The sequence below is a fragment of the Typopeltis vanoorti genome, chromosome 15 (assembly GCF_054136105.1).
Source record: "Typopeltis vanoorti isolate ZY-2024b chromosome 15, IOZ_Tvanoo_1.0, whole genome shotgun sequence".
NCBI lineage: Eukaryota > Metazoa > Arthropoda > Arachnida > Uropygi > Thelyphonidae > Typopeltis > Typopeltis vanoorti.
Genome location: NC_143563.1, coordinates 39,767,238 through 39,911,416, shown reverse-complemented (window position 1 = coordinate 39,911,416; position 144,179 = coordinate 39,767,238). Strand labels below are relative to the sequence as shown.

General features: G+C 36.2%; 3 protein-coding genes across 6 annotated transcripts; 1 reads left to right on the top strand and 2 right to left on the bottom strand.

Moving 5' to 3' along the window:
• Nucleotides 1–1,536: 1,536 nt before the first annotated feature.
• On the bottom strand, nt 1,537–9,807 carry LOC150098672 (uncharacterized). Its single transcript, XM_090405437.1, has 2 exons — nt 9,695–9,807; nt 1,537–3,273 (listed from the first exon to the last, which is right to left on the bottom strand). Exon 2 carries the CDS (start codon nt 3,123–3,125, stop codon nt 1,986–1,988), a length of 1,140 nt encoding a protein of 379 aa, XP_090261563.1. The 5' UTR covers nt 3,126–3,273; nt 9,695–9,807; the 3' UTR covers nt 1,537–1,985.
• Nucleotides 9,808–47,327: 37,520 nt separating this feature from the next.
• Nucleotides 47,328–56,977, top strand: LOC150098671 (uncharacterized). 2 transcript variants are annotated; one of them, XM_090405494.1, is made up of 2 exons: nt 47,328–47,404; nt 55,266–56,977. In XM_090405494.1, exon 2 carries the CDS (start codon nt 55,695–55,697, stop codon nt 56,652–56,654), a length of 960 nt encoding a protein of 319 aa, XP_090261620.1. In that variant the 5' UTR covers nt 47,328–47,404; nt 55,266–55,694; the 3' UTR covers nt 56,655–56,977. The 2 variants fall into 2 exon arrangements, with proteins under 2 accessions (XP_090261620.1, XP_090261621.1); XM_090405495.1 differs by lacking the exon at nt 47,328–47,404 and adding an exon at nt 47,414–47,525.
• Nucleotides 56,978–77,159: 20,182 nt separating this feature from the next.
• LOC150098670 (SPARC-related modular calcium-binding protein 1-like) lies at nt 77,160–143,944 on the bottom strand. Of its 3 annotated transcripts, XM_090404671.1 has the most exons (9): nt 143,863–143,881; nt 131,401–131,442; nt 111,659–111,859; nt 105,759–105,789; nt 95,409–95,633; nt 92,650–92,832; nt 88,080–88,262; nt 83,491–83,673; nt 77,160–77,403 (listed from the first exon to the last, which is right to left on the bottom strand). In XM_090404671.1, exons 3-9 carry the CDS (start codon nt 111,671–111,673, stop codon nt 77,258–77,260), a joined length of 966 nt encoding a protein of 321 aa, XP_090260797.1. In that variant the 5' UTR covers nt 111,674–111,859; nt 131,401–131,442; nt 143,863–143,881; the 3' UTR covers nt 77,160–77,257. The 3 variants fall into 3 exon arrangements, with proteins under 3 accessions (XP_090260797.1, XP_090260796.1, XP_090260798.1); XM_090404670.1 differs by lacking the exon at nt 111,659–111,859 and having other exon boundaries at nt 143,863–143,944; XM_090404672.1 differs by lacking the exon at nt 143,863–143,881 and having other exon boundaries at nt 111,659–111,899; nt 131,401–131,435.
• Nucleotides 143,945–144,179: the final 235 nt, after the last annotated feature.

Here is a 144,179-nt window from a genome sequence, read left to right as displayed (position 1 = left end):
TCCATAGGAGGAATAATCAAGACTTTATAACAAGGAAAAACCATAACTTAAGGGAGATTATGTTGAAAAATAAAAATAATTTTGAAATTATAAATTTGCTTTTTCACTGTTAGGCCGAGAACTTTTCAGACCACCCACATATAGAACTCTTAGTTTAATATCTCATGCAAGCAAAATTTTATTGAAGATCATGCTAAATAGGAGAGGTCAAAGTTGAGGCAGAGTTGTAAAAGGAGCAAGCAGGTTTTAGGAAATGTAAGGGCATCAGAGATAAGAGCCTTTGCTCTTATCTCTGATGACAGAAAAATATAAAAAAATTCGGACTCCCTCTGGTAATGTGTTTCTTAGACTGGTCTAAAGCTTTTGAATGTGTTCAGCATGTGAAACTGTGGGAAATAATGAAAAGAATGGATTTTCCTCAACACACTATCAGGCTGATAGCCAACTTGTACAGGAAGCAAGAAGCCATGGTAAGCACAGGTGTTGGATTAACTGTTGGGTTCAGGTGAGAAACGGAGTTTGGCAAAGATGTTTACTTTCTCCTCACTTGTTTAGTATATATGCAGAGGACATCATGCATGAAGCATTGGATAAGTTCAAGACAGGAATTAGGATAGGTGGTAGATTGATTAGTAATCTGAGGTATGCTGATAATACCTCAGCATACTTCTCTGTAATGACAAGGAAGAACTAGAACAAATTCTTGATAAAGTTAACAAGATGAGTAATAACAGAGGACTTCAACTCAATCCCAGCAAGACAAAGATTATGGTTCTCAAAGAAAATACAAATAGGGAAGCTCTTGAGAAAAAAGTTTACCTTACTGGATAAAAAACTGAGGAAGTCAGCAGGTTTGAGTATCTGGGATCCATTATTAATGTGAAGAATTGCTGTTCAGAAGATGATTAGGAATGGATAAAACAACACTCAGAGACTTGTCTAAAATCTGGAAGGATGCATCTATCTCCATGGGAACAAATGTGAGGATTTTGGATGCAGCTGTTTTTCCAAGAGCGATTTATGGAATATGAGACTTGGAATCTAAAGAAGTCAGACAAGAAAAGCATAGCTGCTTTTGAGATGTGTGTTACAGAAGGCTGTTCAGGATATCATATACTGAAAGGAGTACAAATGAATGAGTATTAGAAAAAATCAGGAGCTTCTTAAGGATATCGACAGAAGAAAGTTAAAATATTTTGGACACATTGAAAGGATGGAAAGAGGACTTCTCAGAACAGTAAGAGAATGGTCAAGTTCCTGGAAAAAGAGGAACAGGTAGACCATCAATGAGATGGATGGATTGATGGTGTGTGGATAGACTGATCTTCAGAGAGTTTTACCTGCCAGAAAAAGCATACAACAGGACTACATGTTTGAGGGCTGGTGTGTCAGATCACCAAGTATCAGAGTGACCATATGGCTTCTGTGAATGGCCAGTGAAACATATGATGATGCAAGAAATGAATCAAGAAAGTACACCCTTATTCTTTTTTATGACCTAATTAGCTTACTATACAATCAAAATAACAAAGGTCAAAAGGTGTAAGCAGATCTTTATTCTAATTCAGGTCTGCAAAACAAGTGATCAATAGCTTACACATTGTGTGGTTCAGTAATATCAACGTTCACAATTTCTATTATTACATTTTTGCTTATGTTTATTTTGAAATTATTTTTATGTATATTATAAATACAAAATAGGAAACCTTATATATTTAGCTCATTCATAATTTTTTCTTTATTTCTTTTCTCTACCTCTGATGATGAAACTTAAGTTGCAAAATTAGCATAAAACTGGTATTTGGCATCTGAAACTTGAAATTGTATATGAATTGCAATTTTCAGCAAAAGGAGTGGTTTCCATTTAAAATTTCATGTAATTGTCAAATTCCAAACAAAAATGTGGCATATGATTTATGACTTTTATTTTTCAAAGTCCACAGATTTCACATACATATGGTTTCTCTTTGGTATTTCAGAATATATCAGTGAAGATGTTTTTGAAATGACTTATTTTTAGAATGAACTCGCTCATGTGATTTAAGATTTCCTCTTTGTGAAAATGACCTCTGACAAATTTTGCATGAATAAGGTTTTTCACTGGTATGAATCCTCCTATGAATTTCAAGAGTAGCTTTCAATGAAAAGGTTTTACCACAGATTTCACACACATAGGGTTTTTCTTTAGTGTGAACCCGTCTGTGTTTTGTCACATAGCAGAGTCTTGAAAATGATTTTCCACATATTTCACATTTAAAGGGTTTGTCTTTAATGTGGGTGCTTTTGTGCAATCTAAGATAATCGGATCGAGCAAACTTCTTGCCACAATATTCACATGTAAATGGTTTCTCTTTAGTGTGAAGTCTCATATGTGTTTTAAGGCTACATAAATGTGTAAAGGTACTTCCACAAGTATCACATGGAAATAATTGTCTATGATCAGTATGTACCTGCTCATGTGTTTTAAGACTACTTTTAGTTGTAAATTTCTTTCCACATGAAGTGCATGTAAACGGTCTTTCATTAGTATGAAACCGTCTATGTACTTTGAGGTATGCTGATTGGGAGAATGATTTACCACAAATTTCACAAGGAAAAGGTTTTCCTTCAGAATGAAGAGTACAGTGTGTTCGAAGATGTGCAAGTTGTATAAAAGATTTGCTACATATTACACATTTAAAGGGCTTCTCTTTTGTATGAATCCTTATGTGAACTTTAAGTTTCCCTGATTCTGAAAATGCCTTTCCACAGGTTTCACATTTATAAGGTTTTTCCTTTGTATGTACCCTTCGGTGTACTCGAAGACTGGAATCGTGGGCTAGTGTTTTACCACAGACTTCACAAGTAAAATGTTTTTCATCTGAATGAACACGTCTGTGCATCGTGAGTTTGAAAGATTCTGAAAATGCCTTTCCACAGATTTCACATACATATGGTTTCTCTTTGGTATGAGTTCTCATGTGCGCTTTAAAATTTGATGCATAGTAACTTATCTTGCCACAGATCTCACATACAATATTTTTCTTTTTTGTATGAACCTTTTGGTGGGTTTCCAGGTTTTCTTTGTCCAAAAATATCTTGAAACATGTTTTGCAAGTAAACGTTTTTCCATCACTCTGATTCATAATAAAATTTACTAAGAATACTTGTTATGAACAAAAAATGTAAACTATTATTCTCTTTCCCTCTACACATTAAATGCTTAAACTATATCAATCAGGGATTTAGATATTCCTCTGCACTGCTCTGAATCTGTTTTGATTCCATTTTAACCTGCAAAATAAAGTCAAATTCAAGTATATTACTATCATAAAAGAAAGAGAAATTATACATCTCATGTTTAGTTTCAAGTATGCAACAATGAGGAACTTGTGTTTTTGTAAATATTTTAATTCTTTAATACACCACACAGTACTAACGAAGTTTTTTTCAATGATACAACATAACACAATTTTTGATAATCACCAATGATAATTTAGTATACTTTTCTCTTAGTACAAGGGATGAATGGAAACTGTGTACTGGAATAAAAGGATGACATTTTTTGTATATCACTACAATTATATAAAAGTTAATGCAAAAAATCAGAAGCTATCCCAATTTTTTTTCTTCTTCTTCAAGAGGGAGGTCATGTTTTAGTAATCTACTTACTTATTACAATAAAGTGACTGCTTCCTTGGAGAGAGGAGAAGGATACACAGCAATACACTTGGATTTTGCAAAGGCTTTTGATAGAGTACCTCATGATAAGTTGACAGTCAAACAAGAGCAGATGGGCTTAGATATTAGATTAGTTCATTGGATTGGAGAATGGCTATCTGATAGGTATCAACAAGTTGTGTATGGGAGAGTGATATCCAGGAAAAGGAAAGTCACTAGTGGGGTGCCTTAGGGATCTGTTTCAGGGCCATTGCTGTTTAACTTGTATATTAATGATATTAGTGAAGATTTGGATGGAGATATTCAGTTGTTTGCGAGTTATGATGCAAAGTTGGGATGAACCATGAAGAGCAGAGATGTTGTGGCCTTACAAGACTTGAATAAATTGAGTGATTGGGCACAGAAATGGGGATGTGAGTTCAATGTTGCAAAATGTAAGGTTTTAAAATTTGGAAAACAAAGATGGGATGCAGAATTTATGCTTGGTGAGGATATATTGTTGGAGGTGGAGGAAATAAGAGATCTGGGGATGACAGTGGATAAGGATCTGAAATTTATGGGGGACACGTCCAAAATTGTGAAGAAAACACAAAGGCTTCTGGGAATGATGCAGAGGACACTAACTTGTAGAAGTAGGGAGATTCTTGTTCCATTGTATAAGGCTTTGATTATTCCACATATGGACTATTGTGCCCAGATCTGGTCACTTGGTTTTCAGAAAGATGTTGGAAAGGGTCCAAAGGCAACTGACTAAGGTAGTTTCTAACCTCTGGAATGTCGAGTATGAGGAAAGATTGAGAAGATGTAATTTGCAGTCTGGTGGACAGGAGGAAGAGGGGAGATATGATAGAGACCTACAAGTTAGTAAGGGGTTGCTATAGGATCAATGCTGGAGAAGTTCTAAAGAAAATAGTGGGAGAATCAGAGGCATACCTGGAAACTGTATAAAGAGGGTGTGAGTAAGGGAGTGAGAGGCAGGTTTTTTTGTGCAGAGTTGTAAATGATTGGAATGCCTTGCCTGAGTGGTGTCTGCAAGGAGCTTGAGTGTGTTTAAGACACAGTAGGATGAACTGTGTGTGTGAGAGAGATAAAAGGACCTCTTAGATGAATCTTTGACTCCATGAGGTCTTGGGGTAATAATAATAATAAATTATTATTATTTACACTTTGTAACACTGCAAATGAAACCATTATCCTTTCTCTGCCACTGTGTCAGTCTATTCAAACCATCCATTATTAGTAATTAAAGGAATCTTATCTGTTTTAGCCTTCTTATTCTCAGAAACATCAGTCAAAATGATACTTCTCTTATTCTTCTCTGATCTCGACATTTTTTCTGTTGATGTTGGCTATTTTTAATTCTAATTCATTTTACTATCATAATGTATACATAATTTCAAATGATACACAAAACAATCAGGTGGACTACAAATTGCCAGTCTATTTAGGTTCATCAGCATCTCAATGGATATCTAATAAATCATGACACCATAGGTAGGTAAGAATTAGATAATGGTGTACAAGTTCCACTTGCTTTTCCATATTGATTATAGAATAACCAGAGGTCATTTGTAGTTTATTTATCATCATCAAAAAAAAAATCAGCTAATGCCTTTTTTTTTTTTTTTTCCCCGTATAGGAAGGAAGTGAGGCCATTTTAGCCCTATCTAACTTTTTGAGACTGAGTGGGCAGTTCGATCTCCACTGGTATCCAATCAGAGACAGTTGACCCAAGGCTATCACTAATTAAGCGCCGCACAGTGAAGAGAAACAGCTCAACAAGTGCCGCCTTCTTGTGTCCCTAACCCTCACAGAATATATTTACTGTCTGAGATAATGTGGGTTCTACGGTCGATTTTCTTGAGTTTCCGAGAGAAAAAACCTGCTTGTCCATGCCAGAGATTTATTTATATTTATATATTTAAAAAAAATTTTGTAACTCCCACCCATGAATAGCTGTGAGTATGATAAGGATTTTTTTATTTTTATTTTTATAATTGTTTTGTATTTTTTTTACCTAATACAAAAACTTGCTCTAAAAACCAAACATGGAACTTTTTCATGCCACTCCAATAAGCGGGATGTAGTGACCTGACACCAGGCAATTAAATTTATCTCACACCCGCTCGATTAACATGCATGCCCACAGTAGAATTCACACTATATGCTAACAACTTGGTTGACCAGGTCAGCAATCCCTAACAAACAATGGATACCATGCTTATAGTAGGATATGAACCTACAGCATGGAGACTGGAAAGCTGAAATTATATCACATCAGGCTTTCAGTACAAGTTACTAAAGTGAACTCTAAGTGGTACTGTTAATATTATGGTTTAGAATTTCAAATGGCAACGACTGTTTCTCCTGGCTTTAGAGTTCTGCATCACTTGTCCCCAAAAAAACTAACCTAACTACCTTTCTAACACCACCCTTGTTACTTATAATAATCTTAATTTTGTAGGTTTGTTTCACAAGAAGCCATAACAGTTCCACTAATGCTCATCACTTCACTGACTTAAATGTTTTTTATACAAACAATTCTCAGTGCCAGAGAACTGTCTCTGGAACTGTGAATTCAATCATTTACTTCAGCATCTCATTATATAATAACTTCTACCACATCTTGGAATCCAGATTTTTTTTCCTTATTTCAGTGTGTCTTATATGATCCTTCTTCCTTATATTATACTCTTCTTTCCATTGCCCTTTGGGTTATTATTAGGCTTTGTTATTCCTTTTTTGTTGTTCCATGCCTTGCTGCCATAGATCATTGCTGGAACAAACATGACAGTCAGTAAAGACACTTGTCTGCTGTAGTATTTATTTATTTTAAAGTCAGTGCAAGTTAGAATTAAGGAATGCTAGAATACTGCATTATTTCATGATTCCATGATGGATCCATGTTCTCAGACTTGGTTTCTCCATGATAGCATGTCACAAGATGCCGAATTTTTCTGCAATGAGACAATCTCATCCATTTCTCTCCTACTGACTTTAATATAGAATCCTCCCATCTCCTAGATGGTCTCTACCAGGTTTTCTTTTTATTTGTCTGCAAAACCAATACGTTAATCTATTGTCTTGCATGCATGCTATATGTCCTGCCCACCTTTTTGTTGTTACAGATAACTTCTACCAGATCTTTGAATCCATATTTTTTCCTTATTTCAGTGTCTTATATGATCTTTCTTGCTTATATTACTCTTCTTTCCATTGCCCTTTGAGTTGTTATTAGGCTTTGTTCTTTCTTTTTTGTTGTATTCCATGCCTTGCTGCCATAGATCATTACTGGTACAATACTACTGTAAAAAAAGATTGCTCTTATTTTGATATCTATTTTTTTGGCTTGTAACAGTATCTTTTATCTGGTTAAAAGTTACCCAAGTAGCCTTTTTCTGTATCGATTAATTTCATCTGATATATCATTTCCATTTTGAGTGTTGTACTAAATAAATGTACCTCTCCACTCTGTCTACAAGACTATTTTGCAATTTGATTTGATGGTCATGATAATATTCATTTTTCATCCACTTTGTCTTGTCAGTATGTATTTGTAATTACCATTCAGCAGTGCAAAGCTATTTCATTCAACATTATTTCTAGCTCAGATGGATATCAAAACCATCATTAGTAAACAGGAGTATTTTAAAATTCTCTTCATCTATATTTAAAGCTCCATCCAGGTTTGTTTTTGAGAATATTTTCTAGAGTTGCTATAAACAGATTGGGGAAAAGCATATCCCTTATCCTACTCCTCTCCTGAGAGGTATTTCAAGAGGTTTATTAAAACAAGCGAGCTTTGCTGCCTCTGTATATGTTTTGAATTAACCTGATATATGATCATTCAATGCCTTGATCTCTTGGTGACTGGAAAATTGCATTATGTTTCACTGTCAAATGCTTTTTTTTGCAATTATTAAATAGCAAAGTAGAAGTTGATATTCTCTGCATTTTTCAGATAGTTGGGTTGTTATTATTATTATATGTATAAGACATTGTGGAGGAACCTTTCTGAATCCTGCTTGCTCTTTGCTGCTGTTCTCATATAGCATTTTTTTTTTTCTTCTCCTATTTAGTATGGTTCCTGTGAATATTTTATAGAGGTGGGATAGGAGACACATTGGTCTATAGCTGTAAATATCCTTTCTATTCTTCTTTTATGGATGAGGATGATTTTAGGATGAATTCCATTCCTCAGATATTCTACCTTCATTCAAGTACAACCTGAACCTCACTGCTAGAACTTTATAAAGAATATTTCCTTCTACCTTGCTATCTTCTATTCTTATTTCATCTGTCCCCAGTGTTTTATCTATCTTCATCTAACTGACCAAATATTCTACCTCTTTTAGAAGTATTTTTGGTATTTATTTATACTTAGCCAACTTTATTGGAATGACATTTTCTATGAATGAGTAGAGCTTACTGTTGTAATTCCAGACAGGTTTCCCATTTCTCTTCTGTTTGTTTTCCTGACATTTTGTTCATCTATTAGAGGCTGATATTATTATTATTATTATATGACACCTCCACCAGGGAGTCCAAAGACTCATCAAGAGAGGGCATCTACTCTACAACTCTGTCTCCACCACTCAAATCGACCAACTAGTATTTCCACAGACAATCAAAAACATCCATGCCCACAGCAGATTCAAACCTGCAGCCTTTTGGGCGAAGAGTGGATATGCTAACCACTTGGCCAACCAGGCCATTATATTGTCTATTTTTCTATTGTAAATAGTGTCTGTTATATTCTTTCGTATCTTTCATTTCTATCCATTTTTAGGATCTTTTGTTTTTCTGCTGCTTCTTGTAGTTTATTTATTCAAAATTTGATGTAATCTTCTTGCATCTTTATTCTTAGTAAATTGATAATCATTATATATTCTAAATGAGTATGATCCAAATCTTTTAACTTTCTTTTATACAGCAGTTCAAGAGTCTCTTGAAGCAAATAGTCCCTGTGATTCTTTTCTGTCATACATTCTGCCTATGCTTTACACTGCTTCATTTGTTTGTTAAATTTAGTCAGATCTTTATCTATACTGCATTATACCAAGACCTATTTCATGATCAGATGTAAATTGCACAAACACTCCATGCCAATAAGGATAGATCTATTATACTAAAGTTAACTTCAATGTGCATTTTTCTGCTTGGTACACATTTTTCTGTATTTTTATTATTTATCTATTAAATAATCAACAGCTTGTAACAGTATTTCAGAATTGTACTGTGAAGTGTATTAATAGATTCTGACCAACATTTTTAAAACAGCAGGAGTTGGGTGGCAAATATGGCTCATGCATTATACCAAGACCTATTTCATGATCAGATGTAAACTGCACAAACACTCCATGCCAATAAGAATAGATCTTTTGCACTGAAGTTAACTTCAATGTGCATTTTTCTGCTTGGTACACATTTTTCTGTGTGTTTTTATTATTTATCTATTAAATAATTAACAACTTGTAACAGTATTTAATTAACAGGTGTGGTGGTTGAGACAGTTGTAGATGTCTTCCCGCCGGACTGCTTGGAGGTGTCAGGAATAATAATAGTAATAATTTCAGAATTGTACTGTGAAGTGTATTAATGGATTCTGACCAACATTTTTAAAACAGCAGCAGTTGGGTGGCCCATATAGCTCATCTTATGGAAGAGGTTAAGTTTGAGCATCCTTCACCTCAATTTTAATTTATTCATATGGGATTCCGGCCGTTCCTCATCTGTCCCTTAGAACCATCAGTAGTGTGAAAAGGAACCATGCAAAATAGGAAGATGATATCCCCATAAGAGAATTAAATACTAGATGCAGTAGACCAAATAATTTCATAAATTAAACTGAATTTTATTAAGCTGTTGAGTTAAAATATTGGGAATATGCCTTATTGTCCACAGATGACGCCGTGTACAGTGGACTGCCACGCACATGTAAACATTACAATATTCAGAGTTATTAAAATAACAGATGTGACGTAATTATCACCAAATATACCCTATTTATTTACGAAACAGGAGAATTACTTACATATCGTGAAAAAGAATATAATTAATTAAACTCTGTATATGAGGAAAGGATTGTAACTATTATATATTCTAAAATTATATCGTTATACAAATAAAGAACCCTCTTTCAACAACGTTCCATTATTGCCAAAAGAATGATTAACTTCAGAAGCGATATAACCAATTTCAGGTATTTGTAAATACCCTGGTGGCAACAATATGGGAACTAATAGGCGTTAGCTGTTTTTATTATTATTATTATCCAAAGGCGCCATGGAGACAAAGACTCAGTTAGGAGGTCCTCTGTTACACACTCAGCTCATCATACCGCGCCTTAAACACACTCATATTGTCTGCAAACACCACACTCTCAGGCAACACATTCTAATTATTCACAACTCTGAATGCAAAATATCTGCTTCTCACTCTGTTGTTCACGCCCTCAGTATAGCGTACGGCAATGACATCTAGTTCTTGCACCGTTTTCTGTAAAACCTCTTCCACACTGATCATATAACAACCCCTTACTAACTTGTAGGTGTCTATCATATTACCCCTCTTCTTCTTATCCACTATACTCTGTAAATTGCATTTTCTCAACCTTTCCTCATATTCGACAATCCAGAGATCGGAAACTATCTTAATCAGTGGCCTTTGGATCCTTTCCAACATCTCTTCGTCCTTTTGAAAACCAGATGACAAAATATATGAACAGTAATCCATGTGTGGTTTAATCTGAGATTTATACAATGAAATAAGAATCTCATTACACCTACAAGTCAGTGTCGTCCGCATCCTTCACAGATATTGATGTGTTGTCCTCACAATTTTGGCCATGTGTCCTCTAAATTTAAGATCCTTATCCACCATCATCCGAAGATTTCTTATTTCCTCCACCTCCAACAATTATTCCCATCAAGCGTAAATTCTGCATACCGTCTACTTATCGAATTTTAAAACCTTACATTTGCAACATTGAACTGGGGGCCCACTTCCGTGCCCATTCACTCAATCTCTTCAAGTCTTCTTGTAAGGCCACAACTTCTGCTCTACCTTCATAGTATGTCCCAACTTTGAATCATATGCAAAAAACTGATTTGATATTTTAAGGATACTTGTGACATAAAGATTGTATAATATAAGCACGTATTCACAAGAAAGATATTTAATTAGCCAAATATTTCGGTCTGAAAATTGCAGACCATCTTCAGTGGCACTACAAGAACAGTTTAACAAAAAAAAAAGGTTCAATACTAACAATAGATCATTTATAAATAGAACAAGCCGCGTGATGTTATATCACTAAGTATTAAAGGGGAATATTTTTAAGCAGAGACATGATTGAATTATAGATATTATTTAATAATTTCAATAATTTTAAATAACATAAAATGAATATGAATTAATGAGTTATCCTGATTAGACTTTCCCAGATTTTTGATACAGATATACAGTCATTCCGTTTCAGGTTAGGACGCCTGTACGCTTTCTTTAAATAAACGTTCAAATTTATAGCGGGATCTATGTAAGAGGCCAGTTTTTGACCAAAGGATGTTGTGGTTAGTCTCTATCCCGTGCTGAGACAATCCAGATTTTTCTGGTTTGTTGTGATGAATGTAGGATTGATGTTCTTGGATTCTTTTTTCTAGAGAGCGTACAATTTGTCCAAAATAGGAGAGATCACAGCCAAAAAATTATGAGTTAAGAGCTTCTTATTCACCAATTAACAAATTATCCTCCCAATTTCCTTCTTCTAAAGAAAACGCTGAACTATGTCTCTTCCTGGAGTTTATCAAATTCCTTGCAACTGCGATCTCTCCTATTTTGGACAAACTGGACGCTCTCTAGAAAAAATAATCCAAGAACATCAATCCTCCATTCATCACAACAAACACGAAAAATCTGGATTGGCTCAGCACGTGATAGAAACAAACCACAACCAACCTTTGGTCAAAAACTCGCCTCTTACATAGATCCCGCTATAAATTTGAACGTTTATTCAAAGAAAGCATAGAGGCCTTACTCCATTGTCCTAACCTGAATCGGAATGATTGTATATCTGTATCAAAAATCTGGGAAAGTATAATCAGGATTACTCATTAATTCGTATTAATTTTATGTTATTTAAAATTATTGAAATTATTAATTAATATCTGTAATTCAGTCATGTCTCTGCTTAAAAATATTTCCCTATAATACTTAGTGATATAACATCACGTGGCTTGTTTATTTATAAATGATCTATTGTTAGTATTCCACCTTGTATTTTTTAAAAAACTGTTCTTGTAGTGCCGCTGAAGATGGTCTGCAATTTTCAGACCGAAATATTTGGCTAATTAAATATCTTTCTTGTGAATACGTGCTTATATTATACAAAAAGCTGATTATCCTCATCCATATCTTTGCCAATATCATTAACATACAGATTAAACACCAATGGTCCTAAAACAGATTCCCTGAGGTACCCCGCTAGTGACGTTTCTCTTCTGGGATATTGCTTCCCCCATACGCAACTTGCTGATACTTATCAGATAACCAGTCTTCGAACCAATACACTAATCTAATGTCCAATCCCAACTGGTTTGGTTTCAATATCAACTTGTGCAGTAATCTATCAGAAGTCTTTGCAAAATCTAAGTATACTTCAATGTATACCTCTCCTCTTCCAATGAAACTGTCAGCTTTAGTAAATCCATGACGTCAATCAAAGCTGATTGACGGCATGGTAATACCATTGTTCTCAACCATCGTTCTCAACCGAATTCTGGGTTGAGAACACATAGATAGGACTGAAATTTGATACTTGAATTCTATCACCACTCTCATGAAGTCACATGATCTTTCCCTCCTTCCACTCCTTTGGAACTCTACCCAGTGCAAGACTCATATTGAACAACTATGTCAAGGCAGATGCCAACTCCTTGGCACATTCCTTCAAAATATGGCATTACATTATTAAATCCCACAGCCTTATTAATATCAAATTTGCTCAATTCCCCATACACTTTTTTCACTTATAGTCTGTCCTTCCTCATCTTCATCAACTGCTCTCAAACTGTCCGTGATGTGACATTCAGAAGAATGAGAAACCTCAATTAACTGCTCATTAAGCATCTCAACTATATCCTGCTCAGCAATTGTTCTTATAACATTTTCTGCGATCAATGTCATCTTTCCATAATTATTCTTTTTTTTCTTTCTTTCTTTTTTTTTTTTGATAGCTACATATCTAAAGAACTCCCTACAATTCTTTTTTGGTTTCATTAGCTAACTTTTGCTACCCTTACCGACCAAGTCACCCTCTTTACCTGTTCTTTGTAATCCTCATGAAATTGATTATTACCACTCCTCCATTGCTGCTTCCATAATGCCTTTTTCCTCTGTATTGTATGCCTAAACTCTTCATTTGTCCATTTTACACCTACCTTATTTAACTTTCTGAACTTTGGAATACATTTAGATATTGCTTCTATTAGACAGTTCTTGAATATCTCCCAAGCTACACTGATCTCCTTTCATGATAATTTCTCATTCCATGCTACACCCGCAAGCCATCTCCTGAGCTCCTCATAATCACCAGCCTTGTAGTTCCACACATATCCTTTCCTCACAGTGGGCTTCACACTGCTGGTAACCATATAGATCGTCAAACGTCGATTCTAGTCGTCGACCACCGAAAGTTTTTCTAACGCCTTTTTATTACTCATTTTCCCAGTGAGTGTTTTATTCCTGTGTCTCTGTAACAATTGGGAATGTTTCATACACAGTACATCAGTAAAAACTGAAAGTATCACAAAAAAAAAATACATTACATTATTGGGGTATAGGATGATGAGATGTCACCGAGTGTCTGTAGTGCTCTCTCACTGATGCATTGGATATCATGAAATGTATCTATCCCAATGGGTTTAACAGGCCCTTAAGGCCCACAACCTTCCAAGCATGCTTGGATTTCGTAACCGAAATACGAGGATAGAATGGTCACTCCTATGCCTCAAGGTATTCTTGGTTGTATCCCTGTGTGTTCACGGGGCCGATTTGAGTGCTTGCGGGATGAAAAACACCAGATAAACTGGCGGAAAAACCCTACTGCCAGCGCCCAAGACCGGCTAACTTGGCTATGGCTGAGGAAGATCCTTCAGTTGCTCACGTCTCCGACGGGAATCGAACCTAGGACACTCCTTCCCCAGGCATATGGTTGCGAAGCGCTAAGCCACTAGGCTAACCGCGCGGACTTTTGACCATATCATGAAATGGTCAAAAGTTTATTAGGATGCCGATAGAGCTCATTATTAACATATCCGAAAGTTACAGGTAAAGGACTAGTGAGTGCCCCTCATGAGAAAAGCACCTCGAGATTTCTTTCTTAAATTTATAATCTAATTTTAAGACTAATAAGATAACTAATGAAAACTGATTGCTTGCAGATTTTGATAGGAAAACTCTTAGAAAAAGACCTGTGTAGCTCAGTAGAAGTGACACTTGCATTCTCTGCACTTGGTCGCACAAAGAGAGATAAAAATTCCAGTCTACTCATCAACTGGAAGAACTTTTTCTAAGCCTTTCTTCGAACGGATTCTGAGTTAGTCGATCTCTTTCACAAGCAAAAGGGATTTTTCTCCCAGAAACTTGTTTTTTTTTTCGTCTCATAAACTAAAGAAAATCGACCAGAGAATCCACATTATTTCAGACAGCAACATATCCTGTTAGGGTTAGGTATACCAAGAAATGGCAGCACTTCTTTTTCTCGTCTCTTCATCGATGTACCTACAATTAATAATAGAAATAGGTCAGCTATCTCTGATTGACTACTGGTGGAGATTGAACTGCCCACTCAGTCTCCAAAGCTAGATAGGGTTCAAGGTTCGCCTACTCCCTATAAGGGAACAAAAGGTGTTAGCTTATTTATTTGATTTATTTTAACCCTTAGAAAAATATTTGGAACCAGTGAATAATAAACGACTCTAAGGAATCAGATACAACCATGAGTTATATTAACTTTATAAAGAACCCGTGATATCCAATGTATTCAACTACAAAACGTTACACATAATTTTCATGTGGAAAATGACAGTATATAATAGTAATAGTAAAATTATCAGTAAAAGACCATGAGGAAAATCTAGAACAGGATGAATCGACATCATGAGTCAGGATAGCAATGTCATACTACAGTGTCTAAATTGGAAAAGTAAGGTTTTGGATCAAGTAACGATATTAAATCATGGAAAATCAGTAAGTCTAATTATAAAGATAGTGAAGAATTCTAGGAATTGTCATTGGTAGAAATTTCCAAAGATCCGCGAAGGAAGACGTCATCATGTCCAAAGTTCAATACGTTACCACAGTGATGAATTCTAAGAATTGGCAAGGCTAGAGAATTCAAAAGTCGCGCGAAGAATGACGTCAGCATCGAAAGATGTACGCATGCGCACAAAGAAATTCGAACGTATATAAGTCAAGTCTTCGAAGAGGAAATTTGTCTAAAGGAGGTTTTTCGTTATCGACTTTTGATGTGATCAGAGGTGTTATATAAGGCTGTACTTGACTGAATTTCACATAAGGTTTTTCGGGATACTCACATTGCACTCGAGTTAACACACTTTGAAACCTACCGTCTCTCCCTCTGCATGAAAAATGAACAAGGTCTCATGACCGCTTAGGCCTCCACCCACAAAGAGGATCAGTGGTGCATAATCTTTAGGGAGGTAAGTTTCTGCTTTGAGGCCAAGTAAGTTTTTGATGCTCCTTTTTCCTGTTTTTAGGGCATTCGACTATAATATATTGTTGCTGGTAGACAACAATACGGGGTTTGCCAGTGCACCCTCAAAATTCCACGGTATTGTCTGTAATTTACTCGGGACGTCCGAGTGATCTTTATTCTTTCTCTATCTGCATCTTGACACATTTTTCAATTATTACTATATGGCAAAACCTCTGAATGAAGCCAAATTTGAGGAGGTATATAAGGAATTCCTCAGACTTAGAAAATTTCTGAGTGACAACTGGCTGGGAAAAGTTATGCTTTTTGACACTTCTCCCCCCCCCCTCAGTAGTCGCAGAAGACAAAATGGATGACATAAGTGACGAATTTATTATACAGATGCAATCAATCTTTGTACACTCCCCAAATCTAGAAGATGCTAATGCTACATCCCAAGACAGCATCTGTCAGACCTTGGAAATACATGCAGAATTTCGGACAGTCAAAAAGAAGAGAAAAATCTCTACCACCACAGAAGAACTATAAACAACAGAGATGGAATCAGTCAATGTACTCTTTCTTAAGGTACATTCTCTTGAGTCAAAAACTCCGATGAAGGAGTTAAAATTCAACCAGCCACAGTCACGGACTATAGACAAATGATTAAGTTTATATGGACAATGCAAATCTCCCATACCACACCTTCGCTTTACCCAGCGTTTTCGCTGGGTGGATAAAAGAACCTAAAGGTTGGTTCTTCGTGGGGTTTCCGAAGGTATCATCCCCGAAGATGTGATCACTGGCCTCTCCAGACAGGTCCTGTCCCAGTTAAAGTGAACAGGATGCTCAGGTCAGATAAAAAACCAATGCCATTGGTGTTGGTAGAAATCAGCAATACACAAAAGCAAATCTAGGAAGTGATAGGTGTATGCAATCTCAAAATATCAACTGAGCCGCTCAGTAAGAAAGCATCAGCAGGACAATGTCATAGGAGCCAAAGGTTCGGGCAGGCCCAAACCGGGAAGGTGCTTGGAGTGCGATGAGGGAAACCAGACTAACACTTGCACCAAGTCAGGATCTACGCCTGCCTGTTGTGCTAACTGTAGAAGACCTCACCCCGCCAACTACAAGGAATGCCATTTCAATCCAAAAAATTGGGGGGAAGCAAGAGTTAATCTTGTTCCTCCTCCTTGTAACGATGCCGTAAGCAACCAAGTAGGTCTCCCCCAGTCCATAACACGTCACCTTCAACCACACACAAGAAGGAACACGATCGACAACCACGACCAAAACATATGCCAAGGCTGAACGAACTAAGATTCCTACATCTCTTGCTCTAGCAAGCTTCAACCTAACATCAGTATTAACTGCTTCGCTTGACACCATGCTGCAGGAATTCAACAAAACAAGCCCTTCACCTTCTTCCAGAAAGAGATTCCTGCAAGGAACTCAAACCATAAAACAGTCATCTGTGATGAGTAAAAAATTCAAACCAAAGTCGTTCATTACAGTAGCATGGAATGCAAATGGATTGTTAAACAAGGTCCTGGAACTTCAAGAATTTGCGACTTGTCTCAGTGCAGATATCATCTGATTGGTGAAACACACTTTTATCCCGCTAATAACCCTAGAATCCATGGCTACACTATGTAGCCACGGATTCAAGATTCTAGGCGGATTATTGTGCAAGTCTATCACAGAAATCATAGACTTACACAAGAGGTGGAGGCACAGCGATATACATCAAGAGTTACCTGAATCATAATACAATACCCAACCCCCAAACCATAAACCTGGAGGTGACCGGTGTGAAGATACATACCAGCAACACTTGAAGTCTCAAGACCTTTCCTGCTTATAATCTTCCGAGCATTTCTCTGCTGAAAACAGATCTAGATTCTATACTCGGGTCAAATGACTCCATCATAATAGCAGGAGACCTCAATCAACACTAAAGGCTACACGCCATTCAACTATGCAATGCTCAACTCTGTTGTTGTGGCCGGACCTACCGAGCCCACCTACATCAACCCATCAGACAGCTCGGATGTAGTAAAAAAAATCAGCTAACGCCTTGTTATTCCCGTATACTGGGGTAGGCGAGGCCATTTAGCCCTATCTAACTTTTGGAGACTGAGCGGGCAGTTCAATCCCCACTGGTACCAATCAGAGATAGATGGCCCAAGGCTATCACTAATTAAGCGGTACACAGTGAAGAGAGACGGCTCAAAATGTGCCGCCATCTCGTGGTTCGTAACCCTAACACAATATATTTAATGTCTGAAATAATGTGGGTTCTACGGTCGATTTTCTTGAGTTTACGGGACGAAAAACCCGAGTTTCCGGGAGGAAAAACCCGCTTGCCCGTGCCAGAGATCGACTAACTCGGGAACCGGTCGAAAAAAGCTTAGAAAAATTTCCTCTAGTCGCCGACTAGACTCGAAACCAAGTCTTCCTTCGTGCGGCCAAGCGCGGCGGTGTGCAAACGCCACATCCGCTGAGCTACACAGGCTCCTATGTAGTAGATATCGTTATTTTTAAATATATAAAATACCAATACAAATTGAAAACAGTTGATGAATAATCTTCTGACCACAGTCCCATAATGCTTAATCTAGGTTCATCAAATCAATTCTCTCCTCCTGCACACATTCATGCCATGAGACAAGTTAGCTGAGGTTCTTCTGATTATATTGGTCTAGTGCCCAACATCACTAGAAAAGAAGAGATTGAATCAGTAGTAAAAAATTTAACCATACAGATTCAGAAAGCTCTAGAGTTAGTTAGGCAAACAACTGTCCTCCACCCAACCAACCATCTCCCAGAGGAAATTATGGACCTAATTAGAACAAAAACCAGAGCCACAAAGAGATTCCATAATACAAGAGCCTCAGAAGACAAAACAGTACTGAACAACCTAAACAGACAAGTTCGTGAGGCTCTTCAAAAACACAGAAACCATCAATGGGAAGCCAAATTGGCTAACATCAATGCTGAAGATCACTCCGTCTGGAAATTCTTAAGAGCCATCCGCACCAAAAGCAACTCATACCCCTATACAAACCAAGAAAAGGATTGTTGATACACATAAACAGAAAGCTGAAGCATTAATAGATAACCTTGAACCATAGTGCCATCCGTCTTATGCAAATCTAAATATTAACCTTGTGTACAAGAATCACCGTCATGTTAGGACAACTTTACGACAAAGTATTGATAATTTGGAATATATCGCTCCCTCCCACTACTCTAGCAGAAGTAATAAATATCTAACTCACCTAAACAGTAAAACGGCTCCAGGCCCAGATGGCTCAACCAACCAAATAATAAAACAACTTCTAAGAAAGGCCATAGTTCTTCTCGTCAACATTCCTAATGCCATTTTTAGATACCAGCATTTTTCCACTGGTTGGAAAACAGATAGCATCATGTCAATGAAGAATGCTAAGAGATAACTCTCAACTCCCTGAAAGCTACAGACCACATAGAAAGTGATCCTCACAAGGCTTCAATCAGAAACATAAGTTCGGAATTTTGCCCAAATAGAAGTTTGGCTTCCGCAAGGCCCATAGCACAATCCAACAAGTACACTGGTTAGTGGAGATCATCACAAAAGGCTATAATTGGAAACTCCATACGGCTGCCATCTTCATCGATGCTGAGAAGGCTTTTGACAAAGTATGGCATCAAGCTCTTCTCTACAAACTCACAAAATTTGACTTGTCAATCAAGTTAATAAAATTAATTCACTCATACCTGAACGACAGATATATGCAGGTCAGGGTCGGCGAAACGGTTTCGTCCTGCCGCAGTGTCTTGGAAGGCGTACCTCAGGGCTTTATTCTGGACCCTCTCCTGTTCTCAATCTACGTAGCAGACATCCGTCTGAACCCGAGAACAACATTCACTGCTTTATATGTAGATGATACTGCATTAATGGCAACATCTCTGGGCCCAAAACTGGCAATTAGAAGACATCAAAGCAGTATGCATATACTAGAGGGGGTGGCTGGCAGACTGGAGGATCCACGCGAACCTCCAAAAGAGCTCAGCCATACTGTTTTCTAGAAAGAAAATCCATAGCACGGAGGACATTCATCTTTTGGAAGTTAAGATTCCATGTTGGACTGAAGTCAAATATCTTGGAGTGATTCTTGATAAAAAAAAAACTCCTATTCAGCAATTTTATAAGACACATTGCATCAAAGACATCCAAAGTATTAGCTCTACCCTGTCATCAACAGAAAAAGCAAACTGGATACACAAACAAAGTTAATAATTTACAAGATGGTAATAAGACCGGTCATCACTTACGCATCCCCCACATGGAGCCACACCGCGAATAAAAATAATCAAATACTACAGATATTAGAGAACAAGTGCCTGAAGATGATTCTAGATTCCCCTTGGTTTATTAGAAACAACCCAGATCCATGGAGAATTCAACGTTCCTTATGTCTCTTTCCTTCTCCTAGATGTAGCTGAGAAGTTCTTTACCAAGACAAGCAACCACCCAAACCCGTTGATCAAGGAAGCTTCGGAATATAATGAAGCAGAAAGCTACAAATATAAGAGGCCCAACTCAATCTTACGTCCAGCAGAACACAACCAATTTCACTGCCATCATTGAAAGTTCTTCCTTTACAGACAAAGGTGAACATGAAAAGCATTTTTGCTTCATCCAACTCGCCAGAAACGTTATTCGTCATTGTTCGGAAATTTGTCTTTGGATGTTCTAAGCCTTCTCTGACCTGGGTCCACCTTCACTCTAGATTCACTGTCGGAAATCTAAAGAGAAAAGCTTTATGGGTTCTGAGTCTTCTACCTGGGTCCGTCACCACGTAAGAACTATTGTGTCGGTCGTCTCGAAAGGAAAGAGCTACACATGGCAGCTAAGTTAATGGTCCAATACGGCAACAAATAACAGATGATTCGAACATGGAAGAAATTTAGCGGAAAAATCAGGAACGAGTTGGCAGACGGAAAGAAAAAAAGAAAGACAAGAAGACTTAGGTACAAACGGTTAATTTGAAAGTCAGTGCTGAACAAGAATGTATGTCAAGTGTTTATGTTTATGAGATAATGTATATTAATGTTGAATTAGGCTTAAACAACATATGCCGTATATTCAGAGAATGTTATGCTAGATTTTCGATTAGATTAGAAGGAACTGAAACTAGCAAGAGAATTGTTTCTGTTCACACACACCCACACACATTTCTGTGTGTGGGTGTGGGTGTAAATGTGAATCATTCCGTAAATATTTCCTTTTGACTTAATTTAATGGTTTGTGAACAACACATTGAATTGATTCTGCCAATGTACTATCTTAGAAATATTCGAATCTGATGATACACCAATGCTTTTGAAAAACCGGCACTAGCCTGTTTTTCAAAAGCACTAGTCAGAAAAATGAATAAAAGTCCTAGTGACGATAACAAATGGAACAGAGTGGAAGAAACGAGGCTGGACTTTATGAACGTGAAAAGTGAAATGACATGTCTGGAAGATCAGATTGAACATCTAAAGAAATGATGGCTAATGAAAGAGAAGGGGCAAGTTAATAATATGAAGCAAATGTCGAAGGATAATCGTAAAGCATTGTGTGGGCATTTCTTCTTCAAAATGGTGAGGTTGTATGATTCAGCACCATACAATGACATAAAATTGATTATTTGGCATTTTAATGCCTAGATTAGACAAAATACTCTGTAATAATAAGATGTTTGCATTCTGTGCATAATTTCATAAAAGGACAATCTGGATATCTTCAGACGGTACAGTATTTAGTCAAATTGATTACGTACTTGTAGATAAAATGTCTACATTCCTTATTACGGATGAACAGCATCAAGATCATATACAGGAGCTTGCTGTGATTCAGATCACTATTTGGTTAAAATTAAATATTGGAGCAGAATCTCAGTAACGAAGCAAGAAAGACTAGAAAGAACACTAAAGTTTAACTTGCAGAAGTTTAAAGAAACTGAAGCTAAACCTAACTTCCAGAACAAAATTAGAGGGAAAAACAGAGGACAAAAATATAGATGTAAAACAGTGTGTACAAAGAAACTGGACATACAAATAACAAGAATACTGCAAAAGAAACTATGGGATACGAAAATAATCAAAAGAAAAGAGATTGATTTGGTGAAAAATAAAGCATACAAATAATTTGATACAAGACCAACTAGGCTTGAAGAAAGAAAATATAAGTAACTAGCATAACAAACATAAACTCTATCGAAGAAAGAAAATATAAGCGGTCATGAAATAATATCCACTGTCCTAGAAATGAAGAACAAGGACAATCTTAAGGCTATGATTCGGCCTCAGGTTGACAACTGTGCACAGATTTGGTCGTCTACTGGTATCAATTTACAATTGATACCAGTAGGCGAACCGTAATATCAAGTATGTCCACTTTTGCTTTGATCACCTCTTGCACCCTTTGAGGGAGGCTTTACACCAATGTGCAGTAGATATCAGGTGGAATTTGCCTCCATCAAAGCAGCACTGTGTTCAGCGACAGATGGAAGACGTGTTGCTATGGATTTCAATCGACGCTCCAATTCGTTCCATGGGTGTCCGATGGATAAATGTCGTTTAGCAGCTGTCTCTTCACACCACTCCATAACAGCTGCAGCTTTGTAGCATATGGCTTTGTCGTTTTGATACTAACATGGGACTTTTTCATAAAAACTGCACAATGTAGGCAGCACCTGATTATCCAGAATATCAAGGTATTGAGCTGCCTTCGTGGAACCTCGGATAGGAACCAGTGGTCCCATTCCAAACCAGCTGAATGCACCGCACACCATTACTTCTCCACTACCAAACATTACCGTGGGTACAATGTAATGTGGTAACAAACGTTCACCAGTTTGCCTCCACACCCACATCTTGCCATCAGTACGAAAACAGGTTAACTTTGATTAATCACTCCAGAGTATCGCTTTCCACTAGTCAATTGTCCAATTCACACGCTCTTGACACCAGGTCAGACGAGCCGCCTTGTTCGTTGTTGTGATTAGTGCAATGGATTCTTGAGCTATACCAGCGACCCAATACACAAGGTGTCCCTAGCATAATACAGGGTGTCCCAAAATTCACGTAAGATTTAAATTTAGCGCCATTTGTGCTGTAAAGTGTTGCCAACGAGAAGGTTGTTAAAAATGGAGCGCTACACGAAAGAACAACGCATTTTCATTGTTGAGCAATATTTTAAAAATAATGACGGTTTGGCAGCTACAGTTCGCAATTTTGGTACAAAATATGGTTGGAATAGTGATTTAACTTCATCAACTGTGAAAAGATTAATTAAAAAATTCAAGGAAACTGGATCAATTATTGATATTATACACTCTGGCCGTCCTTCAACAGAAAACATCGAAGCAGTTCGTGAGAGTATTGCTGAGAGTCCAGGAACACCAATTCGGCACCGTGGTCTTGAATTCGGCATTTCGAGAAGCTCTCTACAGCGTATTCTCAAGAAAGATTTGCATCTTTATGCTTACAAAGTTCAATTGACTCAAGAACTGAAGCCTACTGACCACACACACAGCGAAGAGAGTTCGTTGAATGGATTATGGTACAACAACAAGTGGATGCTTATTTTTCGAACAAAATCGTCTTCAGCGATGAGGCTCATTTTCATCTTGATGGCTTCGTTAATCGACAAAATTGTCGCATTTTGGGTTCAGAAAATCCACAAGTGATTTTTGAGAAACAAATTCATCCACAACATGTCACTGTTTGGTGCGGATTTTGGACTGGAGGCATCATCGGTCCATTCTTCTTCGAAAATGCGGCTGGTAAGGCAATAACAGTTAATGATGCTCGCTATCGCGACATGATAATCCAGTTTTTTGTGCCTAAATTGCAAGATATGGATGTGGACGACATGTGGTTTCAACAAGACGGTGCCACATGCCATACAGCCCGAGAAACAATTCAATTACTGCATGAGTCATTTCCTGGTCGTGTAATTTCCCGTTTTGGTGATCAGAATTGGCCGCCCAGATCACGTGACTTAACGCCGTTGGACTTTTTTCTTTGGGGTTTTTTGAAGTCTAAGGTTTATGCCAACAAGCCCACAACCACCCATGCCTTGAAAGAGGAAATTGAGCGCTGTATCAACGAAATTCAGCCACATTTATGCAAAACGGTCATGGAAAATTTCGAAAAAAGAGTGAGTATGTGCCAGCAAAGCCGTGGAAGCCATTTACCCGATATGCTATTCCATGCATAACCCTATACTGTATACTTTATGAATCAATAAGAAATTACAATTTTTAATTAAAAACCTGTGTTTTCTATCAAAATTGCTTCTTGCGTGAATTTTGGGACACCCTATAGATTGAACAAAAGAAGACCTGGAAAAAATTGACTGCAAAACTAGAAAATTTATGACTATGCATCATGCATTCATCAAGGAAGTGATGTTGACCAGTTGTACCTACCACGTGTATGTGCCAGCAAAGCCGTGGAGGCCATTTATCCGATATACTATTCCATGCATAACCCTATACTGTATACTTTATGAATCAATAAGAAATTACAATTTTTAATTAAAAACCTGTGTTTTCTATCAAAATTACTTCTTGCATGAATTTTGGGACACCCTATAGATTGAACAAAAGAACACCTGGAAAAAATTGACTGCAAAACTAGAAAATTTATGACAGTGCATCATGCATTACATCAAGGAAGTGATGTTGACCGGTTGTACCTACCAAGCAGAATAGTGGACGAGGTCTACTGCAAGTGAGATAGACTGTGGAAGAAGAAGAAATTAGTTTAACAAGTTACATTGACAATAGCTCTGAGCAAATGCTTCAAGCAATTACACAAGGAAGTCTTCTGAAAGCAAGACGAAACAAATCCGATTACAAAAACGGAACAGCAAAGTAACCGGTGTGTGCGCTGGAAAAATAAATCTTTGCATGGTCAATTACTTCGAGATACTGAGGTAAAAATTGACTAGAACAAGACGTGGCAATGGCTACGGTATGGATATATTAAAAATAAACCGAAGGATTTATACTAGCAATTCAAGAACAGGCACTACAAACTAATGCAATCAAAGCAAAATTTTGAAGATCAATAATAACAGAAAAGTACATTATGCAATCAGAAAGATGATAGTGTAGAACAGGGTTTCTCAAACTTTTTCTACGACGGAACACTTCACAAATCCTGAAATTTTCACGGAACACCTTGGTTATTTTGTAATTTAGCTGATTTTTATTATTAATTAATCATTAATTAATTATTAATTAAACATCCATTAAAGTTTAATTTAATTGATGTTTTAATTAATTTGATTGATTTAATTAAAGCGTCAATAAATCATCATTAAATTAATTTGTGCTGATTTTCATTGACATATCCTATTCTGATCACCAAATATATTTATAATATTATTATAAGTACTTACGAGTGAATGCAGCCTTTTTTGTGTGTGTGCTGGTAGTTTTCGCTCCTTTTGTACATCCTGGAGATCTTTGTAGGCTTCAGGTGGTGACTCACTATCTGTTCCGTCACAAATACCTTCAATAAGAGATTTTTTATTGAATTAAACATTGAATTGAATACTAAAATTAAACAAAGTGCCTTGTCTCTTATTCATATTAGAATTTAAATCTGTATTCCTATCTTTTAAAAAAATCACGGCACTCCGGTTTCAGAACAAGCACTTACGCACTGCAATACGAACTTGCGAAGAAAGTATTCAATGTTACTAGATCTGAGAACTAGATGCAGACTACCTTGATCTTCAATTTCAGTGGAAAAAATTTCTTTATACTTCTTTGCTGATTGGTCACTGACATTTGCAACACAGATGTTATTTCGTTCAGTTTTAAGAATACACACCGCCCATTGTTGTTATCGGCTTGCAGGCACGGCAGTATTCTCTTTCCCGATTGTTGAAAGATTTCGATATGTGAAAATCAACGATAATTCATGAATATTTCCATGTTTAAAAATATGCCGCTTGGTCACTGACAATTGCTTCACAGATGTCATTTCCTTCAGTTTAGAGAACAGAGGATATGTCACCATTGTTAAAATCCGCTTGCAGGCAATTTTTATGACCCGTCATAAACAGCAGTATTCTCTTTCCCAGTTGAAAGGTTTTGATGTGTGAAAATTAACGATACACAGATGTCATTAGGCGTTCTGGGTCTGAGCTTTTCTACATATTCACGAATATTATTATCCTCAGAATATTTCTACTACAAAAATTTATTCATGAAAAATGCTTAGAAAAACTAAACTGACAAATTCCAGAACTTATCGCGGAACACAGTTTGAGAAACCCTGGCGTAGAACATCTAATCATTACCTGCAGCCAGATAGCTCAAATTCATTAGAAATACCGCCATGATCAAGTAGCCAAAATAATTCATTGGCGTGTATGCAAAAATATGGTTTTCCTACTTCTGATAACTGGTGGCAGCATAAAATAGAGACAGTATTGGAAAACGAAACAGCAAAACTTCTCCGGGACTTCAGAATACAAACTGATCGGCATTTGAAACACAATAGATCTGAAAACACAATTATCGAACATCGACAGGTTTGGATTATTAATATCGCAGTACCCAGTGATAACAACAAAGAACTGGAAAAATTACTAAATATCGAGATCTAGCAATCGAAGTTGGTCGGCTGTGACTTTAACACACAAACGTTATCCCAATAGTTATTGATGCACTTCGGAGAATTTCAAAGAAGCTATCCAACTATTTACAGCAATTATACATCATTGCTGTAAATAGTTGGACAGTGGTAAAAAGTGACCCCATATGATCTACAAAAAACAGCATTACCTGGAACAGTCCATATTTTACGACCCTACCTGACAGACTATTCTTAGATTCTTGGGCAGAATCTGAATTGGGAATTGTTCTGTATCAGCAGTCAAATTGTTCTTTAAATGATATCTTGTTTTTACTGTGTATCAATGATGGGAATAAATTAATAATAATAATAATTCATTTGGACAAATTAAAGGAGGATATACGCTTAGGCTAGATGCATGCAGATATAGACAACAAAATATGTTACTAAACAATGAAAAATAAAAAAACGGATGCAGAGAATATTTCCATAAATTACAAATAAGAACATTAGCCCTACAACTCAGAATAATATACCAAATTCTATGAAGAAGATCTCTGTACAGCTTCATCAAAGCAAAAGCTCACCGACCTGATAACTAATTTTCCCGAGTGAATGCATTCCATCAATGATGGAATGCATTCACTTGGGAACAATAAACCTCCAAGAATATATGAAATCCTTGATTTTAACCTTTATGGAATAAAGAGGAAATGCCAAAAGAATGAAGAAAGATACTGGTCTATCCAATTTAAAAAGAATGGCAAAACAGTTTGTAGAAATTATAGAGGTATTTTTCTGTTATGTAGAACTTACCAATTTTTGTGTACCTCTATTTTGAAATACAGATTAAACCCATAACTAGTATTTACAAGGAAGCTTCAGGAAAGGCAAATTTACAACCGATATAAGACACATATCATTAATAATTAGAAAAGTTTTGGGAATTCGATGTGAGTATTTATCAGGTTTTTATTGATTTCCAACAGTCACATGACGGCATTTACAGAAAATAGTTACATGAGATTGTGATATACTTCGACACACGGGATAACCTAGGATGACTTACAAGGCTAATAATTGAAAATTCAGAAGCACGTGCTAAAATACAAATTGAGTTACCAGATCCGTCCTCTGATTTTATTCTCTCTTTCCAATAACTCAAAGATTAAAACAAGATAATAGTCCAACATCTATGCTTTTTAACCTATACATATATTTAAAATAATTACAGATCGTTCCTAGTAGACATGAAAGACAGTCTACTAAACATCAGTGCAGATTGAGACATATGATATTAACATCATGTCAAGAACAAAATAGAAAGCAGAGCAAACATATTTAGAACTGGAAAAAATAAGATAGGTGATAGAGCTTAATGTCAATGAACGAAAACCAAAATAATTTTTAATACCAAGCAGGCGCGGTTAGCCTAGTGGCTATGCGCTTCGCAACCATATGCCTGGGGAAGGAGTGTACTAGGTTCGATTCCCGTCGGTGACGTGAGAAGCTGAAGGATCTTCCTCAGCCATAGCCAAGTTAGCCAGTCTTGGGTGTGGACAACAGGGTTTTTTCCCCAGTTTATTCTGGGGTTTTTCATCCCGGAAAGCAGGCAAACTGGCCTTGAGAACTTAACACTAAAGGCCATAGGATATACCTGGGAATAGGGCTGACCACCTTATCCTCTAAACGGATTGAGGTCCGATGATCAATGGACCCTCGACACCGCAAGGTAAAAGAGGGTATAAAGAAGATGAGATGAGATGAGAGTGTAAAATTTATGAACCTTGAAACAGAAAAAGTTGAACCAACTCAGTTACGTAATGGTGGATATGTAGAATCGAATAAAGAAAGGTATAATCTGGCTTTTCAATCTCTTTGTTGTGTAGCCAGTTCAAAATATATTCATTGGATGTAAAATTGCACAAATCGTCCATTTGTTATCTATGGATGTGAAACATGGATATTTACAAGAATGGAGAATTTGATTTCAGCATTCTTAGAAAAATATTTGGCCCAGTGTGTGATAAAGGTCTTCAGAGGATGAGATACAACCTTAAATTATATCAATTTTATAAAAAAAAAAAAAATAGTATTAGCAAGTTCAAAACATTGCGCAGAAGAGGACACACATTTCGTATAGAAAATGATAGTATTCTTAAGAAGATAGCAGTAAAAGACCAAAAGAAAAAATGATGGATTGACACCATTAGTCAAGACAGCAATATCATATTACAATCCAAACTGGAAAAGCAAAGCTTTGGAGAGACAAGGTTGTAAAATCCAGCAGGACAAGGCTCGATTTGGGCTGTTGGGCCTTAATAATAATGAATTATATGTAGGCTTATCATATTTCCTTGAGACAACAAAGGGACAGTGGGATGGCAAAAACGAGACGGGGGTTATGTAATATTCTGTATTCATGAAAAGTAGGACAATAAAAAAGTTTTATTACATAAACATATTGAACTTGCCATTATTCTTCAGTGACAGAACCATACAAAAATTAAAGTCGACGTAGATGGGAACTGTATTTCGCACGATCTTACCATGAATATTTCTTCGATAAAGTGATCTTACGCAGCAAATTTCAGTCTTTCAACAACTTATCATAAAACCTCACACTCCATAAGACAATTTTGTCTTAGAACCAACATAGTCCTCATTGTCTCAACACAATTTAGATTTCTCCTTTTACCACATACTGTTCATAACAAAAAATATTCTCTCAACAGGTGCTGTACTTCCTGGAAGACAAAGAATAAACTCCACAATATTACAAAAGTCTTGAAAGTCTAGGCCTTTTTCGCTCATTTCAGAAAAAAAATCTGTACCTTAGTAGCACCTACTTGAACTTCTTAGTGTTTCCTAAGAAGTTCCACTTGTTGACATATTCTAACCTGGTTTCATAGAAATTCTCAACTACCTCAAAAAGCTTAGTCTAATTGATTTCTCCGGAATCTATTGATATTTTCAGTTGATTTTTGACATCAGTAGTTACAAACACTTCACTTTTTCTGGACTTTTTCTAAATTGTTTACATAATTTTTAATGTTCATTGCTACTTCTGTAACTGAAATATTATCTTTTTTTCAATTAAGCTAATGTATGTTTGGAACGTACATACTTGACCTCTTGCAAATGACAACTACAATTTCAAACAATTTAAGATAGACCCAAAGACAAAAAATCTTGTATTTTCATGCTCTAACAATTTAGCGTAATTATTGTTTACTGCAAAGTTACAAGAGTTTTTCAGTTCTTCAACTCTAATGTGTATATATTGAGGTATTTGCATACTTTCACTGCAAAACATTGGTAAACAGTTACAATAAACTGGAGACAATTGTGTATAATGTGTGTCCCACAAGTATACCGATAATCTGCCTCTTTAGTTCAGTTTCAAGTTTTTGCAACACATTTGCCACTCGGCCAGCCGGGCTTGCTGGCCGAGTGGTTAGCATATCAGCTCTCTATCCAAAAGGCTGTGGATTCGAATCCCGCCGTGGGCATGGATGTTTGTGATTGTCTGTGGAAAAACTAGTGGTGGTGGTGTTGGTCGGCGATAGATGGCTTTGGAGTAGTTGGAGTAGTCAGTTGGTGGACTGTGTGGTTGAGACAGAGTTTCATAGCAAGTTCCCTCCCACGATGAGTCTTTGGACTTCCTAGAGGTGTTAAATAACAATAATAATTATTATTACTTTTGGCAAGTCTTTTGCAACCACCACCAAAATTGGTGTACGAGTTATCTGTACACAAAGCAACAGTTTTGTTTTGTAAGGCAAATTTGTCACTTACACCACAATTTGACAAAAAGTACCCCACAATGATTGGAAAGAAGTGTGATGTCTTTTTTGTTTGATGCATCTAAACTGACAGTAATGCTTTTTGTTTTATTCAAATCCTCTATTACTTCGTCTAATAAGTATGGCGATAAACGGTGGTAATTATTGCTTCTGAAAATTTTGTCCAAAAAAAAATCAACTACGCCTATGTTGTTCCCGTATAGGGAGTAGGCGGGGCCGTTTACCATATCTAACTTTTGGAGACTGAGTGGGCAGTAAAATCTCCACTGGTAGCCAATCAGAGTGATAGCTGGCCCAAGGCTATCACTGATTCATCGGTACGCAGTGAAGAAGGCGGCAAGCTAGTGCCGCCATCTCGTGGTCTCAAACTCTATTTTAACTTTAATGTCTGAAAATAGTGTGGGTTCTACGGTCGATTTTCTTGAGTTTACGGGATGAAAAACCCGAGTTTCCGGGAAAAAAAAAACCGCTAACCCGTGCCAGACATCGACTAACTCGGGAACGGGCCGAAAAAAGCTTAGAAAAATTTCCTCTAGTCGGCGACTAGATTTTAACCACCAAATCCTTTCTTCGTGCGGTCAAGCGCTGTAGAGTGCAAACGGCACTATTTGCATATATACAATAAGTACATAGCATGCTTATTTCAGTTAACAATTTTCATTTACAACATGATAATATATACAGTACAATAAAATAATACAATATACAATAACATATATGCAATAAGTACATGGCATGCTTATTTCAGTTAACATTTTTTATTTATTTTTATTTTATTTTATTTTTTTTTATTTTTTATTTTTATTTTTATTTACAACATGATAACATGCCCAATATCTATTTTCACCTAGAGTCCTGTGCAATCTTTTGCGCAGTTATTTTGTCATTTAACATCCATTGAAATATTAAAACATTTTTACCTTATCTGAAAATTATAAGATATATACTTCCTCTTATGCAAATAGATATACTATACAATATTTCTACACTTATATATACATATTTACATTATGTGTTTAGTTTTCTATTCCATTATTTTTCCTTTCAGAGTGAATTGTATTGGCTTATTTTCGTGTTTTTTCTTTATGATGGGTCTTTTATTTCCATTATTTGTATGTTTTCTTCATATTCATTAGTGATAAGGCCCATCATACGCCACTTCTACTGAGTTACACAGGCTCTTGAAAATTTTGTTCGTAAATTTTATTTATCAACGTCGACAAGCAGTCATTTTCGCAAAAACTTTGTTGTGATGCACAGTATAATAAGCAACAAGAGCTTCACTTGCTGCAATATTATCGCTTTCACTATCACCATCTCTCACTATAAACGAGCTGGTGTTTTTAACTGAAGCCATAGTCTTTTCAGCATCCTTATGTTTCTGGCTATGTACAGAGGCTGTTCAATAAGTTATAAGACTATATTTATACAGAAAACAGATTTCCTTTAATCGTCATCATTTACATGGCCTTTTTCGAAGTAACTACCGTGAGACGCGATGCATTTGTCCCGACGTTGCGTCCACTTCTTAAACACATGTGAAAGTCCGTTTTTTGAGAGTTCTTTCAAAACCGCCTCCGCAGCTTTTACACATGCTTTGTTGCTTTCGAAATGGCTGCCTCATAGTGGTTTGTTGAGCAGAGGAAACAGCCAGAAATCGCACGGTGCGAGATCAGGACTACATGGTGGGTGTGGTAGGATATCTATGTTGTTCTTCTGCAAAACGTCCACTACACAACTAGCAATATGTGGCCTTGAATTATCGTGGTGCAATAAGAAGCCATTCTTCAGCAATGGACGCTTCCTTTTGAAGTGCTGTACCAGTGTCCGTAAAACATCCGCATAGTATGAGCCGTTTACAGTATTCTCGGGTTCTACAGCATGTTGGTAAACAATGCCTTCGTAGTCAAAAAACATTATGGTCATAACTTTACCAGCCGATTTTACAATTTCTGCTTTCTTGGGGGTAGGCAAAGATGGATGTTTCCATTCACTGCTTTGTTGTTTCATTGTAGGGGCATAGTGATAGAACCAAGCTTCATCTGCTGTAATGATGCGTTTTAAGAAGTTGTCGCCTTCTTGTTCCAGTCTTTCTATCCATTCTGTGCACACATCCACTCGATGCTGCATTTGCTCCGGTGTCAAGAGTTTGGGAATCCATTGGGAGCAAACATACGTTTCAGTCCCAAATGTTCAGCCATGATTGAGTGAACACTTCCCAAAGAAATATTCAAGACAACATGCAGCTGGCATACTGTAATTCTGCGATCCTCCTTGATGATAATCTCTGCTGTGTTGATCATTGTCTCTGTGATGGACGTTGAAGATCTTCCCTCACGTTCAAGATCTTCCACATTTTGCCTTCTTTCCTTAAAAGTTTTATGCCAGCGAAAAACACTCGCCCTCGACATTGCTTCATCGTGGAAAGCTTCTCATATCATGTTAAAAGTGTCCGATGCCGATTTTTGCAAACGCACACAAAATTTAATCGCATAACGCTGTTCCAAGGACGCTTCCATTTCGACGACTGGTCGCAGCTCACAGAGCGCTGAAACAAGCTTGCGTTTAGTCACGTGACACTCTGGCACATCAGCCAGTATACGCCATCTATCAACCTCTTTTGTTGATATAGACAGCAACATTTCTTTATTCCACAGAAATTAATATTGTGATGAGTGGTTTCGCGACAGTAAAATTAGTCTTATTACTTATTGAACAGCCCTTGTAGATGTTGGTTGATGTCGCTTCTGCCTCAATGAGCAAACGGAAAAATATACATTACAATGTTGGGCATACCACTTTTTGTTCCATCATTACACAGCTTGCCCAGTGTAATATATTTGATTTCTTTCGGGAGACCGTCATTAAAACTGCAGTTTCGCCTCTTTGACATTGCAAGGATAGACTTAAAGCTTTAAAAAATAAGACCTAAAACTTTAAAAATATGAAATTTAAACCACCGGTATTGAATCACAAAGCCATCGGTTAGCATACAGAAAAAAAAAAAAAAAAAAAAAACTAACCCTACAGCAGAACAGACGCGCCGTCAGTGATGTACAAGTGTTTCAAATATGTTTTTTTTTTTTTTTTTTTTTTTTTTTTTTTTTTTTTTTTTGACAGGAATAAATCACTGCAGATATCGATATTTAGTATCGAACAATGCGACTCTATGGTTATGCTAATTACTGGTATCCATGATATTGATATACGATTATGGGTTATGCGTAATAATTTATAATTGACCAATAATTAACAAAATTGACATTTTTATTAAAATGACGGGACGGCCGGGAAATATAAAAAAAAAAGAAAAGAAATATAGATAGGGATTTGAGGAAGGTGTTGTGCATGATAAAGAAATATAGTTTTTGGAGGTATCAGGAATAATAATAATAATAATAATAGTTTTACTGGAAAATTGTTAGTGTGTTGTCTGGCTATGATACTACTAAACTGAAAAGTAAAATAGACATAATGAATTCCATGATGGCTCAGTTGTGTAAGGCAAAGGGTATCGGTTTCTAATTTTATGCAGTAAATTTGACGAGCAGAACTGTTTAAGGTTTGCTGACTGCATATGAATGGTTTGGTGTTGGAGAAACAAGGGTTTCCTGAGACCACAGAATAAAGATAGAGTTTCTATATTTAAGAATTAGAAATAGAGAGAAAAAAATTGTGAACGAGGTTGTATATCTATAAGAGGAAGATGGATGTAAGGTATAAGATGTGATTAATGAAAGTAAAAGTTCTGGAATGCATACAAGTCTATGGTATGCTACTGTCTTAGAAGAAGGAGTAGGTAAGAAAGATGAAAATATAAATCTGAGTCAGGATCAGGAAAACGACTGTGGTCAGATTAAAGAGAGCGGTGTAGCATAGTAGTCAGTGTAGGGAGTGATGTGATGATAGTGGGAAGGGCCTAAAAGTGAGTGTCATTATTATGCTTGTGAATTAATGTTAGTAGAATCAGGAAGCTGAGTTTCTTTCATTGAGTGGGTAAATATAACCAAATATAATGCCTGTATGAGAAAATAAGTTTTTCACGGCGATGTAATAGCAGTAGTAGGAATTTGATAATATAGAATTTTCGGTTAGAATTGGAAGAAGAAAGCATGAGGGGTACTGCTAATGATAGCACAAGAATTGTATCCATAAAGAGTGAGATAAAAATTGTAATACATAAGAAGATTAAAATTTGCTTTGTGTGTAGCTGAAATAAAGAGAACAGTATATGTAATAAACTGTTCGCAAGCCAGGGAGAGTAGTGATGGTGAAATTCTTAGGTAGATTGGTTGGATATTTAAAATGCAGATGATGATTTTAATGGAGATTTTAATCATAGGAATCTAGATCTGAAGAACGAAATAATGTATCAGAACAGGGACAGTGATTTTTTTTTAATTTTTGAGTGATAACTACCTTAATTAGCAAGGGATGAAAGCAAATCCAGGTATTAGAGTGTTGGATTTGGTTATAACCTCTATATGGGATGGTACAATAATAAGATGGTAACATAATGAGCTATTCACACTAACGGAGGGATATAATTCCACACATACCCCTTATTTGACAGTAACCTATTTCATTTCATCTCTTTCCGAACCAATACATCTTGATCACTATCGAAAGAGGATCTATGTGAAATTATAAGTCATGTGGTTAAGAGAAGCTCCACATTGAATTGGCATCAATACCTTTGGTCGTGACATGATTGAGAGAAAGAGAGAGAGAGAGAGAATGCGTGATGAAACTGTTATTATGAAAAAAGGCGCGTGCAGCCATGTAGAAATAACGTTTACATTCTTAACGCTAGGTCCCCCAAAGAAAGACGTTCTAAGTTCGATTCTAGTCGCGAGTAGCGAAACGTTTCTGACCTTTTCTTCCACCTGTTCCCGAAATAGTCGATGCCTAGCACGGACACGCGGTTTTTCTACGCAAACTCGGGTTTTGAGTCACGTAAATCGAAGAAAATCAACCATAGAACACTGCGTTAATGTTAGGGACAACGATCTGTTTACACTTGGCTACCATACTCTCTTCACCGTATGTTATTTAAAATGAACAATAGTCTTGGAACTACTATTTCTCATTGGCTAATGGTGAAAAGTGAATTCCCACTCAGTCTTCAAAAAGTTGATGGGGTTCAAAGAGCCTCGTCTACTCCCTACAGGGAATCAACTGCGTTAGCGGATTAATTTATATCAGAAGCAATGCATACACAACTGCATACCTAGATATGCGAATCAATAGAATTGGAATGCAACGTATGGACAGCGAAATCAAACAAAAATTGTGTTGAACAAGAAGAAAATATGAAGGAGGTGTAAGGAAGTCGTAGCGATCAGGATCATGGGAAATTACAGTGAGGGCTAGGAAGTTGAAAAGGATAGTAAAGAAAGAAAAGTGCAGCATGTGAGGAGACTGACAATCAGGTCAAAAACAATTGAAGAAATTTTTCTGCTATATTGTAAGCAAGAGGAATATTTATTGCATTGTGACTTTGGTAAGATTTATTATTATTATTATTATTATTATTATTATTATTATTATTATTATTATTATTATTATTATTATTATTATTATTATTATTATTATTATTATTATCAATGAAATGGCATTCATTCAACCACTCTCATCTTCGTGTGGTTAGTACTATACAGGTAACAGGTGATGTGACGTCCATAATTGCCGCTTTTCCTTCCCTATGTGTAATTACTTAGGGGGTTATTCCTCTGACATTCAATATTAAAATGCATACGTATTAACAAAATCAATGTAATAATTCTTGTTAGAATGAGGTTTTGAAGTTTTCCATACTCATTTAATTCAGAATCCTTGAGAAGCATTCACACTTTGTGTTAAGAATGTAAAAGAGGGGTTCAAAAATTCGGCACATCATAAATTGTTTCACTGAAAAGAAAGAAAAAAAACTCCAGCTTCACACTCAGCCTACACAGCATCTTACAACAGAAAAGTGGCACCCGGCGGTCAGTAAATCAGTTTGACTTAATTTAGCAAATAGAAAAATTTTCTACCTTCACAAACAGAAGTCCTGCCTGAGTGGTGTCGAGGCCAACAGTGGTGTCGAGGCCAACCAAGTTGAGTTCCTGGCATCAATCAACTCATCTACCATCTTATTCTCGTAGATAACTGACGCGTCACCTCCGACTGTTCCAAGAACAGTTTCGCTGTATGTTGGCTGACTTCTCGTTCTCGAATGAAATTGAAAGTATCTTGCATAACTGAGATATAAAGGGGGATTCTGGTGTGGTTATACACTCATCCCTCTTCACAGGCTGTCTGAAACCTTTGCGCTCCATCTCTCTGAGATGGAGAACAACTGTTAAGCCATTCTCTACAACGCACACAAGTTTTCATTGGCATCAAAAATCCACGTATGTACTATTAGCATCGCCTTTATGTACAGTTCGGCTGTTTTAAAAAATAAAATAAATAAAATAAAATAAAATCATATGACATAAAACAACTGTCCGATCTCATTTCCATAAAGGGAAAAAAATGGAAACATGAACTTTGTCGCTAGGCGTAGCTCATTAATTAATCATTGAATTTCAATTTTCAGTGGAATTCAGTGTGGACACTAATCACCACTGTACAAAAGCCATGGGAACTTTTGCAAAGAATTTGTGATTATGATCCTCGACATTTCCAAAATATCGTCTGGAATTTAACTGAACAACTTGCCCTTCTGTCTTCTTTAGCTGGATTGACAGTTTCCCCGTCATGATATAAGAAAGCTACTGTGGTAGTTCGGACATAATATATATATATATATATATATACTATAATACTTTAGAGACCCGCTTTTCTGTGCTAGAGATCGACTAACTCGTAAACCGATCGAAAAAAAGGCTTAGGAAAAGTTCCTTTAATGCGACTAGAATCAAACTACAACACTATTTCTTCGGACGGTTTTACGCTATGAGGGCCAACGCCACTTCTACTCACCTACGCAGGCTTACAATTTCTATAACTAATTTGTAACTTTTATGCCAATGTTTCAAAGGGAAACAGCATTGACGATGGATTGAATGTCCCTTTTTCTGGCAGAGCTTTCTCGGATGGCATGGTTATAGTCGAATTAAGTTGAAACTAATGTATAATAACTAAGTAAAACGAGTTATTTCAGCCTTTCTTTGGTTTAGTCGTTAAAATAATTTCCCAAGTGATTACTTTTTCCCATTTCTGTAAGTTCTATGGCTGTATTTAAAAATTCTATCAAAATTCAAATTATCCTTGTCTCCTCTAGTATTTGATAATACTAGAGTGAGATAGTCTAATCTTACCACAGTATATAAATCCTCTGTGCTTCTCACATAAACGGCGCACGTGCAGCACAGTAATTATCAATTTGACTTTTATGCTTTCCTTATTTTAAATTACCTATATTAATTGATAAACTTTAGAGCCTGAGTAGCTCAGTCGCCTTTGCACACCATAGCGCTTGCTTTCAAATATAGTCGGCGACTAGAGGAAATTTTTATAAGCCGTTTTTCGACCGGTGCCCAAGTTAGTCGATCTCTGGTAGGGGCAAGCGGGTTTTTTCTCCTGTAAACTCGGGTTTTTCGTCCTGTAAACTCAAGAAACTCGACCGTTGAACCCACATTCTTTCTGATTTTCGTTTTCAGTCGTTTCTGACCGTAGGTGACTTGTAGGCATTGCCCACAAAGTATTCCTGGTGATATTTTTACAGGGTAGTTCGCCATTGCGTTCCCCAACCCCGAATTTTATCCGAGCTCAAGACCAGCATATGGCTGGGACGTATTTATGACTGTAATCCATGTGTGTTCAAGTGGCTGGTTAACATGTTCTTGGGGACAAAAAAAACCCGAGTTTCCGGGTGAAGAAACCTCCTACCGCAGTATGAGTTCGGCTAACTCACTTTTAGTCGAAAGAAACCAAATGACGATTCCTTATGTCATTGACGGGTATCGAACCCAGGTCTTTTTGACCAAAGGGCTTTGTCTATACTCTATTGACTGTGCTATAGAGGCTCATCACATTATTTCCGACGGTTATCTCTGATTGGGTACCAGTGGAGATTGAACTGCCCACTCAGTCTCTAAAAAAGTTAGATAGGGCTAAAACGGCATTGCCTACTCCCTATACGTGAATAAAAAGGCATTAGCTGATTTATTTATTTTTTGATTGATAAACTAAAGTATTCAAAGTTATCTTACAATTAATTGCATCAGATCAATCAAGATGAACGCTGATTCGTCATACACTCTAAAAACTTTCGTACATCGTTATGGATTTGTAGTGTGGGTTGTATAAGCCACACGACAGCATGCCCAACCTAAATCGGCAAGCCTGGTTAGCTCAGTGGAAGTGGTGTTTACACTTCTCAGCGCTAAACTGCCTGAAGAAAGAGAGTCAGGAGTTTGATTTTTACTCGCCGACCAGAGGAACTTTTCCTAAGCCTTTTTTGACCGGTTTCTGAGGGTAGTCGATCTCTAGCATGGTCAAGCAGGTGTTTTTTCCTCCAAAAATTCGGGTTTTTCGTCCAGTAAACTCAAGAAAATCAACCATAAAACCCACACTATTTTCAGACATTAAAAATATTATTTTAGGGTTGGTACCACGAGATGGCGACACTTTTTAGCCTCCTCTTCACTGCGTGACACTTAATTAGTGATAGCCTTGGGCCTGCTGTCTTTCATTGGCTACCAGTGGGGATTGAACTGCTCACTCAGTCTCCAAAACTTAGTAGTGCTAAAACGGCTATTCCCTATATGGGAATAAAAAGGTGTTAGCTGATTTTATATATATATATATATATATATATATATATATATATATATATATATATATATATATTAATTAATTATATAATATACACTATATTAATTAATTCTTAATATAAACACATATGAGGGCTGGGCTATATAAAATGCATTTCTAAGCCTTTCTTCGACCGGTACTCGAGTTTAGTCGATCTTTAGCACGGGCAAGCTGATTTTTTCTCCTGGAAACTCGGGTTTTTCATTACAAAGATGAAATTGCAGAGTTGTGAATGAATGGAATGGGTGGCCTGAGTCAGTTGTGAGTGCTTTGTCTGTTAAGGGTTTAAAGAGATACCATATTATTATTATTATTATTATTTTAACGGTGTCTCCATGGAGTCAAAAGACTCATCGCGGGAGACCTGACATTGACACACTAACCATTATTTACACAATACCTGTCATACCTCTCCTTAAATTCATTCACAGTTCAAGCATTCACAACCACCTCTGGCAAAGCATTTCACTCATTCACAACCCTCCATGTAAAAAATCTAGTCTAGTCCTAACACCCTTGTTAACCACACTCTTACACAATCTCCAGGGATGGCCCCTCGTTCTCTCACATCCTGCACTGGTCTTAAGAATATCATCAGTATCAATCCTGTAAAATCCCTTTAACAATTTAAATACCTCTATCATATCTCCTCTCCTACGTCTATCAGCTAGTTTTTGGAGCCCACAGATCATCAATGTATCCTCATAGGGAACATCCCACAGACCTGCAACAAACTTTGTAACCCGCCTCTGAATCCTCTCCACCACTTCCGCATCACCAAGAAATCCTGGCGACCAGATCTGTGCACAATAGTCCAAATGCGGCCTTATTAATGCCTTATAGAGTGGAACAATAACTTCCCTATCCCTACTTGTTAGTGTGTTCCTCAACAACCATGTAATTTGATGTGATGTTTTGGCAATCTTTGCAATATGCCCTTTAAACTTAAGTTCTCTGTCCACAATAACTCCCAAGTCTCTTGTCTCATCAACTTTCTGCAGTTCAGTTCCGTTAATATAGTAAACAGAATGCGATGTCATCCTCCCGAAGTGCATCACCTTACACTTAGCCACGTTAAACTGACAGCCATTTACCTCAGTCCATACCGTCAGCCTATTTAAGTCATCCTGTAAAATATCCACAACATTTGAATTGATTATCGCTCTTCCCAATTTTGCATCATCAGCAAACAAGTGGATATTTCCATTCAAGGTATTTCCAATATCATTGATGTACAAATTAAACAATAGAGGACCAAGAACTGAGCCCTGGGGTACACCACTAGTCACTTGCCTTTTCCTGGATTCAGTTCCTCCGTAAACCACTCTTTGATATCTGTCCGCCAGCCATCCTTTAATCCAAATCACCATCTTCGGATCCAAACCCATTTGCTCTAATTTATGTAACAGAGTTCCATGTGGAATCCTGTCAAAAGCCTTTGCAAAGTCAAGCAGTATCACTGATTGAGGATTTCCTTTATCCAACTCCACTGTTACTTTATTATAGAAAGTACGCAAATTACTTAGGCAAGACCTACCCTTCACAAATCCATGTTGCCCCTTATAAAGTATCATATTGCTGTCCACCCAGTCCTGAATTCTAATTTTAACCAATTTCTCCAAAATCTTAATCACCACTCCAGATATATTGATTGGTCTATAATTTGCAACCTCAGTCTTAGAGCCTCCCTTGTGCAATGGAACTATTTACTCCTCTTTCCACTCTATTGGCACTTTACCAGAACTGAGGCTTAAATTAAACATTCTGGTTAGAGGAGTTGCTAATTTCTTGCACATTCTCGTAACACATAGGCCGATATGGCATCTAACCCAATGGCAGTGTTAGCATTAAGGTTCTTTAATATATTAAGCACATCAATTTCATCTATCTCTATACTCTCATCAGTCAATGGCACATCTGACACCGCACTATCACTACGAAGATGGTACACTTTTGCGAAATGATCACTAAGCAACTCAACTATTTGATTAGCTTCAGTAATTTCCCTACCATCAACACTTTTTAAAGTGATCTTTCCATGGGTATTCTACCTTTTACTAGCCACATAGCGAAAGAACTCTTTAAGGTTTCTTTTGGATTCATCAGCTAGCTTCCTCTCATAATTAGTTTTGGCGTTCCTTACCAAACAGGTTACTCTCTTTGCCTGTACCTTATATTGCTCATTGGAATACTCATCACCTTTTTCTTTATACGTCCTCCACAACCTTTTCTTTATCTCCTGTTTAATTGTGTTATTCATCCATTTTACTCCTACTTGATTTCTCCTTCTGACTCTGGAAATACAGTCTGATACAGCTTTCTTCAAATACTCCTTGAGAATCTCCCACGAACCATCAACATCTCTCCCCTTGAATTTCTCATGCCATAGTACAGCTGAAAGCTGACTTCTCAGCTTGCCATAATCACCAGCCTTGCAATTCCACATGCACTCATTCTTAATGGAATATTCAGCATGTCTTTCAATCTCCCAGGTCAAGACCACATGATCGCTTTCCCCAAGTGGAGACATTGTAACTAAATTACTTATTGATATGTTCTCCGATGTTATGACCAGATCTAACACTCTAGAATCTGTTGTCCCTTCCATCACATGCTGTCTCAGGTAATTATCTCTTAACAACTGTATAAACTCCATTTCCTTTGTTCCTTGTGACCATTCCTTCCAATCTATGTCCCCAAAGTTAAAATCCCCATAATAATTACTTGACCTTTACTCATCGTTCTAATTTGCCAATACATGCTATCTACATTCTCCCTTATTCCCCTTGGATTATAGCAACAACCAATTACATATTTCGCCTCGTTAATCTCTATATCACACCAAACAGCCTCTAATGAACTGCCCTCTACATATCTGTCACAGTGAGGTACTGCTATCTTTTTTGGCTTTAATGTTTCATCTATCATTAATAAAACCCCTCCCCCCCATTCTGTCATCTCTGTCCTGCCTGAAAATTCTTGGTTAACCAAGTTTCGCTAATTCCTATAATTTTTGGCCATGTTGTACTAAGTAATGACAAAAATTCTTCACACTTATTCCTAATACTTCGAGCATTAGTATACATAAACTGCAATACTCCCTTCCTCCCATAATCTCTCTGTGTGCGAATTACCCCACTCTGTATGCTGTTAACATTCTGCGAACAATTAATCCCAATTTCACAGCAATTAATGACATTAGTACTATTTACAGATGACTCTATCACCAGCTTCCCTAGCAAATCCCATTTCCCTGTTTATGACCCTTTACTCTGTCCTTTATCAATAAATATTCTAAATGCCAAGCTCCTAATCCATTTAAGTGCAAACCATCTCTCTTAAAATACTCCTTCCTTTTATCAAACTCATCCCAGACATTCATAAAACGAATATTCAGTTTCATTTCTTTGCAAAACCTTTTACACAATCTTGACACCATTCCCTTTACTATAATTGCTCTTCTATTCATTTCATCACAATGAAATCGTGGTAGCACACTCATGATCTTTCCACTCTCACTCTTTGCATTCATTGCTATCATTAAATCTTTCAAATATCCCGTCTTACAGAAAATCTTTCGCTACGTAGATCATTCGTCCCTATAACTGCAATAATCTCACTCACTCTATCTTTCTGCAATTTCACAGCCCCAGTTATATCCTTAATCTTTGATCCTGGATAACACGCTTTAATTACTCTACCATCCTTCACACCCTTAATTATAGAATTTCCATACAGCACAACATCTTTTTTGCTTCTTAACTTGATATCGTTTACTCCCACTGATGCTTGTTTTTGTTCCTGGACCTCTCTCACATTCGTTAGTATATCACTCAGCAATATGTGTGTGTATCTATTTCTGCACTATTTATTCCATGCACATATTCACTTCTGTCATTCTCATACTTTGTCATTCTTAATCCCCCCATACTTCCTATTCCATAAAAAACATTAGAACATGTTGGAATTCTAAAAGACAGATTATACAATTTGGTCTGATCAAAATTATAAAATATATTACAGTCATTTAAAAATGTCCTTTAATTTGTTTCAGGAGAACTTGCACAACACAGTCTATTCCATATGCTTCTATCAGATACATTGGGATATGGCTGTACATGCATGTTCCTATGTGACTGATGGTAGCTAACTACGAAGTCTTGATGATCACTTAAACTTGGGATATTAGTCAAACCAGATGTATCTTCATATATTACATTGAAACTTCTGCGATCATACGAGTCAATTAATACAGGCAAAACATTTGATATATTAGAAGATGTGGAATGGATTGCACAATCTTTCGTTTCTACCTTGCCAGCAGATTCAACAGGGGATACTATAGAAACACAAGATGATAATGATGTTAAGTAATCTGGATTGACATCCCCAGCAACCACAGAAGAAATGGCTGACTCAGATGACATACCCAAGATTGTGACTGGCAGGTGAGAAGTTTGGGACTCCTACAATGAATCTTAGAACATCATGGAGTTGTTCGATGACTGACATACTCATCCTCTACTGTGATCTCTTGTTTTAGGTAAACATGGGAAGTTACTGTAGTAATTTCCTGGTGTTCTATTTGTACTGTCTTTTTGAGAATGCATTTATTAACAATTATTTTGTTTTGCTTTTGTTTATATTTAATCCTTTCTTTTTTACTTTTTCCATTGAATTCAGAGATTATTTGTTGAAGTTCTGCAGAGTTTCCAAACTAAACAATGTCATCAGCAAATCGTAGACGATTTAGTTCTTTTTCGTTTACCATTATTCCTTTATTTTTCCAATGAGGTTTTTAAAACTGTCTTCTAGGGCTAAGGTAAATAATTCTGCATAAAAATTAACTATTTTTAGTAGAGGTTTTTGGTGCATCTCTCAAAGGTGTGCGCATTGGTCTCAAGTTGAGCAGGTTGAGGATTAATGTTGTGTTTGGAGTTGTATGGTGAGTACTCTTACCACAACAAGATAGTAAGTTTTTATAAGTGGAAGAGGACATCGATGTGACATTTTTATTCCTTGAACGAATTCAGGTGTAAATGTGCGGAGTTATATTAAACCCGATGAAGATGAATGACATCTTCACTAGTGATTTAAGCATTATGAAAAGAATGGCAAGTAAAGTAAGTCCTTTCTTATGAAAAATAAGATCGGATTGTATTTTCATAGTATTGCAATTCTGTAGGATTCCTTTACTATTTTATAATTAGGTGAGGGCAATCTACAGAATTGCAACAGCGTTTAGGTATTAGTTATGAAATAACTAATACCTAAACAGACTGTAGTATTCAAACGTTTCTGACCTTGAAGTCTGAAACGTTTGAACACTACTGTCTGCTCAAATGATGAAACAACATAAATTAAACTGTAATCATGGATAGGATGATCCTATTGATAAGATTTGAAATTAGTGAGAGCCAGTGGTTAAATTTAAACGAATAAGTTCCGGGGCCCTACACAAAATAACCAATTGTATTTACCATTCAGTGCTATCTGGGGAGACTCCAAACCTCCCTGTCCCTTTCATCACGTGGTCATAATCAGGTGACTATTGATATTGACTTTATATCAGTGGTATGGGTAGAGCTTTTTGCCGCCTGGGGCGGTCCCTGAGTTCGCCGCCCTCTCAATACACATCAAAAATATACAACCAGTCTAAACGACGTATAGGGAAATAAATTAAAACACTATGTTTATTTTTGAAGTAAAACTTTAATTCCAACATTCTAAAATGTAATTTTTCTTGCTTTTCTCTTAGCAAAATCGTCGATGACATTGGCGACGTCTATTTCATAGTAATGTAGGTAATCGTTAATCAATTTTAATTTAGAAAAACTCCTCTCACAACTAGCAACTTACAACAATTGTGAGGAAAATTCGTAGTAGCATTACAATATTTGGGAATGAGTTCTCGAGACTGTATTTTAGAATTAACTGCAAAAGTTGAAAAAGGTTCAAAGTGCCGCCCGTGGCAGACCTCCCCCTCTCCCCCCTCTAGCTACGCCTCAGCTTTATATATACCCATTCAAAACTATAAATAATTGCTGAATTATAACACAATAATGTAGGCATAATTACCGTAAAGGAAGACGTCACAAAACAGAAACATGTTCCTACAAAATAACCAATTGTATTTACCTTTGAATGCGATCCTTTGAATGCTGACTTGCTGATTGAGTGACCAGCATCCCTGATTTTACTTTTCGAAAAAAAAGAAATTAAAAGGTTTCGCATATACCTCATGAAAAAAACAAAAGCTTAAATACGTTCATGTCAGGCGATAGTAACCCGCTGGCAACGGTAAACAACACGCCCACCCCATCAGCCACTATACTGTATGAGGCAAGAAAAACAAGTACTTTTATTATGTCGGTGAATAAGGTATGAACAGTGTGTGTGTGTGTGTGTGTGTGTGTGTGTGTGTGTGTGTGTGTGTGTGTGTGTGTGTGTGTGTGTGTGTGTGTGTGTGTGTGTGTGTGTGTGTGTGTGTCTGTGTGTGTGTGTGTGTGTGTGTGTGTGTGTGTGTGAGAGAGAGAGAGAGAGAGAGAGAGAGAGAGAGAGAGAGAGAGAGAACTAGGATAAAAACGACACTAATTAATGAATCAAATGTCCCCTCATACAGAAACTATGCTGTATAGACTCAAGCAAAACCATATGTTTCACCGGCAAATACAGCTAACTAAAAACTATTGTTATTAATTAGATGTGTGTGAGTTCGCCTGCCCCAAAGCAGCAATAAAATTCAACCAAACGTGTTAAAACCAAGAAATATATATAGATAGTGAACGTTGTTATGGCAGTTTCACACATGGAATTAGGTTGAAGAGAGTTAGCATTTGAACCCAATTGTCGGCTATGCTTTAATCTTTCGGTCGCGCGATCTTTTGTTAATACCGCACCAATCATATGTATGTCTTAATAACCTGCCATTGCTGTCTGTTTCGCATTAGGCTTAATTACCATAAAGGGTGAAAAGTCACAAAACAGAAAAATATTCCTGGTCCAGCGCATGAAAAAGTTCCTGGGCCGGGCCCCGGAGAGCACTGCCTGAATTTAACCACTGGTGAGAGCAGGATTTACATAAAGAAGATGGGAGAAGATCTGAAGAGAAGAGAAGAATCATATTGTCATATTGAATGATATAAGAAATGATGAACTCAATTAAAGAAGAATAGACAATCATAATTTTGGTATACGCCCTGTTATTGAAAAGCCAATTTCATATATACTCTGATGATTGATATTTGTCTCCGTTTTATGTACGATTATGAATATCGATCTCGAAAATTTGGACATCAATGCAAGCCTTGATGCAATCAGCTTATTTGCTAACATACACACTGAAAATTTAATGAACTTGATTCTGGATAAATTCTAAAAATTTCCTTTCATGCAATGACTGACATAGCTCTGTTTTAAGACGCTGTCATAATAATTCACCAATTCTTAAATCATCTCAATAACTAAAATCTCTATGGAAAGTATAGAAATATCTATCTACTGAAAATCACTTCATAAAATATGAAATATAATTCCTCCTTTGAGCAACAGTACCTAAGTTGGTTTAGACGAGTCCATTTTATGGAAATTTTATTGTATTATATTGTATGGAAAGTTTAGACAAGTCCATTGTCTAAAGGATTCAAATCCGATATGACATGGTGACCAGGATTCAAATACCATTTTTCCTGTAAATTGTGTTTTCCCTCAAAACAGGCAAACCTGCCAGAATACACATAATATACAAGCATAGAAAACTACAGGAATAAAGTGTAACCATCCTGTTCCTTCGAATTTGGTTTCGAACACCTGCATAGTAAAGTGTGAGTCTACGTATGAGCGCAAATCAGGAAGGAATTCCTGCTTAAACATCAAAATAAACATGAGAAATTGTCCATCATTTCAATTTATGAAGTCATTGTGCTTTATATCCTATTTACTACTGTTGTTAGTATTAACTGCATTGTGCTTGAAGTCCTGTTAGTATGAGTAAAGTTAGGCACTCACCTGTAATTCTTTTCTATAAACCTATAAGTTTCTACCATACGGTTTGACCGACAGTTCCAGTATCTTTTTATAATAAACTAATTCCATTTACATGTAAAGATAATACAATTAGAAAGTATATGTTTCTTCCTGACATTGGATCCACTTTATAAAACGAACCACAAACGTAAAATAAAAAATCTAAATATCCTCTTGTTCCATTTTCAGCCTACAATCCTATTTTATTCTTTTAAGTCATAACATGATCCAATGTGTTCGAAAAATTATTGGATATGATACTGAACAGCTTATTGAATAATATCGAGGCAATGATAACCATTCCAAAAGGCTCCAAGTATTCTGGAAAGCTTCAGAATACAACACTATTGCTATGATGAGACGAATGAAAAATCTTAGAATCTGCAGAGATCGTGTTAAATCCAATGTACGCAATCAGAAGATACTTGCCTTGTACTGGGTCAGAGTGTTTTTCTTCACTGAAAAACCAGGGCTTTGCATCCAACAGGTTAACCAATAATAGAACGCAAGTAATAAACAGACATTGTGAACTGGGCTCAGAATTTAGTTTTTGATTCTGCATAATTCCAGTCAGTCATTTCTAGCTCGGATTCATATTGCCAATACTGAATGAAGATTTCACTTAAAAGAAAAGATGCAGGGAATAAGCAGGCTTAGGATGGGGAGTTGCCTTAGATTCGCATACGTAACAAATCCTACCGATTTATACAGAGGGAGCCAGGGTTATTAAACTCTCCCGCAGGAGATCCAACCACCTGTTGTTAACGTAAGCAGTGGTTATTTATCATTATTTTAATAATATGTCAGTGTTTATGTTTACATCAGTGTATAATTGAATTTGTATTCCATACTTAACGACGAAAGTTTTTATTTTGCTCATTAAACAGGTATGAGCTGTTCTTTGTTTGGAGCGATGGTTGTTAATTTTACTGTGATGTTGTCTGAGTAATAACGTGTTACTTTCTCGTGATATTTCACTTCCATATGGCATGCAGTCGAAATTTTGGGCACATAAATAACACTAACTTTAATTTTGTGTATAGAGGAGTATAGGTCCATCGATTTAAGTTTAGATGTCGCATTTATATAATGATAAGGAAAATTTTCACAAAGATCTTAGAGGACGATCCCTTTGAATGAAACTAGTAAACATTGATGTCGATCGCTGTTTTTTGCATACAATACTCTGTACCATAGGCGCACCCAGGGAGGGGGCCAAGGAGCCTTCCCCCAAAAAAAGAAAAAGGAAAAAACACTAGAAAAATATCCAAAAATCTTTTCCTAATTGAAATTTTTTTTTTTTTAAATTTATGTTGTGTCGTGTCTTCTATTTCTATGCTTCTTATGAATTAGCGGTCACATGAGGTGGGAATACCCTATAGCTCTCGGGAATCTTGGTCACTGTAAACAAGGCGAACGAAGTAGTGCTTGGGCGCTCGTTTGCCCGAGCCGAACCAGATGAGATCACGGTATCGTATTACCGATCATTGCAAATGCTCAGTCATAGCTCGTATGCTATGTGTAGTGTGTATTCTCAAATCGTCTACTCAACTCGTCCCCGTCCCCTCCAAGATTAGATCCTGAGTGCGTCACTGCTCTGTACCATATTATTTACTTAGAATTAGCAGGATATTTTCCCATGTACAGAACACCGCTTAGCATACATCAGGGTGACAAACATAACTTGCCTCATAGCCTGAGCTTTTTGAGGGTCGGTGCTTAAGCTGCTTAATAAAACACCATCCTTCATGGAAGATAACGAAGAATTATTCAGTTGCAATGTACAGTTGCCAATCACCATGGATTTACAGCTGCTCTTTACATCTGAATGACCTTGAATGCAAGCCATGGTTGCACCCATGAATTTTAACATCACTTTTTTTTAATCATATAGTACTGTTTATTATTGCATCTGAATGGATTTGGTGTTCTGAAACTGGAAAAATTGTTGCTGAATGAAGTGAAAGGGGATGTGAGCACATTTGAGGCTATTTGGTATGAGATTGAGGCCAGCAGAGCAAAATATATATTTGGGTTCTGCTATAGACCAGGCGATGGAATAGATGATGGAGATAGTATGCATCGGCAAATAGACTCAACAAGTGGAGGTAATTATTATGGGCAATTTTAACTATGGTAACATTGATTGGAAGGAGAAGAGGACACATGGGAGGAAGAAAATGGATTTTATGTCGTTACTAAGGTAACGACATAAAACTACCTGATAACTACTGAGACAGCATGTAATGGAATATACTAGGGGTTCAAGAGTGTTCGATCTAGTAATTGCATCTGAGAATTTGACTATAACGAATATGATCACATTGCCACCAATTGGTGAGAGTGATCATAAGGTTCTGCTATAGATACATTTAGAACACACATTCCACACATTTAGCCACCTTCCAGGTGGCTAAATGTGGGGAATATTCAGTTAAGACAGGGTATATGTAGAATTACTGTGCTGGTAAGTATGACAAGCTTAGGAGATTGCTTGGATCAGTGCTAAGGCATGTAAAACTGCAAGGGTTGGGCAAAAATTGGTTATATATTTTGCTCTGATGTTGATAGTGCATGGGAAGTGCTAAAGGGGTGTTTGAGGGAGATAATGGCTGACTGCATACCTAGAGTCCAGAGAGTAAATCAAGTGGTGGTTAAATGGATGAATAACACCATTAAGCTTGAGCTGCAAAAAAAAAAAAGAAGAAACAATTGTGGATGAAATTTAAGACAGGGTATACATTTTTTCTTCTACTTGCAGCATGTCGAAAGAACTGTTTGGGATTCTTTTTAGCTTGCATTGCTAACTTCCTTTCATAATCTGCTTTTGCTTTTCTTATCACACTAGTTACCCTTATAGCCTGTGCTTTGTGCTGTTCATGTGCCTGCAGGTCAGAAGGGTAACTAGTGTGATAAGAAAAGCAAAAGCAGATTATGAAAGGAAGTTAGCAATGCAAGCTAAAAAGAATCCCAAACAGTTCTTTCGATATGCTGCAAGTAGAAGAAAAAATGTATACTGCAGAATGATTTTAAGGAATGCCAATAGTAGGGAGGTAACTGAATCAGTTGAAATAGAATTACTAAGCAAACACTTTGCAAGAGTATATCATCCAGACAGTGATATTGCAGGAATGAGGGAATCAGTGGCTTATATGGGAATTGAGATGAATGAAATGGAGGCAAATAGTATATTACAGAACCTTAATGTGAATTCATCTGTGAGATTGGATGGTATACCAGCTCGAGTCTTATGTGAAGCAGCAAAGGAATTGTCAGTGCCTTTGACCATATTGTTTAATTTAAGTTTCAACTTGAAAGTTTATTTTTCACTTGGTTAGAGTATAATAAATTTAGTTTAATCCTTTATCCAAGTGTGAGCAAACAAAGTTTGCGCCTGAAGTATCTTCAGGACTGGGTTAAGGTGGTACAACACCAGGGCAACTCGTTGCAAAGGTGGAGCAAGCTACCAACACTCCTGTCTCAGTATCTCCTATAATGCAAAACACATCTCCTTGCGGATGTCTAATGTTATGCATTAAGGGAAGGGCCACTACCCAGACTAGTTTCGACCTTTATTGAGGTCTCTTCAGTGGGAGCCAGGCCCAAGTTGAGATACCAGGCAGAAGCATTAGCAGGTCATCTCCACCTCTCGGAGTTGCCAATGGTGTGCCACCCTTTTTAATAAATTACTCTGGATTTAGAGAAAGATGTTGAGTTTATTTTTCACTTGGTTAGAGTATAATAAATTTAGTTTAATCCTTTATCCAAGTGTGAGCAAACAAAGTTTGCGCCTGAAGTATCTTCAGGACTGGGTTAAAGTGGTACAACACCAGGGCAACTCGTTGCAAAGGTGGAGCAAGCTACCAACACTCCTGTCTCAGTATCTCCTATAATGCAAAACACATCTCCTTGCGTATATGTCTGATGTTATGCATTAAGGGAAGGGTTACTACCCAGACTAGTTTCGACCTTTATTGAGGTCTCTTCAATGGGAGCCAGGCCCGAGTTGAGATACCAGCCAGAAATATTAGCAAAGTCATCTCTACCTATAGGAGCTGCCAAATGGTGGCAGCTCATATAGGTAGAAAGTAGTCTGGGTAGTGGCCCTTCCCTTAATGCATAACATTAGACATATCCGCAAGGAGATGTGTTTTGCATTATAGGAGATACTGAGACAGGAGTGTTGGTAGTGTGCTCCACCTTTGCAACGAGTTTCCCTGGTGATGTACCACCTTATCCCAGTCCTGAAGATACTTCAGGCGCAAACTTTGTTTGCTCACGCTTGGATAAAGGATTAAACTTTGAATAAAGGATTAAACTAAATTTATTAAGTTTCAACTCTGGGTTGCTCCTGAGGGGTAGAAAGAGGGGAAATAGTTTCATTGCATAACGGAGGCTCCAAGACTACTGTTGCAAATTACTGGCCGATCAGCATATCAGGAGTCATTGTCATGGTATTGGAGAAGTTAGTCAAGAGCAAAATACTTGAATGTGTAGATGGAAATGGGATACTGTATGGGTGCAGCATGGTTTCATGAAGGGTAGATCATGCCTCAGTAACTTGCTCATGTTTTATAATACAGTGACTGCTGAATTGGATAAGGGGTAATGGGTTTACAGTGATACTACTGGTCTTTGCTAAGGCCTTTCACAGGATACCATGGAATTCTAATCAGTAAACTGCAGCACATGGGGATGGATAGGAGGGTGGTTGATGGAGAGATATCAGAGAGTAGTTTATTCAGGAGTAGAGTCCAAAAGAAAGCCTGTTACTAGTGGTGTGCCACAGGGTTCTGTTAATGAACCAGTGCTATTTAATTTGTTCATTAATGATATTGGAAAGGATCTGAGAGGAACTGTTCATTTATTTGCTGATGATGCAAACTTGGGTAGAGCAATAGTTTGACACATGATGTCAAAATTTTGCAAGATGATTTGGATAGATTAGTGGAATGGACTATGGAGAATGGATGTCAGTTTAATGTGGCAAAGTGTAAGATTATGCATTTTGGGGTGAAAAGATTAGCAGCAGTATACCACATTGGTGGAACTATACTCCAGGAAATTGACGAAGCCAGAAATTTGGAAGTGTTTGTGGATAGGGAGTTGAAGTTTAAGGGGCATATAGCAAAAGTGGCTAAATCAAATCACTTGGTTACTGAAGAATATTTTGACGAGCAGAGACAAGCAGCTTATCATTCCTCTTTACTGAGCCTTAATAAGACCCCATCTTGACTACTCTGCGCAGATCTGGGTACCAGGGTTTCTTGGTGATGGGGAGGAGGTAGAGATGATCCAGAGGTGTGTGACAAAGATGGTAGCTGGTTTATGGAATGAACCTTATGAGAACAGGTTGAAGATCTGTGGGTTACAGAAATTGGTTGATAGGCAAAAAATGGGTGATATGATTGAATCATTCCAATTACTGAAGGGTTTTTGTAAGTCTTGTGGTGGTGGGAGAACTAGGAGCCGACTTTACTGTTGACTTCATCTGGGCACACAAAAAGCAACAAAAACAGCTTAAAATAGAAATGAGCTAAAGTATCAGGTTAAAACATAACCAAATGCTAAATGTTATCAAAATTCAAATGAAACGTTACATCAGGCGCATGTAGCATGTATTTTAGCAGTCATTGTTATACAGGTGCATTTTTTTTTTTTTTTTTTTTGGCTGCAAAGTTGAAATCCGGTGTATTGAGTGATCTTATGAGTGTTTTCCAGATGTCACCAAGGACCATTTCCTTAGTTTCTGTTAAGGCTGCGTCTTGAACGGATCACTACTGCAGCTTCTTTGATGGTACAGGTATGAAAGTCTTCTAAGTACGGCATAGTACTTTTATCCCATTCAATGTTGTGATTGGTATTAGAAAAATGGAGAGCTAAACCAGAATTGTCTTCTCTGTTGTTATTGACATCCTTGATGTGTTCTTTCTTTCTTTCTTTTTCTTTTTATTTATTTATTTTTTAAGAGATAAGAGATAATTTTCATGATACATTCCTAAAGACTTCTAATGAGCAAACAGAGCTTGTATATGACTTCATTAATAGGCTACTTGTATATGTAGGTAAATTACTCTGGTACCTCTATAGTATTCTTAGCCTCTTTTAAAAAAATTGGCCAAGTTTTTTTTTTTTTTTCACTAAAAGTTTACTTTTCTTCTGTCAAAATACCACTGACCATACAACTCTCAAATCCTACTTTAAATACTGCTATAACCCTTCGGTTGGTGCACCAAAAATCCCTTCTTTCATCAAGAAGAAAATTCTTGATGCCATACAAGAGGAGAGTTTAATTGATTATCCTTTCTCACATTTTCCAACTCCTTGTCACTGATTGTCTTTTCTGCACTTATTTCTTCTATGAGCGGTGTTCAGTAGAGCACTGCAGCTATAATTTCCTCTCATTTCTGTTAAAATCTACAGTAATACAAGCTACAGATACCCAGTGACCATTTACAGAAATTATGCCTAATATTAGCTGTAACATGTCTGTTCTCTAGAACAGCTTTCCCCATGAAATGCTTCCCAAATGCAACAACCTCTAGCTCTCAAAAAAAAACTGTCCTAAAATTTTTGCTCATTTAGCATCTGTTTGTTGAAGGTTGTGTAACCTCTTATGTGTGTTGGGGGGGGTATTAAAACTAAAAACAAATTCAAGAAGGTGGTATTGTTAGTTAAATAAAATTATTATTACGTAACACCTCCAAGGAGTCCAAAGACTCATCGAGAGAGGGCACCTACTCTACAACTCTCCATCTCTACCAACCGTAACTACCTTCATCATCTACACCAGTGCCATCTACCACCACTAGTATTTTCACAGACAATCACAAACATCCATTCCCATGACAGGATTTAAACTCTGCAGCCTTTTGGCTGGAGAGTGGATACGCTAACCACTCACCAACCACGTCAGCAAAGAAGCGCCAACAGTACTTGATATTCCCAAGTGGGGTGACCACCTAGGAATATCAAGTACTGTTGTTAGTACTTGGGAAGGTGTTCCCAAGTACTAACTGAGCTCAGCACTGCTTAACTTCAATGATCAGAAGAGAACTAGTGCATTCATTGTGAGATGACCATTGACATGACAAATGGTAGAGTAAAAAGGTTACAAAACAGGTGTTTGATGCTGTAGTTGGGGAATAATTTTTGTCCTAGGTAGACTGATGCAGTTTGTAGTATCCAAGAAGATAAATTCTGAATACTGAGACTTGACAGATAAGATTAATTTGAAAGAAAGTTGATAGGAAGCTAGTAATAATGTTAACTTAAGTAGTCCATATCATGGGTATCCTGAATATCCCTTCAGTATACATATTTGAAATTGATGATCATGAGCAATAAATATACAAAAAAAGCTAATACTGTATTTAAAACTGACAAAAAAAAAAAAAAAACTAATACAAATGTGTTTTTATAATATGACTATAGAATTTGAGAGTTAAAAATTCAACTATTTGGTAGGAAACACTAATGACAGAAATTATCTAAAAACAGAAATAAAAATTGATATGGCACAATAGCATCTGTTTACGTAGTCTGCAAATCTTAAACAGAAACAAAAAGACCAGTAATACAACCAAGAAGAGTTATACATGTGGACTTCATTAAAACTCGATTTTAATTACTTACTATCAATTTCTCTGAAATCCTTAGTTCCTTATACTGATTTTATGTAAATAAATGAACATTATATTGGAGTATATTTGCTATGTTCAAGCTCTTCATTAATAAGATAATTTATTAATTCAGGCTTTTTTTGTTTATTATTATTCATGCTGTATTGATCCCATCCAGGAAAGCTTGTTAAACTGTAGCACATTAGTAATGTTAATGGCCAAAAGTCCAATAATCTGTTAACTCTGTTCTAGAAACCAAAGGTGGTGTTTTATTCAAGTCACCTTTAGCCCTCAATTAGAAGAATGTGATTTTAGATCTAGCAATAAAAATTAGCTACCACTTAAGTATTGTCACAGACATCAGAGTACAATTCAAATCCACAGTCTTTTGGTTGCAAACTAGACATAATATCCATTTGGCCATTCAATCTTGCGTATATTAAAAAATGTATTTCGGTATATTACAAAAAATTTACTTACTAGGTATTTACAAATAAAATCCATTTATTTTATTGGTAGAGATCTGATGTTCTTTACAAAGGTCTAGCAGAAGTTTCAAAATGTGATTAATTTTGTTTAATAATCATTGGACATTGCTGCTTTATTTTAATGGGACTTTATGAAAGAATAGAAGTCATAGTTTTTTAAAACCTAAAAGATCAATACAGGGTGGCTGTTTCTACTTTTAATATACATCTACATTTTGAAATGTGTCGGCCCTTATTACAGTTGCTTGAAGACAGGCAAGCTATCTCCAGTATTTGAAAATGCATGGAACAGTTTACAAGAGCAAGAGTGGCCAATCCGTTTTTTTTTTTTTTTTCAACAACTGTAAAATTTATAAATGGAAGCCATTTTTAATTCATGTTACACATAAAATGCAGTTGCTAATGGCTAGTATATAATATTAAAAGATCAACATGCAGTTGATCAGTTTTCCTAAATATGATAAATAACTTGTAGCTTATATTCCATACCTGAAAATAGTTTTGTTTTACTTTGCAGATGTGCCAGTGTTAATTTTCTCAAAACCAGAAGATGCTTAGAAACCTAAAATGTTTACAATAAAGATTTCCAGGAATGAACACTGACAGATAAGTAAAGTTGAAACACTTAAAAATTCCTTGAAAGATTTAAAAAAAAAAAAAAACCCTGTTCTGAAGATTTCCATTGGAATAAAACAATTTTTCATTTAGTACATGGTTTGTTCTGGCAAACAAGCCTCATGAAAGGAAGTAATCTGATAATCATTTAGTTTATTAGGAAGTTCAGCAGTATAAAAAGGTTTTTTAACATTTAATTATAGAAGAGAGAGCTCTGAGCAAATTTAGATTTCTGCAACTTTTTTAAAGGAAAAATTGCCATAAGTGAGCCTTTTCTTCAGGAAAAGTGTGAACTAAATTAAGCCTGCTTTTAAATATTATTTCCAAGTGAATGTATGCAATGGAAAACACTTCTGAGAGTAGCTTTGAAAATGAATTTGCTAACTCAGTCAATCATTCTCCTCGTCATATAAGTATTAAAAAAAATTTGAAAATTTATCCCTGTGACACATGTGGCAAAGTACTCACACGGTCTCATTATCTTAAAGTACACACTAGGATTCATACTAATGAGAAACCATATGCTTGTGAAATGTGTGGCCAAGCATTCACTAAATCAGGAACATTAATTACACATAAGAAAACTCATGCCAGTGAAAAAAATTATATATGTGAAATATGTGGCAAAGCATTTACGTTTTCTGGAAGTTTAAAAAGGCACATAAGAATTCATACTGAGGAGAAACCTTTTGTATGCAATATTTGTGATAAAGCATTTTCACGTTCAGAACTGCTTAAAAAACATGTAAGAATTCACACTAATGAAAAACCTTTTATTTGTGAAATGTGTAGTAAGGCATTTTTGGATTTGGAACGTTTGAAAAGACACATCAGAATGCACACCAATGACAGACCTTTTAAATGTGAGATGTGTGATAAAGCATATACAGGCTCGACAGAACTTAAAAGGCATTTAAGAGTTCATACTAATGAGAAACCTTTTGTGTGTGAAGTATGTGACAAAGCATTTTCTCGTTCAGAATCATTAAAAAGACATCTGTTAGTTCATGCTGATGACCGACCATTTGTTTGTGATATATGTGGCAAGACATTTTCAGAGACTCAGCAAATGGCACGACATGTGAAAATGCAGCACACAATAGAAAAGGCTTTTAGATGTGAAATATGCAGCAAAGCATTTTCAAGATCAAGAGATCTTAAGAGGCATTTATGGGTTCACAGCAATGAGAAACCTTTTACATGTGAAATATGTAATAAAGCATTTTCACGGACAGATCTCTTAAAAAGACATAAATTAATTCATAGTAAAGACAAATCATTTGTATATTAACATTCACTAAAATAGCAGAAGATTATTTGAGCTATTTTTCACATATTCATAATGTTGAGATTCAAAACATATCATTCAAAATTAATTATTAACTGTGTGGGTGAATGTGAGAGAGAGAACTTCATTCTGAATGTTTTTAATGTGTGGTGTGCATGAGTGAAGTTCATCATGAACATGTTAAGGCCAATTATGATGATTTTAAGATTACCAATGTGTAATATCTTCTATTTAAAATCTGATTGCTTTTTATATTAAATAAGCTGTTGACTATGTTTTACTTTCATGCTTGTATTTATTTATGAAATAAAACTTTTAATTTCTTTTGTATTGTGTAAACTGATAACTATCCAGCTGCAACAACCATGATGAGAATAGTTTGCAGGTCTTGATCTTAAACTGTTTTAGAAGTAATTTTAAATAATAAGGGATTATTTAAGATCCTGAATATTCAAGATAATCTAATTAAAATGCTACCCATTGTGTGAATGAAACATTACAAATTACATACAGGGGATGCACCTATATTTTTGATGATTACAGAGCTATAACATGACATCATATGGGTTTACTGTTGTACTACAGGATCTGCTTACTATGCAGCCCACATTATTACTTTGTCTAAATTTTAATATTTATACCATTAATGTTTTTAGGTTTTTCACAATTATGATTTAATGAGATAAACTTATCTCTTGTGTTATTCTCTGAGGATACTCAAAGTACCTACTCTTGAGTGTTTGGTGGGGAAGTTGCAGTTGCTTTTCAGAATATGTTTTCATGTAATAGTGTGTCAGTATTCTTATTTCCAGGGGAATGTGTATTTATTTAAAGAAAATCTAGCATTATTCACATCATTCAAGGAAAAAAAAAAACTTTCTAAATCTAAGACAAGCCAACTTAGTCCTATTTGTGTATACAACTTATCCTCAAAACTCACATTCACGATTTAGAACAAAATTTCTAGATTTCTAAATATTTTAAAACTTTTGCAATTTATGATTATTACTTAGGAATGCAGTCTTCCATGTATTTCATTGAATCTGTCTCCTTTCTCTGCACATTTTTTTTTTTTTTTGCCACAAATTATTTTAAAAATTGTTACAGTGCAATTAAACTAAAAATTATAATAAATTGTAAAATAATAACCATGCTCAAAAATTGAATTTTTCTGTCTCCTAAAATGAGTATCTTGTATTTAGTACGGAAATAATTAGTATTATTTTTGGGCCTCCATTAAGTCAAAGAACTGATTGCAAGAGCCCAGACTCTTAATGACCGCAATACAGCAGATGTACACTATAGTGAATTCAATGTATTGAAATGACTCACTATAACAAACTATAGAAAAAAGTCTTACCTAAGTTTCATAGAATCAGTTGTTGTAAGCTCACTATTACAGACTTTAAAAAAAAAAAAATGCTCAAACCTGTATAATCAGTGAACTGAATTTCCTAGCAAATGCCATCTTATATAAGCTAAGGAAAAACATAAACAAAGGAAACAACAGAAAACAGAACAAAGGAAATAGGCTTAAATGGAATGAAAGAAATGGTGAAAAATTGTATGTTTCTCACCACTTCTCAAAGGATTAGCAGGAATCAGACATAAGAAACATAAAACATGTGAAAAAAAAAAGTACAAAGAGAAAAAGGAACCAGATTCCAAATTCCTGCCATGCACCCTCAAGGAGTGTACAGGATAATATGATAGTACTACATGAAAAATTTACATCATTACTAACTTCCTGTGTACAATTTTCCTCCAAATCAGTCTGTTACTTGTCAAGACTCCAACATTATCAGATCTTATATTTCTATCATCTAAGGCACTTTGTACCATATCAATCCACCTACACTAGTGGCCAAAATTGTGGAAACCTTTAGGAAAAAGTGTATTTTGAGGTTTGATGGCTCATAACACCTTTTTTTTTGTGTAATACATTAAAATTATATATCAATGGAAAGATAATTTAATCAAGAATATAATGCAATAACTTTTATGAAGGATTTTTTTATTAGAACAGCAGTTATAAAGAAGAAAAGTGAAACACATAGAAAAAATGAGATATACAAAAATTCTCACAATGCGAGTTAATACTTAGTTGGGTAACCTTTAGCGTTAATTGCAGCCTTACAATGCCTTCTCATGGAGTGAACCAAGTTTTTTAGTTCTGTGGCTGTTATAATGTGAAACCAAGATTGAATTATTGCTTCTATTAATTGGGTTTTATTGGTGCGTTGCTTCTGACTAACAAGTTTCTTTAGTTGGCTCCATAGATTTTCGATTGGGTTAAGGTCTCGGCTATTTCCAGGCCATTCCAGCAGTGCAATATATATGATTATCTTGAAACCACTTTTTGCACACAGCAGCAACATGACATGGAGATGAATCCTGTTAAAATATAAATGCTTCATTATTTTTGAAAAGATCATGTGCGGAAGGCTTCAGTTTGGGCTCAAGTATTTCATTTATGTATTTTTGGGCATTTATATTACCATTAATCATTCAAATTCTGCCCACACCTTTTGATGTCATACAACCCCAGATCATAACACTAAGTGGATGTTTCACGGTAGGTGTAATGCAATCAGGATGCAAATCTTCTCCGATTCTTCTCCTTATGTATTTTATGCCATCGCTACCAAACAGGGAGATTTTGGTCTCATCACTCCAAATAACACTGTCCCATTGTTCCGCTATCCAGTTAACTTGGGTTTTTAGCGCAGTTTAATCTTTTCAACCTTTGAGAGATAAAAATGGATTTTTTCATGGAATTCTAGCATTTAGACCAAATTCTTGCGGTCTGTGCTGAACAGTCCTTGCACTCAACTTCACATTGTATTGTGCCATTTCATCTTGTATACACCCAGATGATTTTCTTCTGTCACATAGGCACAGTCTCTCAATTCTTCTATCATCACTTGCTGTTGTGCACCTTTTCCTGCCTTTACCAATCTGGTTTTGTAGTGACAGTCTCCTTATACCCCTTCAAAAACTTAGACATACCACCTTTGTTAAGTTTCCACCAATTTTTCTTCTAATTTCTTCATAACTGTAGCCTTGTTCACTTAATAGTATTATTTTACATCGCTTTCTGGGTGACCAGTCAACTCTTTGTGCTATTTCTTTAGTTTTATTACATTTTACAAGCTCACTAAATGAAAGAACACAAAAAAAAAAAAACCAACTTGATAGCAATCACATAACACACTGACAAATATCCTCCTCTCAGCTCCAATACATGACATCAATAGCTGAATCCTACTGTGACCTTATTGGCTCATTGCCAAAACAAGATGACACCTGATTGGCTCTATAAACACTCGTGCAAGTTGTGCTTTTTTCTGGTTATTTGGCAATAACTTTTCATAGAATACAGATAATTGAACAAACTTTGTTGCATTGCATTCTTGATTAAATTATCTTTCCATTGATATATAATTTTATGGTATTACACCAAAAAAAAAAAAAAGTGTTATGAGCCATAAAACCTCAAAAATACACCTTTTCCAAAAGGTTTCCACAGTTTTGGCCACTAGTGTATATCTTGGTCTTCCCCTGGATCGTTTTCCTGCCAACTTGGAAGAGAACACTTGTTTAGCTAATCTTTCCTTGCCCATTCTGTTTAAGTGACCATACCACCTGAGGTTAGCTCTGCTAACGCATTCCTAGATGCTGACAATGTCAAGTGCTTTCCTAATATCCTCGTTTTTAATATGATATTGCCATTGATACCATCTGTTCATGCCCCTAATCTTTCTCAGAACTCTCATATCTGCAGTATCTTGTCTTTGGTCAAGTGTTTTACTTATAACCCAGCTCTCAGATTCATAAGTTAAAACTGGTTTCAACACTGTCTTGTATACAGCTAATTTAGTGTTCCGACTAATTTCTCTCTTATTCCATAAGAGAGAAATTAGTCCACAGTTAGACAACAGAATCAACAGCTTTGTTAATTCTGTTGTCTATTTCCATATTTAATTTACCATCTTCACTAAAAATCATGCCTAAGTAGCTGAAATGTTTTACTTATTCCACAGGTTCTCCGTTCACAATGCAGTTGACATTTTCAATGCTTCTATCTATTTTCATTATTTTTGTCTTGTTATTGTTGATCCTCATACCATATCTATTACAACAGTTATGCAGGGAATCTTGCAGACTTGTAGTGAATTTATTTAGAAGTATAACATCGTTTGCATAAAGCAAAGAGCTGACATTAACATCTCCAATTTTGATTTCAGGTTCATAATCATATAGATTATGATCCATTATCTATATGGATCATAATGTGATCCATATAGATAATGTACATTGTTGTCTGATGCCAGATTTAACATTAAACCATCTTCCTGTACTTCCTTCAATTATAACTGCTGGCTTACAGCTCAAATAAAGACTAAGTATTGCTTGATATAATGCTCCATTGACACCATATAACTATAGTGTATTGAATAGCTTCTCTCTTGGCACCTTGTTATATGCCTTTTCCAGATCGACAAAACTTAAATACAGATCTTTGTTATATTCCCATGCTTTCTCAACTATTTGTCGTAAAGTGAAGATCTGATCCTGACAGCCTCTATTTGGCCTGAATCCAACTTGTCTTCACCAAGCTTTTCTTCCACAATCCTTCTCAACCATTTTTCAGGTATATTTGCATAAATCTTACCAGGAACACTCAGTAGTAATTTTCACATTCACTTTTATTTCCCTTTTTATATATGGGTACTATGAGAGCTCTACTCCAATCATCGGGAATTCGTCCCTCTGTCCAGGCCTTCTGAACCATACAGTACAGCCACTGTAAAACTTTTATACCACCATACTTCAGCATTTCTGGTCTAATATCATCTATTCTTGCCTTTCCACATTTCAAGCCTTTGATGGCTTTTTCTCTTTTGAGTATGGATATGTATTCCTGAATGTATGCCTGTTGAGTGTTTTTTACTACAGTGCTATCACTACTTGTTTCGTTAAGCAATTTTTCGAAGTAATTATTTCATACTTCAAGGATATCTTTTTCTCCAGTTTTCATGGCACCTATATCATCTCTAATTCCTTTTGCAACACTCTTTTCTCCATTTTTGAGATTCTTCAAAACCTCCAGAATATCTTGCCACCCTTTTGATATTTATTTTCTATGTTACCAAAGTCTTCCCATGACCTTTGTTTAGCTAGTCTTACACAGTGTTTAGTTTTCTTACATTTGTTTGTGTATTCTCTAAGAGCACAAGCTGACTTATTTGCCAGGAACTTTTGATATGCTTTCTTCTTTTCCTTCACTGCCTCTTTAACTACCCGTGTCATCCACCATCTAGTTCTGATGGTGGATGACACGGGTAGTTATCTATCCTTTTTCTATCCTTGCAGACGACCTCACCACATGCCTCTCTGGCTGAATCAATAAATGTTTTCTTCATGGCTTGCCACTGAATCTCCAAGGTTTGGTTCCTGTTCTCAAACACGTTCATTTTTTCTTCAATTATGTTTGTATATTTTAGCTGAGAGCTGTTCAACTTTTATTTGCTTTAAAACTTTCTTAAATGTTCTGCTTTTCAAAATGAAATTAAATTTTATCCTGCTCAAGACTAAATAGTGATCACTTCCAATTTCAAATCCTCTGTACACTGGTGTCCTGCACCAGGGAGAAAACATCACTATCGACAATAACATAGTCAATGAGACTTTTCTTATTTCTTGTGTCTTTTCTCCATGTGAACTTTTGCACATCTTTATGTTGGAACATGGTGTTAGTAATAACCAGTCCATGTCCTGAGCAGAAATCCAACAGGTATTTTCCATTATTATTAGCTTTGCTCTTTTCTTCAAATTTTCCCAAAATATTTTTGTATGTGTGACAATCATTTCCTACCCTGCTATTTAGATCCCCAACAAGGATCCTTTTTCATTGTGTCAGTTGCTTTCTCTAAAGCCTCAAAAAATTCCTCCACTTCTACCTTAGTAGAACCCTCTGTGGGACATAGGCACAAATAAGTCTCATTGTCCAGTTCCCCATTCTAATATATCTGCCACATCATTCTACTTGAAACTGCCTACCATTCAAGAAGATTAGCCTTGTATGAATATGAAATTAAAAAAATTAAAAATGTAGAATTAATGTTTACATTTTGAAAATATTACATTAGCTGAAATTTTTATAATGAATTTAACTATGTGCATGATTAAAATCACAAATCTAAATTAGAATAGTTTTTTTATGTTACAGATAATGAACTTTCAAACCCAAAATGAACGCAACCTGCATAACTTTTAATTGAACTTCAGATTAAAGAAATACTGTATATTGTACCATATTTCTTTGTCATTTTATGCCAGCTGTCAATCATAGTTTTTTATAAGTTTACCTCTGAAAAGTTGGGTAGGTAAGGATTTTTTTTCTGTTTTTTATTAATTTATATATATATATATATATATATATATATATATATATATATATATATATACACACATATATATTTTAAAAAAAATTTTTTTAACTTAATTTGGAAGCCCTGGTCTAAAGACCAAACATGAAACTTTTTAATTCATTTATGGCCTCTGATAAGGGAAGCAGTGGTTTCACAACAGTTGATGAAATTCATATCCCACCTGAAGACAATCACAAAATATTCATGTCCACAGCAAGATTCAAACCCACAGTCTATTGGTTGGAGAGCAGATGCACTAACTATTTAGACAACCACGCCAGCATAATTAGGAAGCTGACTTCTTCATACCATCCATGTTAATCACTTCTCCTTCCTTAAGCTGACCAGTGTAGACTAATTTTTATATACATACGTATCTGACCAACATGCATTGCAAGATGTATTTCATATCGGTGCCATATGTTGGCAAGAAAGTAAGAAGAAAAAAGGAATCTGTTGACTTTTAACATCTGAATGTTGTATTCTTTGGACAAGGCAGAGTGGAGGCAGCCCATTCCAAAGAACAGAATAAATGGAATGAAAGAGGAGGCAGTAAAGTTGGTGTGGCAAGTTTCAAGCTGGACTGTAAATGGGTGTTGATTAGCAGTAGCCCTTGTTCTTATGATTTTGAAGGAAAATGGAGGAAATGATAGTGGCCGGTTTAGCAGAGAATTATCTGTGAAAATGTCTGAAGAACAGCATAAGGCAAAAATGCAAAGCGTATACAAGAAGGATTGAAGTGGATCATTAACTGGATTGACCTCTTCTGGATAGCATCGAGCATTGTTAGAAATGATTTCATTGCACCACCTTAAATGTGTGAGCAATATTCGATGGCTGTACAGATTTGGGATTTATATAGAGATAGTACTACAAATGTCGAAGTGGTGGCTTGAGTGAAAAAAATAGAGGTTTTTTTGTCAGCTGCATGAGCTATAGCTGAGATGTGTTTGTGCCAGGAGCAGTTGGATATGCTGGTCAGTTCAAGAAGGAAAATCTGATTGTGTTTGGATATCTATATAGTTGGGAGAAGGGATGTAAGATCTTTCTTGCAAGAGATCAGCCACAACTTGGTTCTGGTGGCATTGAAGTCTACATTGTCCCTACCCCCATTGAAATATAGCTAGGAGATCAGACTTTAGGGCATTCTTTATTGTGGTCTTAGAGGTCTAACAGTTGGGCACCACAACAGCTCTTGCCCAACATCCAGGGATGATCTCTTGTTCTGCTCCTGATAGCCAAGTCCAGAAACATTTCCCCTGCATCAATCCAATCCTTGAAGTAACTTAAATGTTTCTATCATAATTCCTCCCCCTTTTTTTTATAGCTATTAATCAATTTTTACAATCCACAAACCCCCAATCTATCCTCATAGGAAGAATTCCACAGACCACCCACTGTCCTGGTCACTCACCTCTGGATTCTCTCCACTGCTTCCTCATCCCCAAGAAACCCAGGTGACCATACTTGAGCAGAGTAATCTAGATGTCGTCATATCAAGGCTTTATAAAGAGGAATTATAACTCCCTTTTATCTGCTTGTGTGTTTCTACCTTCTATTGTCTCTGGTTTCATCAATTTCCTGGAGTACAGTTCCCTCAGTGTGCTACGCAGCTTGTAATCTTTCTACCCCAAAATGCATAACTACACTTTTTCACATTAAACTGACATCCATCATGTTTTGCCCATACTGTCAGTCTATTTGAATTATCCTGCAAGCTTTCTACATCACTTTGATTAACTATTACCCAACCCAACTTTGTGTCATCAACAAACAACTGAACATGCAGAAACATTTTCCCTGCATCAATCCTATAAAATCCTTTAATTAATTTAAATGTTTCTATCATAACTCCTCTCCTTTTTTTTATAGCTATTAACCAAAAATTGGTTAATAGCTATAAAACAAATTATTTCCTGTATCATTTATGTACATGGTTCCAAAACAGATTCCTGCAGCACACCACTAGTCACCTGCCTTCTCCTGGATAGGGGAAAAGGCAGGTGACTTTTTTTTGTTCAGATATAGTGCTGCTCCTTAGGATGAAATTTGCTGTCCTGAAGGCTAAATTTTTGGAAAATTCAAGGTTTTTGCAGGGTGGTGATGTGAAGTTGCATGTAGTTATCTCTCTCTTTCTCTCTCTCTGTCTGTCTGTCTGTACATGCGTGCTTGCATATTGGGCTAGAGTAGACAGAACACGAGGGAAACTGACTGCTTCGGAGTGAAAGCATCCTTTTTTTTTTCACTTCACTCGTAAAACTAATTCAGGGTTAGATATTGTTAAGGAATTAGAGAAAGCTTGAAAGAGCCTCTGAGCTCCATGGCCAAATGGTAAAGACACTGAAAAAAAATAAAAAGTTTTTTTATTTTTCACTTGATTATAAATTAAATTAAACCTGCCAATAAATTATATTTTTATTTAATCCTTTATTCAAGTGGTGTAAGAAAACAAAGCTTGCACATGAAGTATCTTTGTAACTAAGCTGTTTGTACATAGAAGCTGATGACTTTATATCAGTTTCATTAGTACACTTGGGTAAAGGATTAAACAAAAATAAAATTGATTGGCAGGTTTAATTTAATATGTAACCAAGTGAAAAAACTTCCTGCGTCCATTTCTAATCTAGAGTATTTTAATAAGGTATACACCGTTTTTACCCTGTATATGGCGAAATATATGACTTCAACAATTCGAGACCAATCTAGGTGGTGACACTTACCCCCTAATGCATGGCATTATACTCATCCAAAGGGCTGTGCTTTGCATTGTGGGATACTAAGGCAGTTGATATGAAATTATCAGCTTATATATACAAGCCTAGTTGTAAGATACTTCATGGGCAACCTTTGTTTGCTTACGTTTGGATAAAGGATTAAACGAAAATATAATTCTTCAATTTAATATGTAACCAAGTGAAAAAACTTTCTGCATCCATTTCTAATCCAGAATATTTTAATAAGGGATACATCTTTTTTACCACCTGTATATGGGAAATATATGACTTCAAAATATACGAAAATATAATTCTTGGCAAGTTTGATTTTGTTAAGACATTGTCTGTACACCTCATCCATATGTTGAGCTTTGAGGAACTGAATTTACTCCTAGCATGCCAGGCTACTACACAGCACTGTCCAAGACAGAGACCGTTTTTGGAAGTAACTCAAGTTCTGTAAAATGTGGTTAACTGCAACAGAACAGAGTATAATCCTACACAAATTTCTTCTTTCCAACGGTGTATATTGTTATGGATGATTTTATAAAATAATAAAATAATGTTATGGTAACAAAACAAAATAATATATAATTTTCACTATACACATGATTATAATTCTCGTAGACAGGCTTATACGTTGGTTATGCATTACTAAATCACTTAAGTACTTGACAATGTAGATAAGAATATAAATTAAATTACACTTTAATAAATATTTCCGATATTTCGGCAACGTCACATTGCCATCTGCAAAAGGAACTTACAAAAAAAGATGCACGTAGGCACTATAATACAGTAACTGAGAATGAAGTGATAAAGCTATTGTTCTCCTAAAAGTCCTGATGGTGCACCCTAGCGGGCTAAGTAGGTGGTGTTTCCTGGCCATTGGGCTGAAGGTCTGCTGTAAGCCTCCCAAATTCAGAGCAATTTCATACAACCAAATTTGTTGAGGTTTGGAGAGTTTCTTAGGGCTGAGGCTGATTCCATGAATAGTCTTTCGGATTTGTATTTGCTACAGTATATTACTGTAGCTTTCTTTCATTGTATTCTGTGGCGTGTATCCAGAGCATGGTCTGCAAGAGCAGAGTGGCTGTACTTGTGAAAACAGATGTAGTCCTTGTGTTCCGAAATTCTGATATTCGCTGTCCTGCCTGTTTGGCCAAAGTAAGACAGTTTACAGCTGCAAGGGACCTGATATACACCAGGTAGGTCTAAGGGAAGTGGTTGGTCTTTAGTGGAGTGGATAAGGGATGCCAATTTTCTGTATTGTCTGTAACAGGAAGTCAAGTCATGTTTTTTAAGATTTTGGTAATTTTTTCTGAGGTGCCTCGGATGTAGGGAATGATGATGGATTTAGAGTAATCCTAGTTGTGGAGGGGGTTGTGGTTTGTTGGTTTCAATAGTTTTTGGATTTTTGCAGGGAGGGGGGTTGCCATTGGCTGATAAAGTGTTGAAGATGTGATTTAGTTCAGCATTTAGGGCCTTGTCGTTAGAACAGACTAGTTTAGTCCTGTTTTCATATATTTCATATAGTGTTTTCACCACTCCATATTGTTGTGGGGGGAGGGCATTGTTGGTGAATGTACCTGCCTGTATGGGTGGGTTTTCTATAAACTGAGGAAACCAAAGTTCTATCAGGCTGGCGGGTGACTAGTGTGTCTAGGAAAGGGAGGCTGTTGTTTTCCTCTTTTTCCAGGGTGAACTTGATTCTGGGGTGTTGGTTGTTTAAGTGTGTTAAGAAGGAGAGGAGTGTATCAGAGCCATGTGGCCAAATAGCGAACACATCATCAACATAGCGAAGCCATATGGTTAATTTTTGTGGGGCAGAGGCTAAGGCTTTTTCTTCAAGGGTCTCCATAAAGAAATTGGCCAATTTCTTTATGGAGACCTTTGAAGAAAAAGCCTGATAGAACTTTGGTTTTCTCAGATTATAGAAAACCCACCCATACAGGCAGGTACATTCACCAACAACCCCCGCCTCCCCCTCACAACAATATGGAGTGGTGAAAACAGGGCTAAACTAATCTGTTCTAACGACAAGGCACTAAACACTGAACTAAATCACATCCTCAACACTTTCTCAGCCAATGGCTATCCCTCCCTCCCCTCCAAAAAACAAAAATCCAAAAAATATCAAAACCTCCCTCCCTCCACAACAAGGATTACTCTAAATCCATCACCATTCCCTACATCCGAGGCACCTCGGAAAAAATTACCAAAATCTTAAAAAAAAACATGACTTGACCTCCTGTTACAGACCATACAGAAAATTGGCATCCCTTATCCGCTCCACTAAAGACCAACTCCAATAGACCTACCTTGTGTATACCAGGTCCCTTGCAGCTGTAAACTGTCTTACTTTGGTCAAACAGGCAGGACAGCGAATATCAGAATTTCGGAACACAAGGACTACATCCGTTTTCACAAGTACAGCCACTCTGCTCTTGCTGACCATGCTCTGGATACACGTCACAGAATACGGTGGAAGAAACTTACAGTAATACACCGTAGCAAATACAAATTTGAAAGACTATTCATGGAATCAGCCTCAGCCCTAAGAAACTCTCCAAACCTCAACAAATTTAGTTGTATGAGACTGCCCCAAATTTGAGAGGCTTATATCAGCAGATCTTCAGCCCAACGGCCAAGAACACCTACTTATCCCGCTAGGGGGCACCATCAGGACTTTTAGGAGAACAATAGCTTCATCACTTCATTCTCAGTTACTGTGTTGTAGTGCCTACGTGCATGTGCCTTTTTTTGTAAGTTCCTTTTGAAGATGGCAACGTGATGTTGCCAAAATATCGGAAATATTTATTAAAGTGTAATTTAATTTATATTCTTATCTACGTTGTCAATTCCTTAAGTGATTTAGAAACACATAATTATACAGAAATAGACAGTGCCTTCCTTTAATGTGGGTTTAAAATGTATGCCACAATACAGCTCACCATAACTGGGTTTGTGTTTGCTTTCATTTATTGTTCATAATGAAGGATGGATTTATATAAAGTATCCATAAACAATAATTTAGTAGAAAAGACAAATAATAAGATTCCTGAAAACAAAGTAGGTAGTACTCGATGTGCAGCCAGACTCGCTTTTCACAATGCAATCTGTCACATGATGTGGTCTTTGCAAGATATATATATATTTTTAAATAACAGTATTAAAAAACATTTTTGTAATGTAAATGCTTGAAAATTTTAATTATATTAAACTAATTTATGTCATGAACTGTGTTACAATTGCATACCTATTAAGGAGGTGTTGTTGGAAGAATAAGATGTATAGATGTTACAGTATTTAATCATATTGTGCCATTTTATTATTATTATGTGAAACTTCCAAGGACAAGGACTCTTTGTTAGAGGGTACACTATAACTCACCATCTCCCTTACTTAATCCTCCAACTACACAACACCATCAACACACAGTGCTATCCACTGTCCACCAACACTAATATATATTTGTAAGTGGAGGTTTCTGTGGTTTAGAAGTTCATAAGGCATATTCTGGTAATTGGGCCACTTTTTTTTATTAAGCTACAAGCACATTAAGAATTAAAACCCGACAAGTTTCGTAAGTCGTTTGACTTACGTCTTCAGGAGTAAACGGTCACTGAAAGTTAAAACAACAAAAAAGAAATTAATAGTTCATACTATACAGTTGTAGCCATCTGACTGTTTATAAAATTAAAAAATTAGAATGCAGAATCAAAGCAGTGCTAAGTTTAACCAATGCTGGATGATGCCATTTTCTGTTGTTCACGATCATAATATCCGAGGTCTGACTGAGGTATATTTTTTATCAAAGCTGACCAAACTTGGTGTAGAATTAAGCCTTGGTTTTTATTGCATTGTGTTGGAATTCTAAGCATGTTTGCAGTTTCTTTAAATTTCCTTATGTAATAGTTTTTTTCTATATAAGACATGTTTGTTTTCTGCCAGAGTACATTGTGGCTGGTGGAAGTGGTATGGAAAGCTAGACCTGATTTTTGTTCTCTTCTGTTTTATACATCCTTTTGGTGTTCGTTCATGCTTATTTCCCCAGATCTTCTGTCTGTCCTACGTAGCAGATGCCACAAGAACAATAAATTTTATAAACACCTGTTTTTTTTAAAGGATGATGTGGAGGTTTCAGTAGGATATGGAAATCTTGAAATTTTTTCCAGTGGCAGAAAGGCTACTTTGATGTTATGTTTGTTTAGTAATTTAGACATCTTGTCTGTAACGATTTTTGAAATCTTTTTTGAGGATCTGTGTTGGAAATATTATAAGCTCTGTCCCTCATGGTTTTTATTAGACCTATTTTTTGCAAAGGGTGGTAGTGTGAGGCTGCATTAAGAAATCTTCCTGTTTTGGTGGGTTTTCTATATAAAGAGAAAGAAAGTTTATTATCTTTTTCATTGACTTCTAATAGGATATCAAGAAAAGGAAGTTTTCTAAGTTCTTCTTGTTCTAAAGTAAATTTTATATTCTTATGTAAATTATTCAGGTAATTTTTGAAAGCAATAAGTTCATCTGTTGTTCCTGGCCAAATGATGAAAATGTCGTCTAACAGATAAAGGGAATGCAACAGTAGTTTTGAACTCTGAAGATTATAACAATAAAATGAAAACTCTTCTTGAAGATTCTAATACCTATAGACCTTTAGACAGAGATCCCACATGGCCAGATAACAATAAAACCAATGATCTAATTAAAAAGATGCCTAATTTGACTGAAGAACTTAAAAGAACTCTACAATCAAAACACCCATTAGTTCCAAGAATTTATGGTGTACCAAAAATACATAAGATAGGTATTCCCTTAAGACCGATAGAGGATGGAAGAGACTCTCTGACCTCTAATTTAGCAAAACATCTCACTAACTGATTTTACCTCACACAGGAAAAACATCTTCTTTCATCAAGAACAGTACACATTTTATTGAGAAGGTAAAAGATATTTACATTGGACCTTCAGACATCTTAGCAAGTTTGGACGTTATCAATTTAATATTTATAAATTAAACTTTATAATTTACTTTCGTTTTATTTTTATTTATTTTATTTTATATTTTTTTTTGTTTCTTGGAACATTTATTTATAAATGTTCCAAGAAGCGAAACTGTGAATCTCCTTGAAGACCTCTTTCCTCTGGATATCATAGATCTTTATAAACATTGTATAAATAATACTTTTTTCATGTATCAAGACAAATTTTGGGAACAAAAAGAAGGATTGGCTATGGGCTCTTCCCTCTCTCCAGCTTTAGCTAACCTATTTATGGAACATTTTGAAAATAATGCTTTAATCAATTATCATAAAAAACCAAAAATTTGGCTATGCTATGTAGATGACATTTTCATCATTTGGCCAGGAACAACAGATGAACTTATTGATTTCAAAAATTACCTGAATAATTTACATAAGAATATAAAATTTACTTTAGAACAAGAACTTAGAAAACTTCCTTTTCTTGACATCCTATTAGAAGTCAATGAAAAAGATAATAAACTTTCTTTCTCAATATATAGAAAACCCACCAACACAGGAAGATTTCTTAATGCGGCCTCACACTACCACCCTTTGCAAAAAATAGGTCTAATAAAAACCCTGAGGGACAGAGGTTTTTATTTCCAGCACAGAGAAATGAAGAATTGGAATATTTAACACAGATTCTCAAAAAAAATAGTTATGAACCTAAGACTATCAAAAAAAATCCTCCACACACCTCCTACAAGCATCCCACAGAAACAAGATTTCAAAAATGCCATCACGCTTCCATATATCAAGAATGTTACAGACAAGATGGCTAAATTACTAAACAAACATAACATCCAAGTAGCCTTTCTGCCACTGGAAAAAATTTCAAGATTTCTATATCCCCTGAAACCTCCACATCATCCTTTTAAAAAAAACAGGTGTTTATAAAATTTATTGTTCTTGCAGCATCTTCTACGTAGGACAGACAGGAAGATCTGGGGAAATACGCATGAACGAACACCAAAAGGATGTATAAAACAGAAGAGAACAAAAATCAGGTCTAGCTTTCCATACCACTTCCACCAGCCACAATGTACTCTGGCAGAAAACAAACGTCTTATATAGAAAAAAACTATTACATAAGGAAATTTAAAGAAGCTGCAAACATGCTTAGAATTCCAACACAATGCAAAAACCAAGGCTTTTCTACACCAAGTTTGGTCAGCTTTGATTAAAAAATATACCTCAGTCAGACATTATGATCGTGAACAACAGAACGTTGCATCATCCAGCATTGTTTAAACTTAGCACTGCCTTGAATCTGCATTCTGATTTTTTAATTTTATAAACAGTCAGAAGGCTACAACTGTATAATATGAACTATTAATTTCTGTTTTGTTGTTTTAACTTGCAGTGACCTTTTACCCCTGAAGATGTAAGTGAAGCGACTTACGAAACTTGTCGTGTTTTATTTCTTTATTGTGCTTTTAGCTTAATAAAAAAAAATGTGGTCCAATTACCGGAATATGCCTTATGAACTAATATATGTATTATCTGTAAATTATGTGTGTCCTCCTGGCCATTTTGCCTGTGTGGGATAAAAAAACCCTGCTACTCCATATGAGATTGGCCAACTCACCTTCAACCTAAAAAGGCCCATATGAAGAATCTCATCACAATGTTGAGATTCATCACAATTCTCATCACAATGAGAAGCAAATTCCATTCTTTCCAATCAAAAGGTGCAATGTACCATCATTCTTTAATTTTTGTGTTTACAATTACTGGTTTATTTTGTTAAAGAAATTCTATTGTGAGAAAAGCAGATTTTATTATTTTTTTAATGATAGTTTATCTATTATATATATATATATATGTCATGCATACTGTATATGCATGTAAGGTTTAATATTGAACTGAATGCAATGTATTGATTTGATTAAAAATTTATTTACTGGAAATGATAACTATGATTTAATTTAAATGTATTCATGATATGAAAAACTTACAGGTTTTCAAATAAAGTAGTTACTGTAATACGTAACAGCAGCTTGTTTTTCTCACTTAGTGGCTGAAATAAAACTGGAAGCTTGATGCATAGTGGAGCATGCAGGGAGTGAAAAGAACATTATAATGTTGCTATGAGAGGAATGAAGGATTTTTGGAATGCAAAAGCAAATATTTAATTCTTTCAATATAGAAAGAAAAGTTTAAAGTTATGTTATAACATAACCAGGGCTGGTTCAGATGTCGGTTTTTTGGGCCTCAGACCGAGGCCTTTACTTTCAAATTTCTAAGAAAATTTGATAATAGAATTTTTGATGTTTCAGAGATGTACTGATATGGGAAATAGTTTAATTAAATTTATATTGATTCTTTGGTCTTTTATCATTGCTGGTACCGGCAGTGATAAAAGGTGCCAGCAATACGAGGGGCATTCAAATAGTTCTTGGAAAATGTACATAAAAAGACAAAGGGTAATTTCAAACTGATATAACACCACACGTAAATATCGTGTAGCGCTGTTGCAAATACCTGATAAAACAAGTCTCAACAAGTTTATGTTCACATCAGTTAATTATAAAAAATAGCATTCTGTTTACAAATAATAACCACTTTCTGGTAACTGTATTGGTCGGCTATTGTACAATTATATACAATCGTAGCATGGCAGTGCTCGAATGAGGCAGTGTAGTGTATGCAATCCAAAGGAACTGTGCATGGGCACGGTGTTATGTGCAGACGACAGTGTAAAACCAGTATGATATATGTGTTTAATTATTTTTGATAAAAGCAATAGGAAATAAGCAATAATTAAATATAATATAATTTTTTTTGTTTTGTTTTGTTTTCTGTGATTCTGTGTGTACACCAGCCTGGTTGACTGAGTGGTTAGCGCATCTGCTCTCCAGCCAAAAGGCTGCGGGTTCGAATCCCACTGTGGGCATGGATGTTGGTGATTGTCTGTGAAAATACTCGTAGTGGTGGGTGATAGATGGTGTAATTGCAGCTCATTAGTTGGTGGACTGATTTGCGGAAGTAGAGTAGGTTCCCTCCCTCAGTGAGTCTTTGGACCCCCCCCTGGAAGTGTTACATAATAATAAAATAAAATTATATGATTTTTCGATAAAAATTATTTTTTGTAAATATTTTGGGGTCCACTAATAACTTTTTCCTGAGACCCTGTAAAACATCCATCCGGCCCTGGTTTTAACAATGGTGATAGAACTGTTGTGTGGGGGAAGATGGGCTTGAGTTTTTAATTACTAGAAAAAAAAAAAAAAAAAGTCTTTCATTTAGAAAGAAAAATAAAGTTCTGAACTTGAAGGAGATAAAAAGGTGGAATAAAGTGAAAATGATTGGTTTACATCATGATTATTAGAGAAAACTGGATTAAAATTGCTTTTGTGATTCTTTAAAAGAGAACACTGTAGTGTTCAAATTAAAGACTTCAAAGATTTCGAAGTTTTATTTCCAACTCTAGAAATGAAACTTCTTTAATAAATTCATTAACAGCCATCCATGATGAAATAACTTGAAACTGAAAGAGATGTCTTAAAATGAAAAATCATGCAGGAAAAAATCATATTTTGAATGCAGTTAGAATGAGGCTGAAAATTCACTTGCCACTTGTGTCTGATAACTTGCCTGTGACAAGTGTATTTCTGGAGCAGTAGTTGTAGTACCATAGGGCAGTCTGGGTAATGACTCTCACCATAATGCATGTAATTCAGCTGAAGTCATCTGCATTTTATATGCAGTTCAATGCATACAGTCATGAAGACATTTCACATTTGAGTTGCTATTTTACATATTACAATTGCTAGAATGCCCTCACATAGAATTATTCATAAACCGATGACAGGAAAATTTATATTAATTTATTGAAAGTTTTTACCTTTGGTTATGAATTGAATTAAAGATGAAAAAAAAAACAATGGAGGGGGGTTAGGGGTGCCAACTCTCCACTCCATATAACTTTTGACTCCCCAAAAACTTGACTGCTAACCGACTGTTAACAAGAAGCCTTACCAATAATATAAACAGTTGATTAACACATATTTTGTATGTTATATATATTATATAATGTATTCTTACAATAAGTAAACTAGAGAATAGAAAATGTTAAGAAAATCATAACATTTTCTTAACATTTTAGAAGAGAAGATACATTTACAGTACTGTACTGTATATGATTACTTTATGGTAGCCTAGTGTAGTTGATATGATTGCCTAGCCCAGCATTTTCCTATGACAGAACACTTCACAAATCCTGAAATTTTAACAGAACGCCTTGGTTAGAGTCGAGCATCATTGGTCTCGTATGCATTGTAAAGCTAAGCGCACACCATTGTTAAAGCAGGCTGTATCGCATCGCAAAAATGCGATAGCGCACACTAAAGGTGTGCCAGGCCACATTGCATTGCATTGACCTTGCTTGTGACTGCATGTTTCCTAGAATATATACTTCCATACTTCACTCTCGTTCGGAGGTGTCGACAATTGCAGGAGGCTGAATCAAGGCCCTAATAGCACTATCCTCACACAAAGTGAGGAGCGCCTGATTTTCAAACATGTTTGAACTTGTCGCAGCATTTAAAACCATTTCAGACTCATATTCATTTTGATAATTTTTCATGGAACACTTATTTACTTTCCGCAGAATACAGTTTGGGAAGCCCTGGCCTAGCCTATACACTAATGAATGAATTGTTATAAAATTTTTATTTTATGCTAAGTAATTAAATTTAACTAATTAATAACAGTTATGATTTAATAATACATCTTTATGTTTGTTTACATTTCTCTCGATTATGAATGGTCTGTGTTTGTAATTTTTAATAAATTTTACTTTTTATAATAGATTTGTGTATATTTTATGGTAGTAAATGATAAAGTAGACTAGCATGTACATACATTTTATGCATTCGTGATATACCTAACTTTATCTTAATTTTTTCGATATTTCTAAGCTACAGAGTTCGTCTGCAAGTTTTTTCAAATTGTCACAAATCTCAAAAAATTTTCCAATATATTTATTCAAAAAAATCCATGTATAAGTGGACCCGCACAGTTCAGACCTGCATTCTTCAAGGGTCAACTGTAATTTATGAATGTTCTAGCCATCCAGAAAATTGCAACTGATGAATTAAAGATAATCTAATTAATATGCAGAGATTGATGGCTCCATCTCTTTAGGTCCTTCAGCAACTGAACTACCCCAAGACTCTAGGTTTTAACTTATTCTCTTGTATAATTTTTTTATCAAGTTCAGTTGAAGTTGAACTCATAAAAGGTTTGGAAACTTATAGAATATTTTAGTATTGCATAAACTTAAGGTTAAATAATTAAGACCAAGTTACTCTGCTTACTTCCAGTAAACAGAGTGATAGTGTCTCACAATGTTAATATTATATGATAATATGGGCATGTCCAGGCTAGAGGTATTCAAAAATGACTTGTAATGCAAGTTTGCACAACATATCAGTCCATAGCATACTTGGTCTCCAGAAATTTAGTGTCCTTATCCATGCAAGATGTTAATTTTCACCTGTTAAGCTGCTATGTTCAAATTTGCCCTTCTTTAGAGTACTGTTCTCACATTTGATTTGCAATCTCTTTGTTACAAGTAACTCCATGGAAATTATGAGTGTTAGTTCAGTGGAACTAATACGCGTCATGCTCACTTCTCAGCTAAGACTATGGTAACGCAAGCCATAGCTGCTCCACATCTATTAACAGTCTGGCTAGAAATCCACCAAATCTGCTTCTCCTGCCTCATTTTCTATCTCTTCTGACCTACTTTCTGAAGGACCTAAATTTACAGTTATTCAAAAAGAATGTCAGTTAAATTCCTTCTTTCTTAATGCTTATCCACATCTAGTATTAATTTACTACAGGTTCTGCAGCCTGCTGTCTTTGGAAATATTAAAAAGTACAGCATAGTTAATGTTTGGATTTCTTCAGTGGAAATATATATGCTCATCTCGTTCTTATCAATATATGCAGTAGAATTCCTTACTGGCAACATTGAAATGTTGCCACATTATAAGAATAACTTAAAAACAAATGAAACTCACATTAAAACTTATTTATTGTAGAATTTTTGCTTAAGTATAGGTGAAAATTCTACAATAAATAAGTTGCGATGTGAGTTTTCATCCATTTTTGAAGTTATTATTAATTTAATATAGAAACAAAAGGTTCTTTTTTAATTAGGATGTGTATTTATTCAGTGGTAAAACAAATTAAACAGGTAATTTCCTTTGGAAATTTTAGTGTTATCTGCTAGAAGTTATTCATAAGGTAACTTTGTATACAACCTTGAAACTTAGCTTGCAAGAAAAGTGTGATATACCACATTTGTTGACAAAAAAGTATAATTAATTTAATTTGTGAACATTTTATTTAAAAATGACATGTTGCTGTTAAGAGTATAATTAATTATTTTAGGGTCCAACAAGGGATCTGTTTATTTTGGGGATTTAGCATTCGACCTCCTCACGGTTAGCCTCAGATACTTCGTTTCCTAACTCATCCACACACCAGCATGTTCCTGTTGAGCCCCAACACTGCTTCTTATGGTAAGCTCCATTATCTTCACAAGTAGGTATGAAGGCTCCAATAACATCTGAAAAATGTAATTTAGGCAAACTAGATCATGCTTTGAGCAGTTATAGTTTCATACTAAACATAAAATTAATAGAAAAAAAATGGCCTTTATAAAAAAAAAAAAAGTATTAAAAATCTAGGTCTTTCTAGTGCAAATTTATGTGTATTTCTGTCATTAATTATGACTTATGATTTCTAGCTATGGTAGGTTATTTAGTGTGTGTGTGTATGCGCATGCGTCCGGGCACGCACACACACACATACAAAATGAAATTTTGTGGTAAATATAATCTGTAATGGAACGATAGTCAAAATTGTATTTGCATATTCAGTCAAATAATGACACATCAAGTGCAAGAAAAAAAATTGAAATGCAAACTTGTTGCGCAAGGAAATGTCTTCTCTGTTGTCATGCAGTCATTCTCATGTAAGGGTATATTGATATGGAGCTAGTTATTCCAATTCAGAAATGATGTCTCCAGCATGGAATATGTGCTTGTTATTTATTGTTTTTGAGTTTCACATCTAAACAGAAATGTTATTCTGCCATTATTACCTGACATATATGCCAGATTATCATATTAGTTATAAATAAACTTATAGGATATTTGAAAGATGTATTCGGTTATTATTGAACATTAATTGAATTGTAATTCCAGCATTACTCTTGAATGGGATTTGAGAGTAATGGTGGTATTACAATTCAGTAGAAATAAAGTTTTTAGAGCATTCTATTTTATCAAGGCTGAAACTTGAAACTGGTGACCCTTTCACAGCTTATATTTAAATCATATAAGTCCTTGCCTGCTATATTCTTCTCTTATCTTGAGGTGGTAGAGAACTTGATGGCATAGTTAAGGAATGCAAAAAAAAGAGAGACTGGGAGAATGAATGAAAGAAGGGCTTTCAATATTGAGGGGGAAGGCTTAACATTCTTGATGTGATGAATGAGGACTAGTCACAAAAATAAATAATGCTGAGTAAGGCTCATAATGGTCATTGCCAAAATTAGATTAGCTTAGACATATTTAACTATCCAAGTAACTGACAAAATCATTAGGGAAAGCACCAGAGAACATACAAAAAATAAAAAAAAAATTGAACAGTGGAAACGCTTTGCTTCAAATAGTTTATGCTTTGACAGTAGGCATATTGTTGGAATAATCAACCCTGTCGTGTAATCTACAAAATAATTAATAGGCAGTGGCTGGTTGGGTTGGTTAGAATTACAGTTGAAGCAATTATAGCTATGAGGCCAGTGTGTTATGTTTGCTAATTTCCATGTGTTTTGCATCAAGTTTTCAGAAGGAAAAGCCTGCCATCTACAGACAAGATCAGATAACCTGCCTTCATTTGAAAAGGCCTTATAAGAGCTCCTTCACATTCTACACAAGATTTTAACTCCGAAGTTGCAACATTCTCGTGAGCATGTTCTGAAGGCATTTTTACCTCTTTAAAATTCAGGTTTTTCATCATGCAAAGGAGATGAAAAACCTTTAGTTGTCTTGACTGTAGCAGGAAAAGTACTGAGTTTGATTCTCATTAGGAACGAATCTTCATTAATCCTTCATCCAAGTGTAAGCAAAGTTTGTACTTGAAGTATCCTCATGATCAAGCCTTAGTATCCCATAAATCACACTTCCTTTTGGATGTTTGTATTGCTATGCATTAAAGGGAAGGATCTATCCAAACCAGTTTTGATCTTTATTGAGGTATCTTTAGTGGAGGCCAACCCCAGGAAGATACCAGGGTTGAATTAATGCAGTGCAGATGTATATGGGGGGGAGTGATTTCTGCATTAATTCAACCTTAATCTTCTTCCTGGGTTTGGCTCCCACTAAAGAGACCTCAATAAAGATCAAAACTGGTTTGGATAATGATTCTTCCCTTAATGCAATACACACATCCAAAAGAAAGTGTAATTTGCATTATAGGATACTAAGGCAATTAGTTTTTAGTATGTTGATACTAAGTCTATATACAAGTCACCTAACCATGAATATACTTCATATGCAAACTTTGCTTATACTTGAAAGGAATAAACAAGAAAATAATTTCTTGATAAGTTTAATTTATGAAGTATTTATGTATTGCACAGTTATTATTATTATGTGACACTTCCAAGGTGTCACTGTGGGAGGGCCTACTACTTCACTACAGCTCACCTTCTCCCATACTAAGTCTTCCGAACTACACATCACTACTCCCAACAACACACACCATCTACTGCCCACTACTATCATCAATAGTACAATTTTGTTCTGAATTGCATGTGTTCTCTTGGCCGTTTTTTTTTTTTTTTTTTTTCCAACTGAAAGTGAGATAATTGGTCTAGTAGTTGCAGTTTTCACCCTTTCTCCTGAAAACTTGGGTTTTCCTCTTACAAAACCAGCTGTATTTGTGGGATAGATTGTGTAGGTGTAAGCATTCTTTGCATAAGACCTAGGACATATGAGGATACCATGACACCACTTTATTATTACTGTTTTACCTCTAACTTTCCTTTTAGTGTTAAAATGGTTAGCTGTTAACCAACTTTAAAATATGAAGTAAAAAGATGAAATTGACAAAGTTTGCTAGTCAGCAAATCACAATGCAAAGTAAACCAATTACTGAGGAATAATATTAATTAGTGTATTAATAATTATTATTATTTCGTGACATCTCCAAGGAGTCCAAACACTCATCGAGGGAGGGCACCCACTCTATAACACATTGTCTCCACCACTTCCATCTATTACCATTATCTACACCACTGCCCACCACCACTAGTATTTTCTGTCTGTAAATTGCATGTGTCCTGAAGGCCGATTTGTCTGTATGCGGGATGAAAACCCAAGTTTCCAGGAGAAAAAACCTGCTACCTCTGTATGAGATCGGCTAACTCACCTTCAATTGAAAAAAGCCCATATAAAGATTTCTCCCATCATGACGAGAATAATTAAACATAAAAATACAGTATGTATGTAAATAGTGATGCTATAAGCAAGTAGTATTGTATCTTAGTGCCAACACATTTCTCTTAACATATGTGACACAAAGTTCTTTAAGCTAGTTATTTTTATGCTGCATTTAGAAATTCTAAAGTTAAGCATTATAGTGTTTAAATTATAAAGGTATGTATACACTAATCCATTTTTACTTAATATACAATAATCAATAAAAAATAAATTTATTTTATTTATTAACAGTAAATTGTGTAAAAATTTTAATTACTGAAAAATGTATAGTAATAAAATAATGCATTGAAAGATTAATTAGTACAAAGGAACTTTTCAAAATCTTGCTTATAATTAGCTGGTTATAAAACTCATCTGTTAGTCATTCGCTTAAGGTATACTTAAGAGAGTGCTGGTGGTTAAATGACAAGATAACCCATTTCAACATCTCATTAACTGAGGATTTGGTTACTGGGAGGTTGATAATTGAGAGAGAAAGACCACTACTACTATAAATATATTTCAGCCATCTGAAAATTATTCTTTCAAAATTTTCACATTTTGCTCACAAAAAAATCACATTGACCAATCAATGCTTATTGTAAATATATACAGCAGCCTAGTAAAAAGATCACAATGCGTTTTCCACAATGAATATTTTTTAACACATCATCATCATCATCATCAAATTCCTGCCATGTACCCTCAAGGGGTGTACAGATGATAGTACTACATGAAAAAAATTACATCATTACTAACTTCCTATCTACAATTTTCCTCCAAATCATTCTGTTACTTGTCGAGACTCCAACATTATCAGATCTTATATTTCTATCGTCTAAGGCACTTTGTACCGTACCAATCCATCTATATCTTGGTCTTCCTCTGGGTCGTTTCGCTGCCAACCAGGCAGAGAACAAAGATTTTGCTAATCTTTCTTCGCCCATTCTGTTTAAGTGACCATACCACCTGAGATTAGCTCTGCTAACACATTCCTGGATGTTCACAATGTAAAGTTCTTTCCTAATATCTTCATTTTTAATATGATATTGCCATTGCTGGTAATTAGTTTACGGAATTAACAACGCATATAAAGTATATTAATTAAAGGTAACTTTAATGAATAACTTCTATATTTCGGCAACGTCACATTACCATCTTCAGGAACATAAAGATATGGTATGTGCACGCAGACACTAACACAAAGCAAATGAGGAAGAAAGCAAGAAACTAATATTGTTCCTAAAGTCCTAATGGTGCTCTCTTGCAGGATAATTTGGTAGTCTTGGCAGTTGGGCTGAAGTTCTCATAATGTAAGTCTCCCAAATTTGGGGTAGTTTCATGCACCCAAATTTGTTGAGGTTAGGAACGTTTTTTAGAGCTGCTGAAGATTCTTTGAATAATCTTTCATATTTAAACTTGCTGCGATGAATTATTTTTCTTTTCTTCCAATGAATTTTATGAAGGGTATCTAAAGCATGGTCTGCCAGCCCAGAGCGGCTGTACTGGTGAAACCGGATGTAGTCTTTGTGTTCTGAAATCCAGATATTTGTTGTTCTGCCTGTTTGGCCAAAGTAGGACAATTTGCAGCTGCAAGGGACCTGGTATACACCAGGTAGCTCTAGGGGAAGTGGTTGGTCTTTGGTAGAGCGGATAAGGGATGCCAACTTTTTATATGGTCTGTAACAGGAAGTAAGGTCATATTTTTTGAGGATATTGGTTATTTTCTCAGAGGTGCCCTGGATGTAGGGGATGGTGATAGACTTGGTGTAATCTTTATTGTGGAGGGGGGTTGTGGTTTACTGGTTTTAGTATTTTTTGGGGTTATAGCCATTGGCTAAGAAAGTGTTGAGGATGTGGTTTAGTTCAGTAGTCAGGGCCTTGTCATTTGAGCAGATTAATTTTGCCCTGTTATATAGTGTTTTTATAACCCCATATTGTTGTGAGGGCGGGGGGATGGCTGGTGAATGTATCTGCCAGTATGGGTGGGTTTTCTGTAAACAGAGATAACCAAAGATCCATCAAGCTGGTGGGTGATTAAAGTGTCTAGGAAGGGAGGGTGTTGTTTTCCTCTTTTTCTAAGGTGAACTGGACTCTGGGGTGTTTAAGTGTGTTAGGAAGGAGAGGAGTGTGTCTGAGCCATGTGGCCAAATAGCAAACACATCATCCACATAACAAAGCCAAATAGTGGGTTTTTGTGTTTCGGAGTTTAAGGCTTTCTCTTCAAATGTCTCCATAAAGAAATTGGCCAAGGGTGGGAAGACGTTCCTAAAATGCTGCTGGGATAACAAAGTGATCCCTAATTGTGTCAAATTGAAGCACCGTTTTACTTCCGAGAAAGCTCTACACATTTATGATCACACTAGCTTCGCCCTGTTAAGAGAACAAAGTACCGCAACGCACGTTCTCCTTGCAGACGAAAACAAAACCTTATGGGCACTAGAGGGATAATTTTGCAGCAAGATAATGCAAAACCACATTCTGCAAGAATGACTGAAGAAAAAATTAGGCAGTTAGGATGGAAACTTCTACCACATCCTCCATATTTGCCGGATATTGCCCCTAGTGACTATCACTTATTCAGGTCCTTAGAACACAGCATAAGAAATAAAACCTTCCGTTCGCGAGATGATGTCCAAAGGAGTTTGATATAATTTTTTGCCTCCAAAGAAAAAACTTTTTTCAAAAAAGGAATTCTAAACTTAGTAGATCATTGGAATAAGGTTATAATTAATTATGGCGATTATAGAATTGAATAATGTTAATTTGTTCTTTAAAAAAATTTATATTAAAAATGTAGTTCAAAAAATTGATTACTTTCCGGTCCCCCTTATACATGAAAAGTAAGTGAGGTCATTATTTAAAAGCTTGTGAAAAAATGTGGCTAGCAAGGGTGTGAGGACTTGACAATTTCCTTAGGTGAATGAGTAGAATTAGTTGCCATAGGTAGTTGTGAGTGTTTTTGTTAGTGAATGAGTTTAAGTAGAGTTATAATGGGTATGGCTTGAATACCAGTCAGTATGAGCTTTCCATAATGCATCATCAGACTCTATGATGATGGCATTGTAATAATAATATTAATACAATATTGCAGTTTTGAGAATAAGTAACCCAATGCATTATAAATAACTTTATGATAATAGCAAATAGAAAAAATTAATTCTTACGATTTTTTGTTGTACGATACTTCCTAAGATAGCATTCACATGACTTGATCTCCTTGCGTGTAGGCTTGGATACTTTGTTACCTTTCTCATCAGAGCACCAGCATTCACCTGTTGATGCCCAGCATTGTTTAGGCTGATAAGTTCCATCCTCCTGACATTTGGGAACAAAGGCACCAATTAAATCTAATAAAAAATAATAAATTGTAATTACATTCCAGTATTTTGGATGCAACATAATTTATACCACTAAAATAGTTAAATGAACGGTTTATTTCAGGCAAACTCTATTACCACTAGAAAAATAACAAAAATTCCAACTTCAACCTTCAAATGAAAGAACATGTCTGGATAAGAATGTGCTTACATAGAGAAATAGGTTGTCATTCCCACAATAAGAATATATTTTAATGAATTCCATCACTATCTTAGTTTAAATGACTTGCTTAAGATGTTCTTACTTATAACTATGACAGACTCTTCACTGTCATAAGGTCAATCTTAAATAACAGTTATTCAAGACAGTTATTGAAAATAAGGTGGAGGGAGTGAACAAGGTATGATTGATAGTGTGAAAGAAAAGGTATAAGATGAGGAAAATGGTGAGGTATTAATGAAAGAGATAATGTGCTTATGTGGAATCAACATAGGACAAACCTGGGCAAGCATTATGGCAGAAAAAAAGAAGATAAAGTGGGGGGGGGGTAAGGAGAGAATTGTATCGAGACTCCATAATAAGAGGAGTGCTTGAGACAAGTGTGATGAAATCATGTTTCCATGAAGATAAAGGACAGTGATACAGAGAGAGAAAGTGAAAGATGATTATATTGGTAGTTACTATGGAGGACTTCAACTGTGAAGACCAAGATTGAAAGGAGGAATGGTCAGAGGGAGAGGAGAAAATGTAATTAATTCAGCTGCTAAGAGATGATTACTTAGTTTGTAATGGATGGGGACTTGTGCCTTGCAAGAGTGCTGGATGTGATGGTAACATTAGAAAATGTGAAAGTAACCAAGATGGAACAAGCAAATAATTAGAAAGATAATAAAGATTGTGAGTCTGCTGCCACAATATGATAGGGACAAGTGGAGAAGGGTCATGATAACAAATAAGTTAATAATTATTATTATTTCATGACATCTCCAAGGAGTCCAAACATTCATCGAGGGAGGGCACCCACTCTATAACACGTTGTCTCCACCACTTCCATCTATCACCATTATCTGCACCACTGCCCACCGCCACTAGTATTCTCTGTCTGTAAATTGCATGTGTCCTGAAGGCCGATTTGTCTGTATGCGGGATGAAAACCCAAGTTTCCAGGAGGAAAAAACCTGCTACCTCTGTATGAGATCGGCTAACTCACCTTCAATTGAAAAAAGCCCATATAAAGATTTCTCCCATCATGACGAGAATAATTAAACACAAAAATACAGTATGTATGTTGCTATAATCAAGTAGTATTGTATCTTAGTGCCAACACATTTCTCTTAACATATGTGACACAAAGTTCTTTAAGCTAGTTATTTTTATGCTGCATTTAGAAATTCTAAAGTTAAGCATTATAGTGTTTAAATTATAAAGGTATGTATACACTAATCCATTTTTACTTAATATATAATAATCAATAAAAAATAAATTTATTTTATTTATTAACAGTAAATTGTGTAAAAATTTTAATTACTGAAAAATGTATAGTAATAAAATAATGCATTGAAAGATTAATTAGTACAAAGGAACTTTTCAAAATCTTGCTTATAATTAGCTGGTTATAAAACTCATCTGTTAGTCATTCGCTGAAGGTATACTTAAGAGAGTGCTGGTGGTTAAATGACAAGATAACCCATTTCAACATCTCATTAACTGAGGGTTTGGTTAATGGGAGGTTGATAATTGAGAGAGAAAGAGAGAGAGAGAGACCACTACTACTATAAATATATTTCAGCCATCTGAAAATTATTCTTTCAAAATTTTCACATTTTGCTCACAAAAAAATCACATTGACCAATCAATGCTTATTGTAAATATATACAGCAGCCTAGTAAAAAGATCACAATGCATTTTCCACAATGAATATTTTTTAACACATCATCATCATCATCAAATTCCTGCCATGTACCCTCAAGGGGTGTACAGATGATAGTACTACATGAAAAAAATTACATCATTACTAACTTCCTATCTACAATTTTCCTCCAAATCAGTCTGTTACTTGCCGAGACTCCAACATTATCAGATCTTATATTTCTATCGTCTAAGGCACTTTGTACCGTATCAATCCATCTATATCTTGGTCTTCCTCTGGGTCGTTTCGCTGCCAACCAGGCAGAGAACACTTATTTTGCTAATCTTTCTTCGCCCATTCTTTTTCAGTGACCATACCACCTGAGATTAGCTCTGCTAATGCATTCCTGGATGTTCACAAAGTAAAGTTCTTTCCTAATATCTTCATTTTTAATATGATATTGCCATTGCTGGTAATTAGTTTACGGAATTAACAACGCATATAAAGTATATTAATTAAAGGTAACTTTAATGAATAACTTCTATATTTCGGCAACGTCACATTGCCATCTTCAGGAACATAAAGATATGGTATGTGCACGCAGGCACTAACACAAAGTAAATGAGGAAGAAAGCAATAAACTAATATTGTTCCTAAAGTCCTAATGGTGCCCTCTGACGGGCTAATTTGGTAGTCTTGGCAGTTGGGCTGAAGTTCTCATAATGTAAGTCTCCCAAATTTGGGGTAGTTTCATGCTCCCAAATTTGTTGAGGTTAGGAACGTTTTTTAGAGCTCCTGAACATTCTTTGAATAATCTTTCGTATTTAAACTTGCTGCGATGAATTATTTTTGTTTTCTTCCAATGAATTTTATGAAGGGTATCTAAAGCATGGTCTGCCAGCCCAGAGCGGCTGTACTGGTGAAACCGGATGTAGTCTTTGTGTTCTGAAATCCAGATATTTGTTGTTCTGCCTGTTTGGCCAAAGTAGGACAATTTGCAGCTGCAAGGGACCTGGTATACACCAGGTAGGTCTAGGGGAAGTGGTTGGTCTTTGGTAGAGCGGATAAGGGATGCCAACTTTTTATATGGTCTGTAACAGGAAGTAAGGTCATATTTTTTGAGGATATTGGTTATTTTCTCAGAGGTGCCCTGGATGTAGGGGATGGTGATAGACTTGGTGTAATCTTTATTGTGGAGGGGGGTTGTGGTTTACTGGTTTTAGTATTTTTTGTGGTTATAGCCATTGGCTAAAAAAGTGTTGAGGATGTGGTTTAGTTCAGTAGTCAGGGCCTTGTCATTTGAGTAGATTAATTTTGACCTGTTATATAGTGTTTTTATCACCCCATATTGTTGTGAGGGGGGGGATTGCTGGTGAATGTATCTGCCAGTGTGGGTGGGTTTTCTGTAAACAGAGAAAACCAAAGATCCATCAAGCTGGTGGGTGATTAAAGTGTCTAGGAAGGGGAGGATGTTGTTTTCCTCTTTTTCTAAGGTGAACTGGACTCTGGGGTGTTGGTTGTTTAAGTGTGTTAGGAAGGAGAGGAGTGTGTCTGAGCCATGTGGCCAAATAGCAAACACATCATCCACATAACAAAGCCAAATAGTGGGTTTTTGTGCGGCAGAGTTTAAGGCTTTCTCTTCAAATGTCTCCATAAAGAAATTGGCCAAGGATGGGGAGACGTTCCTAAAACGCTACTGGGATAACAAAATGATCCCTAATTGTGTCAAATTGAAGCACCGTTTTACTTCCGAGAAAGCTCTAAATATTTATAATCACACTAGCTTCGCCCTGTTAAGTGAACAAAGTACCGCAACACACGTTCTCCTTCCCGACGAAAACAAAACCTTACGGGCGCTAGAGGGGTAATTTTGCAGCAAGATAATGCAAAACCACATTCTGCAAGAATGACTGAAGAAAAAATTAGGCAGTTAGGATGGGAACTTCCACCACATCCTCCATATTCGCCGGATATTGCTCCTAGTGACTATCACTTATTCAGGTCCTTAGAACACAGCATAAGAAATAAAACCTTCCGTTCACGAGATGATGTCCAATGGAGTTTGATATAATTTTTTGCCTCCGAAGAAAAAACTTTTTTCAAATAAGGAATTCTAAACTTAGTAGATCGTTGGAATAAGGTTATAATTAATGATGGCGATTAAAGAATGAATAATGTTAATTTGTTCTTTAATAAAATTTATATTAAAAATGTAGTTCAAAAAATTGATTACTTTCCGGTCCCCCTTATACGTGACAAGTAAGTGAGGTCATTATTCAAAAGCTTGTGAAAAAATGTGGCTAGTAAGTGTGTGAGGACTTGACTATTTCCTTAGGTGAATGAGTAGAATTAGTTGCCATAGGTAGTTGTGAGTGATTTTGTTAGTGAATGAGTTTAAGTAGAGTTATAATGGGTATGGCTTGAATACCAGTCAGTATGAGCTTTCCATACTGCATCATCATCAGACTCTGTGATGATGGCATTGTAATAATAATAATAATACAATATTTGAGTTTTGAGAATAAGTAACCAATTGCATTATAAATAACTTTATAATAATAGCAAATAGATAAAATTAATTCTTACGATTTTTTGTTGCACGATACTTCCTAAGATAGCATTCACATGACTTGATCTCCTTGCGTGTAGGGTTGGATACATTGTTACCCTTCTCATCAGAGCACCAGCATGCACCTGTTGATGCCGAGCATTGTTTAGCCTGATAAGTTCCATCCTCCCGACATTTGGGAACAAAGGCACCAATTAAATCTAATAAAAAATAATAAATTGCAATTACATTCCAGTATTTTGGATGCAACATAATTTATACCACTAAAATAGTTAAATGAACGGTTTATTTCAGGCAAACTCTATTACCACTAGAAAAATAACAAAAATTCCAACTTCAACCTTCAAATGAAAGAACATGTCTGGATAAGAATGCGCTTACATAGAGAAATAGGTTGTCATTCCCACAATAAGAATATATTTTAATGAATTCCATCACTGTCTTAGTTTAAATGACTTGCTTAAGATGTTCTTACTTATGAGTATGACAGACTCTTCACTGTCATAAGGTCAATCTTAAATAACAGTTATTCAAGTCAGTTGTTGAAAATAAGGTGGTGGGAGTGAGCAAGAGTGAACAAGGTATGATTGATAGTGTGAAAGAAAAGGTATAAGATGAGGAAAATGCTGAGGTATTAATGAAAGAGATAATCTGCTTATGTGGAATCAACATAGGACAAACCTGGGCAAGCATTATGAAGATAAAGTTGGGGGGAGGGGTTAAGGAGAGAATTGTATTGAGACTCCATAATAAGAGGAGTGCTTGAGACAAGTGTGATGAAATCATGTTTCCATGAAGATAAAGGACAGTGATACAGAGAGAGAAAGTGAAAGATGATTATATTGGTAGTTACTATGGAGGACTTCAACTGTGAAGACCAAGATTGAAAGGAGGAATGGTCAGAGGGAGAGGAGAAAATGTAATTAATTCAGCTGCTAAGAGATGATTACTTAGCTTGTAATGGATGGGGACTTGTGGTGTGCAAGAGTGATGGATGTGATGGTAACATTAGAAAATGTGAAAGTAACCAAGATGGAACAAGCAAATAATTAGAAAGATAATAAAGATTGTGAGTCTGCTGCCACAATATGATAGGGACAAGTGGAGAAGGGTCATGATAACAAATAAGTTAATAATTATTATTATTTCATGACATCTCCAAGGAGTCCAAACATTCATCGAGGGAGGGCACCCACTCTGTAACACGTTGTCTCCACCACTTCCATCTATCACCATTATCTGCACCACTGCCCACCGCCACTAGTTATCTCTGTCTGTAAATTGCATGTGTCCTGAAGGCCGATTTGTCTGTATGCGGGATGAAAACCCAAGTTTCCAGGAGAAAAAAACCTGCTACCTCTGTATGAGATCGGCTAACTCACCTTCAATTGAAAAAAGCCCATATAAAGATTTCTCCCATCATGACGAGAATAATTAAACACAAAAATACAGTATGTATGTTGCTATAAGCAAGTAGTATTGTATCTTAGTGCCAACACATTTCTCTTAACATATGTGACACAAAGTTCTTTAAGCTAGTTATTTTTATGCTGCATTTAGAAATTCTAAAGTTAAGCATTATAGTGTTTAAATTATAAAGGTATGTATACACTAATCCATTTTTACTTAATATATAATAATCAATAAAAAATAAATTTATTTTATTTATTAACAGTAAATTGTGTAAAATTTTTAATCACTGAAAAATGTATAGTAATAAAATAATGCATTGAAAGATTAATTAGTACAAAGGAACTTTTCAAAATCTTGCTTATAATTAGTTGGTTATAAAACTCATCTGTTAGTCATTCGCTTAAGGTATACTTAAGAGAGTGCTGGTGGTTAAATGACAAGATAACCCTTTTCAACATCTCATTAACTGAGGGTTTGGTTAATGGGAGGTTGATAATTGAGAGAGAAAGAGAGAGAGAGAGAGAGACCACTTCTACTATAAATATATTTCAGCCATCTGAAAATTATTCTTTCAAAATTTTCACATTTTGCTCACAAAAAAATCACAATGACCAATCAATGCTTATTGTAAATATATACAGCAGCCTAGTAAAAAGATCACAATGCGTTTTCCACAATGAATATTTTTTTAACACATCATCATCAAATTCCTGCCATGTACCCTCAAGGGGTGTACAGGATATGATAGTACTACATGAAAAAAATTACATCATTACTAACTTCCTATCTACAATTTTCCTCCAAATCAGTCTGTTACTTGTCGAGACTCCAACATTATCAGATCTTATATTTCTATCGTCTAAGGCACATTGTAACGTATCAATCCACCTATATCTTGGTCTTCCTCTGGGTCGTTTCGCTGCCAACCAGGCAGAGAACACTTGTTTTGCTAATCTTTCTTCGCCCATTCTTTTTCAGTGACCATACCACCTGAGATTAGCTCTGCTAATGCATTCCTGGATGTTCACAAAGTAAAGTTCTTTCCTAATATCTTCATTTTTAATATGATATTGCCATTGCTGGTAATTAGTTTACGGAATTAACAACGCATATAAAGTATATTAATTAAAGGTAACTTTAATGAATAACTTCTATATTTCGGCAACGTCACATTGCCATCTTCAGGAACATAAAGATATGGTATGTGCACGCAGGCACTAACACAAAGCAAATGAGGAAGAAAGCAATAAACTAATATTGTTCCTAAAGTCCTAATGGCCCTCTTGCAGGATAATTTGGTAGTCTTGGCAGTTGGGCTGAAGTTCTCATAATGTAAGTCTCCCAAATTTGGGGTAGTTTCATGCACCAAAGTTTGTTGAGGTTAGGAACGTTTTTTAGAGCTGCTGAAGATTCTTTGAATAATCTTTCGTATTTAAACTTGCTGCGATGAATTATTTTTGTTTTCTTCCAATGAATTTTATGAAGGGTATCTAAAGCATGGTCTGCCAGCCCAGAGTGGCTGTACTGGTGAAACCGGATGTAGTCTTTGTGTTCTGAAATCCAGATATTTGTTGTTCTGCCTGTTTGGCCAAAGTAGGACAATTTGCAACTGCAAGGGACCTGGTATACACCAGGTAGGTCTTTGGTAGAGCGGATAAGGGATGCCAACTTTTTATATGGTATGTAACAGGAAGTAAGGTCATATTTTTTGAGGATATTGGTTATTTTCTCAGAGGTGCCCTGGATGTAGGGGATGGTGATAGACTTGGTGTAATCTTTATTGTGGAAGGGGGGTTGTGGTTTACTGGTTTTAGTATTTTTTGGGGTTATAGCCATTCGCTAAAAAAGTGTTGAGGATGTGGTTTAGTTCAGTAGTCAGGGCCTTGTCATTTGAGCAGATTAATTTTGACCTGTTATATAGTGTTTTTATAACCCCATATTGTTGTGAGGGGGGGGATTGCTGATGAATGTGTCTGCCAGTATGGGTGGGTTTTCTGTAAACAGAGAAAACCAAAGATCCATCAAGCTGGTGGGTGATTAAAGTATCTAGGAAGGGGAGGATGTTGTTTTCCTCTTTTTCTAAGGTGAACTGGACTCTGGGGTGTTGGTTGTTTAAGTGTGTTAGGAAGGAGAGGAGTGTGTCTGAGCCATGTGGCCAAATAGCAAACACATCATCCATATAACAAAGCCAAATAGTGGGTTTTTGTGCGGCGGAGTTTAAGGCTTTCTCTTCAAATGTCTCCATAAAGAAATTGGCCAAGGATGGGGAGACGTTCCTAAAACGCTGCTGGGATAACAAAATGATCCCTAATTGTGTCAAATTGAAGCACCGTTTTACTTCCAAGAAATCTCTACACATTTATAATCACACTAGCTTCGCCCTGTTAAGTGAACAAAGTACCGCAACGCATGTTCTCCTTGCCGACGAAAACAAAACCTTATGGGCGCTAGAGGGGTAATTTGCAGCAAGATAATGCAAAACCACATTCAGCAAGAATGACTGAAGAAAAAATTGGGCAGTTAGGATGGGAACTTCTACCACATCCTCCATATTCGCCGGATATTGCTCCTAGTGACTATCACTTATTCAGGTCCTTAGAACACAGCATAAGAAATAAAACCTTCCGTTCGCGAGATGATGTCCAAAGGCGTTTGGTATAATTTTTTGCCTCCAAAGAAAAAACTTTTTTCAAATAAGGAATTCTAAACTTAGTAGATCGTTGGAATAAGGTTATAATTAATGATGGTGATTATAGAATTGAATAATGTTAATTTGTTCTTTAATAAAATTTATATTAAAAATGTAGTTCAAAAAATTGATTACTTTCCGGTCCCCCTTATACATGACAAGTAAGTGAGATCATTATTTAAAAGCTTGTGAAAAAATGTGGCTAGCAAGGGTGTGAGGACTTGACTATTTCCTTAGGTGAATGAGTAGAATTAGATGCCATAGGTAGTTGTGAGTGTTTTTGTTAGTGAATGAGTTTAAGTAGAGTTATAATGGGTATGGCTTGAATACCAGTCAGTATGAGCTTTCCATAATGCATCATCAGACTCTGTGATGATGGCATTGTAATAATAATAATAATACAATATTTGAGTTTTGAGAATAAGTAACCAATTGCATTATAAATAACTTTATAATAATAGCAAATAGATAAAATTAATTCTTACGATTTTTTGTTGCATGATACTTCCTAAGATAGCATTCACATGACTTGATCTCCTTGCGTGTAGGTTTGGATACTTTGTTACCTTTCTCATCAGAGCACCAGCATTCACCTGTTGATGCCGAGCATTGTTTAGCCTGATAAGTTCCATCCTCCTGACATTTGGGAACAAAGGCACCAATTAAATCTAATAAAAAATAATAAATTACAATTACATTCCAGTATTTTGGATGCAACATAATTTATACCACTAAAATAGTTAAATGAACGGTTTATTTCAGGCAAATTCAATTACCACTAGAAAAATAACAAAAATTCCAACTTCAACCTTCAAATGAAAGAACATGTCTGGATAAGAATGTGCTTACATAGAGAAATAGGTTGTCATTCCCACAATAAGAATATATTTTAATGAATTCCATCACTATCTTGGTTTAAATGACTTGCTTAAGATGTTCTTACTTATGAGTATGACAGACTCTTCACTGTCATAAGGTCAATCTTAAATAACAGTTATTCAAGACAGTTGTTGAAAATAAGGTGGTGGGAGTGAGCAAGGGTGAACAAGGTATGATTGATAGTGTGAAAGAAAAGGTATAAGATGAGGAAAATGGTGAGGTATTAATTAAAGAGATAATGTGCTTATGTGGAATCAACATAGGACAAACCTGGGCAAGCATTATTATTATTATTATTATTCCTGATACCTCCAAGGAGTCCGAAGACTCATCGCGGGAGGACATCTTCAACTATCTCTACACCTTACCTCAACTACGAATCAACGCCATCTACCGCCCACCTCCAACACCACCACAACTAGTAATTTTTGTCTGTAAATTGCGTGTGTTCTGAAGGGCCGATTTGTATGTATGCGGGATGAAAAACCCGAGTTTCCGGGAGAAAAAACCCTGCTACCTCCGTATGAGATCGGCTAACTCACCATCGATTGAAATCGACCAGATAAAGATTCCTCCCGTCGCGACGAGAATCGAACTGAGGCCTATTCCAATCGAAGGGCGCAATGTACCGTCGTTCTTCCAATTGCGCTACGGAGGCGCTATGGCAGAAAAAAAGAAGAGAAAGTGGGGGGGAGGGGTTAAGGAGAGAATTGTATGGAGACTCCATAATAAGAGGTGTGCTTGAGACAAGTGTGATGAAATCATGTTTCCATGAAGATAAAGGACAGTGATACAGAGAGAGAAAGTGAAAGATGATTATATTGGTAGTTACTATGGAGGACTTCAACTGTGAAGACCAAGATTGAAAGGAGGGATGGTCACAGGGAGAGGAGAAAATGTAATTAATTCAGCTGCCTAGAGATGATTACTTAGCTTGTAATGGATGGGGACTTGTGGTGTGCAAGAGTGCTGGATCTGATGGTAACATTAGAAAATGTGAAAGTAACCAAGATGGAACAAGCAAATAATTAGAAAGATAATAAAGATTGTGAGGCTGCTGCCACAATATGATAGGGACAAGTGGAGAAGGGTCATGATAACAAATAAGTCAATGTGTAGGTTGTGTAGAAGGAATGATGCAGAATGGAGTGTGTGTGTGTGTGTGGAATTTAATGAATGAAAGAACTTATGTAAGGCTGATAGATTGCATTTTTGGATGGGGGGGGGGGATATTTGGCAATGGGGTGGTTCAACTGGGCCAAAGGTTATAGGCGTTAGTGAGCCTTTTCTGATTGGTAGAGAATATATCACAGGGATAGAATGCAATGGGTATAGTATTTTCAGAGATGACATAAGAAACAGGATGTGGAGGAGGAATTCTGCTAATGATAGCGAAAAAAATTAAACCAAAAAGAATGAGTTTAGCAAGAAGATGGAGATGCAGAGAGGGAGAGAGGGGGGTGTATTTGCATAAGATAGTGGCCAACAGATTGAAATATCTAGCTGTTTGCTACAATAGGCCAGGAGTGCAATGGTAAACATGGATGGAATGTATTGGTAAATTAGCAGCAGCATATAGTTATATTAGAGGAGACTTCTGTGGGGATAGAGATTGAAAGGAGTGACCAGTCCTCCTTTTAATCTCTATCCCCACAGATATATATGCAATTGCTAAGAAATAGTTATTTAGCTATAATGGAGGAAACTTGAGGTGCAAGAGTCCTTGATGCAGTAGTAGCATTGGAGAATGTGCAAGTAGCCAAAATATTGATTGACATTACTTCTGATTTAGTTAATAAATTAAATTAAAGAGAGACAGCTCAACACTTGTTGAGCTGTCTCTCTTCACTGCATGCCGCTTAATGAGTGGGCAGTTCAATCTCCACTGGTACCCAAGGCTACCTCAAAAGTTATATAGGGCTAAACGGCCTGGCCACTCAAATCCTACAAGCTCTCTCTCCACATTGTCTACCCACTTTTGTCTTGGCCAGCCTCTTCTGTCCCTATACTGGAATAAAAGGTGTTAGCTGATTTTTTTTTTTTTTTTTGATAGAAACATTAATAAAGAATGTTTAAGGAAAATTACAAAGCATGTTCTAAAAGCAAACCTATTATATTAAATTATCTTTTATCTGCTAGGACACTTTAGTTTCATACATTATTATTAATTGCTATATCCATGGAGATAGCAATTAATAATAAATTCAACATCTTAGTAGCTAACAAGTAATTGCAATTCCTCAAACCTCAGATACCAAGTAAACGTATTTTGGTAATAAGTTATTGTCATTAATTCAATGAATGGTAATTAAAAATTAAATAGCGAAATTTATAGTCCTGGTGATGCATATGAACTAACACTTACGGTTTTTCTCAGCCTTGTATTTCTCTAAGTGACAGGCACAATCCTTAATGTTGTTGGTCAGTGGCTTAACAATGGTACCATCTTTGTCATAGCACATGCAAAAAGAACTTCCCTCAATGCATTGTAAATCGACATAATCTCCATTTTCATCACACTCTGGAATCGAGTTAAATTTAGTTTTGTGTAACAATTCACGTTCATGATGTTCCTCACAGTCTGTTTTGTCTGAATAATGAAAATAACATTGAACTTAAATTTCTATTGAATTCCACAGGTACTGAAAGAAAATTGATTTTTCTAATTTAAAAAATCCAAGACAGAGATGCTCAAAAATTAGTTATCAGTTTTGTGTTGTTGATACATTAAACTTTAAAGACTTAAAATTAAAAAAAAAAAAAAAAATAGTAATCATTCAAAATACACTGATATATTTTGAAATTTAGCATTGCTACTAGAAGTTAGAGCTTTATTAAGACGTCTGCAAATCTCTGTATGTTGATTCTACTTTTGAAGAGTCAGTAATTCAGTAATGAGCCTGTTTTTCATCATCATCATCAAATTCCTGACATATACCCTTAAGGGGTGTACAGGATATGATAGTACTATCATATTCTGTATCAATCCACTATATCTTGGTCTTCCTCTGGGTCGTTTTGCTGCCAACCTGGCAGAAAACACTTGTTTTGTTAATCTTTCTTCCCCCATTCTGTTTAACACGTTCATTGCCAAGCTGAAAATTGGAATTTCGTGTGGTGGCCAAATTTTTTTTATTTTTTATTTAGTATATAACTTGATAGCTATAACGCGTGATCGGCCACCCGGTGAGAACTTGCATCACGCAATATCGCGTGATTGGCAATGAACGTTTTGGGTGGCCATACCGCCTGAGATTAGCTCTACTAATGCATTCCTGGATGTTCACAATGTAAAGTTCTTTCCTAATATCCTCATTTTTAATATGATTTTGCCATTGATGCCATCTGTTCATGCCCCTAATCTTTCTCAGAACTCTCATATCTGCAGTATCTTGTCTTTGGTCAAGTGTTTTACTTATAACCCAGCTCTCAGATTCATAAGTTAAAACTGGTTTCAACACTGTCTTGTATACAGCTAATTTAGTGTTCCGACTAATTTCTCTCTTATTCCATAAGAGAGAAATTAGTCCACAGTTAGACAACAGAATCAACAGCTTTGTTGATTCTGTTGTCTATTTCCATATTTAATTTACCATCTTCACTAAAAATCATGCCTAAGTAGCTAAAATGTTTCACTTCTTCCACAGGTTCTCCATTCACAACACAGTTGACATTTTCAATGATTCTGCCTATTTTCATTGTCTTTGTCTTTTTATTGCTGACCTTCATGCCATATTTATTACAACAGCTATTCGATTTAGTCAGAGAATCTTGCAGACTTGTAGCAGATTTATTTAGAAGTATAACATCATCCGCATAAAGTAAAGAGCTGACATTAACATCTCCAATTCTGATATCATGTTTAATACCACTTTCCTTCATATGATCCATATAGATAATGAATAACAGAGGGGATAATGTACATCCTTGTCTCACACCAGATTTAACGTTAAACCATCTTCCTGTACTTCCTTCATTTCTAACTGCCGGCTTACAACTCAAATACAGACTAAGTATTGCTTGACATAATGCCCCATTGACACCATATAACTGTAGCGTATTGAATAGCTTCTCTCTTGCCACCTTGTCATATGCCTTTTCCAAATCGACAAAACTTAAATACAGATCTTTGTTATATTCCCATACTTTCTCAACTATTTGTCGTAAAGTGAAGATCTGATCTTGACAACCTCTATTTGGCCTGAATCCAGCTTGTTCTTCACCAAACTTTTCTTCCACAATTCTTCTCAACCGTTTCTCAAGTATACTTGCATATATCTTCCCAGGAACACTCAGTGGGGAAATATCTCTGTAATTCTGACATTCAGTTTTATTTACCTTTTTATATATGGATACTATGAGAGCTCTACTCCAATCATCGGGAATTCGTCCCTCTGTCCAGGCTTTCTGAACTATGCAGTGCAGCCACTGTAAGACTCTTATACCACCATACTTCAGCATTTCTGGTCGAATATCATTTACTCCTGCTGCCTTTCTACATTTCAAGCCTTTGATGGCTTTTTATACTTCAAGTATGGATATGTATTCCTGACTAGTGTTTTTATGCCTGTTGAGTGTTTTTCACCACTGTGCTATCGCTGCTTGTTTCATTTAGCAGTTTTTCAAAGTAATTACTTCATACTTCAAGGATATCGTTTTCTCCTGTTTTCATGTTGCCTTTATCATCTCTAACTCCTTTTACTCTTTCCTCCATTTCTAAGCCTCTTCAACAACCTTCAGAATATCTTACCACCTTCTTGATATTTATTTTCTGTGTTCTTGCCTAAAACCTCCGATGACTTTTATTTAGCTAGTTTTACACAGTGTTGAGCTTTCTTACATTTGTCTCTGTATTCTCTAAGTGCACATGCTGACTTATTTGCTATGAACCTTTGATGTGCTTTCTCCGTTTTCTTCGCTGCCTCTTTAACTTCCTATGTCCACCATGGAGTTCTGATTTTTCTATCCTTGCAGAACAACATCACCACATGCCTCTCTGGCTGAATCAGTTCAGAGTTTTCTTCAAGGTTTGCCACTGCATCTCCAAGGTTTGGTTCTTGTTTTCAAACTCTTTCATTTTTAATTCAATAATCTTTCTGTAATTTAGTCTACAGTTCATATCTGAGAGCTACTCAACTTTTATTCGCTTTAAAACTTTCTTACATGTTATTCTTTTCAATATGAAATTCAATTTTATCCCGCTCAAGACTAAATAGCGATCGCTGCCAATTTCAAATCCTCTGTACACTCTGGTGTCCTGCACCAGGGAGAAAACATCACTATCAACAATAAGATAGTCAATTAGAGCCATGTGAGTGTGAATTTGTGCACATTTTTATGTTGGAACATGGTGTTAGTAATAACCAGTCCATGTCCTGAGCAGATATCCAACAGGTATTTTCCATTATTATTAGCTTTGCTCTTTTCTCCAAATTTTCCAAAATAATTTTGTATGTCTGACAATCACTTCCTACTCTGCTATATTTTTCAGTAATGGTTAAAACACATAAAAGCATGCATGATCTCCAATTGCCCTCCTGATCTTTGCATCATCAGGGAACAGTTGAACATCTCCTGTCAGATCCTTCCCTATATCATGAATGTACAGAACAACAATGGCCAAGGAATACGCATACATGGTACTAATATACTCTAGGTTGATAAACCAACCTCTTGTGTATGGAATCAACATAAAAAAAAAAATTACTGTCTTGACAGATTTACCAAATCCTCATATACCACTTCCTGATAGCTGTCTGTCAGCTACCTACTTATCCAAGTGTTCATTTCAAATTATAGCTTGTTCGTAAACTCATTTCTGCATGCAAGTTTGTATCTACTTTTCTAAAATCTTCACAACCACTCTAGAAATACTAATAGGTCAGTAGTTAGACACAATTTTTGCATACTCTTGGACAATGGAACTATCATTGCCATTCGTGTGGGATCTTTTTTTAAGCTGAGACTCAAACATAAGAGGTTGGTTTATCAACCTACAGTATGTTAGTACCATGTATGCGTATTCCTTGGCCATTGTTGTTCTGTACATTCATGATATAGGGAAGGATCTGACAGGAGATGTTCAATTGTTCACCGATGATGCAAAGATCAGGAGGACAATTGGAGATGCTACTGATCCAACACTTTCAGAATGATTTGAGTAAGCTGGAAGAGCAGAGTAATTGATGAGGCTAAAGATCTTGGAGTTATGGTGGATAGGAATGTGAAGTTCAAAGGTCACATTGCAATTGCCTCTTTAGAAAGCCTTGATACAGCTGCATACTGACTACTGTTCACCACGTGATCTCCTACATTCAAAGGGGGATAAAGAAGCTGTGGAAGGGTGCAAACAGTAACAAGATGATATCCAGATAATGAAATGTAGATTATGAAGACAGATTGAGAATATATGGACTGCTGTCACTGATAAACAGGAGAACGATGGGTGATATGATAGAGGTCTATAAATTTTTGCATGGGTGTTATAGGTTATCAGTTGAAATTTTTGATATGCGGACTCGTTAAATGTGCACATGATGATCAAGTCACTACTTAGCTTCCAGGAGTGAAAATTAAGGATGTGACAAATGTAATCAGGAATCAAAAAAAGAAAGGAGATGTTAATAATCATAGAAATAAATGATTTAGATAGTAATAAATACAGCAGAAAGGATATGAAAGGGTTTGCAGAAAGAAATGAGAGAAGAGTTTGAGAGTGAAATTGTTAGTACTATTATACCTTGGTAATATACTAAGTTAAAAAGGTGGACTAGGATAGTAAATGATTCGATTAAGTGTGAGGTTTTGCATGTTTAGAGTGAGTTTGATGGTAAAAAAGACTTGTATAAGATGAATGGCTTGCAATCAAATGGATGTGGCATCAAGCATAGGGAAATTATTTATTGAGGTGATATCCAATTCAGAGTTGGGGAAAAACTAAGTCATTATGATTAGATTATGTGTAAATTCAGCTAACATATATGATAATTAAATAAATGTCAGTGAGCATAATTAACCTGCTTTGTGTTCAGACCTTTTGAGTGTATGTGTGGGGGACAGGAAAGAGAAAGTTGTCCAACTGGGCCAAGGAGACTGCAGATGTAAGTATATGAAAAAGTGGGAAGGTAACATTTATGTCTATACCAGTCAAGTAATTAGCATATTTACTCTCCAGCCAACAAGCTGTAGGTTCAAATATTACCATAGGCACTGATGTTTGTGATTGTCTTTAGGTGAGAGATGAATTTCGTTGCCCAGTGTGAAACCACTGTCCCACTTACTGAAAGCCTGAAGTTGCTAAAGTTGCTAAAAAGTTCCATATTTGGTCTCTAAGAGCAGGTTTTCATTTTCCAGACAAGATAAATGCATTAAATTGCAAACAAAATATAGAAATTAACAAAAAATTTTAAAAAATCCTTAGCCCGCTGACAGCTGTTGTACTATAGGTTTACAACCTTTAATGAGCGGGATTCACAAAAAAAATACACAAATGTCAGGGGCATCAGGAACAAAGGGCTTGAGTTGGTTGCATCAGTAATTATGATCTAAAATTAGTGAAACCTGGCTCTCAGAGCCAGATGTGTACGATCTGGAACATGTATAAGATATAGCATTTTTTTTTCAGGAAGGATAAAAGAGATAGGATAGAAATGGGGTTCAGTTGGGAGAGAAACTCGTGAAAGCAGTAATGTTCCATGTTGAGGCTTGAGGCTAAGTGGATGAAAGATATGGTGGGGGTTCGTTACAGATCTAGTGGTTCAGCTGCTGGGAAGGATGAAATACATTGCCAAATTACTCTGATGGGTGCTAAGTGAGTAATCAATATGGGGTGACTTAAATTATCCATACACTGATTGGGTAGAAGAGAAAATCTCATGATAAGAATGAGATTTTTTGAGCTATTATTAGACAACTTTTTCAAACAGCATGTGAAAGAAGGAAAACTCAAGATCAAAGAATGTTAGATTTGACTGTGGTGTCAGAAGGGAGTCTCAGTAAAAGATATAATGTGCCTGATTTGCCACCAATTGGTACCAATGATCATGCTGTACTGACCCCACATCCCACTCGTACAATATTTGTTGTATGAGTGGGGTGTGGAAAGTTCTGATAAACACCTAGAACAAAAATGATATAAAGCAACTGATATAACCACAAAAAAGAAGATATAAGAATACAAGAACATAAGTTACCTTTATAACTCTGCTACTAGTACAAGGGTGGTTAGAAAAGTTCTGAGCATAAAAAACGAATTTATAATTTCAAAATTATTTTTATTTTTCAACATAATCTCCCTTAAGACTAATATATTTATTCTAGCACCATTTTTCCATCCCTGTAGTGGTTCTCAGTAAGATCTGCAATCACCTCTTGATTCAAAGAAAAATGCTTACCAAAGAGGAAGAGTTTTAGTTTTTGGAAGATAGATGTCACGGGGAGCCAAATCTGGGAATAGGGTGAATGTTCCAACAATTCATAGGGCAGATCCCTTAATTTTCCCATTGCCAAAACACCTTTGTGGGCAGGTGCATTGTCTAGATGAAAGATGATTTTTTTCTTCTACAAACCAGGTCTTTTCTCACAATTTTTTTCATCTAATCTAGTTAGAAGAACAGAATAATATTCCCCAGTTATTGTTTTACCCTTTTCAAGATAATTAATAAACAAAATGCCTTTAGCATCCAAAAAAAACACTGATGCCATGACCTTTCCTGCTGATGGAACTGACTTTGTCTTCTGTGGTGCTGAACAACCTGCTTCTGTCCACTGTTTTGACTGCTGTTTGGATTCTAGTTTGTAGTGGTGAATCCAAGTCTCATCCATAGTAATAAATCGACGCACAATATCGGTTTTATTCTTGTTAAAACGCTCCAAGCACTGTTCAGAGATTTTTGTGCAAGTGCATTTTTGATCTGCTGTGAGCAAGCGCAGCACCCATCTTGTGCAAAGCCTTTTCATCTGCAATTCTTCATGCAAAATACACATTCTTTTGAAATGCCTATAGTCTCAGCAATTTCATGCACTTTGACTCGCCGGTCATCCAATACCATATTGTGCGCTTAATTAATGATTTCTGGTGGTGTTACACTTTTTGGACATCCTTCATGTGGATCATCTTCAAGGCTGGTACAGCCATGTTTAAACTCGGCAGCCCATTCCTTAATTTTTAAAAATGAAGGAGAAGAGTGCACATAACTTTTATGAACTTCGAATGAATTTCTTTTGCCATTAAACCTTCTTTTACAAAGAATTTTATAACCACACAATACTCAATTTTATCCATTTCAAGGGATACAGACAACACTCTTGCTTAAGACAAGCTGTATAAAACAAACTACTTGATAGAATGACTTGCAATTTCACATGGATACTTAAGACAGATGTACCAACTTAGAAAAAAGCAAATCATGCCGATAGTGTTGCCATCTATAGTCGAGGTTGAGAGCTTTTCAGACCACCCTCGTATGTTCTTTCTTGTGGTTATATCAGTTGCTTTAATATCATTTTTGTTCTGGGTGTTTACCAGAACTTTCCAGACCCCTCTCATAACTAAGTATATGAATGTTTCCATTAAGAAATGTATATACTAAATTACAAAGTTGGAAATTATAACTAACAGGAGAATACTATGTTCAGTCCCATGGTATCAGTTACTGTACGAGAAAGATATCAGTAGTGCATTTGAAACTTTGAAAAGAAACTTAAATGATGCAGTATCTGAATGTGTCGCTAGAGTTTGAAAAACAAATAGGGTGGGAGTGAAATGGATGCACGCTCTTATTAAGCAATCCATAAGAAATCCATAAGAAGATATTTGGAAGTAATGTTGTGAGAGGAGTTATTAAATATATAAAATGCAGCAAGATCTGCATTTCCAAGTATTGTACGGAAAGCTAAGTTGGAGAATAAAAAGAAGTTGGCTACACATGCTAAAGGCAACCCAGAAGAATTTTATAATTATGCTGCAAGTAAAAGAAAGAATAAATGTGGAAGGAATGAACTTTACTGAATGTAGATATCCTTAGGTATCCTTATGGGAGCAGATTCAATGGTTCAAATAATGAGTGCTCATTTTGCTAAGATCACTCAGCTTGGTATGCAACAACATGGCTCTCTCACTAGACTGGATGAAGAGAGAGAGAGATTCTAGAGTTGTTGCATAACCTGGCAACAACTCTAGAATCTCTATCCAGCCTGATAGTAGCAACAGGCTGGATATAACATTAGTATTATTTCTAAGCCTCCATGGAGAAAACTCATTGCACGATGCTGAAAGCTCATGGATTACAATAGCTATCAAACAGTTTCCATGGATGACCTCTCATTCTTGCATCACCCATTATCGTGTGCATGCACTAATTCTCCTGTATCTATTTGATAGGGCTCTCTCACCATCTTATACATTTCAGTCATGTCACCTCCTCCTCTGAAGAGGTGAATTTGCCAAGCACTAAAGACCACATTCTTGGTTATTTGCTTTTGCACACTCACCAATGTTTCCTTATCACCAATATAGCCAGGTGACCAGATCTGTGATATAAATCCAAATGAGGTCTAATTAGTGCCTTATATAGGGAATCATCACCTCCTTATCTGTACATTTCAGCATTCTTCACATTATAGGCAATTTTCTGAGTAACACAGCTTTTGCAATATGTCCCCTGAAATAGTTCCCTATCCACCAAAAAAAAAAAAAAAATCCCTTGCCTCCTTTGCTTCCTGAAACCAAGTTCCTCTGATATGGTAAACCTCATTCCATTCTCCATGGCCAAACTTCATAACTTTATATTTCCAATTGAAATAACATTCTCATTCTTCAATCCAAAGCACCAATGTATACAAATATTTTTGTAACAGCAACATGGCAGAACTTCCTGGCATTGCCTTTTCTAATTTAGCATCATTGGCATACAACTGAATATCTCCTTTCAAAACCATGAACTATATCATTGATATTTAAGTTAAATAACGGTGGTCTCAAAACAAAACCTTGTGGTATCCCACTCGTCTCCTTCCTTTTTTTGGGAAGTACCTCCATACACAACTCACTAGCTACTATCACTCAACTATCCCTGTAACCAAGGTGACAAATGATTATCCATCCGGTTCAATTTCATCAGTAGTTTATTATGTGGTACTCAATCAAATGCTTTAGCAAAATCTAGACAAATTACAGTGTGAGCATCTCCTCTGTCCAGTACACTAGGCACTCTATTATAAAATGTAACCGAGTTAAGCATAATTTCTTCTTAAGCTGCTCTCTCTCGAAAGATTTCCAGTCTCGTCAATCCTGGTTTGTATTCTGTTTCTAACCAGCTTTTCTCACTTGGATTATCCCTTATGCAGTGGTACTATTTTTCCCCTCTTTCTGCTCTTCTGGGATTGTTTCTGTTGCTGACTTCTTTTTGAACAACCAAATTAGGGGCACTGCTAGCTTCTTTGCACATTCCCATAAAAAAACTGTGTGATAGTCCTGTTGTACAAGTGTTCAAAAACTAATCGCTGATGTTGACCTATCAGTATTTCCAATGTGGTGATGAAGATTGTAGACAAGTTAGTGTGAAGTGGCATACAGGGGCTGACAAACAAGCTATTCTTAAAGAAACAGCATTGTTTACTAAAGGGGGGGGGATATTTCATGTCTGAGCAATCTATTCATATTTCATAGTGTTGCAACAGAAGGGATAAAGGGAATGGATATGTTATCGTTTGGTTAGACTTTGCTCAGGATGAGTGAGTGGAACAGCCTATCGAAACAGTGAGTGCATCTAATGTGAATGAATTTAAGAAAAGGTATGACAGCTGGTGTGGATAATTATATGACCTCCCTTGATTGCCAGGAGTTTTTTGATGCTGATGACAATAATAAAAATCTGAGAATTGTAATGCTGTGGTCTGAGGTTAATACCAACCTTCACTATGAGAATATAAACTACTTACTGTGCTAGTATGATACTATTATTACAAGGTTTTGCATGCATCATAACAGTCTGAACAATAGAAGACAGTCTTAATTTTTGGGACAGGTGTGCAGTTATGATATTCCATCTTGTTAAGATATCTTTATCAATGGTCAGTAGCTATCCTTGTTTTTTTCAAGTCTCTTGTGACCTCACTGCATGGTGGTGGTGGTCAATAGCCATACGATTCTTTGCCATGTTATTTCATTTGGTAATAGGCTCCATTTGCCATAGAGAGAGAGAGAGAGGTATAGTAAGTAATCTCATTTATCAAGATGCTGATTAATACTCGTGTTTTTGTTTTCTAAGCAGCTATCTACACAGATTAAGATAAAAACCATACATGTACATAGCAGTAAAGTAAACAATACACTGAATATCAAATGGTCCAATAGTCCTGATTGTGACTTCTATGGACACAGTAAGGAGATTTTGATTATTAAGCTAATGTTTACACCATTTAGGTGTGGATGGTGCAAATCTGTGACATTTCAAAAATAATCTCATTTAAATATGCATCAGTGTCTATTGTCCATCACTGCACATTTCAAATGTAGTAGTTGATTACTATTGGCTGGTTACTGTAAAGAACTGAGAAGAGTAGTGTACCTTGTTGCAAGAATTCGATTATGCATTATTAACTGAAAATAATCAAAATACAGTAGTTAGTTACAAGTATTACATTTAAATACATATAAATTGTTGTAAAATAATATATATATATATATATTACAGAAGGAATTTTTTCTTCTTACCTCTTGCCAGTGCTGTTCCTGCAGCTAAAGCCTGGGGAAAAAAAAAAAACCTGTATAATCATTGCTGAATGTAATGTATACACAGGTATAATAGATAAAGAATATATGACAGAGAAGTGAGAAGACTATATGAGAGATTTCACACACACACACACACACACACACAGAGGTTGGAGAAAATAATGGAAACACTTGTTATATATACTGTACATACATATTTCTTTATTAATATGATGTTGGATGACCTTTTGCCTTCTGTACAGCCTGAATTCTTCTTGGAATGGACTCAAATATGTTTTGAATAGTTTCTGGTGGAATTTTGTACCTTTCTTCTCGAAGAACATATTCAGATTGTTTTAAAGACGTTGGAGGTGGGAATCTGTTTCTTATTCTAGTCTCCAAAACATACCAGAGTGGTTCGATAATGTTCAAATCTGGTGATTTGTTGGCCAGGGAAGATACTGATGTTCACCTTCATTCTCTTCAGACTACAACTGTAAATCCAAGCTGCGTGAATGGGAGAATTGGCATGTTGGAATACTGCATTGTTGTTTGGAAATGACATTTGGCTCATGGGATGCACTTGATTACCCAAAATATCCAGGTAATCGCTTGCAGTAATACTGCCGTGAGGAGTAATAATGGGATGAACAGAATACCACAATATTGCTGCCCAGACCATCACAGAACTATCCCCGTGCTTTACTGTTTGAACCGACCATGCATTCCAGATTGTAGGCTTCCTTGGGTGTTCTCCATATATAAACTCATCCTGATGTAGGAAACAGCAAAAGTCAATTCATCATTTCTACAAAAACTGTCTGAATGAGCTCCATAAATCCAATATCAGACAGTTTTTGTAGAAACAAATTCTACAATGTGAATACTCAGTTCTGTTGTTATCTGTATTGCAGTAGTTCTATAGGTTTTTGAAACAATCTTTTTCAGTGTCCGACAACTCTTTGTCAGATATCGAGAAGGATTGTTTCAATGTGTGGTGATCTCTGTCATTTTTGATGTTTGCCCACTGTTTCTTTTTAATGGTGTTGTTTTGCCATGATCTTATCATCATAACCTTAGGAACTGTTGATCTCAATACACCACCTAATAATGTGGCAGTTTTTGTCACTGATGCTTCATTGCACCAACAATTTCTCCTCTTTCAGAGTCAGACAATTCTCCCATTTGCTGATTTTTTTTAAACACAAATTATCACTCACCACAATGCACTTGCATGAGCACTACAAAGTGTAAACAAAACAAGAACATTCCATGCTACCATATGTTTTTCAATGTAACCAACACAAAACAAATTCTCTTCCTAAATACCTTAGTGTTTCCATTATTTTGTCCAACCTCTCTCTCTTGTGACCATGCACCCTCAGGCAGGATTGTCTACTTTTCAAGGTGGGGGAAAAAAAATATCCTGCAGCACCATTTTACATTCCTGTCACCAAGAATCTTTAATTCTCTTAATGGAGAGCTCAGAAATGAGAAAGTGAAAGCAACCTTTATTGACAATTGACAATTATGTCTTTAGGGGTGAAGCAAGATGCTTTTCATATTCCCCGCTATCTGTTGTGGTTGCAGTGAAGGTAAAATTTATGAGCAGAATGCTCGCCCTGATTGGGCATGGAGATTATGCATCACTAAAGGAGGCCAATATAGCTTTTGGTCTTCTGTATTTGAATATGTCCGTTGGATCGTATGCTGTAGCTTGTTGAACCAAATCGTTGGGATGTGTGGACGTTTTTAGGAAAAACTTGGTGGCTAAGGATCGTAGAAAAGAGCAGATATAGGGAATATTTGTGTCTCTGTGGAGTTGAATGTTTCTAACATACCACGGGGCATTCAAAATCATTCTCAGGCACTTGTTCTGCACTCGCTGTATTTTGATGATGTTAGCATTAGAGGTGTGGCTCCAGGCCGGAGAGGCATAGGTGATTATAGAACGAATCGTCAACTGGTATAGCTGCAATTTGATTCTGTTGCTGAGCTTGCTATTTCTATTAATTAGCGGATAGATCTGTGCTATGGCTTTAGATGCCTTTGTGCATGCAGACTTGATGTGTTGATTGAAAGATAGCTTTTTGTCGAGAATTACACCCAGGTAATTTGTTTCTGACTGCCAGGGAATTTTAATATTGAATAGTAACAAATCTCCTACAGGAGACATTGGCCTTTTTGAGAAAAGAACGGCTGAGCTTTTCTGGGGGTTGACTTCCAGTCTCCATTTAGAGAACCAACCCTCCAGCTTTAGAATGTTTTCTTGAAGCTTTCTGGTAATGAAAAGGGGTCTGAGAGATCTGGTTAGTATTGCTGTATCGTCTGCATATAGGGCCAAAATGGAAGTCATCGGATTGTGTGGGATGTCTGACATGTATACAGAGAACAGCAATGGAGCCAGCAGAGATCCCTGCGGCACTCCAGCAAAGATGTGGCGCTGGGAGGATGTAGAACCGTTGATTTTTACTTGCATTGATCTATTTTGAAGATATGAGTGGATTAAATGAACCATTTTAGGTGAGATGCCGGCTGAGATAAGCTTGTGCAGGAGTCCAAAATGCCAGATTTTGTCAAATGCTTTGGATAAGTCTAGGAAAACAGCGCCTGTGCACTGGCGCCAGTTGTAGCTGGTTGTGATGTATTCAACAATTCTGTGGATTTGCTGGGTAGTACTATGGTGTTGCCTAAAACCAAACTGTTCTTTTGGAAGGATGTTTAGGTCATTTATTGAGGTTTGAAGTCGTGAGAGGATGACCTTCTCTGCAACCTTACCCAGATTTGAGATGAGACTGATTGGACGATAATTTTGGGGTAGGTGTGAGTCTTTGCCTGGCTTATGTATGGGAATTACGTCAGCCAGTTTCCAGGTGGAAGGAAAATAGTGAAATCTTAAAATTGCATTTATTATACTGGTCAGGTACACTACTGCCCTCCGGGGCAGAAGTTTAATCACACGATTAGTAATGCCGTCTGGTCCAGGAGCTTTTTTGTTCTTTAAATTTTTAATAATGTCATATATCTCAGCAGGTGATGTTGATGCAATATGGTCAGTGCTGGTGATAGGAAGTTTGAGTGAGTGTCTGACCTTGCTGTGAATCTTATGTATGTGGTCAAAGTCAAGGTTTCCATACGAAGGCCTGCATTGCTCTTCCAAGCTGTGCGCTATAACCTCTGCTTTGTCCACATCTGTGTGAGCAAGGCCCTGATCAGTTAATATTGGGGGAAGGGATCTGCCTTTGTTTTTGGTATTTTTCAGTAGTCCCCAGATGGAGTGATCACTAGGTGAAATGGAGGATAACTTTTCATCCCATACATAGTCTCTGTGAGCTTTCAGTGCATCTCTTACTGCCCCATTTAGTCTGTTTAGATTTGTTTTGTCTTGTGGTGCACACGTGTTACGGAATCTCTTTCGAGCTCTGTTTTTATCTCTGATTAAGTTCATGATGTCTTCAGGCAAACGATCTGGCTTGCGGGCAGATTTGTAGGAGGAAGCTACCTTTATAGCAGAATTAATTTGTTGTGTGAGATTTGTAACTGCAGTTTCTACTTCTTCTTTTGTGCGTATGTGAGGAACAGGTCCAATATGATCCTTGAGTGCGGCTGACAGTCTTTCCCATACAATGTAGGAGTGAGAAGGAGGACACAGGAATTCCTGGTTTCCCAGCTGCAGCAGTATTGGATTGTGATCGGATGATAGTTCATCCATAGAAATGATACTGTACTGAAGTTTAATATCCTGCAGGATAGCTATATCCAGGATATCAGCAGTGCCGAACGTACTGAGATGAGTTGGTTCGGTGGGGCCTGCCACAACAGCGTTGCTTGATCCTAAGTAATTGAAAAGGATGCAACCATTCTTGTTTGTGGTTGAACAATTCCAGGCAGGGTGCTTGGAATTCAGATCCCCGGCAATAATGGTGGGCCCTCTGATGCCTAAGATGGCATTTAGATCAGAGTGAAGTAGAGATTTTTGGGGAGGGTTGTAAGCTGAGTAGATTTTCAGTTTGCCAGTGGAGCTGGTGACTACTTCCACTCCTGTGATCTCAAGGTTAGTGGTTGAAGGAATGCTCACAGAGTGGTGCTTAATGTAGTTTTTAACGAAGATGGCAGTGCCACCACCTCTGTAGAGTAGTCTGTCATTTCTGTATAGGTGATAGCCCCTTATTGTAGGGTTGTCTGAGGGTCTTAGATGAGTTTCGCTGATTAGAATAACATCTGGCTGATACCTAGATGTGAAGGCACGGAGTTCCAGGATTTTGTTTTTGAGGCCATTTGCGTTCCAAGCAACTATTTGAAGAGATGCTGGAATGAGTTTGTTACTATTCATTTATGAGAGCTGTGAGGATGACCTGTGTTTCACGAAGAAATCTTTTAGTGGAGGTTTCAGTAGGGTTTGATAGGCTAAAATTTTGTAGCATGTTTGCTAGTGAGGCCGTGATAATAGCTGTTAGGTTTTTAGGTGCTCTTGGTTGATTTTGTTCTGGAATTGGCCTAGTTGTACGGGTCACATCGGCATAACTTCTTGTTTGCTTTTGGTTGGAGGTCTCCGACTGTGGTCGATGAGTCTCCGGTTTTGATGTCTGGGCCGCTGGTGTTCTTGTACTGTAGGAGGAGGGCTGATTGATTGCCTCCATCCGTCTGTTCTTTGGGTGTTGAGTACATCCTTTGTAGTTCGCCGGATGAGGGCCACTGCAGTTGGCACATTTGGCCGAGGTGGTCCTTGGCTTAGTGCAGGTATTGGTTGGGTGGCTGTCTCCACATTTTAAACATCTATATTCTGCTCGGCATAGATTCTGGGCATGGCCAAACTTTTGGCACCTGTGGCACTGCCCAGAAGATGATCTTTTACGGAGTGGTTCCGGTGTGACGATGAGACCACAGACTGTTTTTAAGTTGTAGATATCCTTATATATTTTGTGAATCTCAACAAGGACTAATGGCATGGGAGTTTTGTCTGCTTTGTACATTCTGCTCACTTTGACTGGTGGCAGATCCTGAGAATTTAGGTCAGCAGCGATTTCTGTTGTGTCAATGTCTTCACAGACACCACGAAGGACTACTTTTAAATTTTTTTCTGAACTGAGCGCAAAGGTATGATACTGGATGCCTCTGTTGTCCAGTTCCTTGGTCAACCTTCTGTAGTCTGTCACTGTTGCTGGCTGAATCTTTATGCCTTCATCCATGTTTTTGGCCTTAATGAAGCCAATATGCAGATTGGACATTGTGGATCGTAAAGCTGCCCACTTTTGTTTTTCTCTAAGGATGACCGGAGGCACCTTTTCTTTGGGAGAGGTAGCGGCGTCCGAACCCTGAGAATCCTGTTCCATTACAGTATTGTCATTGTGCGGTTCTTCTGTTGTTCTTCGCTTTTTGCGAGCACGCACTTCTACAAAGTCTGAAGGTGTAGAAGGCATCGACTCTAAATGATCTTCAGCGACGACTTTGTGAGCACGCACTTCTGGAAAGTCTGAAGGAGTAGAAGGCATCAACTCTAAATGATCTTCAGCGACAGCGTCTGAGACACATTCAGGGGGAAACGTGTCATACAGTTTAACCTTTCCCGGCCAGTTATCACTCAGTAGCTTTCCCAGTCTGAGGAATTCCCTGTAGACTTCTTCGAATTGGGTCTCATTTAGAAGTTTTGTCATTTCAAGAAATAAAAATGTGTTGATACACAGATGGAGAAAGAGTAGAGGTCCCTCAGGTGCCCCGAGCAGGCAAAGACAATCCTGTGAACTTTTGAGGGTCCACTAGCAGATCCCGTAGACACTCTTAGGTGTCTACCAGCAATAAAATGTTACTCTATTATATATATCCCGTAGATCAAATCGATCTACCAGCAACGGTAGCAAATATTTCACCTTAAAAAGCCTTAGAAAATGAAGAACACTTACCTCTGTATATATCATTTATCATTCAAAACTATCGCCACTAATTAACAACACAATGACTCAGCTGACTCTTTAATTTCATCATCAATAATACACTACACAAAACACTAACACACGGGCCGCCATTTTTTTCCGTACTCATTACCAGAATTCAAGCAACCTTTAAGAGAGGATTAAGACTATTTATTGGAGCCGTAAATGACACTGAAAATAAGCACGAATGAAGTTCAGACCAGCTTGCTCACTGTAAATGTATATATTTATTATTATTAAATAATTATTAGATTTTTATCATTAAACTGTTATTATTAAATTAAATAATACTCGAAAAGCCACTGTCTACTGAAAGTAATATATATTTATATACATAACACATGAATCTTGGATGGATCATTTGATCCCTTAGGTTCATACTGTAGCACAGTAGAGTACATGCCAAGGTGTAATGTGATAATCAGTATAGAATTTTGTAGGTAAAAGCAAAATATATATGTAAGTGTAATGTAAAAAGCCAACATAATTAGTACATGATTTGTGAAACAAGTAATACTGCATTAAAATTTTATCAAAATTTCATTGTACTCATATATATATATATATATATATATATATATATATGATTGAATATATGTATATAATTGGATATATATGATTGAATATATGTATATAATTGGATATATATGATTGAATATACACACACACAATATAGTGAAACAAAGATAAATAATAAAAATGACTTGAAAAAAAATTCCAATTTATTTTTTTAACTTGCATATATAAAACTATATCCAGTCATTTTAATACATAATTGGTGAAAGTGAGACATGGTTGACACAGGATGATATACTATTGGGAATAGAATAATGGATATAACATTTTTCAGTATCATAAAAGAGGGATGGCTTACTAATGATCTCAGGAGAGTTTTATCCTTTCCATGTGGAACCGCAAGGAAGCAGAAATATAATGACGTTGAGGACATTTGGTGTGAGATTGAGGCAAGTAGGAATTTGATATTTAGTTAGGTGTAATTATAGACAAGGAGATGTAGAGAGAAGTGGTTGACACAGGATGATATACTATTGGGAATAGAATAATGGATATAACATTTTTCAGTATCATAAAAGAGGGATGGCTTACTAATGATCTCAGGAGAGTTTTATCCTTTCCATGTGGAACCGCAAGGAAGCAGAAATATAATGACGTTGAGGACATTTGGTGTGAGATTGAGGCAAGTAGGAATTTGATATTTAGTTAGGTGTAATTATAGACAAGGAGATGTAGAGAGAAGTGGTTCTGAAAGGTTTGGCCAGATAACACCAAGTAACAGGTCAGTGATAATGAATGTTTATTTAATTTTGGAAACTTTAATTGGAAGATAGGAAAGAATTTGAATAAGGAAAATGAATTCCAGAAGCTGCTCAGAGATAAGTATCTTACATAATATAGTGGAAGCACAGGCGGGACATGGGAATAGGTGAATTCACCATGCTACCACTTGGTGAAAGTGATCATGTGTTTTAACATGAGAAGTATGCGAGCTGTACTGAATAAATGTGTAGGATTAGTATAGAAGATTGACAAACTAAATAAACAGACAATTGATCTTTTATGGCCTGATTAGTTACTGAAGGCACTCTCAGATGATATTCCTAAAATTAGAAAGTTAAATAGAATAGGGTGAAATGGATGAATCATGGAATTATAAGAGCTGTGGAGGAAGATATATTCTAAAACCCCATGGAGTCAAAGACTCATCTAGGAGGTCCTTTTGTCATACATACATACAGCTCATCATACCGCACCTTAAACACACTCAAACTCTGCAGACACTGCCCTCTCAGCAAGGCATCCAATCATTCACAACTCTGCATACAAAAAACCTTCTTCTCACTCCCCTGCTCACACCTGCCTTATAGAGCTTCCAGGAATCACCTCTGGTTCTTCCCTGATCTCCCACCATTTTCTGTAAAACCTCCTCAACATTGATCCTACTAACTTCGAACCCTTACTAACTTCAGAATCCCTTACTAACTTCAAACATCTCGTCATCCTTTTGAAAACCAGGTGACCAAATTTGTGCACAGTAGCCATGTATGGCCTAATCAGAGCCTTATACAATGGAACAAGAGTCTTCTTATTTCTACAAGTCAGTGTCCTCTGCATCATTCCCAGAATTTGTTGTGTTGTCCTCACAATTTTGGCAATGTGTCCCCTATATTTCAGATGTTTATCTACTATCACCCCAGAATCTCTTATTTCTTCCACCTCTAACATTATATCCCCACTAAGTGTACATTTTCCAACACTGAACTGACATCCCCATTCCTGTGCCCATTCACTCAATCTATTCAAGTCTTCTTGTAAAGCCACTACATCTTCTCTACTCTTCATAGTTCATCCCAACTTTGTATCATCTGCAAACAACTGAATATCCCCATCTAAATCTTTGCCAATATCATTAATGTACAGGTTAAACAGCAATGGCCCTAAAACAGACCCATGAGGAACATCACTAGTGACTTTCCTCTTCTGGGATATTGCTCCCCAATACACAACTTGCTGAGACCTATCAGATAGCCAGTCTCCAATTCAATGTAATTATCTAACATCCAACCCCATCCACTCAAGTTTGACTATAAACTTATGCGGTAATCTATATAAAGCCTTTGCAAAATCTAAGTATACTACTGTGCATCCCTCTCATCTGGCTAATGAAGCCATCACCTTATTGTAATAAGTAAATAGATTGCTAAAACATGACCTCTCTTTAGCAAATCCATGCTGTCCATCAAAGATAATACTGTTGTTGAGAACTAGGTGGGAACTAGGATCCAATTCTAGATCCTAGTTCTCACCAGATTCTCCAGCACCTTAACCAAACATCTCATATACACACACACACAGATAGGCCTAAAATTTGATGCTTAAGTAATATCACTTTCATTATGAAGCAGCACTGTCTTTGCCCTCCTTTCACTCCCTTGAAACTCGACTTAGTGCAAGACTCATATTAAACAAATATGTCAAGGCAGATGCCAATTCTCTGGTACATTCTTTCAAAATACATGATGATATATTATCAACTCCCACAGCCTTATTAACATCACGTTTGCTTAATTCCTTATATACCTCTTGCTCACTTACAATCATTCTCTCCTCCTCATCACCAACTGCTCTCAAACTCTCCATGATGTCACATTCATGACTGAAAGACCTTTATGAACTGCTCATTAACTTCCTCCACTATATCTTCCATAGCAGTTGTTCTTATACCATTTTCTCCAATCAATGTCATCTTTCCATAATCTTTTTTTTTTTTTTGTTTTTTGTTTTTTGCTGGCTACATATTGAAAGAACTCCCTAGGATTCTTTTTGGCTTCATTAGCTAACTGTTTCTCATACTTCACTTTTGCTACCCTTAACCAAACAAGTCATCTGCCTTGCCTGTTCTTTGTAATCCTCATGATACTGATTATTATCACTTCTCTTATGCTGCCTCCATAATGCCTTTTTGCTGTGTATCGCATGCTTAATCTTTTCATTTATTCATTTCATACCTACCTTACTTAGCCTTCTGACCTTGGAATACATTTAGTTATTGCTTCTACCAGACAGTTCTAGAATATCCCCCCAAGCCGCACTGATCTCCTTTCCAGCTAACTCCTCATGACATGAGGAGTTAGCTGGAAAGGAGATCAGTGCAGCTTGGGGCATACACCTGCAAGCTGTCTCCTGAGCCATCATAATCACCAGCTTTGTAGTTCCATGTGCATCCTTTTCTCACAGAGGTCCTCACACTGCTGGCAACCACCCAGGTAATCACTTCATGATCACTCTCACCAACTGGAGGGTGATTTGACCTCTCATTTATGATTACATCCTCTGATGAGATGATCAGATCCAAGAACCGCAATCCTCGTGTGTCCTCTGTTACATACTGTCTGAGGTAGTTGTCCCTCAAAAACTAAAGAAGTTCTTTTTCTTTACTTCTAGTCATCATCCCAGTCTATATTTCCATAATTAAAATCACCCATAATGAGCTCCCTTTTCTTATTTGCTTGGCTAATTTGATTATATATTTCTTGGTCACTACCATCCATATTACCAGGTCTATAACAACATCTAAGTATTTCATAATGAATATTTATTTTCTTGATCATCTAACTAGAGTAATTATTTGGACAATAGATCAAGTGTTAACTAATAGATATTTATTAAACCTACTAGTTTAATAAATTAGTAGGTTTAATAAATATTTATTAGTTAACACTTGATCTATTGTCCAAATAATTACTCTAGTTAGATGATCAAGAAAATAAACATTCATTATGAATAGAATCTATGGTGATACGAAAATAAAGGTATGCCATTATGAACTCCTGAAATGTAAAAAAAGCCGGGTTATTAAATCATCTCACTTTTTTAAAAAGATGTCGAGATAACTGTATAATTCCTAAGTTCTTACACTTTAAACATTATTTCAATTCGAGACAGGCCAGAAATATTTATTTCAAGACATCGATGTTACTCCTTCGTGAAAGGTTACAACACACAAGATTCTTGCTTATTCAAATAGACTCACAATGTTACGACTTCTTCATGGATCTCTCCAGCTCTCTAGATAAGGAAGTTTAGCAAGTCTTAGACAGAATGATCAACACTAGCTACACAAAGGTTTTAAATAAAAGCGAACAGACCCAGATCAAGAAATTCAACTACCTTTATACAACCCATGATAAGTCTAAACCTTCTCTACTAGATAACCAAGTTATTCTTAATTTCTCAGACCACATCTTAAAGAAACCTGAAATCACTATTCTCAAGAAAGGTTTTAACTATGCCATAACTCCTCAACAGACACCTAATGTGGAATTCATCTGCAGTTTAGACAAAGCAATCTCATTATTACCACTACACATAGCAAATGATCTCAGACTAAAAAGTTGCATAATACTCTCCTCTCCTAGAACCACAAAACAAAATTTCATCTCTCCAGATAGAAGAACCATTCATAATCTAAAAAGGAATAAAGACATCATAATACTTAAGGCAGATAAAGGCAACAGTACTGTAATACTGAACACCAAGGACTACGAGGATAAAGCAAACAATCTACTATCGGACTTGCCTGTTTACCGTATTTTAACACGTTCATTGCCAAGCTGAAAATTGGAATTTCGTGTGGTGGCCAAATTTTTTTATTCAGTACGCAACTCGATAGCGATGTCCACGCGATAACGCGTGATCATCCATCGTGTGAGAGCTCGCATCACATGATATCGCGTGATTGGCAATGAACATGTTAATGAAAGATCCAACATTAAAAAAACACCATGATACAAATGAATTACTATGCAATATGTCCAACTGGCCAACAGATCTAATTAAAAAACTAAAATCCATTCACCCTTTATGCCCTATTGTGGATGGGATCAACTCACCTACCTACTTATTGTCCAAACATCTCTCCAAACTCTTACAACAACATATCCATAACTCAGAGAGTTACATCAGAAACTCACAACATTTTGTGGAAAAATTAAAAAACATTACCATATCAGAAAATTATCATCTAGCTAGCCTAGATGTCACCTCTCTTTTTACAAATGTTCCCATGGTGTAGGTCATCAGCATCCTAGTTACCTTGTTCCCACAAGATATAACCTAACTGTACGATCATTGACTAAATTCAAACTATTTTTCTTGGAAGAATATGATTTACTAACAACTAACTGGCTTGGCAATGGGCAGTCCACTTTCACCTTCTTGTGCTGACCTATTTATGGAAGACCTCGAAAATAAAATCCTATCTCAAATAATTCCTAAACCAACTATTTGGTGGAGATATGTGGATGACATCTTCATTGTATGGAACCATGGAACATCGATGTTACCACAACAAAGATGACCTACTTGACTTCCTCAATAAGATCAACTCCTTTCATTCTATTAAATTTACTCTGGAACTTGAAAGAGACAAACAACTGCAGTTCTTAGACATCTTAATTAAGAAGCAAATTAATGGCCATATAAACCTATCAGGTTACAGGAAACCTACGAATACAGGTCGCTATCTACATATCAGCTCCTCTCACCATATTTCTCACAAAACTCAGCATAGTACACGTGTTAAAGAAAAGAGCTGTCCGCATCACAACAGATAACAAGAATCTTCAAGACGAGTTAACATTGATATCTAATAATCTGAACTTGAATGGCTACCCACGAACTCTTCAACAAAATCTTTTTCTCTGAACCACCACAAAGAGAGTGAGAGGATACTCAATATATCAAAAATATCACAATTCCGTATGTAAATGGCATCTCCAACAAGCTTGCTAGTCTCTTCAAACCACACAAAATAAGAGTGACATTCAAACCTATAGAAACAATTCATAAACTACTAAGATCTCCAAAAGATAACCATCCTTTCTATAAATATGCTGGAGTTTACAATATTCCATGCTCATGTGGTTCAAGTTGCATCGGGCAGACATCAAGAAGCCTCGAAATTAGACAGAAGGAGCACATTGGTTACGTCAAAAACAACAGACAAGAGATATCAGGCCTGTCATCTCATTTTTCTATAACCATATCATTGAGTGGGATAAAAGCTGTGCCCCTTACATAGAAGAAGACTACCACTCCCGAATGTTTAAAGAAGCAGCTACAGTCGCTCGCTCTGTTGATAACCTTAACAGGAACCAGGGTTTAATACTCCCAGAGATATAGAAAACTCTAATTAGATCTCTTAACACACAAGAAATGAACTTCAATACAAACTACAGAACATTGCTTAGCAACAACTAGTTAATCATGTACACGCGATAAATATATCACTTATGTTCAATGCTATTTTAGTTTGTAGCTATAATTGTTAGAATTTTACAGTTATTCATATTTGTGTAATGTTTTTTTAACTTAAGTGCTTGTACCCTGAAGATACCAACAGCTAAAGTTTGGTCAAACTAGTAGGTTTAATAAATATTTATTAGTTAACACTTGATCTACTGTCCAAATAATTACTCTAAGTATTTCATTCTATTCACCTCTATCTCGCACTATACTGCATCAAAACCACTGGCACTATTTCCCTCTTGCATCTCTACTTTGTATGGACATAACTCTTTCTTTATCATCAATAGCACTCCTTCACCCTTTTTATCCTTTCTGTTTTCACAAAACACATCATATCCTTCCATCTCTATTCCTGTCTGGATTTCATCATAATCCAACCATGTCTAACTTATTCCAGCAATTCTTGGGTGAACAGAATCAATTAATGCAACCATTTCATTTGCCTTGTTTCTTACACTTCTAGCATTTGTATACAAACATAGCTCATTCTTGGATCTATAGCTAGTTCCATGCCACTTATTTGATGTGACTTCTTCATGCTTAATTCGAGCCATTTCTTTTTCTCCTCATTCATCTTAGAACCTTCTTCAAAGCCAACTTTTTTTTTTTTGTCCACACACATTCTTATCCTTTTGGAACATCAACCTTTCTCATTCTGTGTTCTCCTGTCCTCCCTGAGCCCCCGTTTTCCTGTCTGTCTTTCATACTTGTTCTCTCATTCTCTACATTCATGCTACTCACTTCTTCATTCATAACCACCTCTTCAATCTCTCCTGCCTTACTCTCCTGTTCTTCTACATCGCTTCCCACTTGATCAGATTCATTCTCTGCACTCACTTCTCTACCTTCCAGCAGCAGTCTCTCCAAGTGACTCACATCAAAACCATTCAAATACAGTCCACAGTCCATCAATACAGTTCACTTCGTCCTTCAAACTCATTGCACACATAAACAAGCTGCACTCTTTTCTCCACGCACATTTCCACTAACATATCATTCATAATTCTTGCTCTCTGCCTCATCTCACCACTGTCTTACCTGAGAAACAAGCTTACTATCTTTCCTATCACACTAGTGCATTTTATCCGTCCCATCAACCTCCTGATATCCAATCTGATGTGCTCTTTGTTCCCAGGCGAGGAGATATTAAGAACAGGATACTTTCAGTAGCATAAATAACATATGCACATATTTGGAAGATGACAAGTGCATGTGGAAACATTGGCTGAGGCAGCAAACTGAAATCCTACAGAATTCTAGTCATGTTGACTAGTAAACAAAGGGTGAATATGAAAGTTTAACTTCAGTTGCTGGAGATAGTGCACAGGCCACGTCTAAAGTGGAAATCATCAAGAGTATTTTGTTTGTATAACAAGCTTGAGACTATTGAATAACAGGAATAATAAGTTAGTGAGATAACTGGCATTCAGGAAAGTGAAGTGTTTGAAATATTTGTAACCAACTGATGTTAATAAGGTTATGGGAATAGATGGTATATCACCATATATATATTAAAATAATATGCAGAATAGCTGATAGTGATCTTGATTTGGTTGTTAAACAAAAATCTGGCAACAGGAACAGTAATGGAAGATTGAAATAAGACAGTGCCATTACATAAGAGTGAACCTAGTCAGTTTGTCAAACTCTTTGCCAGTTTTGTATCAAGTTAAACTGCCCATTTATCACATTTTCACAAAATTGTCCCAGCATTCCCCATTTTTCAATATGTGCAGTGTCCAAGATGAAATGTTTTCATATCACATTTATAAAACAAACAAACAGCTGTCACAGAAATAAAGTGTGTTATTACATTCTGATAACTTGTAAGTCATATATGGATGTATTTTTATTATCAAAATGTTAACCTTTTTCTTTTCTTTCCAATAATTTTTCAGTACTTTCTTAATGATAATATTCCTTTTGAGAATATGAAAGCCATTGTTAAATTTATTTTGATACTATCATTAATGAATTTATTATGAAAGAGTAAATAGACAAAATTGTAAATTTTGTCTATTTACTCTTTCTTTGTTTGTCAGTAAAATCAACGATAATTATAAAGCATAAAAGAATGAAGTGATGATTTTCACAAGTTTATGCATAAAGAAAAACAGTATAAAAAAAAAATACAGCTTTCTCAAATTATGCCAGGCCAGCTACATCAGCCACACCAGAAAAATTCCAAGAAACAGCTTCAAACTTCAAACAGGTAAAATTTGAGATATTTTTTATGTATTTTACTTTAAATTTTAATTTCTTTTTATTAAAAATTAATGAAAATTTAATGGGGTGCTTAAGGATTGAAGCTGTATAACTGAGAGGAGACCTCCACATAGCCTTTAAAGAAATGCAGAGAACTGACCAGGGCTTCTGACCCAATGTCCAATCCACACCTTCTCGTGGTGCACCCTGTTGGATATCTACTTGGATACTGAACGAACGAGGATGGGCTGGCAATTTGGGATTTAGCCGACCAAATTGTATTCTTATTGGCTTAAACCAATATAGAAAATGATGGTACAACATGACAAAATTTCATGCCGGTGGAGCGTCGCCTGGTTAAACACGGCCCCCATTGTTTTCACCAGGGAACCAGGGCGAACAGCGAAAAGTCAGCTACTGGAACAAATCTGAAAGCACACCCCAACTCAACATCACCAGAGTAAAGATCAGTACTATCAACATAAGAGGCCTGAATGGCAAAGAAATGGAGCTAGGTGAGGAATTAGATAAGTACAGATCGACATAATAGGGATGACTGAAACAAAAAAGACAAAAACTGGTCAGATCTTTCTGAGCAATACATACAAAATGTTATATTCAGGAAATGACAATCAAGGAAAAGAAGGAGTAGCCATAGTATTCAACACAAAATATGAGGCTAATCGTCTTGAATGGCAGGCAGTCTCAAGTAGAGTGATATGGGCAAATAGCAGAATGGGGAATTGGACAATGAGACTTATTTGTGCCTATTGTCCCACAGAAGGTTCTACTAAGGTAGAAGTGGAGGAATTTTTTGAGACTTTAGAAAAAGCAACTGACACAATGAAAAAGGAAAAGTAGGGCCTTGTAGGGGATCTAAATAGAAGAGTAGGAAATGATTGAGAGACACAGAAATATTTTTGGAAAATTTGGAAAAAAGAGCAAAGCTAATAATAATGGTAAATACCTGTTGGATTTCTGCCCAGGACATGGACTGGTTATTACTAACACCATGTTCCAACATAAAAATGTGCACAAATTCACATGGAGAGAAGAGGCAAGGAATAAGAAAAGTCTCATTGACTATGTTATTGTTGATAGTGATGTTTTCTCCCTGGTGCAGGACACCAGAGTGTACAGAGGATTTGAAATTGGAAGTGGTCACTATTTAGTCTTGAGCAGGATAAAATTGAATTTCATATTGAAAAGAATAACATGTAAGAAAGTTTTAAAGCGAATAAAAGTTGAACAGCTGTCAGATGTGAACTGTAGACTAAAATACACAAAGATCATTGAAGGAAAAATGAAAGAGTTTGAGAACAGGAATCAAACCTTGAAGATTTAGTGGCAAGCCTTGAAGAAAACCCAGATTGATTCAGCCAGAGAGGCATGTGGTAAGATTGTCTGCAAGGATAGAAAAATCAGAACTCCATGGTGGACACAGGAAGTTAAAGAGGCAGTGAAGGAAAAGAAGAAGGCATATCAAAAGTTCCTGACAAATAAGTCAGCTTGTGCTCTTAGAGAATACAGAGACAAAAATATAAAAAAGCGAAACACTGTGTAAAACTAGCTAAACAAACGTCATGGGAGGACTTTGACAAGAACATAGAAAATAAATATCAAGAAGCTGGTAAGATATTCTGGAGGTTGTTGAAGAAGCTTAGAAACGGAGGAAAGAGTGCTATAAAACGAGTTAGAGATGATAAAGGTGACATGAAAACAGGAGAAAAAGATGTCCTTGAAGTATGGAGTAATTACTTCAAAAAATTGCTAAATGAAACAAGCAGTGATAGCACAGTGGTAAAAGACACTCAACAGGCATAGAGTCAGGAATACATATCCAAAAAAAGTCATCAAAGGCATGAAATGTGGAAAGGCATCAGGAGTAGATGATATTTGACCAGAAATGCTGAAGTATGGTGGTATAAAAATTTATAGTGGCTGCACTGCATAGTTCAGAAAGCCTGGACAGAGGGACGAATTCCCAATGATTGGAGTAGAGCTCTAACAGTACCTATATATAAACAGGTAAATAAAACTGAATGTGAGAATTACGGAGGTATTTCCCTACTGAGTGTTCCTGGCAAGATATATGCAAGTATACTTGAGAAACGGTTGAGAAGAATTGTGGAAGAAAAGCTTGGTGAAGAACAAGCTGGATTCAGGCCAAATAGAGGTTGTCAGGATCAGATCTTCACTTTACGACAAATAGTTGAGAAAGTATGGGAATATAACAAAGATCTGTATTTAAGTTTTGTCGATTTGGAAAAGGCATATGACAAGGTGGCAAGAGAGAAGCTATTCAATATGCTACAGTTATATGGTGTCAATGGGGCATTATATCAAGCAATACTTAGTCCGTATTTGAGTTGTAAGTCGGCAGTTAGAAATGAAGGAAGTACAGGAAGATGGTTTAATGTTAAATCTGGTGTGAGACAAGGATGTACATTATCCCCTCTGTTATTCATTATCTATATGGATCACATTATGAAGGAAAGTGGTATTAAATATGATATCAAAATTGGAGATGCTAATGTCAGCTCTTTGCTTTATGCAGATGATGTTATACTTCAAAATATAGGTACATTTGCTGGCCCTATTGTTAGGGCCAGCAAATGTACCTTAAGTTTTGCTTCTGAAATCTTAGAAAATCTTGCAGTTGGGAACTGGACTGCAGGTCCATTTTTTGTTCAGTGGTTTAACAGTATTTCATCTAGTTTAATATGGAATGGTGGTAGAAATATTTCCTAGGGATCAACAGGATAAATAAATCTGTAGATTTATTTATGAATAAATTGGTTACTGATTAGGAAAAAAATAATTTTTTTTTTTTTTATTTTGTATAGGCAGCACCCCCACTTAAAATTTCACCAGCTGCCACTGGTAGTACTAAATATGATGATATTCATTATAAGTACAAGTGTTTGAAAGTCACATACAGTCAAAAACTTCCTATATTTTTGATTTAAGCAAGTGATTTTGTCACTCTTTCCTTAGATGGAAGATTTTTTCCTGATATTCCATTAACCCCGCTACTGGCCAAGATGTTTATAGACGTCAAGGTTATCATGGATGTGAAGGGCATATTAAAATTGTAATACCATTGATATTACATTGAAATATATGATGGATGCGAAACATATGAGGATGCATATTTGATCCATAATGGCTGGTATGGTGGTTAATTGTGGCAGTCATTTTTATTCAACAGATTCACATAATTTTCACAATTTCAGAGTGTTTTCAAATTAATCACAGCCTATTTCTAAAATGTCCTGAATTTTGCTGCCATTTTATGCCATTGGTGTGTACTTTTTGATTTTTTATTTGCCTTTTCAGACAGACTAATTTTTTCAAGGTGGTGGTGGTGGTAGTCCTGTTTTGGTATTCTGAATATTCTTTTCTCCATTTCTACTCTACCTTGTAGGTAATAAATTGAATTCACAATTGATAGAGCCTACAGAATTTCCACCAACATAGATAAAAGAAACCAAGAGCTAAAATTTCTTAATTTTGTTATTCCAAAAAATGTCTACAACAGAATATTCGTCAAAAATATTTTATTTCAATCACCAAAAAAAGCAAGAATACAAAGGAGCAGTGATTCTTCCATATATACAATCAATCACAGATAAAATAGCGAGATTGCATTGCCAATAAAACTTAAAAGTCACCTTCTAACTGCTCTACATTTGAAACACCTCCATATCTGCCATTCAAAAAAAACAGGTGTGTACATGGTCAGTTGCAAATGTGGTTTATACTACATAGGATAGACTGGCAGATTTGGTGAGAGAAACCAATCAGTGCACTTCAAGAACATTGAGAATGAATAAAAGCAGAAATCAGGGTTTGCAATACATACAATGGAAACAAACACCACATAGAACAGTTAACTGAAATGCGTTCAAAGATAAGCTGAAATGATGAAGCATCCTCCTACCCGCTGTAATCAAAAACAAGGAATGATTTCACATCAAGTCTGGTCTTCCATAATCCATCATGACACAGTTATATCCACCAGTGGAATGTTATTGCAACCCACAAACCAGCTGCCAGCATAACAGTGAATGCACACTTTTCATTGTTTAGAATGTAGAACGTTACTGGCTTGATGGGTGAAGCATATATGCTTTCCATATTCCCCTTTGTCTGTAAAAGAAAATCTTTGAATCGAGTATTATTGAGCTTTAAGCTCATCCTGTTATGGCAGTGAGATTAGCTGTGTTCAAATTTTGCTCTATTGTAGTCTGAAGCTTGTTTGATCAGTGGGTTTGAGTGATTGTTTGTCTTGGAAAAATACTTTTCTGCCAGATTATAGAAAAGGGAGAAGATGTTAGGAATGTTGACTTCTCTGTGGATCTGGAAGTTTCTAATAAACCAGAATCATCCTCAGGCATTTGTTCAGTATTTGAATATTTGTATCCACTTTATGGCTCCATGCAGGGGATGCATAAGTGATGACCAGGCATATTACCATCTTGTAGATAAGTAACTTGTTTTGTATATCCAGTTTGCTTCTGCGGTTGATTATGGGGTAGAGTTGGGTGATTACTACGGATGTCTTCGAGCCTATGAGTTTTATATGATTTGAATTGGAATTTTTTATCAAGTTGCACTCTGAGACATTTGACTTCTGTCTGCCATGGAATCTTGACTCCTAATAGGTGTATGTTAAATCTCAGTATCTCCCATAATGCAAAACACATTTCCTTGCAGATATGTCTAATGTTATGCATTAAGGGAAGGGCCACTACTCAGACTAGTTTCGACCTTTATTGAGGTCTCTTCAGTGGGAGTTAAGCCCAAGTGGAGATATCAGCCAGAAATTGCAAGGAGTGACCTGGTGTTGCACCACCTTACCTCAGTCCTGAAGATACTTTCAGGCACAAACTTTGTTTGCTCACACTTGGATAAAGGATTAAACTAAATTTATTATACTCTAACCAAGTGAAAAATAAACTTTCAATAGGTGTATGTCTTTCTTGCAATGGACCTTCTTTTTGGAAAACATTATAGCTGAACTTTTATGGGGGTTTACTTGAATCTTCCATCAGCCACTTTTGTAGTATATGAATACTGCTTTGGAGTCTTCTGATTGCCAGTTGGGGGCTGAGAGATCTTGCTAGTAGTGCAGTATCATCTGCATATAGTGCAGATGATACTATATTTTTGGGGATGTCAGCTATGTAGATTAAGAATAGAAGAGGGGCCAAAAGAGAACCCTGTGGTACACCTGTCAGGATTTTACATCTGGTTGATACTATTCTGTTTATTTTCATTTGTATATATTTGTCTTTGAGGTATGCATCAATTATTTTTGTTAGCTTTATTGGCATGTTAAATTTTATATCATGTTGGAGGCTTAATGGATTTTTTACAACACTCAAAAAGAATTAAAATAGACTTTAATGCTTCCTGTATTTCGTCCTAGTCACTAGGACATCTACGGGGATTACAAAAAAATTAATGTAACATATGCACAAATAACAAACAATACTAAGTCCAACCACGTGAGTGACACTAAAGTCCTATCTAGGTAGAGCGCCCTCTAAGGGCAGTAGTAGGTGGCCTGGAATGTAAGGTGGGAACTCTGGTGATCAGTGTTTCGCAAATCTTCGGAAGCTTAATGCACCCATGTTTATTGAGATTTTGTTGGTTTTTGAGAGCTGCTGCTGCTTCTAAGAAAAGTCTCTCTTTCTTGAATTTGCTGTGGTGGAGCATGGTGGTTTTCTTCCATGATACTCTGTGGGTGGTGTCCAAAACATGGTCAGCCAAGCCTGAATGGCCATAGTTGTGTTTGAAGATGTACGACTTGTGTTCCTCTAGACGGATGGATGCTGATCTGCCTGTCTGTCCAAAGTACGCCAGCTTACAGGAACAGGGTACTTTGTAAACTCCAGGCAGAGAGAGAGGAGGGAGCTGATCTTTCGTAGAATGGATAAGGGTAGCCAGTTTGCGGTGGGGCTTATATGCTGTGTGTAGATTGTATTGTTTTAGTATCTTGGCTATTTTTTTCAGATGTGCCACGGATGTAGGGTATGGTGATGGCATTTTTAAAATCTTGTTGACGAGAAGGAAGGGGAATGGGGGAGGAGTTGATTATTTTTTTGATACTGTGATCGCTGTAGCCATTGGAGAGGAAAGTGCTGTGTATGTGGTTAAGCTCATTAGTGAGGGCAGTTCCACTGGAACAAAGATTGTGGGCTCTCTTGGTAAGAGTTTTAATTATGCCATATTGTTGAGAGGGGTGGTGGTGGGAGAGTTTGTGAATGTATCTGCCTGTGTGTGTGGGTTTTCTGTATACCGTGAAGGTAAGTTTATCATTAGGCAGGCGTGTGACTAAGGTGTCTAGGAAGGGTAAACAATTGTTCTTTTCCTTTTCCATAGTGAACTGGATTCTTGGATGTAGACTATTGAGATGACTGAGGGAGGAGTCTAACGTGTCTGGGCCATAAGGCCAAATAGAGAACACATCATCTACATATCTTAGCCAGATAGAAGGTTTGAGTGTGGCTGAGTCTATGGCTCGTTTTTCGAAATCTTCCATATAGAAATTGGCAAGGGGGGGTGAGAGGGGGGAACCCATGGCAGTTCCCTCTATCTGCTTGTAGATTTTGTTGTTCCACGAGAAATATCCAGAGTTAACGGCAAAGGAAAAGAGATCTAAGATGTCAGAGGGAAAAACCTTTTCTAAGAGAGATAAGGTGTCAATTAAGGGAATATTGGTAAACAAAGAGGAGATATCAAAGCTTACCAATATGTCTGTCTTCTTCAAGGTTAAATTTTCTGTGAGGGCTTTAAAGTGGGTCGAGTTTTTTATATAGGAAGGGGACCTTCCGGTGAGGGGGATCAGAGAGTTGGCCAGCTGTTTAGATAGTCTATAGCAAGGTGCATTGGTAGCATCTACTATAGGCCTGAGTGGGGAATTGGGTTTGTGGATTTTTGGTAAACCGTATATTGGGGGGGGGGGGGGAACGGAAAGGTTTAAGTTTTTTCGTGACATCTGGGGGCCAGGAAGATACTTTTTTGAGTAAAATTTTAAGTTTCTTAACTTGTATTTTTGTGGGGTCGTGTTCTAGCGGGATGTAGGTAGCGCGATCGCGGAGTATAATGTTCATTTTACGATTGTATTCACTGGTATTAAGAACGACTGTGGCATTACCCTTATCCGCTCTGGTGATGACGATACTTTTTTCTTTACGTAGTTTCAGGAGAGCATGCGTTGGGCATATGATAAATTACTTTTTGGCGGAGAAGAATGCGCGAGGATGTTGGCTACGTCAAGTCTGATGTTAGCTATCTCCGACGGTAAGCGACCGATTCCACGTTCGATGTTCACCATTACTCAAGCACCGGCACTTCCTTCGGAGCGACGGCAAAATTATGGCCGAGGCAAAGGGCGCTGACGGCATCGTCGTTGAGCCTTTTGGAAGAGAGGTTTATTACTGTCTGGAGAGGTTGAATTTGTGGTTGTGGTTTGTTTTTCACAAGGTTGCTAAATTTCTTGATGTGTTTATTTTTTATTTTTTGGAATTCTCTCTGTGCGGAAGTTTCCGAAATGCCAGAAAGAATCGACCAAAGTTCAGAGTTAAGAACGGTGGAGAGCTCTGAATGTAAGGAGCCAATGGCGGCGTTCGTCACTGCGAGGGTAGCACGTGTAGAGGCGATTTGCTCGCGGAGTAATGCCTGGCTGGCGCGGTTATATATACGAAGAGCTTTTTTAGAATGGAAATTGATCTTCATTTTCACGCAGTTTGGTATCACTCTTGTGTCCCGACATCGTTTTAAAAAGGCCAGCCTATTTAGTTGCCTAGATAGTCGTAGTTTTGACTTACCGTATTACTTGGATTTGCATGCTAGTTCTCCATGGATGATTAGAATACGTGTGTAGAGGCTTAAGTGCTGTGAGGACATCATGTTGGAGGCTTAATGGATTTTTTACAACACTCAAAAAGAATTAAAATAGACTTTAATACTTCCTATATTTCGTCCTAGTCACTAGGACATCTACGGGGATTACAAAAAAATTAATGTAACATATGCACAAATAACAAACAATACTAAGCCCAACCACGTGGGTGACACTAAAGTCCTATCTAGGTAGAGCGCCCTCTAAGGGCAGTAGTAGGTGGCCTGGAATGTAAGGTGGGAACTCTGGTGATGAGTGTTTCCCAAATCTTCGGAAGCTTAATGCACCCATATTTATTGAGATTTGGTTGGTTTTTGAGAGCTGCTGCTGCTTCTAAGAAAAGTCTCTCTTTCTTGAATTTGCTGTGGTGGAGCATGGTGGTTTTCTTCCATGATACTCTGTGATCATGTGATATTCTGTGATATTCCATGATGCCAACTCTCTGATCCCCCTCACCGGAAGGTCCCCTTCCTATATAAAAAACTCGACCCACTTTAAAGCCCTCACAGAAAATTTAACCTTGAAGAAGACAGACATATTGGTAAGCTTTGATATCTCCTCTTTGTTTACCAATATTCCCTTAATTGACACCTTATCTCTCTTAGAAAAGGTTTTTTCCCTCTGACATCTTAGATCTCTTTTCCTTTGCCATTAACTCTGGATATTTCTCGTGGAACAACAAAATCTACAAGCAGATAGAGGGAACTGCCATGGGTTCCCCCCTCTCGCCCCCCCTTGCCAATTTCTATATGGAAGATTTCGAAAAACGAGCCATAGACTCAGCCCCACTCAAACCTTCTATCTAGCTAAGATATGTAGATGATGTGTTCTCTATTTGGCCTCATGGCCCTGACACGTTAGACTCCTTCCTCAGTCATCTCAATAGCCTACATCCAAGAATCCAGTTTACTATGGAAAAGGAAAAGAACAATTGTTTACCCTTCCTAGACACCTTAGTCACACGTCTGCCTAATGATACACTTACCTTCACCGTATACAGAAAACCCACACACACAGGCAGATACATTCACGAACTCTCCCACACCACCACCCCTCTCAACAATATGGCATAATGAAAACTCTTACCAAGAGAGCCCACAATCTTTGTTCCAGTGGAACCGCCCTCACTAATGAGCTTAACCACATACACAGCACTTTCCTCTCCAATGGCTACAGCGATCACAGTATCAATAAAATAATCAACTCCTCCCCCATTCCCCTTCCTTCTCGTCAACAAGATTTTAAAAATGCCATCACCATACCCTACATCCGTGGCACATCTGAAAAAATAGCCAAGATACTAAAACAATACAATCTACACACAGCATATAAGCCCCACCGCAAACTGGCTACCCTTATCCGTTCTACGAAAGATCAGCTCCCTCCTCTCTCTCTGCCTGGAGTTTACAAAGTACCCTGTTCCTGTAAGCTGGCGTACTTTGGACAGACAGGCACATCAGCATCCATCCGTCTAGAGGAACACAAGTCTTACATCTTCAAACACAACTATGGCCATTCAGGCTTGGCTGACCATGTTTTGGACACCACCCACAGAGTATCATGGAAGAAAACCACCATGCTCCACCACAGCAAATTTAAGAAAGAGAGACTTTTCTTAGAAGCAGCAGCAGCTCTCAAAAACCAACCAAATCTCAATAAATATGGGTGCATTAAGCTTTCGAAGATTTGGGAAACACTCATCACCAGAGTTCCCACCTTACATTCCAGGCCACCTACAACTGCCCTTAGAGGGCGCTCTACCTAGATAGGACTTTAGTGTCACCCACGTGGTTGAGCTTAGTATTGTTTGTTATTTGTGCATATGTTACATTAATTTTTTTGTAATCCCCGTAGATGTCCTAGTGACTAGGACGAAATATAGGAAGTATTAAAGTCTATTTTAATTCTTTTTGATTGTTGTAAAAAATCCATTAAGCCTCCAACATGATGTCCTCACAGCACTTAAGCCTCTACACACGTGTGTTAAATTTTATAAGTTTTTAAAGAAGGCCATGACCTTTTCAAATGCCTTTGCAGCATTGATGAAAACCACAGTTGTATGAAGATTCCAGTTGAAGGCTTTTGTTATATGTTCCACCAGTCAGTGTATTTGTTGTACAGTGCTATGACCTCTTTGGAATCAAAATTGCTTGTTTGGGATAATTCCTTTCAGATTGAAGCCTTGAGAGGATAATTTTTTCAACAACCTTTCCCAGGCTGGATAAAAGACTGATAGGTCTGTAGCTTTTGTTGTTTAAATGTTTTCAAAGTTTTTTTTTTATAAGTACTGCCATCTCTTGGTACCAGGATATATTCCTGTCTGAAATAGTGTGGGCTCTACGGTGGATTTTCTTGAGTTTACAGGACAAAAAAAAAAAAAGTTTACGTGAGAAAAAAAACCACTTGCCTGTGTCAGAAATCAATTAACTCAAGAACCAGTCAGTGATTTAGATGATTCTGATTTTTATAAGAATCCTTGTATTGTTTTGATTATTACTATATTTTTCTTCAAACGTTTGTAAACAGGACTGATTACATCTCATGAACCAAAATTTGTTTTTCATTTATCTTCAAAAATGATTAATCACGCATATTTTAAGATGGCAAAATAGCAGGGGGAGCCTTGCCTTTACCCCCCCCCCCCCAAGCGAACTTGCAGCTCCTCAGAAAATTCCATTTCTGAAATGGAAATCTGATCAGTTATATGTAAGTGGCAATAGTTACTACCTATTGTAAATATTAAGCGAAAAATTCAATCTGTACTTACCAAAATAATGAATATCTTCATTATGGTATTTTATAAAAATTCCTAAGTGGAAATAAAGAACATTTAATTAATATTTATTGTGTTATGCATTTAATACAGTACTTAAGATATGTCGTTTAGTTTAGTTTAAAATATTAAAAGTGAGTTGCATGCAGTGGTGAGAAACATTTTAACAACCGATTCTCTTTGCTGTTTGAATACTTGAAAGTACAATGAAAAATAAATTCCCTGTCGTCTTTTTCATTCACTAAAGGAAGTAAATGACACTACTTGTTGAGCCCTAACTAAATCAATAAATATCATGTCTGTACCTTTTACTTCATCAAAGACGAGTGCTTTCCCATCTTATGACTTGGTAGATGAGGGACAATGCTTCATAACCCTGACCAAACTATATTTGTGTGTATATGTATACACGAACGTTCTCCGGTTCTTGTTATTAAGTTTTAGGCCTGGCAGTTAGTTTTTCTGAGAGAAAATACTCGAACTGAATGAAAGTAAGGCTGAAAAAAAAAAAAAAAAAAATCCTCTAGTCACCAACTAACATGAATTTATGTACTGTTTTGATTTTTTTTTTCTGAAAAAAAAAAAAAAAAAAACTTACAAATTTGCAGTCGGCAATAGAATCGTATTTATGCATTGTAGAAAAATAGCTACGAATGAGGCGCAGGACGTGGAGAACATTTTATAAAGGCCAATTCAAATGAAAAGTGAACTATCACGTCTCATAGATGACAAGATTTTTGATGCTGCAAAACAGATAAATCAGCCAGAAAACGAAGCCCACAGATATGCTATTTTCATAACTTTAGTTACTAAAGTTGTAACGACCGTGCGGTTAGCCTAGTGGCTTTGCGCTTCGCAACCGCCTGGGTTCCCAGGCATATGGTTCTTGAGTGTCCCAGGGTCGATTCTCGTCGTAGACGTGAGGAATTTGAAGTCTTCCTCAGACATAGCCAAGTTAGCCGGTCTTGGGCACGGGCAGTAGGGTTTTTTCCGCCAGTTTATCTGGCGTTTTTCATCGCGCAAGCAGGCAAACCGACCGTGAACATACGCCTCTACAGTCAAAAATATACCCCCCCCCCCCCCAGCGGCAGACCAGGCGACAGGTCGGTTGGGAGTAGTACTAATAAGAAGTCGCATCTGAGTAAGACGCGGACCTTGCATAGGAAGCGGGAATAATGCGTAGTGAAAGAAGTTCTAAAGTTGTAACAGTGGCGTAGCTAGGGGTGTTAGTGGGGGGAAAGATCTGTCCCAGGTGGCACTTTTCACGTGAGACAGAATTTTATTTTTCGACGATTCTTTTATTTATGATAACTCAGTAATTTTTATTACAAAAAAAAAAATCAGCTAACGCCTATGTTGTTCCCGTATAAGGAGTAGGCGGGGCCGTTTTAATAGTTAGTTTTTAACAACTATACTTACAACTAAAATAAACATAAATATAGTGTTTCAATTTATTTCCCTATACGTTGTTTTGACTTTTTGTATATTTTTGGTGTATATTGAGAGAGGCGACAAACTCAGGAACCTCCCCGAGCAACAAAAGCTCTAGCTATGCCACTTATTTACCAAAATAAAAAATAAAAAATTCTTATTATAAAAAAATAATAAAAAAAAGCCTTTTTTTAATCCGAAGGGAGTAAGAAACAGTTTTCTCATTAGACTTAAGTCTTTCTTCTGCTGACTTTATTTTTCTGTATTCTCTTCCGGATCGTTCAATGTGGCATAGTGGATGCCAGATAGGGTGACCACCCAGCGAAAATATTTAGCACCAACTTATGCAGAAAAAAAAGGTACTAAATCTGAAAAAAAAAAAAAAAAGTACTAGATTTTTATTTGTTTTCGTTTCACTCTATTTAGGACATTATACGATATTTGCTAAATTAATTAACTCTTCAGAAATAGTAAAGTCTGTAGCTGATGGATGTTTAAATTTTCTTTTGTCAAAAGGAGTCCATTAATCACGGGAGTTTATAGTTGATATCTTATTTTATTCTTATTTATTGTCACTGCTGAAAATATTATTTCAGTTGCTTTTTTCCCTGAGATTTAGAATCAAATTTAAATTCAGAAAGTTTTTCTTGACACTCGTCCATGTTTAAAAGGAAAATCTAAATAATAATTTTTTTTTATGAATAACTGAACAAGCTTTTGTTAATAAAATTAATCAAAACACTGGACTTCAAATCAAACTGCGATTGCGAGCAATGAATTAAAATTCGTACATCGATTATATCTCATTGTTCAAGTTTGAAATTTGTGGAGCAAAATTTTACATGATGGGGTTCAAATTACGCTCTGCATCAATTAAAGGCGGTTACTCATCAAAATTTTTAATTTTTCCACTTGTTTTCATTGTTGTAATGGTCTTTCATAATAGCGAAGAATATATTTTCATTGGCTAATGCCAGTCAGATTGCGTGAGTATGGATCTAGGGGTGGGGGGGGGGGGGAAGAGAAGGTTAGCGAACAGTGAGAGGAGGGAAAAAAGAGAAATGTTTGTGTCACTGAATGTGACATATGGCCGTAGGGTTACTATACGTCAGCATTTATGCGGACATGTCCGCATTTTGATGTTTGTTTAGATCCGCATTTTATGTCCGGAACGATTGGTCAGGCGATGGGATGTCAGCATTTTAGAATATGGTTACCCTACGATATGGGAGGTGTGGAGAAGAGAAAAGTATTAAACTCATATGCTCTAACTCTCATGTTATTGTTATTATTCGGAAGGAAGAATGTACTAGATCTGTTGGCGAACGTACTAGAACACTAAAAATTTATAAAATGTACTAGATCTAGTACGAAAGTACTAGTGGTGATCACACTGATGCCAGACAGTCCTACTGATTTATATTAAAAAAAAATCAGCTAACGCCTTTTATTCCCTTATAGGAAGTAGCCCGAGGCCTTTATATCCTATCTAGCTTTTGGAGACTGAGTGGGCAGTTCAATCTCCACCGGTAGGCAATCAGAGATAGCTGGCCGATGTCTATCACTAATTATTGGTGGCTACTGATGAAGAACCCAGCAAGCAAGTGCTGATCTCTTGGTGCCTAACCCTAACAGGATGTGTTACTGTCAGAAATAATGTGAGTACTCCGGTCGATTTTCTTGAGTTTATGGAACAAAAACTCTAACCCGCTTGACCGAGATCGACTAACTCGGGAACCGGTCGAAGATAGGCTTAGAAAAAGTTTCTCCAGTCTGAGACTACACTCGAACCTAAGTCTAACTTCAAGCGCAGAGAACACAAGCTCCACTTCCACTGAGCTACATAGGCCCATTAACGAAGTAAATAATTAAGAAAACATTTATTTTTCATGTGTAAAAATACAATAGAAAGAAAGTAATTTCATATACATAAGTTTAGGAAATTGGTCAAGTTATGAGGGCGCTGAAGTGAAAAAGATTAATATACCTACCGTCTTTCTAAGGCACTGATATGGTTATTGTGATTTGGTTACCCACATTCTGTTGTCAACATCATAACATTTGGTAATGGTGAACTAATGCACATATTGCGTTCATCGCGGAAGCGTATTAATATAACACTATCTTTGGTAATCAACTATTTTGCCGTCGTTTCCAAATTAAAGCAGTAATCCAGTGTCATATACTTACTATATTAAAACAGTGTATGAACTTTAGAAACTGTTTTACCACTGAAAAAGAAATAATATAAAATACGTACTCCAGCAACTGTGGGAAATTTCACTGTTACCATCGAACAGTATTCGCTGCTGTTTTGCACGTCGTTATGCAATTTCATTAAACCTTTCAGACAGGATTACGATGCATTTTCCTTTTCTGTAGAAGACAACGTCATTCCTATAAAATCCAAACGTTCCTCGCTTGGAAGATCACAATTACTGTAACCTTATTTTATTCATAAATTTATGTCATGAACAATTGGCTCGTCTGGACCCGAATGAAGTTATTATTCATTGTAACTGTTTATCGTTAAAAGAACACATTCTCATCTTTCCGGATTTGTGAATAATAGAAAGTGGGAGTATTAGTTGAGAAAAATAATATGCAACAGATGTTGCAGTTTTTTTCACGGTGCCAAGATGGTTAAAGAAATCTATGACAGTGTGCATTATTGATTCCTTTTCAGGGCACACTTAAAACAGAATTAATCTGTTACCACCAGATGAATGATGAAACATGGCTTCAACAAAATGGGTGATTCGCATATCGTCAGTATCAAGGAAGGCTATTCCCCAATCATGTCGCTGTCATCCCATGGGCTGATTAAGAGCAGAGATTTCTATTCTGTTGATTCCTTTTTCAAGTAATCGGCATAAACCCAGTATCCATGTTGGCATTGAATGGATAATATGCACCAAAGATCAGAAGGTATCTCATGCCAAGGTAGTTATATTAAAGATATTTTTGAAGTGTACATTATGATGACATTTTTGTATCATAAAAGAAATATTTCAATCAGTTATGACTTTTATATCGGCTATGTCAGTGAATCTGAAGAATTATAGATTGATTCTAGTCACAAACCGAGGATCTTCTAGGTTTTATTCATTTTTTGTTCCTGTAAGAAAATCGAATTTTTAATCTGGTACTGAGAAAAATTGAACCCTAAATACGATACATACCAGTTGAAATTATTGCACGCTGAATCCGCAGCGACAGTGATAGGTGGTGGTGGTGGTGATGATCAGCTGACCAATTAAAAAAAATTATGCTAACTACCCGGCCGGCTAGTATACAAATACATCCATAAGTCTATTAAAATTAAATACATAAGATGAAGTAAATTAGATTTGGATTATTTGGTATTCTGCTCGTTTCGTGGGTTCTTTTGGCCGGTTTTTCTATTATGAGCGATGAAAATCCCTTAGAAAAATGGAAATGAAAATGGAACACAATATAAAATTACAATTAAAGAATAACTTTCAAAAAAGAGTCACTATAGCATTAATAGGATAACAAACTGTCAATAAAATTCCCTTTTTTTTTTTAAATCTCATAACGATCAGGAATTTGCATAAGAATGATGTAATAATATTTCCCAAAAAGGGAATTAACAAAGGCTATCAGATCTGTTTAAGTTTGGTCGGTTGTAGAAAGGTCTCACAACTCTTTATATAAGCGTTCTATGAGAAGTCTACTTTTATGTAAAAGTTTAGTTTTCTTCCAAAAACCTGCTCGGTCGAGATGGCATGTTCTACTAGGCTAGACTGTTCCAGTTCATAGTAGATTTATGTTCCTCATGACGGATATCCAGAATGTCCAAAGTAAGGCAAGCTACAGGAGCAGGATCTGGTAGACACCTGGAAGATTGAGTGAGGAGAGGAAGATAGAAATCTTCCTGACCGGACGAAAGGATACTACAATATTAAGAGGTTTTAAAACTTTAAATATATGTTCAGAAAGTCTTTTAATATAAGGGAGTGGAATCCGAATGATATCTTCTGGTGATCTATGATAAATAGACAAAAATTTTGCAACTATTAAATTTATTTCATGTAAATTTTAGTAAATTTTGAAAAAGTTAAAAGAAACATATTATTTAACATATTAAAAGAAAGACAAATACCAAATAATATCCTAAAAGCTATCACAAGTATATATAAAAATAATCAAATAGACCATCATCATCCAATTACTGCCATGTACCCTCAAGGGGTGTACAGGATATGATAGTACTACATGAAAAAAAATTACATCATTACTAACTTCCTATCTACAATTTTCCTCCAAATCAGTCTGTTACTTGTCAAGACTCCAATATTATCAGATCTTATATTTCCATCGTCTAAAGCACTTTGTACCGTATCAATCCACCTATATCTTGGTCTTCCTCTGAGTCGTTTTGCTGCCAACCTGGCAGAGAACACTTGCTTTGCTAATCTTTCCTCGCCCATTCTGTTTAAGTGACCATATCACCTGAGATTAGCTCTGCTAACGCATTCCTGGATGCTGACAATGTCAAGTTCTTTCCTAATATCCTCGTTTTTAATATGATATTGCCATTGATGCCATCTGTTCACGCCTATAATCTTTCTCAGGACTCTCATATCCGTGGTCTCTAGTCTTTGGTCAAGTGTTTTACTTCTGACCGAGCTCTCAGATCCATAAGTTAAAACTGGTTTGAACACTGTCTTGTATACACGAAATTTAGTGTTCTGACTAATTTCTCTCTGATTCCATATGAATTTATTCAATTGACTTTCCACCATACCAGCTTTGTTGAGTCTGTTGTCTATTTCCATATTTAACTTACCATCTTCAATAAAAATTGTGCCTAAGTAGCTAAAATCTTTTACTTGTTCCACAGGTTCCCCGTTCACAACACAGTTGACATTTTCAATGATTCTGCCTATTTTCATTGTCTTTGTCTTTTTATTGCTGACCTTCATACCATATCTATTACAACAGCTATTCAATTTAGTCAGAGGATCTTGCAAACTTGTAGCGGATTTATTTTGAAGTATAACATCATCTGCATAAAGCAAAGAGCTGACATTAGCATCTCCAATTTTGATATCATATTTAATACCACTTTCCTTCATAATGTGATCCATATAGATAATGAATAACAGAGGTGTAATGTACATCCTTGTCTCACACCAGATTTAACATTAAACCATCTTCCTGTACTTTCTTCAATTCTAACTGCTGACTTACAGCTCAAATACAGACTAAGTATTGCTTGATATAATGCCCCACTGACACCATATAACTGTAGCATATTGAATGGCTTCTCTCTTGGCACCTTGTCATATGCCTTTTACAAATCGACAAAACTTAAATACAGATCTTTGTTATATTCCCATGCTTTCTCGACTATTTGTCGTAAAGTGAAGATCTTATCCTGACAGCCTGTATTTGGCCTGAATCCAGCTTGTTCTTCACCAAGCTTTTCTTCCACAATTCTTCTCAACCGTTTCTCAAGTATACTTGCATATATCTTGCCAGGAACACTCAGTAGGGAAATACCTCTGTAATTCTCACATTCAGTTTTATTTCCCTTTTTATATATGGGTACTATGAGAGCTCTACTCCAGTCATCCGGAATTCGTCCCTCTGTACAGGCTTTCTGAACTATGTAGTGCAGCCACTGTATGACTCTTATATACCACCATACTTCAGCATTTCTGGTCGAATATCATCTACTCCTGCTGCCTTTCCACATTTCAAGCCTTTGGTGGCTTTTTCTACTTCAAGTATGGATATGTATTCCTGACTATGCCTGTTGAGTGTTTTTTACCACTGCTATCGCTGCTTGTTTCATTTAGCAGTTTTTCAAAGTAATTACGTCATACTTCAAGGATATCTTTTTCTTCCGTTTTCATGTCGCCTTTATCATCTCTAACTCCTTTTACAGCACTCTTTGCTCCATTCCTAAGCTTCTTCAACAACCTCCAGAATATTTTGCCACCTTCTTGATATTGATTTTCTATATTCTTGCCAAAGTCCTCTCATGACTTTTGTTTAGCTAGTTTTACACAGTGTTTAGCATTCCTGCATTTGTCTCTATATTCTCTAAGAGCACAAGCTGACTTATTTGTCAGGAACTTTTGATATGCTTTCTTCTATTCCTTCACTGCCCCTTTAACTTCCTGTGTCCACCATGGAGTTCTGATTTTTTTATCCTTGCAGACGATCTCACCACATGCCTCTGGCAGAATCAATCAATGTTTTCTTCAGAGTTTGCCACTGAATCTCTAAGGCTTGATTCCTGTTCTCAAACTCTTTCATTTTTTCTTCAATAATATTTGTGTATTTTAGTCTACAGTTCACATTTGAGAGCTACTCAACTTTTATTCCCTTTAAAACTTGCTTACATGTTATTCTTTTCAATATGAAATTCAATTTTATCCTGCTCAAGACTAAATAGTGATCACTTCCAATTTCAAATCGTCTGTACACTGTGGTGTCCTGCACCAGGGAGAAAACATGACTATCGACAATAACATAGTCAATGAAACTTTTCTTATTCCTTGCCTCTTCTCTCCATGTGAATTTGTGCACATCTTTCTGTTGGAACATGGTGTTAGTAATAACCAGTCCATGTCCTGAGCAGAAATCCAACAGAAATTTGCCATTATTATTAGCTTTGCTCTTTTCTCCAAATTTTCCCAAAATATTTTTGTATGTCTGACAGTCAGTTCCTACTCTGCTATTTAGATCCCCAACAAGGATCAACTTTTCCTTTTTCATTGTGTTAGTTGCTTTTTCTAAAGCCTCAAAAAATTCCTCCACTTCTACCTTAGTAGAACCTTCTGTGGGACCATAGGCACAAATAAGTCTCATTTTTCCGGTTCCCCATTCTCATATTTGCCCATATCACTCTACTTGAGACTGACTGCCATTCAAGAAGATTAGCCTCGTATTTTGTGTTGAATACTATGGCTACTCCTTTTCCTTGATTGTAATTGCCTGAATATAATCAAATACAAATAAGATTAAATCACGAGCTATCATATATGAGAGAGATAAACCAAGGGGTTCGACTGGGATGTCCCCTCTCAGCAACTTTTTTTAATATCTACTTAAATGAAATAATAACAAAATGGAATAATTTACATCAAGGAATTAAACTTTCTCCTACAGTTAACTTGAACACTCTCCTCTTTGCCGACGACCAAATAATAATTACAAATTCTGAAGATAACTTACAGAAAGCTATTTTAGATCTAAATGAGATATCCAAAGATTATGGTATGATAATATCAACGGAAAAATCAAAAACTATGGCCTTTTAAAGGACAAGATCCAGCAAGAACTAAAATAGTAAAATAGATAACAAGATCTTAGAACAGGTGAATTCATTTAACTACCTAGGATGTGTTATCACATATGAAAATAAACGTAAACATTGCAAAATATTTAAAAATAACAGGTGTAATTAACTCAATATTTAAACCAAACCTAGTTCAAAAACAAACCAGGCTAAAAGTATACAATACATTAGCCCTACCAGTCTTAATGTATGGAAGCGAAATCTGGACAATAAAACAAAAAGACAAACAAAGATTAACAACAGCAGAAATGAAGTTTATGAGAAAAACTGCAAAGTATACCTTATTTGATCACAAAAGAGACGAAGATATTATGAAAGAATTAAACCAAGAACCAGTAATAGAAAAAATAAAAAATATAAACATAAATGGATGGAACATGTTCAAAGAATGAAAACAGAAAAAAGAATGAAGAACAGAAAGATTACCAAAACAAGCCTTAAAGTACAAGCCATTAGGTAAAATAAACATAAATGGATGTTTATGTTTATTTATGTTTATGTTTATAAACATTCTTTGAACACGTTCAAAGAATGAAAACAGAAAGATTACCAAAACAAGCCATTAGGAAAAATAAACATAAATGGATGGAACACGTTCAAAGAATGAAAACAGAAAGATTACCAAAACAAGCCATTAGGGAAAATAAACATAAATGGATGGAACACGTTCAAAGAATGAAAACAGAAAGATTACCAAAACAAGCCATTAGGGAAAATAAACATAAATGGATGGAACACGTTCAAAGAATGAAAACAGAAAGATTACCAAAACAAGCCTTAAAGTACAAGCCATTAGGAAAAAGAAAAAAACCAGGACGTCCTCTTAAACGATTCAACGATGACTTCTAAAGCCGGAACAGGCCATGCTAGGCCTGTTCCGGCTTTAGAAGTCATCATCATCATCCTTGATACGCATGATGATGATGGTAAATTTTAGTTTCCGTGTTTAATTTTTCTAAGTATGTCAACTTACGTACCGATGTTAAAGCAAAAATTCTTTCCATCAGCTTATTAGCCCGTTTAACTCACCTTCAGCCATTATAAAAATGTTCTTCACATTCTGAACACCAGATTTAAATTTCGTTTTAAAGAAAATCGTCGTTATCGAATGACCTACGGTTGGAATATTTATCACCAGTAAAATTAGAATGTGGGCCAACGAGTATTTTACAGAGTCGTTGATCGTCTTGCAACCTTCTATTAATTAATGTATTTGTAGAGTATGGTGGAATTAATGTACAAGGTTTCAATTAGTGATTTCCTAATTAATCAATAAATGACATGCTTCCTTTGTATTTATTAATTTTTTGTTTTTGCATGACGCGCCATCTTTTATTTACTGCCAAAATTGAATTTGAGTGTAATTTCAAATTTTAATTAACCGACTACAATTTTGAATGAAGAGAGATTACTTTCATGTAAAATTCTTTTCGGATTTTTAGTATAATATTTTGCCCACAAGTATCAAGAGAATTTATGAGAAAGATATTTTTTCTTTAATTGATTGATATAGGGAATCAGATTTTAAGAAGACCAAAATTTAATAGCTCAATGATTCCGTTCTCTTAATTAAAAATTATAGAATCACTGAAAACCTGATCCCGAACTCTAGTGTTTATGCGCTCTTCGCATTGTAACAGTATTTATGACTAGACTAGCTATATTATTATTTTCCTTTTTATAGACATATGAGCGTTTAAAGTAATAGAATATTATGTTCACCTGAATTTCAGTATGGAGACCATATGTTTGTTAACGAGAATTATATTTCATGAAACTAAAAATAACAACCGACAAGTTCCGTAAGGCTTGAGACTCGCATTATCAGAGGTACAAGACTAGTATACAAGAAATTGAAATGATAATTAGACATGATATGTGTATTTATATATATAGAGAGAGAAAGAGAGCCACCACAGTTATATATATATATAGAATGTATTTTACCTAGGGTATAATAAATGTTAAAGATACCAAGCTATTTTAAACCTGTTTTTACTCCATTTCCCAAGTAAGCAAACAGACAAGTAAGTCAAGTTTGCGCCTGCAAGTATTGCAAGTCTAGGTGAGCCCACACGTAGTGCAAGACCAAGGCAACTCATGGTAAAAGGTGGATAAGCTCTGATCACTGTTCTTAATATTTACCCTTAATGCAAAGCACATCTCCTGGAGGAGATGTATGATGCTACGTAATTCATATATATATATATATATATATATATATATATATATATATATATATATATATATATATATATATATATATATATATATATATATATATATATATATATATATATATATATATGAAAAAGCTTTAATGACTGATACCGAGAGATAAAGCTAAAGATAGTGTTATTACCGTTAATTCTTCAAACAGAAGTTTAAAATTAAATAAAGATAAAGCTTTTTCATAATATTCCAACCGAGTAAAAATGAATTCTGAAAAAAAAAATAATAATAATAATAATATACTGTATATATATATATGAAAGATATCTTAAATATATATTTTGTAGAGGTCGTACTAATCGATAAAATCAATGGAATAGAATAAAACACAAAATCCGGGTTGAAATATTGAATTAATATGTTTGAATCCGTACATAAATAATAAATGAATAAAATCCACATTTTGGAGAAATAACACAGTTATATTAGTAATATTTCCATATTAAAATTAATATTAAAAGAAAAATATCGCCCATGAATATGATACTTGCCTTTTACAGGACTAATACAGAATTTTTCTTCTAGTGTTCTGTTATTACTTGCATCCGGCATATTACACCTTACTTTCACATTTTCCAAGAATTGCATCGCTGACAGTGTTACATAGAACTAACTGTGCGTAAAATTATTTAGTTGTAAAAATATTGACAACTTACCATTTATTTTGTTTTATTTTATTTATTTTGTTTTGTAAGTAACATGTCATTTATAAATAATATTTAGGAAGCCTAAATTTCTTAACTCCCATATCGTTTGAGGTATCCTGGATGCTAGCTATCCAGTGGTAGATCCAATCTACGGGGTATCTACCGCTCTCGTTTCTTAATGGAGATAGCCTCTCCGTTAAGAGGCTTTTATTTTTATTTTATTTGTGGGGGGGGGAAGGTAAATGTTTAAAATTATCTGACAGTCACGCCAGCGAAGTGTAATTGCTTTTAATATTTTACTTGTATACTCTATCAGCTGACAGTGAAACTAAACATCGAAAATTAGAGAAGGTACTTTTTTTTTCTCTTTTTTTTTTAATTGTCTTTTAATGGTATTCTTGTATAGTGAAAGCATTCTCACGACAAATGCACTCGAGAGCCACCTGATTTTGACGATGTCATATCGACCATTAGTCGAGATTCTGTATAACAAATCTGATGAAATTCTATTCAGCTTGAAGGGAGTTATCATTTTGTCAAATTTGGCCACTAAAATGTTTCGGAGTTTAAATCAAAACTGAAGAGGGTTGAACTAATTTTATTAAAGATCCCAAACATTAAATAAATTTATTCACTTGTTAAGTGACTATTCATATGGACGTGTAAATAAAATACGTCCGAAACTGAATATATCAAACTTAGAAAATGCGAAGAAATAAATAAACTAATATATTATTTTACCAAACTTCTGTTTGAAGAATTAACGGTAATAACAATAGCACACACATAAACTTGAAAAAAAATGCTTACCACTGATCCGAGGAAGGTGATATTGGCTACCGATCTAAAGTAAAAGGGACGCTGAACGATTATCATTTCCTATTTATACAATTTCAATTTACACCAGCACGTACTTTCTCACAACATGCACTCTGAACTTGAACTGCTCGTTGTTACATGACTTCTGTTTTGTATAAAAGTTGTTTATTATTTTATTAATAATAAACAACTTTATAAATAATAAATAATAAAGGAATATGTTTATTCCTTTGTTTAAGAATTATTATTTATGTATTGATTCTGAATTTAATCAGCTATTATTTGATTGAACAATTATATGTGTATAA

Coding starts and splice junctions, on each gene's coding strand:
- LOC150098672 (XM_090405437.1), bottom strand. CDS start 3,125: ATGAATCAGAGTGATGGAAAAACGTTTACTTGCAAAACATGTTTCAAG.
- LOC150098671 (XM_090405494.1), top strand. CDS start 55,695: ATGTATGCAATGGAAAACACTTCTGAGAGTAGCTTTGAAAATGAATTT.
- LOC150098670 (XM_090404670.1), bottom strand. CDS start 131,421: ATGAAGATATTCATTATTTTG. Junction 83,674..88,079: donor GTATCGTGCAACAAAAAATC/GTAAGAATTAAT, acceptor ATTTTTTATTAG/ATTTAATTGGTGCCTTTGTT. Junction 77,404..83,490: donor GTATCGTACAACAAAAAATC/GTAAGAATTAAT, acceptor TACATTTTTCAG/ATGTTATTGGAGCCTTCATA.